Source organism: Macrotis lagotis, chromosome 4 (genome assembly GCF_037893015.1).
Source record: "Macrotis lagotis isolate mMagLag1 chromosome 4, bilby.v1.9.chrom.fasta, whole genome shotgun sequence".
NCBI classification, from domain to species: domain Eukaryota; kingdom Metazoa; phylum Chordata; class Mammalia; order Peramelemorphia; family Peramelidae; genus Macrotis; species Macrotis lagotis.
Window position 1 is genome coordinate 20,829,478 of NC_133661.1, and position 144,179 is coordinate 20,973,656.

At 45.8% G+C, this 144,179-nt stretch overlaps 1 protein-coding gene across 1 annotated transcript; it reads right to left on the reverse strand.

Moving 5' to 3' along the window:
- Positions 1–18,436: 18,436 nt before the first annotated feature.
- CCDC6 (coiled-coil domain containing 6) lies at positions 18,437–80,519 on the reverse strand. Its single transcript, XM_074232293.1, has 9 exons — positions 80,184–80,519; positions 50,203–50,352; positions 42,638–42,766; positions 37,382–37,485; positions 35,226–35,386; positions 30,722–30,878; positions 28,539–28,639; positions 20,950–21,074; positions 18,437–18,722 (listed from the first exon to the last, which is right to left on the reverse strand). Exons 1-9 carry the CDS (start codon positions 80,517–80,519, stop codon positions 18,531–18,533), a joined length of 1,455 nt encoding a protein of 484 aa, XP_074088394.1. The 3' UTR covers positions 18,437–18,530.
- Positions 80,520–144,179: the final 63,660 nt, after the last annotated feature.

Genomic DNA, 144,179 nt, shown 5'->3' on the forward strand with positions numbered 1-144,179 from the left:
AGCACTGGCCCTGGAGTCAGGAGTACCTGAGTTCAAATATGGCCTTAGATACTTATTACCTAGCTGTGTGGCCTTGTGCAAGCCACTTAACCCCATTTGCCTTGCAAAAACCTAAAAGAAAAAAACCAATGCCTCCATTCCAAATAAATCAAGGTCGAAAATAAATGAAGTCCATGTTTGTCTAAGTCCTGGTGTTGATTAGATGACAAAAAACATCAGCCAGTTATGATGATGGATGATTCAAAGTCATCAGTTTAATTAGCTAATAAGTCCCTATTTCTGAACTATCCTTATAGAAAATCATAAACAGGGTCTCACCATCCTCCTGGAAGTCTAGGAAATCCACCATGTCTTCTAAATTCAAGTTTTTGCTTCTGAAGAACTAATAGTTTGTGAAAATTAGCAAGGATGTGTTTGACTTGCTCTGCAGCTTCCGTCGTGAAAGGTTTTCCTTTATCTGGCTTTCTTCTTCAAGTCTGACTGATTCATTTCATGTTGTTTTTGATGAACTTTTTGTAGGATTCTTCTGTGAAACCAGTTTCTTGCAGATGATGGTTTATTACCATGTCAACAGCAGTGATTACAGAGCCATCTGTTCCTTCACCCTCAGGACCTTCAGGCATTTCCACTGAAGAGTGAATCATCAGTGGTTTCCTCTGTCCTACTGTTTTTCCCCTCCACCTCCAGGCACAGTCAATTTGAAATTTCCTGGACTTGGTAAATGTAGAACATCTCATCATCTGCTCAAGAACAAATTGGGGCCCCACTCCATCCATCCATGCCCCCTCAAATGCCCCCTTCCCCCTTTTCCCCCCAAACATGGGTCTCATTTGCTCCCTCCCAGGAGCCTCAAAGAGTCTTAATGACTTTCCTAGATTCATTAAGTCCCTCCAAGCCAGGTGCTCTATTATACACCACATCATTGACCACAAAGATGTTGGTTTCCCAAAGTTCCTTCAAATATTTTATCTTAGCCATCAAAATTCAGAAAACAGCGTATATATTCTTCACCCAAAGAAGCTATATTTCTTTTATTATGGGAAATGTGCGGAGAGGCATTGAAGTCACAGCAAGGATCCATCCATCCTATCCTGACTCAGTTACTCACTGCTGGCAGGATGCCAGGCTAGTAATCAATCTTGTCGGCCTTCAGTTTCTTCATCAGTAAAAGGAGAAAGTTGGGTTCAATTACATATACCCTTAAACCTCAGTCCTCATTCTTGAACCTGCACACCTAGCCTTTTCAGCAAGTTCCTGGTAGGGATTGGGCTATGCTGGCCCAGATTTGGAGGGTTCATGGTCACCAGAAAGACATACAACAGAAATATAACACTGAAATGTTATCAGCTGGCATGGTGATAGAAATAGACTGGAGGACAGAAATGAGTTCTTGTATAAATGAATGACCTTTTTTCCATTTTAATATTTAATCATTGAAATAACTAAAATCTTGTGAATTCTTTCCCATTTATCTTTTCTCATTGAAGAAGAAAAAAACTGGGAGAATGATGTCACCTTCAACAATCATAGGGTAATTAGGAAGGAGGGAGGATTTAGGGGTAAAGATAATGAGTTCCACTTTGGCCAACAGATGGTCTAATAGAAAATGGGGAGTGTGAGACTGAAACTCAGTAGAGAAGTTAGGATAGTATGGGTACCTCTGAGAGTCATCTTCATAGAAATAATAATTGAACCCATGGAATCCCCAAGAGAAATGAAATAATTTCAAGGGAAAAGAGAACAGGGTCCAGGAGTCTTGGTGGAACTCAAGGGCCAGTGAGTGGGACATAGATCCAGGAAAGGAGACAAGGGACAATCAGACAGTTATGAAAAACATTTTCAAATACTATAATTTGTTAAGACAGTCATTGTAGAAGACTTAAGAAATCTCCCCTAGTCTCTCATGACTCCAAGACTGATGATGAGACACCTCTTACTGGACTGGGGAAGGATTGCAGTTAAGGACAAGAAATATCCTTTCATGCAAAATGGATTCACTGTAAATTTATTTTTCTTTACTACATATATTGGTTACAAAGGAGGGTTTTTATTGGAAAAGTGGGGAATCTTGTTGGGGGAATTAAAGTGGGGATATTGATAATGATGAAAAAAAGAAGAAAAGAGTGTCAATGAAACACATTAAAAATAGAGTGATGAGAGCAGAACTTTGGAAGGAGTTGTAGATGAGAAGATAATCATTGGTGCTTATAGAGCCACAATGGGTGTGTGTTTAAAACACATGTATGGGTAAATGTTCAACAGGTGGATTTCCTTATGTTAACCCTAATTTTACATGTTCCACCTGTATTGGATTGTTGGCTGCCAAGGGGAGGAAGAAGGAAAAGGAAGGTGGTGAAAAGCTGTGGAACTCAAAAGTTTGCAAAAAAGATTAATGTTGAAAACTATCTTTGTATTGGGAAATAAATGAGGAAAAATTGGCTTTCCTAAAGACACACTTTCTTTTTTGGTTTTTGCAAGGAAATGGGGTTAAGAGGCTTGCCCAAAGTCACACAGCTAAGTAGTTATTAAGTGTCTGAGGCTGAATTAGAACTCAGGTCCTCCTGACTCCAGGGTCGGTGCTCTATGCACTGAGCCACTTAGCTGCCCCAAGACACTCTTTAAGATTCCATCTGCAGTATTATTCACATTTTCTTTATCACTTTCTTAAATCTAGAAACCAAAAAAACCCAATAATCAAGCTCTGATTTTTGCAGTTCTTGTTCAGGGAGACTCGAGTTCAAATTCAACCTTAGTCATTCAGTGGGCAAATTATTTAATCTTTGCTTCAGTTTGTAAAATGGGAGCAATAAAAGCATCTACCCATCCTAAGGTTGTCATGGAATTAAATGAGACCATATTTGTGAAGTGCTTAGCACAGTGTCTGATATATAGTTAATGCTACATAAATGCTCATTCCCATTTTCCCCCCTTTGCCCTCCTATAAGGAAGTACAGCCCCAAGGAGGCTAAGTGACTTGCCCAGACCACCCAGGAGTAGGCACCAGAATCCTCCCCTCACACTCACCCTTTGGCCGGGATGGCTTCCCAGTTGGTAGCGCGCCATATTTAGTTGCAGTTGAACCAACTTCCCCAAGTTTTTCACTGGCAGAGATTTCAATCCAGAGCTCTTTCCACTTCACCACAGCTGGTGATTGGGATCCCAGCTAACATGGGGCTGATGGGAATTGCAAAGAATGTGTTAGCGGCAGAATTTAATTTGAGGAGAGATTGGCTTCTTGCTGAGGCTCATCCAAGCAGAAGGTAACCATGGCAACATCATGGAGCCAATTAAGACCTTCCATTAGGAATGGTGCTTCTCAGGAAACTTGACTTCCTGTCCCCAGTGACTTGGGATACTTCTTGGATCATTAAGAGATTGGTGGCTGAGTGGGGTGTGTGTGTGTGTGTGTGTGTGTGTGTGTGTGTGTGTGTGTGCATGTGTGTGTGTGACAGGACATAGTCATCAAAAAAAGCTTTTGTTGAATACTCTGAACCCTACCACGAAGAGCTTGTGAAATTGGACCAAGGGATAATTTTTTGTTATCTGTGTATGACTTTGTCTCAATTAATGACAAGTTGTGACTCCCCAGAATCATAAAGAAAGTGATCCACCTGAGACAGAGCTGATAGTGTCAGGACACAGACTGAAACATATTTTTTTCTCTTTCTTTTACTTTATTTCTCATGAGGGACTATATTCTTTGGGGGGAGGGGATATTATGTTTACTCTTAAAAAAGAACATTTTAGTAATGTACTTAAAAAAGCATCACTTGTACAAAAATTTTAAAAAATTTAAAAAATAATAATCTAAAAAAAGAGACAAAAGACATCACAGTTTCATAAAAATTTGATCTTTAAGGAACCTTCAAAGTTGCCTGTTCCTACTCTGTTATTATACCACTGAGAATAATGAGATCAAAAATATGAAAAGATTTGCTCAGGGTCACACAGCTCATAAGCACTGGAGTCCAGATCCAAAACCCAGATATGATGACTTTTTTTCAGTGCAGTCAGTCTGTTAATCAGTGTGCCAAACACTGGGAATACATAGAAAAGCAAAAAACAGGTTCTGCCCTCAAGGAACTTGTCTAGCCATTGGAAGAGATAATGACAAATAGTTATGTTCAAACAAGAAAAATGCAAGATAAATTTGAGACAGTTGTTGGAAGGCACTGGCATTAAAGGGAATCCAAATGGCTTCTTGCACCATATTAACTTTTTAATGTCAACATCGTCCTTCTAAGATCAAATTGGGGGGGGGGGGCAGCTAGGTAGCACAGTTGATAGAGCACTGGCCCTGGAGTCAGGAGGACCTGAGTTCAAATCTGGCCTCAGACACTTAATAATTACCTGGCTGTGTGGCCTTGGGCAAGCCACTTAACCCCATTGCCTTGCAAAAAAAACTTTAAAAAAAGATCAAATAGAGAAATATTTATTAGACCCTTTCTATGTTCAAAGCATTGCGCTAAGCAAAAACAGATAGTAGCTACCTTCAAGGAGTATATCCTACTGGGGGAAACAATATACATGGGAGACTGCAAGTCAGGAAGGGGTATTTAGGTTTGGGAAATACAAAGACAGGGAGTGGAGTCATGAAATGCAGAGTTGATTTGATTATGGTTCCAGGAGTGGAAGGTTGGCAGCATGAGGAGAGGGGAAGAAGAGTTGGCAAGGACTGAGAGACTCTGTGGCTGGTGAGGAGACATACCAAGAATAAAGTGTAGCATAGACTAAGTTGGCATCCATCTATTGAGGCAAAGGGACTCCACTGGAAGAGTCAAAGGCATGAAGGGGTTAATTCATCCTAGGTTTGTGTTTCTGGACTGCAGGCAAGATGACTAGTGAGAAGTCTGCAGAGTAAGGAGACATTAAAAGTCTCAGAACCCAACAGATTAATTGTACATCACTTTCCAAACTAATAGCACATCATTTCTCCTCATTCTAAATTCTGGCCAAACTGGCTAAACCCCCACAGCCTTTGTATAGATTGTGTCCCACGTTCCATACTCTTTCTCCTCACCTCTACCTAGCTCTTAGAGGTTCAGCTCAAGCACCATCTCTCACATGATATTCTAAGTCATTATTGTTCTCTCCTGCAAAAATTACCTAGGATCTACTTTGCATTTCCTTAATCGCCATACATGTTGCACATCTTTTGGACTACATGTTCTCGGGGAGTTTCCTTTTTGAATTTCTATTGGCATATAGAGCAGATTCTTGTTGAAGCAATCTTCAAATTAGAACTGGAAGCAATCTGAGATACCATAGAGTCTGACCTCATCATTTTACAAATAAGGAAACTGAGACCCAGGTGGGGAAATGGCTACAATTAATAAACAACAGAATAAATATCCAAACCTTGTCAGACTCAGGCTCTTCCCTTTTCGTGGGGTTTTTCTACAATCTTTTCATTTTGGGGGGACTGATATTAGGAATGTCAAAACGGGGCTAATAATAATACTTACTTCCCAGAGTTGTTGTGAGGTTAAAGTCAGATAATATTTTCATGATGCCTGGTATACAGTAGGTGTTATATAAATGCTATTATTATTTATCATTATTATTATTATTATTATTATTATAAGATCCTAGCAAGCCTAGGATTATGACTAAAACCCAAAGTATCCACAGTGCTGATATAAGACTCATAGAAAGAAAGGAAGGAAGAAAAGGAAGGAAGGAAGGAAGGAAGGAAGGAAGGAAGGAAGGAAGGGAAAAGGAAAGAAAGACAGACATGAGAAAAAGAAAGAAAGAAAGAAAGAAAGAAAGAAAGAAAGAAAGAAAGAAAGAAAGAAAGAAAGAAAGGAAGGAAGGAAGGAAGGAAGGAAGGAAGGAAGGAAGGAAGGGAAAAGGAAAGAAAGACAGACGTGAGAAAAAGAAAGAAAGAAAGAAAGAAAGAAAGAAAGAAAGAAAGAAAGAAAGAAAGAAAGAAAGAAAGAAAGAAAGGAAGGAAGGAAGGAAGGAAGGAAGGAAGGAAGGAAGGAAGGAAGGAAGAAGGAAGGAAGAAGGAAGGAAAGGAGGGAGGAAGGAAGGAGGGAGAGAGGAAAGGAAGAAGGATGAATGGAAAAGAAAAAGGAAGGCAGAAACTTCTAACAAGTCCTTAGCTTTCCTCATGCTGGCAGTTGTTCCACTCATGGAGCTTTAGGAATTTCATTTGAGAAATGTTTTACAGCTTTGTGGACCAGGATTGCCAAGCCGACACTAACAAGCCTGCCCCAGCCTCCCGCACCTGGCTAGCCTCTCTCCCTTCTCTCAACAGGACCTGATATCAGATTCAGACCAACCTTGAGGCAGCGTTCCACCGACAGTGGATGTGGGTCTCCCCAAACAAAACTCCCAGCTAGTAATGGGCCACACCTAGTTTCAGTTGGACCAGCTCCCCCCGTCCTCTACTGAGAGAACTTAGTAAGTTGGCTGAACTGGAGAGAGTAGGGATGCAGAGGACTCTGGTTAACCAAAGAGGGATTAGGGGTGCAATAACACCATGATGGTACTTGGATTCTCACTCTTCTTTTAAGGGAAATGAAGGAAACAACCAGGCTTCTCTTGAGCTTCCAGATGACTTTGTTGTGGGTTGGCAGTCAAAGATCAAACAAAATTATGATTCATAAACCAGATTTAGCAAAGCTTCCTGGGTCAGCAATTTTACGAGTTTCATCACTGAGGCAAATCCTATCACTTCTAGAACCAAGTAGATAATAAGAGCTGATGTGTTTATTTATACTTGTTATGTCTAATAAATTTGGTCTTTATATATTTATGGAGGCAGATGATAGTGCAGTGGATAGGACACTGGGTCAGAGTCAAGACCTGAGTTTAAATGCAGGCTCCAACACTTCCCAGCTGTATGACCTAGTTGGGCAAGTCACTTAACCTCTGTTTGCCTCAGTCTCTTCATTTGTAAAATGGGGATAATAAATAGTATCTACTTTCCAGGGTTGTTATGAGGATCAATAAGATAATATGAACAATATAACCAGCATAAGGTAAGGATTATATGAATGCTAGCTTTTTCTATTATTATTTATATAATTATATTATTTACATGAGCAGCTAAGTGGTACCAAGGAGTGAGTGTTAGACCTGGAGCCAGGAAGACCTGAATTCAAACAGCCTCAATCACTTTGGAACTGGATGTCCCTGGGCAAGTCATTTAACCCCAGTTACTCCTCTGTAAAATAAGTTGGAGAAGGAAATGGCAAACCACCCTTGGTAGGAAGGAAGGAAGGAAGGAAGGAAGGAAGGAAGGAAGGAAGGAAGGAAGGAAGGAAGGAAGGAAAGTGGGTGGGTGGAGAGAAATGATGGATGGGTAGATATAGATAGATGTCAAGGATTGGGATACAAAAACAATATGATGACCCTTCCACTCTGGTGAAAAGAAGACAAAACATAAAGGGACCCACATGGGGATAAAATTGCTAGTGAGATCATTTGTGATCCATGGCCTTGGGCAACACTTTCTCTCTCTAGACCTCAGTTTCCTTATCTGTAAAATAGGGAGTTAGCGGAGTTGTTTTGGTTAGCTTAGATGAAGATAAAAAAAAAAGAGAGGAAAGAATATCATACACTTTTCCTGTGTAAAGAGAAGAGCAGAGAAAATATAAAAATATAAAAATATAAAAAATTATATGTTTATCACAACTGTGAACATAGGTGGAGTGGATAGAGCACCAGCCCTGGAGTCAGGAGGATCTGAGTTCAAATCTGGCCTCAGACACTTAATCATTACCTGTGTGGCCTTGGGCAAGACACTTAACCCCACTGCCTTGCCAAAAAAAAAAAAAAAAAAAAATGAAGAGGCTGGCAGAGCCTTGCCTTTTAGGCCTTCACCTTGGGGTGACCTTACATGACTGAAGAAATATGCATCTACTGAATGACTGATGAAGGTTTTTTAGGCAAGTTTTCTATTTTGACAAAGTTCCATTTGACATATGAAATACAAGTGACATGGGTCACAAATATCTTAAGATACCATGTGGTCTAATCCCCTAACTCTACAGATGGGAAAGCTGACAAAACAGAAAAGCTCTTTTAAGGCCTGGAAATACTATAATTTACATCATGGTTCCTCTACAACTATCTATGAACCTAAAGATCAATGGATTCCTGAAATTCTAGAACAAGAGTGTCCTCCCACCGGCCGCATATGGCCCGTATTGAGTAATCAGAAAATGAGGGAAGGGATGAGCCTATGTGCCAACGTTACCACCTCACTGAGCAGTGTAACCCTTAACTACGGGGCTTGATTTTATATATAACTTAACATTATGCGTCCTCACAGATGCTGAAGTCTTTGGTTTGTTTTGTTTTTACAAAAGATAGGCAAATTAGGACCTTTACTTTAAAATGTTAGATGCCTCATCAAAATCCCAATGGACTTTTCTGTATGTGTTATTAGTGACTATCTCGTCGCAGGACTTTGAGGATAGACTTCCAGGTTTTAGAGAACTGCATTGTCAATTCTCAGTTGACATCAGATGTCGCCTGTAAGCTTGCAAACAGAACTTGCAATCAGAAATGCAAAGAAAACTTTATTCAAGTGTGTTTGTTGGAACTGGATAAGCTACACCTGCCCAAAGAAAAACATCTGGATGTTTCATGACCATGCCTTGCTCATCATCTCCCTTTTGGTGAGAACATATATTTGTGAACAACTTGGTTTTGTTCCCCACACACATTGCTATAACCTCTATCAAACCAGGCATAGATGCCCTGGTTATTAAAAAAAAAACCACAGACTCAATGTTCACATTAAAAATGCCATGTTTTCATTTTTTGTTTAAAAAGCAAATGTTATATTATACTAATTTTTATGATTATATTTTATTACATTTTGTTATTATCCTCATTGGTAATGTGGGTTACACTGTAGTCACAAATATTAAATTCAAAGGGGCAGCTAGATGGAAGGGGGCACCTAGGTGGCACAGTGGATAGAGCACTGGCCCTGGAGTTAGGAGGACACTGAAAAATTGCTTGAGTGACCCCAGGCATTGCCTTAAATAAATAAAATTTAAAAATATTAAATTCCATATGCAGCCCTTTTGTTGGGTGATGTGACCTAGAAAAACTAAAAGGTGGAATACCCACAGTCTAGAACATATTTCATGAGGGAAAGGGCTATTTTGTTTTGGCCTGTCACCCCAGCACTTGGCTTTTAAAAGAAAAAACTAGACTGAGATTTCATTGAATATGGGAAATTCTTAGTAAGGAAACTCCTCTATCCATGCAAATTTGCTTCTGCTCTGCTAATTCCACACTTGGTAGAATTATGAACAGATTCAACCCTTTTGGAGAGGAATCTGGAATTTTGCCCAAATAATTATAGAACTGCCCAGACCCTTTGACAGCAATATTATGACTAAGTCTTTAATTGTTCGGGTTTTTTAGGTTTTTTCAAGGCAATGGGGTTAAGTGGCTTGCCTAAGACCACACAGCTAGGTAATTATTAAGTGTCTGAGGCTGGATTTGAATTCAGATACTCCTGACTCCAGGGCTGGTGCTCTATCCACTGTGCCATCTAGGCACCCCAAAGTCTTAAAGGTTTCTTGGAGCCCTGAGAGGTTAAAGGGCTTTTCATTTGTTCTTAATAAAGTCCTTCTCATTTACCAAAATCCTTTTAAAATTCTATCCTACACAAGGAAACTTTCCTCCAGCCCTTCCCATCATCTACAGCTTTAGAACAAGGTCCTTGAAATTTCCAAGGACCTTTCCTTGTTAGGACAGTGTCTTCCATGGCAGGAATTCTTGAATTCAACTGGCATTTTGTGAAGGTGCCTCTCCCTTTAGCAAAAAAACAAAAAAAAAATAGAACTAATAGGGATTTCATTTTCAAGCTTTCCATGGGAATTGACTTAAATTCTTTTTGGTCCAGACCTGTTATTTCATGGAAAGGTAGAACTACTGGTGTTCAAAGTCCCTCCACAGTTGCAAATCTAGTCTTCATTGGGATGAGAAATTAAATGACCTTCCTGGGGTGACATGGCTAGTATGACCAAGTCTACTGCAAATTAGGTTGTGTTTGAAGGCCTGAGCCCGGATCTTCCTGGTTCAGACTCGCTACCTACCCACTAGGGCCCACTCTTTCTAACCCGGACCATAGCAGAGCTTTAACAAACGTTTGTTGGAAGCATGAATGAGCATGCTACTCACACAGTCATACGTCGAAATCCCCCTCCCACCAAGATCCGTTTAAAAAGCAGCTCTGCCCATTCTCTGGCACATAGGGCTGGTGCAACAGAGAATGAGTCTGGGAGAGTCAGGTTGCTGTCCTGGCATAGAGATCAAGTCATTACCAAGCTCTCCCCTCCCCCCAAGATGCTTATTCCCTCCTGGTTGCATTAGAGACCTTGAACTTCTCTCCAGATGCCATCAAGTTCTTTGTAGAGAAGACAAAACCTCTTTATGTCCTTGTATAGTAAAGCTGCCAATGGGAAAGTGGCCGCGGCCAAGGGGCAGTCTTTGCCACTCCTAAGCCGACTCTGGTCTAAGTCCCATCACTGGCTCTCCCTGATTCTGGACTCTCTTTTGCCATTTATCTGGCAACCGCAGATGGAGAACAGCAGTTCCCTGGGCTCAACAGCAGCTGATCTGGCCTAAATTGTTCTCAGATATGGGGCAAAAGCACAGCCTTGTTGAAAAGGATTATCTAGTCCTCATAGAGTGTTTATAAAGTTTGGGGAGTGCATGGCTGGAGATCTGCCCATATTTAGGCATTTTCCATTCACCCTATGAAAGAACTGGAGGAAGGCTGAATTTCCACAGTTCTTAATGTAAGCCATTTTACAGACTCTTATCTCATTGTAGTATGAGGCAGGTACTGCTGGTGCCTGGGAATCTTTGGGCAGTCTGGGAGTGTATAATGAATACCTGGAATATATTGAAGAGGAGGTGGGGGGGGGGAGATGGTTGTTTGCGTCAGTGAGTAGCCTATGATCATCTTTTTTGCTGATGACTCGTAGGGCAGAAGGTGAATCCAGATTTTCAAAGGCTTTGGCTGTGGAATGAATGCAAGCTTTCAAACACGCTAAGGAAAGGAAGTTTGGAACATTCTCCCAGAGTTAGAGTTCACTTGCTCTCCAAGGACCGGTCAGATTAAGTAGGGCGGAGCCCATCACCAGCAGTTTGGCAACCTGGTGAGGACCTTTGTTCTGTGGGCTTGGAGAAGAAAAAGATAAAGGACTCTGGCAATCTGGCACCGACCCTGGAAGGTCAACCTTGGGCCAAGTGGTTCCATCACTCACGGCTGAAGGTCCTCTCGCTAATCCACTCCTCATCCCAGTTCCATAGGAACTAATATGAACGTCACATGGGTCAAAGGCTCAGGTCTGCTTTCTCCACCTCGGCCAAAATCAAAGCGAATCCATGAATTAGATTTTTTTGAGAAGTTTGACTTTTACCTAAGACAAGGCAGAATAATGAACTGCTTTAGGGTTTCCAGATTTAGGAACCAGAGCTCCTACCCACATCAGCTCCAACTCTGATCATTCAATATGAATGTGTGAGTTACTGTGCTGGGTGCTAGTTACACACAAAACCACACACACACACACACACACACATATACAACCAACATTCACACCTACAAACCTGCAGTCACAACATGCACACATAAAGACACATATGCCCAGTTGCTCATACCCACGTACTCATGCATTCATTCATACAACCACACACACTCAGACACAGACTTACAGGCAGACATACATACCCGCACTCATACACACACACACACACACACAGAGCACATGTATTCAACTGAACAACCCTTTACAGGTCATATGCTATGCTAGTGCTGTATTGGCTATACAAAGGCAAAAAAATTGTGCAATTTCTACCCTCAAGGAGCTGACATCGTACTACACATAACTATATAAATATAACTATCCAATATACTCATATAGAAGCTAAAGGTATGGAGGCATGGAGTTCCAAACTGGAAGTCAGGAAGACCTGAGTTCAAATCTTGTCAGAGATATTCTATAGCTGTGTAATCCTGGGAAGTCGCCTGACCTTTCTCAATTTCCTAAAAGCCCCTCCCTCAGAGTTGCTGTGAAGATCAAATAATATTTATAAAGTGTTTTACAAAACTTTAAAAGCTCAGTAAATGTTAGCTAATAATTATTAGTATACATATATATAGTCCAATTATTTCTTTAAATTCCAATAATTTTTATTCTGAAACAGGGAAAAAACAATCAAATGGGTATTTTCATATAGAGAAAATAAAATAAGGAGTGTATAAAAATTTGTTCTTCACAATGTATTACTACTTGGCAAGAAAGTTTTCCCATTCTCCTTAATCCTGGAGTATTCTTTCTAAGATTACCTCCAGTTTTTCTTCCACATCTACTTTGCACACAATTGCTTGCATGTTTTTCATCCCCCCTCCCCACTGAAATGTGAGCTCCTCAAGAATGGCGACAATTTTTGTCTTTTTAAAATACATACATATTAAATTCAACCTATAGCTTTCAAGGCTGTTCAGCTTCCCTGTTATTCTTTTGGACCTTTCAATACATTAAAAAAATGCTTCAATAATCTTCATTCCTTTCCTATGCCTATCCCCCTCCTTCCTACCTCTCCATTGAAAAAAAAAGCAAATCCCTTGTAAAAATATACATAATCCAGTAAAACTAATTCCCACATTGGCCAAATGTGCCTTATTCTGCATCTCTTTGTCAAGAGATCGATACTATGCATGCTTCATCATTCTAGAATTGTGATGGGATGTTGTTTTTCTTTATAATGTTGTATCCATTGTTCTGGTTCTCATTTTGCGCTGCCTCAATAGCGAGATGACGAGTCATTGTAGTGAGTGGGAAGGAAAGTCAATCAGAGATATAGAAGGAATGCTTTCATATGATGAGGACCAAGTTGAGATAATTGAATAATGTTTTATTCTTTTCACTGATCCATTTTTGAGGCCCTTTACCACCCTGGTTACCCCCTGGACATTTTCCAGGTTATCAATGACTTTCTTCAAATATGCTATGCACAACTACTGACCCCCATCCTACATGTGTGGCCTGCCCTAGGTATGTTTAGTCTAGAGAAGACTTGGCAGGAACACGAGAGCAGTATTCAAATATTTAGGAGTCAGCATGGAGGAAAGAAACTAGTCTTGTTCTGCCAGACCCCAGAGGTCAGAACCAGGAGTAATGAATGCCAGTTGTAAAGGGAAAAACTTAGGTTTAATGTTAAAAAAAAAAATCTGAACAACTGAAACTCTCCAGAAGTGGAGACATGTGGTTGACTTATAAGGTGGCACTAGCCAGAGTGGGCTGAGTGACCGTAATATGCTAGTTGTGGTAAAAATGACCCTACTCTCTAGTTCAGGGACTCAACCATTTTTATCATGGACCTTTTCCTGCCTAGTTTTTTGGCAATCAAGTACAGTTTTTAAAATTTTCTTCTTCCAAACTTCTTCTGAATGTTATGCATAAAAGGTGCAGTATTACCAAAGAAACCAATTATATTCAAAACTATCAAAAAAATTTTTAAGTTAATGGACAGGGGCAGTTAGGTGGTACAGTGGATAGAGCACCAGCCTTGGAGTCAGGAGGACCTGAGTTCAAATCTGGTCTCAGACACTTATTACCTTGTGACCTTGGACAAGTCACTTAACCCATTGCCTTGCCAAAGCAAAATAAAATAAAATAAAGTTAATAGATCCCAGGTTAAAAACCCCTGCTCTAAATCCTTCAAGAGACACAGACAATGAACCACTTCCTCATAGAAACTTACTTGCATATTTCATTAAAAAAAATCAATATAAAGAATGGAAATAATTGCAAAATATTCTTCAGATAAATAAAAGGAACCCTCCTGATGACAGAGTTGGGGGGGGGGGAACTTCACTGGGGTATTTTAATATTTTGAAGGGCTTAGCTCAAGGTGTGAATTTGACTTACCTTTCAGTTTTCACCTCTTCTTACTCCTGAGAATCTTTAGTCCCTCTGCTCATTAGACTGTTATAGTGCCACTGCCTCCAAAAAGACTCTCCTGACCTTCCACAGGTATGGCTCTTTCCTCTCTCATATCTCTCCTCTATTTCTGTGTCTGTGTATACATAATTCCTCAAAACATGGTAAAATCCTTAACAATAGGGACTGTGCAAAGGATAGTAAACTATTAATACTTGGTGAAATGGATGGAAATTCTTCTTTCTTAGAAAGAAAAGCAAACTGACTAATTGAACAGAATGAAAGGAGTGAAAAAAATTTAAATTATTTCAATACTTTGAAGAGCCTATTATGAGGTGTGGATATAGTTTACCTTTGATTATTCACTTTCTTTTCTGAGAACTTTTAATTTAAAAACGCAACAAGATGAACTTTTAGACCTCAAGATCAACAAGAAAACAGTTTGGTTGAGAGCTTCAGTGATCCATTTTAGAAAAATTATCTTTATTCAGGTTTCTGATTCAGCACATGTATCAAAGACTAATCAACACAAAGAAGCAAAAAAGACATTAATTGGAAGTCTTACATCTCTCTAAACTCTGACCAAGCAAGAATATCAAGATTGCCACTGCATATCCAAATCTACTCAAGCTGTAGGGCCAAACTTTGGGGAGTCACTAACATTGGGCACTGAGATGTCGAGGTGAGAAGACATGTTCTCTTCCTTGGTGAAATTCCCTCCACTTCTGCAGTTCACTTTTATATGACTTCTTAAGTACCAAAGGAGATTTGAGGTTGACCTGATTAAATAATATTTTGAGGATTCAGTTGTTTAGTTTCTGTTTATGAAACTTTTTGTTCAGGCAAGGGGGAGGTTTGGCCAGGATGAAGTTCAGATTGAGAAGTGTGATACAAACTAGTTGACAAGGCAGACTAAGTTGAAAACTAAATTTGAGCAGTAACCAGAGTTAAGGCATGAAAGAACACGCAGACACAGACGCCACACACGCACACGCACACACAGCTCCCACACCTTAGGAACAGCGGCTACTCTCCATCCCCAAACAGGAGGCGGTCTGAAGTTGGCAGGTCACTGCCAAGCCCCTGGGAAAATGGCCCTCATGACTTCAGGCTAACAGCTGTGTGTGGTGTTTCTTGTTGTTGCTGTAAAAAAACAATTCCCTCGGTTTGTTATAATGGCTCTTGAGCTCGGAACTCATGTAGCAGCTTCAATGACTGGCTCACTCATCGTTTGGAAATAAACTCACATTTTGCTATGTACTTCTTTGGTAGTCCTCATGAACATTTTTAATGTTGGTTACTTACAAAGACAATAACTGGCCAGAAGATCAAGTCATGGAGACTTCTATACTGCTAAGCAAAAACAACGAGATCTCAAAACACAAATTACTCCTCTGTTCTGGTGTCTGACGCTTCCTTTCCTAGCAAGGCTTCCGGCGGGAAAAATCTCCTATCTGCGGGGAGGAAACGCAACAAGGAATCGCTAACCTTTTACAGTTGTGTAACATTTAGCCACAATTGACACAACCATTTTTGGTCCTACTGTTGATGACGGGGGATAGCACTTGGTGTCAAAGTCACATCCTGGTCACACATACATTTCATGGTTGTTGCTAATCATCTTCTGAACTCATCACTTTAAAACTCAAACTCAATAGGATGGCAAGGGGCAGGAAAACATAAGAATTTCTACCTTCTGCCAAGTCACTGAAATTCTGCAGAGGGAGAAAAGGCAGGCACGACTAGCTTTTTCTCTGCCATCAGTAAAAAGATGATGACATACATTTTTCTAATTGTGATGGCTACGCACTAAATTGGTGGGTACCAGGGGTCTGCTAACATATGCCACAGGTTGCCTGGAGGAAAACTAGCTCAATGGGAACCACTATTGACCGTCCATACGAATAGGTTCACAGCATCACTTGGGGGTGGGAAGAGCAGAAGGGAATAGTAGCAGGAATAGTAGCAGCTGGGACTATTTGTCAAAAGAAATGCCAGAAAGGGGGGCAATGAGGCCAAGAGCAAGGACAAGATGCTTCCCTCAGGGAGGTTCTTTCCCTCCCTGGCTCAGGGTGCCCAGTGCTGAGTTCCAGGGGGTTCACCTAGGATGCTTGGTCAGGACAGCTGTAGTGCTGATACAGTAATATGACACAAAGGGCGGCCAGAGCACTCGGCAAGACCGTTTCATCCCACACCAATTAGCAGGGTTTGTCGTACAGACACTAGACAGTGTGTGAGAGAGAGAGGGAAAGCCAGCTTCATTACAGTGGACAATTCTAGTTTCCAATTTTGGACCAAGTAGCAACTTGTTTTTGTGGAAATCTGAGTTTTATTAAGAATTCTGCCTATAACTCATATACATCTGTTCTACCCTTCTCTTTCCACCTCCAAGAGAATCACTTTTTGTTCATTCTATCCATTCCCTGGCAAAATTCTGGGGTAAATCAATTCTCTGGGGAATGGAGAACAGGGCAATGAAGACTTCTTAAAAGGAAGTTATACTCCCTTAGCAGCCCTATCATTTAGAATACTCTGGGAGGAGATATTTTGGATGGTAGAGCCTATTGCTTTCCTATGTCCATCTCTGAGAATCCCTGGTGCATGGGCAGAAGTGACTTCCACCTCCCAACTCAATCAGCTGGAGAGAAGTGGGGATGGGGAGACAGGGAAGGGGAGGGAGAAGTCAGGAGGGAAGAGGGTATATGCCAAAAGGAAGTTACAGGGTTTGAGACATCACAATGACAGACTGAGATGTCGGCCCCAGAGCCGCTGTGAACCTTTATGGACACTTGGTCACTTGATTCATGTGATCTTTCTTGGCATTGCTGTTGTAAGAAAACACAATGACAATGTAAAATACACCCACATTATTAAATATAAAATGTATATAGCGCATACACACACACACACACACACACACACACACACACACACACACACACATGTGCACAGACACACACCCACACACTCGATTTTATCTGAAATGCCTAGAAGCCAGAGCCATGTTTCCTAGTTTTGGCATGGAAACAGGTAGGGGAGAAAACTCCTCTGGTGGTTTCACTTTTCTGGAGAGTGCTCTAAAGCAGTAAGTTTCTTTTAGATTTTTAAAATAGTATTCAAAGGCAAAAATGAAAGGTTACGTGACTGCACAATATTTAATATCTACAATGTTCCTTTTTTTAGGCATGTGTTCAATAAAAGGGGGGGCATTCGAGATGGCTCGGTCACAAAACAGGAATTCTTAAAAAAAAGTGACTGATAAATTATTTTTCAGTTCTTTGATTATATCCAACAGAATAGATACACATTCTCATCATAAAATATACATTCTCTAGTAAGGTTTCTGTCCACAGCATATTGAGATATGCAAACACAGGTGGGGAAGATCACTTCACTATCAAAGTACAAAACCAGAAATTGTTGCCAAACCAAAAGGAGCATTTCGCCAGGATGGAAGAGCGCCACCTCGCCTTCTGCTTCACAGCGCCACGGAGCCAGGCCACTTACTTGTGCCGCTAAATGGGATGGTCAGAGAGGACTGTCCTCAGGGTGGATGCTCCTCCCCACGCACACGCACACACGCCGCCCAGCTCCCATCCAGGGAGCACTCCTTAGGGTCTTCCGGGGAGCGCCGATTTGCCCGCTCGCTCTCTGCTTCTCCTTCTGTCAAGCAACATGGCATCTTTTGGCGACTAGGCTCATATTCTTAGAAGGTTTGTTCTCAATCAATCAGTCTCCAGGAGGAATTTGCTTCTTGAAAAGATTTGTTCCAACTGTGTTTTCAGAAATCAGCTGGTGGTGATGGTGGTGGGGCAGGGAAAGGGGCGCCCCTGTGAGGGACAGGAAGGGGCATCTAGTGCTCTCCATGGAGCCCTAGTGGGTAGCATCTTGGACTTGGCCCCCCAAGATAGGGGGCTGGGGATGGAGGATGACTTGCACAGAATTGGGTGTATAGAGATGGGACGTAACCACCGTGAGCTTGGGGGATCTTACTTCTGGGATAATTACTGGACACAACATTGTACCCGCTGGCGGGTCAATATGGAAACCAAACAGTGAACTTGAAAAAAGGCCTATCAATGGGTGGTCCTGGGCACTGAGGAAGCTGACATTCAAACCTGTCCTTTCAGATGCTCGGTAGACACCATGGTTCTTACAAATGTACTAAGATATGGGCTATCAAGCCTGTTGTCTTTCTGCTAATGGACATGGGGCAGGGCAGAGGGAAGACTTGTAGGCCTCCCTTTTATTTTACCAACCTAAAAGCCAAGAGGAAAAAAAAAGCGCTCTAGAGCTGAGCAAATGGCGTACTGCCAAGTTACCAAATATTGAAGAGCAAATATTCCAGCCAGGAAGAAGACCTACATGAAAATTCAAGTAAACACTGATGGAAAAAGGTTGTTCTAGGGTTAGTGTCATAGATCCACAAGGCTGGCTGCATTTGGACAAACATTTACAACACCATCAAGAGTGAAGTCTAGAGACCCTCAGTGCCAATAAGTCAGACCCCCCCCCCAGGTGCCAGGGAAGCCGCTGGCTCTTCGTAAACAGCGTCGTCTCCCGAGTCCCCACCTTCGATACAGCCCCCCTGCTGGAGCGCATGCACTAGGGCTGTGAGGGGGGGTGCCCTGGATGTGGCGAAGAGGCAGGCGGCGAGGTGGCGGAGGGGAGGGATGACTGCATGGGTGGTGGGGGTGGAGGTGGCGGAGGCTGGACGGGAGTCTGTGTGTTCGGAGATGGCGGAGGCGTGGGGCGTTTAAATTTGTCCGGACTGTTGCTTCTCCGGGGTGAAGGCCTCTGCAGAATGGAGAGAAAAAAATCCAGGTTAGCTGGGAGGAGGATGATGTGATGTCGGAACGGGTCTTCAGAAGTCACTGAGTTCAACTCCCTCTGTGATACAGCAGTGTCTAGAACTGCAGCTGGTACACAGCAGGCACTTAATAAGTGTTTGGGCTAGCAAGGAGCCAGACACCTGTAGGTGCAACCCAAGGTGCCCACAAGGAGAGTCTTCTTCCCAAACCAGGGCTCTTTTCTCTCTATCAGCACATTTTTCATACCTTCTAAGGGTGTTCTTTAAGCTGATACAAGGCAGGGACTGACAGCCAATGAGAAATGATTCCAAGAATTGACTGGCTCAGATGAAGCACTAAATAATTCCCACTGATGGACCTTCAGATTGTAAATTATAAACCAAATGCATGGTGAGGACAGTGGTCCCAAAGCATGGTTTAGGGTCCTTCTCCTTTGGGCAAAACTTTTCACAATAATTTTGAGATGTTTTCATTTCTAATGTAGTAAAATTTGATAGATAAAAGCATTAAAAAAAACTCTTAGAGCAATCTGACAGGGTCTTAAGAGTGGTATTGTGGAGCTGGAGGTCAAATCATGGTGGGAAGTCACTTTGTTGGGGAGACTGGATGAGAGCTGGATTGGGTGGTCTCAGAGGTTCTCCCAGCCCTCTCACTGGACATGCTTTCTTCTTGGGCCAGACTACTTCTCTACTAAATGCCAGGCTTGGGGCAGCTAGGTGGCGCAGTGGATAGAGCACCGACCCTGGAGTCAGGAGGACACGAGTTCAAATCCGGCCTCAGACACTTAATAATGACCTAGCTGTGTGGCCTTGGGCAAGCCACTTAACCCCATTGCCTTGCAAAAACTAAAAACTAAAAAAACTAAAGAAATAAAAAATAAAAAATAAAATTCCAGGCTTGACCAGAGGAGCTCTCCTGTCCTCTGTGTCTAAGTTACATGATTGGAGGTGGGGATGTGGGGTGTCACACATACACATACACACACACACACACACACACACACACACACACATACCACACACACACACACTCTGACATGATCATCAAGAATACAACTGACCTTTAACTGTCAATAAAACTTCCTAACTGGGAAATAAGCTCTGAACATTAATATTGTATAACCAGAAATGGGGTCCAGGTAATACTGTCCACATTCTTAAAGCTAGTTCATTTATTTGTGAATGTAAAGCAAGACTAGACCTTATTTTTAATATATGTTCATAAAGTTGTAGAGTGGTAGAACATCTCTGTTCACTGGCAGAAGGACATAAAGTAAACATTTAAAAAGATGATTTACTTTAAAATGAAAGTGTTAATTAGAAAAGAAAATTATTTTTTTTTCTGGAGAATGAGATAAAAATATCAGAAGTTAGTTTGGGGACAAGAAATGATTCTAAACAGTAAATCTATAGATGAGCAGTGGAGAATTTGATTGTGCCTCCTGGCCCTTATCCCCTGCCACAGTTTGGTTCAAGACCCAGTGTGTTCTGAACAGAATAAGGGCACAACCCAAAGAGTCCTGGGTTTGGAATCACAAGCATGGGTTCAAATCTGGGGTCTGGATCTTATTTCCTGGGTGCCCTTCAGCTGGGGCTTCAGTTTTCTCATTTGTAAACAGAGCATCCTAGAGCCCATAGCCTCCCAAGTCCCCTCCCCAGTTCCAGCCATAGGACCCCATCCCATGAGCCAAGAACAAGGACAAAGGAACAAAGAAGAGGAATCCTCACATCTGACAGGGACTGGCCTAGGGAGCCCTTGGAGTTCTGAGATGGGGCTGTACAGTGTCACAACTAATTTCAGAAAGACAAGGGCACTGAAATGTCAGCAATTAGGGAGAGCTGGCACCCCTCTTTAGACTGAGGAAGCCAGAGCTCATAATCCCAGGAGCAGAAAAAAAAAAAAAGAAAGCCCTGGGACCCTACCCTTTTTTTATGCACTGGTGCCTTCACCCCTAAGGTGGCTATATGGGGAAGGAAGCACAATCTCTTTTTTGTTGGTTACTACAATGTTTCCTGGGAATAACTTTTTTGGAAGAAATTTTATTTTTAATCTTTCAGAAGTCTGTGTGAATTTGATGACAAAGAAACCAGGTTCAGTGAGTTCAGATAAATTCACAAATGGTCTATCTGCACTGGGTCATCAAGATGCGGAAGGACCCTCTTGGGGAGGAGAGACTGGGTCGAAGGACAAACAGTCTCCAGCCCGATACTCACTGTAATCCCATGGGAAGCTCCCATGTGCTGCACATGGAGTCCAGGGGAGTTGTAGTAAGACATTCCGGCTCGAGTCAGCGATGTTGGTGGTGTGAAGCCAACTGTGTGACTTGTATAAGACAGACCTGAGATGAAACACAAAGGACACAAATATAATTTCTGATTCCAACAACAGCACTGCCCCTTAGCTAGCCCCTGTCCCAAATACCTGCAAGAGCTGTAAAGGCAAAAGTCACCAAAGCAATCTGAGAACATGAACACCGATAGACATGGCCAAGAGCACAGGAGCCAGAGGAGAAAGGAGGGACATCAGAGACTGGAAAAAAGTCAAGTCCCATGAGTCCTAAAGCTGAGGTCAGCAGAAGTGGTACAAGAAAGGAAAATGAAGAGGAGATGACAGCAGAAGTGAGCAAGAGAACAGAGCCAGGATCTATACCAAGCATGATGGACAAGGAACACAAGAGGGGAACATAATCATTCAAGAAGCAACAATTGGGGTTGGGGGGGCAGCCAGTGTGGCAGCTCAACGCCACCCCCCCAATAGTCTAGAAGGAATCAAAGATGGTATCAATGGCATCATTAACAAAAATCAAAAACTACAAAAAGCACCAGAAAGCTGCCACCATGACCCAAAGTTTCCTCAACTGTGAACTGGAGAAGATAATACTTGAACCTGAATTACAGAGTTGTTGGGATAACAGAGTTTAAACCTTCTGAAGTGATCCGTCAACTACGGAAAGCGGCAAGACTCATGACCTTATTATCATCAAGACTTCCTGGGCCAAGGAAATACCTTTTCCCATGAGGCAAACATTCACTGGCTGACCACAGAAGCCTCGGTGACCAGAGATCTCCACTGACCTCAGGGCAATTTTAACAATCAAGCTAAGTCTATTTCCTGAAGTTTTTTATTTTTGTTTTTATTCTGAATGACCAGGTTAAAGCCCTAAAATTCCAAATTCTCTTTGTGCTCTGAAGACAGTCTGGACATCAGATCCTCCTAGTGGCTGTTACAGAAAGCTTCAGTAGCACAGTGTCCTCTCAGGCCTCAGGGGTATGGTCTCCTCTTCTCAGGTGGGGATACCAAATAGGTAGGAGGTCTGATGCTTCTGGGAGAGCGGTTCACACCAGTGCATAAGTTCTCACTGTTGGTGTCTACATTTGGAATGATTGTTTGGTCCACACCTTCACAGATGATGGTCCTCATTCATACAAAAGTCACAATCCTCTGAATCTGGGCATTTTCCTTCCTGGTGTCTGATTATCAGTTGATATGAATATTAGCAAAACCCCTTTTGCTAATGTTTTAAAGTATGCTAATTCCCAGGACTGGGAACTGATCTGATCCATCACAAGCACAACCTGACAGGTATAGAGCAGAATACCTGGGAGGCCAAGTCATGTCTTTGTAGGGAAGCCATCAAAGCATCTTTAAAGTCTGTAGAGTTTGTTGAACTATTCCACGAGAACATCAAAAATTTGCAGATGAAGCTCATTTCAATTATATATAAAGGTCCTTCTGCAGTCCCTGTTCAGGCGGGAGTGACTTGGCTTCCTCCTTTTATGTCCTCAGCCCCACTTACCATTAGAGGACACTCAACCACAGAACAGTATCATGGAGTTGAAGAGTATTAAACCTGGTATAACAACATGAAATGGTTTCCTCTTCTTGGGATCCATTCTTAAGTTCATTCAGTTCCCATTGTTGGCCTCCAGCAGTTATTAACTTGAATACCAGGGATTCAGAAAGATTATTGCTGGGTTAAACTGAGTGAGGTAAAATTTAATAAGGAAATGGAAAGTCTTATACTTTGATTCAAAACAAAACTTCTCAAGTATAAGAGCAATAGTATGGCTAGATAGAGTTGGTGGCCTAAGTGGACCACAAGCTCAAAGAGTCAATAAAGCAACATGGGAGTAAAATAATTTTAAATGATTTTAGGTGACATTAAGAAAAGGAGTAAAGAGGTAATAATCCTGAAGTTGGCATACTGCATTTTAGAGAAGACAGGAATGATATGTTGAATGTTCAGAGGGCAGCTACCAGAAGGGTGGAGGGTTTCAGAATCATGCCACTTGAGTTCAGAAAAAAAGAACTAGGATCTTTAGCCTGAAGAATACCGAAGGGGGCTGCAGTGGCCGATGTCACAAGAAAAAGGAATCTGGTGGATTCGAGCAGCCTCTGGAAGGTGATAAAGGAGGTCCTATTAGGTGCTATGTCTTGCTCCCTGCTGGCAATGAGGCAACATTGAGCAGATTTACAATTAATGTAAGGAAAAACTTACTTACAGTTATATTTATTTCCAAATGAAAGAGTGATTGGGAAATGGATATCTCCTCATTAGAGTTCTTTAAGAAAAGATAGGCTGATCACTCATGATCCTGAATCTATAGCTATTTTCTACACTTTAAAAATAGTGTAGGGGTGGCTAGGTGGCACACTGGATAGAGCACCAGCCCTGGAGTCAGGAGTACCTGAGTTCAAATCTGGCCTCAGACACTTAATAATTACCTGGCTGTGTGGCCTTGGGCAAGACACTTAACCCCACTGCCTTGCAAGAATCTAAAAAAAAAAATATTGTGGATGCAGCTCCCCCCCTGCCCCAGAGGAGAGCAAAATAGAAACCTTATGCTCCTCGGAGTCAGTAAAGCCCATCCCTGGACGTGGGTGGGCTAGAGGGCCCTAATGCCAGGCACTTTGGAGCCTGGCAGGAGCCCCTGAGCTTGGGATCTGCAGGTGCCATGACAAAGGGTAGCACCACAGCTAGAGATTCAACAAGGACTCACGTTTTGAAAAAATAAAATAAAACTTTACAAGAAACATGATCCACCTCATGTCAGATGTTTATAAAACCAAACCAAACCAGGTCAAATTTCCTACAAACCTGTTTTTCTAACATGACTTCACCAAAGGGCAACTTGGGTTTGGATGTCAAGTTTTTGCCTTTTGTTTTAAAATCTGGCATTTGCTATATGCATTTGGTCAGCACATTATTTTTATTTCAAATGGATTTATTTTTCATAAATTGTTTGTAATATAAACCAAATAGCTATCTTATTCAATCATTCCTTCTACTTGCTGATTGGAAAAAAAAGTCATCTCTTCTCTACCCCTGAAATAACTTTTTCCATTTTTATTCCCATCATTTTTTATGGTTTGAGTCTATCATTCAGCTGGTAGACAAAGTCCATTTCTTATCAAATTGCTAAGTTTTCCAAATATTTTTGTTAAATAATTCAATCTTTCTATGGTTTTTATTTTCCCCAGATTTATTGAACACTGATATTTTGTAGATATTTGTACAGCACTTTGAAGACCTTACAATGCTAGATAAGAACTATTGTGACTCTCATTATTTTTGACTGGATGTTGAGTATTCATACTTTGTTCTACCTAGCTATGCCTCCATCATAACTATTCCTCTTTTCTTTAACTCTATCTCAAGAGTTTTGTGAATGTTTTAAAGTATGGTAGAGTTAGACCAGCTTCATGTCTTTTAACATTCTTGTCTAATCAGTGAAGGCACACTGATTAAGCCTATGTTCTAGAGGCCTTGGAGATCCAAAGACAAAATTGAAGGCATTCCCATCCCCCAAAGCTTCTATATCATCCAAAGACAACTGTCATTCTATGATGGTTAAAAAGCAATGAAAAGGTAATTTTTTAAAGAGGATGCATAAATTAAGAATCATTTGAAAGGATGCTTAAGCCTGAGATTAACCAAAGATAAGCAAATTGGAACATCTTAAAAGTAGCACATCATACATCAAGTTGACAAAAATAATTTAGATGACGTTGCACTTGTGGCAAAAGAGGTTTACTGAGAATATTATCAAAATAAGACGAGCTGTCAGTTCAAAGTCATTTGCAACTAAAAAAAATCCAATGAGAGGGAAATAGTTCAATAAATTGAAGGAATAATATAATAATATATAATTTCAGAATGACAAGTTTACTAAGGAACAGAAAGGAATCTAGAATGGGGGGAATCCTTTAATTGTAGAAGTGTGATTTTTAAGTTAATACTAATTTTTCTAAAGCAATAGTGAACTTTTGAGTCAAATCTCATTATATCCTATGCTAAAGCCAAAAAAAAAAAAAAAGATGGACCTTGGATTGTCAGCAGAAAGGGATCGTAATCTAAGTCAGTCTTACTTCCTAAGTAACAGATGAGGAAACTGAGGCCCAATGAACTGCCCACTGCCTCACAGGTAACAGACCTGAGATGGGAAACCCTCTGATTCAGCTCAGAACAAGAGAGGGGCAACAAATACATAAACTAATCATGTTAAAGCATCTTGTTTTCAATTCCAAAATTTTAATATTCTGAGAAAGATCATCTAGAACATCTCGGTATCTGCCTAATAAAATAATTACTTAGATAAAAATCTCCCCGGAATAGAACAAAGCATCATTTGTGTGTTTGAGATGACTATATCAGCAACCACTGTAGGCTGAGGCCCCAAAGCTCCCTAGGAGAGAACAGGAGGCAGTTGATGCCAGGCAAGTCTGACCAGCCAACAACCTTGACCGCCATCTCCCCTCAGATCCTAGTGGAAGCGTCCGAGATCCTGAATCCAAGCGCCTCCGGACTAGTGGGGTCTCCCAGCCCACTAGACCCACTGCCAGCCCCGGCCTCAGCGGACAGCGGGTGAGGCTCGGGCACTAACTTGGATATGCTTTCCTTATGTGGTCTTCGAGTGTATCAGAATTCTCTTGAAGCCTCTTCCTCTCACTAGATTGGAAGCTCCAAGAGGACAAAAATCCCATCCTTATCCAAAAGCTCTCTACCCCCCCAAGAGGCCAACACAGTTTCTACACTCAGCAGATGCAGGGTCAATGTTTGCTGAATTAATAAATGGACTTTTGCCCCAAGATACAGATGTTCGGACTTGTCTATGGAAGACAGCCTTAGGTAACTTGACAAAAGTCACAGACCCAGAGCTGGACAAGCCAGACCTCGGGCAACACCATCTAACCCTGATTTTATACAGAAGCAAAAAAGTCCACAGCCCATATGGAAGTGGATTCAGAGCAGGATCTGAACCCAGGGCTATCTGTCTCAAAGCCCATGCTTTTTGCAGTGTCTCCCTTCACCTCACAAATTCCTTTCACTATCATAAAAGGTCAAGAGATTCCTGCGGATTAGGTTAGTTGTTTCACTGATTAAAGTAATCTCTTTGCATGTTAACTTTGCCTGGTTAAACTTTCCCAGCTCCAATGCTTTATTCACCCCACACTTTTGGAGGCTACCCCAGAAAAAAGCAGCACTGGCGAGTCCTAGCCAAGCTGGAAGGACTTTGAACGCAGGCCAAGGTAGGGGGAGTATGTAAGCTGGTCACGCAAGGATAAGTTTCTGAAGGGTCCGGCCGCTGACCTGGCCACGGGTCACATCAGCTGGGTCTCCTGACCTCTGCCAATGAAGGGAATTATCAAACTGATCAAACCACCCAAGTTCTTTTATGGTTCCAGGTGGATCAAAGGTCATCAGTGAGAATGCCAATCTTCTAAGAGGGAAAGCACTGGCTGTTGTTATCACTCCCTGAAAAGAATGGGCTGCTTCTAACTTCAGGAATCTCATCCTTCAAACTGTGAAGCAGGATCTTAAAAAGCCTTCTGTCAGTCACTGAAGAGGGTGAAAATGCAAGGCCTCCAGGTGACCAAAGGGAAAGGTCCAAGTGTGGGGGAACATCAAGAACCCCAGGAAGACTGCAAAAGGAGAGATCCCCACTTAGTGGCATTCCAGGCAGCCCAGCAGGTGGGAAGGACTGAACCAAGCCCCCCAAGCCCCAAGTCAACTCAACTCTGTTCCAGGGCAAGTCAAGGACCCTCAAGGAGCTTCTATTCTATGGGGTGGGAGAGAGGAGGGTACCACAGCTAACATGAAAAGAAAATATGCCAGGTAAGTGTCCACCAAATGACAGACAGGAAAGGTTTCCCTAGACCATGATGTTACAGAGCCCTTCTCAGAAGATTTTTAAATGCAGAAAATAAAATAAATACAACTACAAAGAAAACCAATTACTTCAACATACAGGTATCAAAGTGTCAAAAACACCTCCACCAAGTTCACAGCCCAAAGACTGAGAGCCTAAGGCAGAAGCAGATTAGCTGAGCCTTGAGGGGAAGTTGTTGCTGTAAGCAGCACAGGGATGAGATGGGGGGAGGGGGGAGGCCAGTTAGCCAGTCACTGGGGTCTCAAGGGGAATCACATCCAGGAGCCTGGAAACGTCCCTTTATAAAGAGAAGGCCCCAATAAAGGTCACCCACCAAGAGGGGAAAGATGCTGCCTGGGGCTCCCAGGCAGGGAAGGAGGATGAGCCTGTGGTCTTCCCTGAAGCAGCCGCCTAGCGCAGGCAGCCGGTGCGCTGACCACAGCACAGAGCTGCTGCAACAGGAGGCTCCACCGGCGCCTGAGGGGCTGTGGTCAGGACGGCGTGGCTGGGCTGCCTCACAGCCAACAACGGACAGACCAGAACACAAAGCTGGCTGCGGCCTCAGTCGGCTCAAACTCTCCAGAAGGTCTGGTAAACCTGAAGATGGTCTGTATCGAGCGGCACAGTATCAAAGCTGCCTGGCCCCCGGAAGTGACCGCTCAGAGCTCTGCTCTCATTCCCCAGGATCAGGGGGCCAGTGGGAGGAGGAGACTTGGGAACTCTGGCAGTGACCTTCACAGTCTCTGGGGCAGCCTGTGGCTCCTGGAAGTCTGTCTTCCGGGCTGCTGTCTCCTGGCCAGCTTCCCTAGAGCAGGGTCCGGCCACCCAGATCTAGCCAGTGGTCCATCTTTGGGGGTGGGGAGCAGACATGTTCCCAGTTTTCTTGGCAGGGGCTGCCACCTGTCCTACAGGAGTACCTGCCCACTCCCTGACGTGTTAGCTCTAATTTCTCCACTGTCGAGCCTTCAGCATTGCTGGATGGTACCTAAGTCAAAGCTCCATAGGCTGACTCTGAGCCAGCGCCCGCCTCGGTGCAAAGGCCCTGGCCTTGGAGTCAGGGACCTCAACGATGAGTTAGAGTCCTGCTGCTCAACCAGCCATGTGACCCTGGGCAAGTCACCTGAGGTCTTGCACCTCACTTTCCTCATGTGTAAAGTGGGAAGGGCAATACCAGCAGATGGGGAGCCTGGGAGGTTCAAAAGAGAAAATAAAGTAACCCAGTGGGCAAAATTTAGCACATAAGAGAAGTGTGACGCAGGGTACCATCCTCCAAGACTTGCGGGGGGGGGGGGGGGTCTGGTGAAGATGCAGCTGCCACACAGTGGTGTTCTCACCAAGCACCAGGCCACTGACCTGTACGGGAAATGGGAGGGCTGGTGAAGCCCACTGGGGACTCCCACCAAGGCCACTTAACAAGTAATGAGAAGGAGGTTCAAAGAGGCCCCTGACTGGCCCAGGATTCAGACCCGAGGACCTCCTGAGGACCTCCCAAGTCCCAGCTGGGCATTCGCCACACCCCCATCTTCTCCTAAGCTCCTTGCTTAGAGCCAGGAACAGGGATTCCTCTCTTCTCTTAGAAGAGACTCAATACAGTGTCGGCTACCAGGTCTATCAGACACAGGGCAGCGTGGTGGCAGAGAGGAGACATTTACCAGGTGAGATGGGCCTGCTTGAACTGGGAGAAGGCGTGTAAGGGATTGGGCTGGACACAGTGCGAGGTCTTAGTCCTTGGGCAGACATCTCGTTAAAATACCTGAAAGAAAAAAACAGATGGTCAGGAGGCTGTTTCTGACCTTTCACCGAAACCCTGAAAAGAAACAGTCTGGGTTCCCAGGTCTGGAGACAACGGCCCCTTTCAGAGAACCGAGGCACGAGGCAGAGATGCCTGGTCTCCTCTTACCTGAGTAGACAGCCATGGACCTGCCCAACTCTCACAGAGGGAACCTGCTGTGGGAATCCAAAGATGCCTCAGCCAAGAGGCAATATTAAATTCAGATCAGATGATGGGAAAATTTATTTTAAATTTATAATTACAATTTAACTGTTCTTCCCTCCCCTTCCCTAACATGAAGGGAACCTCCTGCTGTCCATCATTTCATCATTAAACAACAAAAACAATCCTGGAAATGCATGGCATGAAATCTGTGTGTGAGATATATTTGGTGAATGAGGAATAGAAGGGTGAGAAACAACATGCAGACTTCTAGAGATGCCCTTGGGCTCGCTGGGATGCCTACACTGTGCAGCTTTTCAGGCTTTGGGGCAATGGGATCTGAGATGGCTGGAACTGGGTGAGAAGCAACTCAAATACATTCTATGCTTTTATTGGGGGGATAACAGCCTCCCACCCCCCAGAACAGGGGAAGCTGGGGGTGCCCTGTTGCCTCAAGGATGCCAGCTCCTGGCATATTTCCGTGCCACTGAATACACCTCCTGATCCATGTAAACTCTCCGAGGCCAGGGACTTCATATAAAATGCTCAGTTTGAAGTTACCACAAAGACAGAAGGAGGATGGCTTATGGCTCCTTTGGATGGCACACCTCAGCGAGGCCCCTACCTGCTGATTCAGGAGGAACCAGCGGGACTGGCAGTGCCAGTTTGCCTAGGCTGCTGGCCATACTCCAATGGCTTTACTGAAGCCAGGCATCCGGTTTAAGAATGCCAGATAGATCATCCTGGGAAGCCACATGCATCCTAAAGATGTGTCCTCAGTGAACTGTTTGCTTTGTCATTGGTCCACAAGATCTGCTAAAAACCAAGGCACCTCCTCCAGAGATCAGACTCTGCCCCAAGCCAGGCCTACAATGCCCAACTGGCCCTGAGTCCGGGGTCTCCACGGCACAGGCCACTGTGGCATAGGACAGAGGAAGGGGACCTTCCAATGACTCCCTCATACCCCTCTCCTACCTACCTCACATTTTATGATTGCATATTTTCTCTATCTCTAGATACAGGCCGACCCTGACTTAGGGTTCAGTTCCCAACACCTTAGCAGGCTGCTATTTAAAGCATGCTTGCTACCTGCCTGGATGACCTTCGCCACCATCCGTAGGATCTAGGCCTGAGCTGGGGTCTACCTGTGATCCTGAGGCCAGAATGGATGGTGACCATAATCACAATCTTGGTTAACATATCCCTAAGGGTCACGTTTACATAAGGGGGGGCAGCTGCCAGATGGCACCCCAGTGCACACTTCTCCTGAGTTCAAATCTGGCCTCAGACACTGACTGGAAGATGAAACTGGAAAGCACAGTTGGATTAGACAAGTATTCCTGGAAGAAATCCATGAATCCATGCTGGAGACCTGACTCTGGGGCGAGTGGTCATGACAGCCACAAGAAGCTATGGACGGGCAGTCTTGAGAGGAGCCCCAGGGTCCAGACCGCTGGAGGTGCCCCAGGCTCTTCCCTTCCCTAGAGCCTCCTCCAACACCCACTCCACTGTTCTTTTCCTCCTGCTTGCCTTATTTATTTCTTCATAAACCCCCTCACAGCCCCCTATGTTCCCCATTAGAGGGAGGTATTTTTACCCAATTCTAGGGAAAAGAAGAGCCTAAAGGAGATGGACCCATAATGACCACATACTCACCAGCCCTCTTCACCGCTTTCTTTTGTTTTGAAGGGGGAGAAGCACTAGGCTTGGGACTTGACTAAGCACAGTCCTCCCCACCGACTCTGGAAAGAGGCCAAGTTGCCTCAGGAAACAGGACCCAAATCTGGGATGTCTCCTATACCATCTGACCTCCCCTTCTTCTTTAGATATTCCACTTGTGGGAACTCCCCAACCCACCCGGGGCCAGAGGAAAGCTCTGGGCTTCTGGCCCACTCTTCCCACCTTTCGTCATCCATCTCCAAGCTGGACTCGCTTTCCGAGAGCTGCCGACAAAGAGCCTCTCTCCGCTCCATTTCCCGCTGGAGTTTTCTCTGAAGTCTCAGGTTTTCTTCCCGCATGTGACGCTCCTCCTCCAAATACTGGGCCATCTTCTCTGAATCTGAAAGGTCAGCATTTCCCATTATGTTGAGTCTCACGCACAGGTTAAAAGAGAAACCAGAGAAGTGGGAAACACTAATATTGTGGAACTTTGTGTGATGATGGGGGGAGGGGGAGAGAAGATGTGGAACTAAGTTGTTTTCTTTACCCTTTGTTTTAAAAGTTAAGGATTTCTTCACCTTTCATCTGTCATGGATATCCCTCTAGCAGTCTGGGGAAGCCCATGGACCCCTTCTCAGAATGATGCTTTTGGATGTATAAAACACATAGGGTTCCAGTGGAAACTAGCTATGTTGAGCTATAGCTACCTGTTTTTGTTTGTAAAAGTTCACAAACCCCTGTTATAAGAGATAGGCCCCTGTAGAAGGATAGAGGGGAGATATATTAAGAAATGAAGGTAAAGAAAAATAAATTTTAAAGGCTTAAGGAAGCAAAATGTTTGAAATGACTAACTTGAATCACAAAGTCATTTTTTTTTGGGCAAGGCAATGGGGTTAAGTGACTTGCCCAAGGCCACACAGCTAGATCATTATTAAGTGTCTGAGGTCAGATTTGAACCCAGGTCCTCCTGACTCCAGGGCCGGGGCTCTATCCACTGCGCCACCTAGCCACCCCTACAACGTCATTTTAAGTGACCCTACTGCCTCTAGGATGGAGAAGTCAGGGACATAGAGGGTAGTATGCTCAGCCCAACGTTCTGATGAATCTGGCTGTCTATCCCACAGTCTTGGGGATCCCTGGGCATGCTGCAGCACCCCTACACGATGCCAAAATCAAACTCAAGTAATGAGAAGAACCTCAGGGGAGACCAGAGCTCAGGTACTCAGCTACAGGCAGAAATGGGATGCCTGCCTCGATGCCTTTTAAGAATCATTCATAACAGAACTAAAAAAAGGAGAAGTATCTGTCAGGGCCTCATCTGGGAACTGTGTTTGCCCCAGAATACTGACCAGTCTGAGGAGTATTTTTCCAGATAATTTCACCTCTGCGCACCCCTTGCCCCTTCCAGCCTGGTTACACCTCTGGTCAGTGTCCCCTCTGGAGCATCTCGAGAGCAGGCCTCTCCTTCTCTCCTTTGTCAGGAGGACAGCAGGCCCTGGTCACCTCTCGACTCGACCGCGACCATATGCTGCTGCTGGGCTGACCTGCCTCTGGTCTCTCCCTCCTCCACTCCACCTCCCTGGCTTCCTTCAGTCTCAACTAAAGCTCAGCCGGGTCCTCCGGGAAGCCCTGCCCCATCCCTCAAGTCCCGCGCCCCCCTTCTAGCTTCACTATTCCTTATTGATCCTGTAGTCAGCTTATCTGTACACATTTATTTGCTTGCTGTTTTCCCATTAGACTGTAAGCTCCTTGAGGGCAGGAGCTATCTTTTGTCCCTTCTTGGAACACCACAGTTGTTTCAGGCACGTCTGACTCTCTGTGGCCCATTTGGGGTTTTCATGGCTGAGGTACTGGAGTCATTGGCTCTTTCCTTCTCCAGCAAGTCTGACATAAGGATTACTTGTGCCCAGCCTGCGGGAGAACCGTCCAAGCTCACAGTGGCCTCATCAGCCATAGACAGACACTGTGCATTTTGACACAGATGTCATTTTGGGCCTCAAGAACAAAGGATATTCACCAACTGTTGAGGACACCGAGGCAGACAGAGTGAAGTGACTTGCCCAGGGTCACGGAGCTAAGAAGTGTTTGCAACTGGATCTGAGTTCATGAAGAGTCTTCCTAACTCCAGACCTGTCTTCTATGCACTGTAGAGCCCCCCGCTACTCCATTATTATCCCCGTTTTACAGACAAGGAAACTGAGGCAGACACAGGTTAAATAAAACCTTCCCAGGGTCACAGCACTATTAAGGATTGAGCCAGGATCTGAACTGGCTCCAAGAGTAGCACTACCCACTTCACCAACTCTGTGCTAGCCGCAGTCTGCCAGTACCACTGACAGCATCAGAGGTCCTGGGTTCTAGTCCTACCTGTCAAGGACCACCCCGGGAACGTCCCTTCACTTCCCTGAGCCTCACTCAGTTTCTTCACCGGAACTCAAAGGGGTGAGACTCAATGTCCCCAATGCCTCCCACAATACCTTCTTCATCCATACGTGACAGACTGGCCCATGAACTCAGAGGCCCCTTCCTGTTCCAGTTTGAGGAGCCTAAGCTGCCCCTTCTCCCTACAGTCACACTGCATAATTTCTAGGATACCTTCCCAGTCGACAGCTCCTCATCATCAGGAATCCTCCTGAGGGCACAACTAGCAACACTTGGCCAGGACCAGTCACGGTGCCTGCTTGGGTCCCTGCCGGCCCACAGGAGATGCCTGGGTTCCCCATCTTCTTGTGCTGGATGCTCATCTGGTGAATGCTGATACAGGCTTTCCAGTGAGCCACATGGCTTCTCACAAGTCACCCGGTAGCTAGCCCTGATGCACAGGGTCCTGGGCCATCTCCTGGGCCGGCCACGGACCACAGCACCTGCCCTGCCCTAGGCCAGGGAGGTTTCAAGGAAAGGCTCACCACCCTCGAGGAAGGGCATCTATCCTGCTTGTCCCACCTAACCTAACAAACTGGAGGGTGCTGAACCTGGGAGCAGGGCAATGAGACCTCCCTATGAATCCTGCTCTCCTAGGCTCCCCATGATCCTCGCCTCTCTCTCAGCCTTGATTTCTGCACGTGTAAAGCAGGCACCCCCACAGAGGTGGCCACCACGGACACCTCGCATTCTAGAACACGGAGCTGAGCTGCCCAGGCTCAGCCTCTGGAGCAGGCGTTCTCCGAGTCTGTCCAATGCCACAGCCATGGCTCTGCAGGCAGGGTGGGGGATGGCTTATCCCTTGTGTTCTTGGCAAAGTCAGGGGTCTGGGTCCTGCCTGGAGGAGGAGCTGGATTTCCACCTTTCTCTGTATCCACAGGCTTAGTATGCAGTGTGATCCATAAACACTAATAAATGTTTGCAGGCGTCTCTGTTGTAAGAAATGCTCTTTTTTTCCTGCATTTTCAGTGGGTGAGGATAAGAAGAGAAAGAAAATAGATTTCTGACCATTTTCCAAAAGTAGACAGGTGGGAGAGGTGTTAACAGATGTGAAATAACACATGAACTTTAGAGAGGGTTTGCATGGAAGGAAGCTAGAATCGTATGTAATACAAAAAAATGAAACAACAAAGTCATCAATAAAACCAAAGCAAAAAGAGTTGGAAAACCAAAAAAACTAATGCAATCTCTCACTCACTCTAATGACAAACTAATATTTCTCAAAACCTCATTACAAAAATCTTATCATTTTCCTGGTGGAAAAGTTTTTACTTTCCTCCACCCCAACTTCTTCAAATTTGGTTTGAAGCTCATTTGTATCTTATCTTTAAAAAAGAAAAGAATGGAGCTTTTGTAGTCCACTTTGTTTAAGGGGAAATTACTCACTAAACTGATAAGACTACCATAAAGAAATCAGCATCTGCAGACTCAATGTGCCAGGAATCTACCTGTGCCCACAGCTACCACATGCCCTCCCAGTGTGACTGGGGGCAGCCCCTGTACCCAGGAGCGTACCTCCCTCCCAAAGCTGCCCGAGAGTCCCTGGCAGGGAATGCCAGATGGTGGAACAGCCCCAGTGTCCGGGGCAGGGAGTTAGGCCCAAGGGCCTAACACAAACATTAACAAGTTCCAGCATAGGCAGAACCTTAGGAGGCACTGGCTGGGGGGTGCCTGCCCTCAGGGGGCTGACGTGAGCACCCGACCATCTGCCCAGTGAGTGTGGCCCCCAAGTCCCTGTGGGGAGGGAGTGACAACAGGGAGACCCAAAGACTGGAGAAAAAGAAGCATGAGACAACCAGCCCTTTACGGGAGGAAGGTTCTCCTGGCAAAAATACACAAGGCTGCCCAGGGGCAGGAGGTGAGTCCCCCAGTCCTGGAGGGGAGGGGCCAGGCATCCTGCCCTTCCTTCTGCCTTTCCCACATCTATCTTGGGGAGGATGAGGCAGGCTCTGTATAGAGGGAACCTCAGAAAGCTGGGAGGAATGAAAGCGGGCCAGACCCAGTGATAATGTGTGTGTGGGGTGGGGGCAGGCCTGGGCAGGCAGGCTGTGAACAAAACTGAACACTGACAAAAGAAAATGTTTTTCAAGGGGGTTGAGGGGAGGCTTGTTCAGAATCAAGACATTCTGACAAAATGAACAGTTTTCTCACAGCTAGGAGTCTTGGCGGGGCAGGGTTGGGGACCCATGTCTCATCTGGTTTTTTGTTGCAGGACAAGGACCAGGGAGGAAGCATTAGGTGGAAGGGGTGTCCAGAGGCACGCCTCAGCAGGGGTCACTCGGGAACTGAGGACAGGTCTGGCACCTTCAGGGGTGGCGGTGCTTACGCTGTAACTGGGCCGCGCGCAGCTGCTTCTTCAGCCTCTCCACTTCATTCTTCAAAAACCGGATGTGCCGCATCATGTTCTCTGGAGAGTCGATCTCCATGGAGATATCCCGAGGGGATGGGGGAGCAGACACAGGCTGGTCCAGCTTCTCCTGCAAGATTCTTCAAGGGAAAAGTCAGTGTGAGTCATTTTCTTAAAAAACCGGACACTTCTTCCTGCCATTCTGCAGATTCACTCATCCCACAAATCAGGAAGGGACTGGCCCAGGTGGCATCACCAGCCTCCCTCTAAGACCCCCTGAGTTTGCCCCTCAGCGTGTCCCCCGTGGCGTCCCCGTCTTGCGCATGTCCAATCTATGGATTTTCATTGCTATGGTGCTGTATGTGTGTGCTGCCTTCTCTGCCCAGCTTTCCCACCAATCTCCCCGTCCCACCCGCCCTCCACTCTACTGCCAATGATTGTGGTCCCTCAGTCAATAGATCACCACCGAGTCACCCCCTGGGGAGCGCTCCTCCCTCCCCCCTCCACCTCACCATGACCACTTGCCTTCCTTTTAGGCTGTGTCTCACTGCCCCACTTGGAATGGAAGCTCCCCGAGGGCAAGGCTTCCCCTGCCTCCTCAGGGCTCAGAATGGAGCTGGCCCATAGTAACTGATAAATGTATTCGGTCTTCACCTTCGATAGCCCCTCCTGTGACTCTGTACCTGTCCTAAACCTGTTCCCTCTCATGGAAGGCATGCACCCTGAGGCCAGCGACTGTTTCACCTGGGTCTCTGTACTTCCACCAACTAACACAGTAGGAGCTGACACCCAGTAGGCCCTTCAGAAGAAGAGAGTTCCAATTCGGACCTCCAGCCCACCACCAAAGGAGAGGGGCTGCAAGGACCTGTCCTGGCAGCTTCCCTCTCCGCCATCTTAGGTTTCATAGGCCCTTTGGGGCTTTTACAATCATTCTCGACCTCCTCAAGCTGACCATGTCCTACCTGTAGGGGAATGGCCCAAGAGCCAGTAGGACATGCCATCAGGAAGAGTCCATCTCCTCATGACCGGCCCCAAACTCCCCCTTCCCCATTCCGGCTTCCACAAGGTGCAGCTATAGTCAGATTCGAGGATCCCCAGCCTGGAACAGTTCCTAAACTGACTATCTGAAACCCCTGGTGGAATCGCAGCCTTCCTGCCTTACTGCTGCCTTCACGTTTTCGCCATCTATGGAATTTGTTCTGGAGACTTTGGGGGCCTGATATATCCACATGTCCATGAGAATGATCTTGGAGTCCAAGTCCAAGTTAGGACATCCCCCCGGGGCCACAGGACTGGGCCAGGGTCAGGCACCAGGCTCCAAGCACTGACCAAGATGAAAGGTGGAAAAGTTATCTAAGGGGCTCAGCTGTCTCACTTAATAGATGGCTTCAATAATGTAGACTGAGACAATGGTGAGGTTTGGCTTCATATCTTGGAAATGGGCAAAAATGACCCCAACCAAGAAGGGGCTGTGGGACAGCAGGCACACTAACCCCCTGGTTTTGATGGGGGGAGGGGGGTCACTAAGGAATCTCCACTGGGGAAATGATTCAGTCAGAACAAGTCCTTTAGAGAGACCATTTTATTAGCTGTGTGGAAGATGGTTTAAAGAGGAGACCCCAGAAGCGGGGTAGTAATGAGGAGGCTACTCTCATGGTCCAGGAGAAGACTATGGACTATAAAGTGCAACCATAGGAAGGGAACGAAGAGAAGAAGCCAGAGAACCTGCCCTGACAGGACCAGCAAGGCTTGGATGTTGGCTGGATACGGGGTGAGAGAAGGGGTCTCTGGGAGAGGGAAGAGTTGAGGTTGTCAAGGCTGGGAACCTGAGTCACCAGAAACAGACCAGCCAAGTATGGAAGAAGGGCTTGAGTTCTCTTTTGGAAAGGGTCAAGATGCCTCCTATGCAGCTGTCCCAGGAGGGTGACTGTGGAAACAAGGATCGGGAAGACTCGGTGGATTTGGGGGAGAGGGTGTGGAAGGACTCACATCCAGGCCTGTGTGACTGGAATAGGAGAGCTGATGGAACCATGAAGAGAGAATGAAAAAAGGAAAAGACAGCCCTGGAGAAGGGAAGCCCCCTCAGTCCCCACTCAGAGTCCCATCGCTCCATCCTCCTTCCTGCCCAAACCCACCGTTTTTCGGCCTCCAGTTTATCCATTCTCTTCCAGAGACGATTGACAAGCGCCTCCTGCTCTTGTTCCAATGTATTTTCAAGGTCAATCTTCTCACGCCGCAGCTGAAGGAAGATGACATTGGGAATGAGAAGGGCAGACCCACTTTGGTAAGCAGGCCTGGGCTTAAACCACCCAGCCACCTCACCAGCTCCAAGTTGCACGGACAGACGAACTCACACCTCTGACAAGTTCCCAGATCCTCTGTGCGATAGGAATCACCCTTTTCTATTCTGTCCCTGCCTCTTCGACCCAGGGACACTGGTTTTCCATTGGTTGGGCTGTGGTCACTGCCATGGTCCAGACCTTCTATCTCACCATCTGTCTGAAGACACCGTGTACACCTCATCCTCCCAACAAGGTCAGAACTTGGCCTACCCTGGTCCAGCAGTCAGTGGACAGAGGGCTGGTCTGGGGACAGAAAGATCTGAGTTCAAGGCCTGCCTCCAACACACAAGCCACAAGACCATGAAACAATCATTCAGCTTCCTATTTCTCAGCCTCAGTTTCCTCACCTGTAAAACGTCGATAGGAGTCAGGAAGACAAGGGTCCAGCCCCAACTCCAACATACACCTGGACACTCAATGACAGACAAGAGGCCCTGAGAGCTGCTCCCAACAAAGGAATTACAAATATAAACTAGAGAAAAAAGATGGTGAAAAGCAAGGGTATTTCTCATTTCAGGACAAAAATCACAATGAAGATGGTGATGAACACTCCTACAATGCTTTAAGGTGAGCAGAAGGCAGCAGGTGTCCTCATCTCCATTTTTACAGATGAGGAAACTGAGACTGAGAAAGGTCTCGGGACTTGGCCAGCATCACACCAGAGGCAGAATTTGAACTCAGGTCTTCCTGACTCTCAATTGCCAGCTGAGCCCTCTTCAGAGAGGGCATCAGCAGGTGCCTAGGAAGACCTCCGTGGTGATCCACAGAGGGAAGAGGGCATTAGACACCTTAGACTTCTTCAATCACCCCAGAACTAGATGGTTGAGGGAGTGAAGGCCAGGTGAGGGATGGTCTCTTCAGACAGTCAAACACAGCCCAACCCTTACCCATTCTCACACACACACACACACACACACACACACACACACACACACACACACACTCTCTCTCTCTCTCACACCCTTACCCATTCACACACACACACATATACACACAGTCATACCCTTACCTATTCACACACACACGCCTGCAAATGCTAATGCATGCACACACTAATGCATGCACACACTCACATCCTTACACACTCACACCCTTACCCATTCACACACACACACACATACACACATACGCTTGCACATGCTAATGCATGCACACACATATACTCACACCCTTATCCACACACACACTCATATGTGCACACACAAACACAAACACATACAGAGTGGTCACTCTTGAGACCAGTCAGGTCCTTCCACTGGGTCTGTGCACAGAGGGCAGGGGGTCTGGGACGGGGATATTTATTTCCCACTTATCTCTGGCAAAAATGCAACGTTTTTTTCACTTATTCCTTCGCCAGCAGTGGGTTGGGGGGCTGCCCTGGGGCAGTCACTGGTGATGGAGGCCAGAGCGGTCACATATCAAATCCACAACCAGATGAAAATCTCCCTGGGAAATGCGAAACAAAGGTACCACGGGTCGCAGGGGGCCGAGGGTGGTTCTCTGAGTCCACAGGATCCCTCATCTCTGGTTTAGTGGCCCCATTTCTGAGGAGTTGGACAGTTTAACAGAGAGAGAGAGTGAGGGGCTTTGGAGCCAACACACTCTGGATTCAAGTCCTGCCTCTGAAGTACATGAGTTCTGGGATCTTGGCACTCCACTCCGCACTGTGCAGGGGCCTCCATCCCTGATCTGACCAAACAGGCAAGAGAAATCTTCTGGCTAACAATGGGAAACTGCTTCAAGGAGCTCAGGACGTTCTGCATGCACGGCTTCTGGCGCAGTACAGATGGCCGCAGAGCAGGGGCTTCCTGGCACTCCTGGCGTCATGTAAGGGTCAGAGTCAGGTGGACCGGGGTCACGTGTGCAACCTGAACCCTTCAACGACCTGTGCCAGCCGTGGGGTCATCTCCGTCCTGGATTCAGAGTCAGCAGTGACCTTCCGAGCCATCGGATCCAAGCTTCTGAGGTCTCAGCTTACCGGAGACAGCCCAGGAGCCCAGTGGCCGAGTCCATCTGTCCCAGGGATCCTGCAGTATGTGTCTATGTGTGTGTCGGGGGGGGGGGGGGGGGAGTGTGTTTCTGTATATGTGTGTGTCTGTGTGAGCCTTGTGCCTCCCCCTGATCCCCCAAATTCTAGTAAACCCCAAGAAACTTTGTCCATTCTCTGGGTCAATCATGGAAATACACATGTCTATGTATGAGATGCTTGTGTGTACATGTGTGTGAATGTTCACACTTGTGTGTGTGTCTCTCTCCACCTCTATGTCTACATTGACCCATAAGAACCCAAGCTCCCATCTTCCCAGCAGACTCCCTGACCATTACCCTCAACAAGTCACTGTTGTTTTTCAGTCATTTCCCTCCTGTTGGACTCTCTGTAAGAGACCACGACTTTGGGGTTCTCTTGACAAAGATACTGGAGCATGCACACACCCCTAGCACCTGCAGTACCATACAGAGACACACATGTGCTCACACACATGCACACACACATGCACACACACTCTCACATACACACACACACACACACACACTCCCCCAGGGTGGGCTCCTCGGTCTGTGTTCATTGGCTCCCTGGTGGATCACAGTTCTGTTAATGATGTACCCAAATACTCAAGCACCCATTGACCTCCCAAATGAAAATGCCAAGGATCTTATTTAAAAGGAACCTGTGCCTATGATAAGCGCCTTCCATAGCTAAACCGCCCCTGCGCTATGATGTCAGAGAGGTCGGCAGAAAATGCTAGAGAGGTGGTGTACCCAGCCAGCCAGTCCCAGAGGCAGGAAGGGGCAGGATACACTGACCAGGTGAGAACCTAGGGAAGTCGCTGAGTTTCTCAGGACCCTCAAGAGCCCAAGACCAGTTGGCTCCAGTCAGTGGAGAGGGAAGGTGCCTGTTTAAGTATAAATGAGATAAATCCAGGACAGTTTGGGGAGCTGCCTCAGCAAAAACACCCTCAGATAAACTACCCTTGGATCCCCTTTGACCCCTTCAGCTTCATTTGTCAAGCTCCTGCCACAGGTCAGACACCCAGCTAAGGGCAGGGGGAGACAAAGAGAGGCAAGAAGCGGCCCCCGCTCTCCAGCAACCCCTAGACTTCCAGCCCCAAGAATAGCTGATGAGAATAAACTTGACTTGGTTATAATCCCTCCCCCTTCTCCTCCTGGGCCATGTCTGGCAACCCCCCCCCCCCCCCGAAGCTCCAGAAGGGACCCACATTGAGTGATCCATTGGGGAGAAAACAGCCCCCTGAAGTCCAACCAACAGAGCCAAAGCTCCCATGGGAGAGACACCTCCCCCAAAGCATGCCTGTGTGTGAGTGTAAATGAATGTGCACAGGTGTGTTGGATGTATGCAGCACAGACATGCTATGTATAACCCAGGCATAGAGAGGTAAGGAATCAGAAATGGCTCATTATCTTTCATCATGGAAACTGAAGGCATTAAACCACTGTTTCAGTATGCAACATTGCTCCAAAAGCACACCATGGTATAACAGAAGGCTGACCTGGGGGTCTAACACCTGGACTTGGTGACCTTGGACAAATCCTTGAGCCCAAGGGAGCCAGGTGCCTGCAGAGACTGCCTCCAACTGATCCCACCTACAGCATCATGCCCCTTTCCTAGCATCCCCAGGGTTATTGCAGGATCTGTTGTGTGGCAGGGGCTTACTAAATGCTAACCAACGAACTCTAAGATTCCTTAAGGAAACACTGATTGGCATCAGAAGTGGGATTGTCCACAATGGAACTGCTGAATCACAGTTTAGATACAAAAATATTTTTTAAATTTAAAATGGAAATCAATTAGATCTTCTGAATTTGCATTTTAGATTGTTATGAAAGAACTCCCAACCTTGGCTCTGGCACTCACAACCTCTGGGTCCCTGGGCCTGGGCCGCATGGAGACACTAAGGCAGATCCCGTGGTCTGAATCCTGGATAGAGCATGCGTGGCAGGCCACCTCTAACATGGAAAGCCGAGGCGCTATCCCCACCTTGTGGCCAAGGGGAGCAGTCCACACCCACCCAGAGCTTCCCTCTGCCGAGGGACGCAGGGCAGGAATGCAGGTCCCGGTGTGCCTCGGCCTCTCTAATCTGCAAGGGGAGGAGGTGAAGCTCGAAGGTCAACAGACAATAACAACACTGAGCATTTCTACAGCCCTTGAAGGACTGCAAAGAGCAGTTTATCCTCAAAATGGCTCTGGGAAGAAGGTGCTATTTTATCCCCATTTTACTGATGGGAAAACTTCGGCAAAGAAAAACTACATGACTTGCTCAGGGCTCCATAGGCAGGCAGACAGAAGGTCGATCTTGAATCTAGGTTTTTCCTAACCCAGCTTTCTGTTCCCTACCATGTTGATTCTTGTTTTTATTGGTATTAGTAATTATTAAGAGTATTTAAACAATTAAAGAGCACATTCCTAAGAAAGTTTTAACAACTCAATAAACATCAGATGCCTACTATGTGCACCAAATGTTACAAATTCACATAAAATAGTGTAACAAGCTGGCCCAGAGGGATTGATATCACTTGGTTTAGGGCAGGTTCTCATTCTAAGATTGCAATATTTTGTTGGGGTCATACAAGCTGCCACTCAAATGAATCCTCCTTATAATGTTTCTAAGGGGACCTGCTAAGGCTGTCCTTGACTTAAGTGAAGGCGCCAGATGCCAGACTCCTTCCAGCACATCTGCTAAGTGAGGTTTCAAAGACCGAGCAGGGGGCTGAAAGCACAGGCTAGGGGCAGCGAGGTGGCGCAGTGGGTAGAGCTCCGGCCCTGGAGTCAGGAGGACCTGAGCTCAAATATGGCCTCTGACACAATAATGACCTAGCTGTGTGGCCTTGGGCAAGTCACTTAACCCCACTGCCTTGCAAAAAAAAATAGCAAGCAAGCAAACACAGGCTACGTAGAAGGATCCTTTGAAAGCCGGTCACTCCCGCTCTGAGCACCAAAACAATTGCAGAGACGGAAAGAAGCCGCAGAGCCCAAGGGAGGCCTGCCATGAGAAAGGACACATGCCAGTGAGCCCAGCCAGGGCAGCCTACCTGCTCCAGCGTCAGCTGCTTTGAGATGGTATCGTTCTCCAGTTTCTTGATCTTCTTCATCAGTTTATTGACCTGAAACTCCTGCTCTTGTTCCAGGTGCTGCTCCAGTTCTGCTTTCTCATGCTGCAGCTGGACAGAGGAGAACCAAACAGATGCAGGCATGAAATCCGAGGGGCACGGGAGTCTGGGAAGCAACCCCTGGCCCCGCTCCACCCCTCCACAGCCAGGAGGAAACATCTGTTCTCAAACTCAACCCCCAAACTATCACTTTGGACGTAAGTCCTAAGGCAAGGGATTCAGTGCTCAATACAAATTACTGTCACACTCAAAATCCCTAAAATGTAGCTATATAGTTCATTCTGGTTAATTCTGATCATAAAAATAAAAATACTATTTCTATGGAATTCAAAGGTTTGTTTAAAGAGCCTGTCTGTGAGGGTAGCAGAGAAATTGACTTCCCACATTTCAGATGAGGATATTGAGGCTCAGAGGAGCACCCAGGTTATCTGATTTCAAATCTCTCCCCTTCCTTTTCCTCTGTACCACCCCAAAAGAGAGAATTGATAAGTTCTAGAGTCACACATTATATTTAGCACATTTATTTCCATAAATAAGGATAAATCACATCTACATGAGTGGTAAGCATAATCTATGCAAAATGCTCTTGTCTTCACATCCATAATCTTCCAATGATTCTGTATCTAGGGCCTCATGTCATGGAAATTCCCAGATTCTAGTTCACCCCAAAGACAACAAAGATACAGCTGGTGGTTGGAAGGTATTGGGGAAATAATCGAGAGAGACACGATGGGCCATGCCATGGGGGGTGGGGGAAAGGTCACTTCCCAATGCAGGTCTACTCCTTCTCTGCCCAGAATCTGGAAGTCACTAGGAGGCAGAGGGGAGGCTAGAAGCCAGGTCCTTCTACCTTCATGTTCCATGCCCTATCTACTCCATCATGAGGCCTTTCTAGGAGCTCTTAACTAGACATCCACAGTTTTTAAAATGTTTTGATCATTGTACCTTAATATAGTTGTATTCTGTTTAATCCTACCTATATCATTATAAATATAATATATATGGTATATACTTTATACATACATATATATGTGTACAAATATACATATATGTATATATGTATATATGAAATATGTATATATGTATATATGAAACACCATTTTGAGAAGGGGTCCCTAGGTTCCACTGCCTAGAACCTCCACCTAGATAAGTCACCCGGATTCTCATTAATCATTTCTTAAAAATAAAATGAGCTTTACTTAGTTCCTCCTGTGTGGGGGGACAACAGGATTCCAATCACAATAATCCAGTCACAAAGGACAAAGACTTTTTCAGTAGGAAGCTTTTTCTCCAATCTGTTTATTTATTTTTATGTGCATTTCCTTGAACTCATCAGTCTCTTGAAGAGGCAGCCAAGGCATGAGGGTCAGTCAGCAAGCCTTGCATGGACCATCCCCCTGGTCACCCCAGTTTTGTGATACAGACCAACCTGGCACAACTCTCTCAGATCACAAATACCAGCTGCCTGTGGATCTGCGCCGGGGTGAGAGTTTCCACATTGTGAGATCCCAGTGAAATTAGTTTTAGTTTATTTCCTGAGTCTTTGTCTTTAAGCAGATGGCTTAAGATCACAGCCAACATCTAATTAGGTTTGGTGATTTGTTTTGTTTTTTTAAACACCGACAATGCATATTTGGTCATTGTATAATGCTTAAGTGGGATGTGAACTTCAAAAAGAAATGTTCCCCCTTGAGGACCGTGGAGGAAAACTGTATCTATCAGGAGTGAAGTGAAGTGATCTCTGAGACATCTGAAAATGAGCTCTAGCCTGGGTCTGGAGAGCCCAAGCCCACTGGCCAGGACATGCAGAATTAGAATTCACCTTGGCCCAGAGACAGAACCGAAACAAAGAGTACTGCTGCCCAGTCTCTTCTGCTGTGACTCGGGAGACAGTATAATCTGGGAGCTGGCTTACAAATGTGGTTTTGGTTTTTAATGAGAAAACAGGAAACAAAAAATTGGGAAGTATTGGAAATTAAAAAAAACAAAACAAAACCCAACACATTTGTGAAAGTTGCAGCAGGCAAAATGTGAAAAACCAATGGAACAAAAATAAAACATAAGATTAAGATGGAAGATGAACCACAGATTAAACACAAGAAAATTCAAGTATGTCTTCCAACATTTCATCTAAAGAAGGTAGGAACCCATGCTAGAGAGAGTAGACTCAAAATAAAACTTTTCTAAATACTCCAACCATCCTAGAAGTCCTTCCAAAGAGCCGAGGCCTCATTTTGTCAATATAGTTTTTACTGAATACAAATAGCAGATAACCTGGGTTTCATTACCAATGCTGCAAAATCTTCCCAGGGGTCAGAGAACATCTAGCATGGATGGATGACAAGCCACATGTCACTGCTGCCACAGGCAGCCACATGACAGGCAATATGACTGGGTCAAATGGCAAGGGTAACTCGATGTTAGGCCTAATGGACACTTCTGAGAGCCTACTCGAGCCTGTATCTGGCTTGTGGTCAGTCAGGAAAGGCTCATGAAGTGTCTGTCTCCTGTGTGCCAGAGTCTGCTGGGGACACCTGGACAAAGAATGACAAAAATCTCTCATGGCAAAAAGCTTATGAGTTAATATGGTAAACTACAAGCACACATAAAATATGGTAAAAATATGGGCAAGGTAGGAAGTGGTCAGGAGAGGATTCAAATCCCCTTTTGTGATACAAAGTCCATTTCTGCCCTTAAAAGGGAAGCTGTCCCCAAAAACAAAACCTCTACCTCTACAATTATAAAAAATACAAACGTGGTACCAATCATAAGAACGTATTCCCTACAGGAAAACAATCTGTAAAACTGAGACTTATTTAAGATTTAATTCAAAGGACCCAGGAGCAGAGTGGGGAGCTTCACCTGCCAGGGCAGAACAGAGAGAAGCCCTGAAATGGAAGCAAGGTGCGTGGACTCTCCCACTAGCTCACTGTGTAACCTTCCCAGCTTCCTCATCAGTCGCCAGAAGGGACAAGACTAGATCCAGGGCCAGGAACCCCAAGGCTCCTGCTACAGACTTTAGGATGCCAGCCGACCAAGCCTACTATGTTCAAGCAAATGGCAGCAGACCTCAAAAGGTTCTGCTCTTTTGGACAGGTGCTGCCCTTCTATGGTCAAGGTTCCCTCGAGACGTGAACAGCCAGGACCTAGTAGAACACCACATGCAAGCAAGGACCCCTTAGGGGTGGGAGCTGGGGTGGGGCAGGAAATAAACTTCATAGGCACTTGTTCCTTTCTGAACTGGAGAATCCTGGGGCTTCCTTCCCATGATCCGTGTGACGGGGATTTTAACTGAATCAGGATTCAGAGAGATTGGCCAGCCCAAGCCCCACAATTTGCAGATAGAGATGATCCAACCATAAAACACAGTTGATGCCAACTCTAGAATTCAGTTCCACAGAATGATTCCTGAGATGGGGATGGTGCTGCCTACAAGAGTCAGACACAGCACATTTGTGGCTTGGGGCAAGCCTCAGTTTCCCCATCTATAAAAAGAGGCAGAGTTGAACTAAATGACCTCTAAATTGGTGACTTATCTAAGTCAAAGCAAACATGATAGAGCAAATCCAAGAATGATCAGTTAAAATGTGAACCTATACCTTATGTCTCACATTATAACAAGTATAATGGCAGGGCCAGCATTCATCAGCAGTAATACTTAAGCTCTCTAAATTCTGAGGGACCTTTTGTGTCATAAAATGAAAATGATAAGGGAACAATGTCTGAGGATGTGAGAGTGGCTGAGGATCTGCCTGCTCTGTGGCTCATCAGAATAAGCCGTTGTCAACAACAGACCAAGAGTTTCTGAGAACGGGAGAACTCTGCCAATGTAGTCTTGCAGATGAGAATAAGCTGGGAGGTTCCTGCTACGACGGGCAGCCTGAGCATTTCCAAGGAATCAGAAACATCCAGCAGCTCTTTCCAGATGTCTAGCGAATGCGGCAGGGAAGGACCCCAGGTCCTCCAGAGAAGAACAAAGGCCCCCACAATGCAAGATCCAAACTGGGGAAGTAAAAAACCCCTCCTGCCCCTCTCTGTCTGGTAGAAGTCAGATGTGAGAGCACGTTTTGTCATGACAGGTTTAGAAGAGGAGTCAGCCAGTCCAGCAAAGCCTCAAGTCAAAAGGTCTCTTCTTCCATGCCAACAAAGGCTTTTATCTGAATCTGAGCCCAGCAGCCTCTATGCTCCCCATCCTGCTGGCTAGCTCAGCCACGTTCTCCTCCTCCTGCTCCAAACCCAAATGCAGAACTGTGTAGAGTTCTGGGTGAGTGCCACTTCCAGTGCTTAATAATGCCAGCACACAGTTGGTGCTTAATAAATATTGACTGAACCTCTTTGCCTCAGTTCCCTCAAGAGATTCACTTCTTGGGTCTCTTCTAGCTCTCGTGGTCCAGTCAGGGTCATGCTGGGAAAGTCAGTGCTGGGATGGCCAGGTGACATCTGGGCACCCCAGCTACAGCTGTGGTCTCAGAGCTGCCGGCCAACCATCAATCACTCGGCAGCAGTGGCCACCCGGGTCAGTAGGTCTGCCCACAACTTCCTTCCTATCTCCCCCACTCACCTTTCTACAAGCAGTCTGACCTCACTTCTACCAACTTTCATTAAGCTGCCACCAAGGATAGAGACAGAGAAAGAACCTTGCCCACGATCGCTGCCCTCAAAGAGTTTATGCTCTAATAACTGGGCATCTCCAGATCTGGAGGCGGGAAATCGGACCTCAGACACTCCCTGTGTGACCCTGGGCAAGTCACTCAGCCTCTCTGCAGGTTTCTTCTCTACAAAACAGGGCTGCTCCCCCTTGCAAGGCTCAATGAGGCAGTCTGTATGAAGTAACTAGCTTAGCAGCTTGCATTTGGCAGGCACTTTATAAATGCTAGCCGTCATTCTCATCGAGGCATGGAGATGATGTACGTTCACAAAACAGAGGGTTTCAGGATGAAAAGAAGCTAGAAAAGCAGGTGGAGGGTATGTGACTGAGAGAAGAGTGATCTGGAAGCGCCTGAGGGTCAGACTCCGCAGCTATAGTCACTAGTCAGATGTGGAGAGGAACGAGATAGTTGTAGGGCTCTGTACTAAGCTGATCAGGAGGACAATTCAAAGAAACTGAGGCAAGGAACAGGGCTGAAGAAGGTGGGGAGGGGTAGGTGAGAGCCCCAAGGCATCTGAGATCCCCACAAAACAGACCACCCCCACACTCAACTCAGATCCCAGGCAGCCTGGGAGAGGGTGTGGCCATGCCCTCCGTGTTCACATGCTCTTCATGGTGTGGTCCTTCATCCTCATCTCCATCCCTTCCCTCCCCAGTAAGGCAGTGAGGAGCATGTTGGTCTTTTCTTTCTGAGGACGACCTTAAAGAAGTTTCACCATTTCCATAATGCAGGAGTTGGCCACGATGCCTTTGAAGGGTCTTTGGGATCCTCAAAACATCTCCAAGGTTTCCAACCTTTCCAGCTCCAACAACAATGAAGTGAAAGATGATTCAGTTTGGTGAAGGCCATAAACACCAGGGGATCCAGACCTCAAACGTTTTGTGTTCCTTATAATGCTAAAATTTTAACTGTTGGTCATGCTCTACCCCTACCCTACCTCCCTCCCCTTCTTTAAAATGACACAATGAAATCTGCCCAGAAAGAAGCGTCATAGTGCAGTTGTCCAGATTCACAGAGTTGAGGGGTCTTCAAGGCTCATCAAGTGACCCAACCCAGGAGCCTAAGATTCCCAAAAGCTTCATTCAGATTGGGTCTTTCTATGGCTCTTGTGAATTCTGAAGAATGGAAAGTAAAATGAGAGCTTGAATCTAAAATCAAATGAGAAAGGAAAGACCAGCGGAGGGGCAAGACCGACTCTTGAGATCCCAGATTTGGAGCTGGAGAGACATGCCCATTATGCAACAACTCTAGGCAGAGATGCAGGTAAGCCTCTCGTTTGCCACAACATTTTAACCTGTGCTTAACTGGCAAATTTCATGAAGCAAAACCTGGGGTCCTTAAACTCTCACAAAATCATGCAGAAAGCATAGTGGCTGGAGTACAAGGGCTGGGGGTCTGGGTCCGCATCTGGACTATCACTTATTACTATGGAATGGGACTGAAGAAGGCCAAGGCCCTTCCTGCAATTCTTCCTTTGTTTATTTAGGGTGTGCCATCCCAGCACCCCCAAGCAATCCAGGGCATTGAAAATCCAGGCCGGGAGGGACTGTGCTTGGTTCTGGAAGCACAAAGATAAAAAAATAAGGGCATCCCTACCTTTTAAGAGACACAAGGTGTAAACAATCCTAGGTAATAAGGTTGGGGAGGAAGGCAGCAAGGACCTCCAAAAGGAGTTAAGGACTTAAATCTAAACCCTCCATTCCTGTCACATGGTGAGAATGTGGTATGAATCAGTTGTCCACAAGACGTAATCCATGTGGTGGCGTGTGATTGACAGGGTTGGGAATTTCCTTTTTAAGGAAAAACCCAACATTTCCTTCTCTTTGCCCGTTTTCACTCTGACACTGGGCTTGCTCAATGGCAAAAGAGGGGCGATGCCTTCAATGGCACAAAGGAAAAAAGTTATTCCCATTTCAAGTCCCCCCAACACTGCTGCTGCTGCAATTCTTGGTCCTTAGGACTTCCAGGGAGAAGTGGGACTGGGAATGGGGACCAAGAGGAAGCAGATTAAGTTTTATTAATCAAGGAAGACTCAGGACAGTCAGAGACAAGAGGTGCCCCCTCCTGCCCTTGAGGTACTGATGATGCTGTCTTTGTGTTCAATCCTTTTCCCTTAGCCTCACCCCAAAATACAGTCAACCTCGTATTGCCAGGCCAACCAGCCCTGCATCTCCTCCTGGAAGGTAAGCTGTACTCCATACCCCCAGCCACCCCCTCCTTGGGACAGGTTCCTGGGAACACAGTCCTTTGGGGGGTCATCTTTGACCATGACTTAAATACAAGTCCCTGGGTCTGGGTTTTTCCCAGTGGTCTGCTCTCTGAACCAGATCCTAGTGTGTGGCTTCTGATGTTTCTCTGACTTCCTTCACACCTTGTCCATCGTCCCTGAGAACTGCCCGTCCCACCATTTTTAAAACCACCTAGCAGGCCCTTGAATCCTCTCGTGTGACAGTGCAACATCTCCTCCCATTCCTACCCCCCCACCCCGTCTCTCAGGTCTCTCAGTCGCTTGGCCAGTGTGTGTTCAGACAGAGAGACGTTCCTGAGGGCTTCAGTGTCTTCTTGGGGGGTACAGCTATGGACTCAAAGGACAGGAACCACTTCCTGACATACTTCCACAATTCTAATGTGGAATTGTGAGAAGCCAGAGATGATCCCATGGCAACCCCAGGGGCACCACACGCTTCTATTGGCTTTCTGAGTTCACCTAAGTCATCCCGGACTTCTCCTGAGCATCATCCTCCTCAGCAAACATCCCCGGCAAATGGCTGGATCAGCTAACACGACTTCCTGGGGGGGTGGGGGAGTGGGGGGGCTTGAAGGAGAAGGCTCATCTACCTGCATCAGCTTTCTGGAGAGCTCATTGGTGAGGAACTCCTCTTCCTTCTCATAATTCACGGCCAGCGTCTCCTTCTCCTTCTGCAAGGCCTGGATCTTCTTAAACAAGGTGTTGCTGATGAACTCCTCCTCTTGCTCGGCCCTGGCTTGCTGAAAAACAGAACATACACCGGCTAAAGAAAACAGAAGTGCACAAAAGGGAAGGGGGTGGGGGAGAGGTCAGTTTCTTTTGCCCGAGTCCCACCGAGGGCCAGTCCGGGGACTCCTCCCTCCCTGTGGTTAATGATGATTTTGGGGGGGGGGGTCACTCCCTAAATAACCTCACTGGGGTATAATTATATAATCAGAGCTGAGAAAACAGCAAGAGCCTGCACTCGTGTCCTCTCTCTCTCTCTCTCCAAACAAGTTTAACACTGATGAACGAGCTCCTGACGACCCCATTCAACTCAATACAAGGAGACGGCCTAGGCTTACAATTTTATTGGGAGGAAGAAACTCCCAGATGAGAAAATGGCTTCCATAACACGGAACTGGAAAAATAAAATAGAATATTAATTGAGGGAAAACTGGCTTCTACCAGTTCAGGGCAGCACAAAAAGTAAATTCATGCTACATGTAAATGTGTTGTTTTTAAAAACTGTACAGAACAGAAATTCACAGGTTTGCATCTGATCATCTTTTCTTTGTTTATGGAAATAGTCATGTGTGTTGATATTTTTAAACTTCCTAATAAAATATTAACAATAATAACAAAAACAAAGAAAATGCTCCATGGACAGACTAAAAGGACCTGGAATTCTAATCTCTATGTGATATCGGGGAAGTCTCTAAGCTCAGTTTACCTTAAAGAGAAAGCTCAGCTCTAGGACTGTATATTACTTTGGCAGACCAAATTTCCTAATTATATTAAAGGAAAATCTTAAACAGGAAAATTAAGCAGTCTGCCACTAATGGTTTATTAGTTTTTTTTAAATTAGCAAGACCTTGATTCCCTCACTATTCATTTGTAGTTGAAAATATTCTGCTTGTAATATGCCCCATTCCACCCCTTCCAAAAGTTTAATTCTGTCATCACTCTCTCTAAAGTTCGGCATTTATAAGCAAACTAAAGAAGCTTCCAGAAGCATCCAATTTGATTCAAACAGCTCTGGTTTGAAGACAACCAGCCCAGCCCTGTAATGGCGTATTTTGATGCATTAAGCCCCGATGAAATGTTCATCCCTTATCCAACACACGCAGGGTGGTGTGAGCCCTCGGGAATCCTGGGAAAGTCTGGCTGGGAGCGGCTCAGGTGCGCGGCCCGCAGGTTCGCGCACGGCTCCCCTGGTGCCCACACATCCGCACCAAGCACAGCCTCCCAACAGCTGCCACCCGCATTTCCATCCCTTCTGTAATGTAATAACAACTGTCACATGGAGAATAGGGCGGTGGGAAGATGATCCGCTCGTTCTGAGTCCACTGTCTAGAAGTGGGGTCATTCACAGAATCAGAAGGGGCCTGAGAGGCCAGCCAGACCCCCAGACCTCAGAGGAACGCCCAGCCCAGTCTCGGCCTGAATGAGGAAGGGAACTTGCCATCTCAGAGGCCCCCGTCACCCCCCGGGCACCTCTCACTGTTGGCAAGCTCTTGCTGACATCTGACCTCAACTTCCCCCACTGCTCCCGGGCCTGCCCTGGGCCACACAGAACAAGAATAAACGTCCAGCATGTTACAGCCCTTCAAACAGGGAATAGTTTTCGAGTCTCATCACCACCATCACCACTACCACCGCCACCGTCACTGTCACCATCACCAGACTTCTCTTCCACAGCTGAACACCTCAGACTCCTTGACCCTTTCCTCATGTCGTCACTCCAGCCTTCCACCATCCCGCCTGCCCTGTGGGAGCCGTGATTCAGGTGGGTCCTGCAATCATCATGCTCTAGAAGCGTGCAGTCCAGCCGGGGTACCTGCTGACCCCCAAGCACGTCTTGCTCAGCTTGGCCTCTGGACATCTCTAGCCTCCTCCCAAGCTTGGCTCACCAGACATCACTGGTCCAAAGCATTTCCTGAGCCCACTAGAGTGAGGAGCTTGCTTCCTCTATCTCAAATTCTCACATATAAACTAATCCAATCACATTTTTATCCTCTCTGCTATAAGCCCCACCATCCCTAAAAACTTCTTGAAGGGAGGAATGGTTTTTTTTTATTTTTATATTCCTACATACTGACCATTATGTAAAGGTAAGATAAAAATAGGCTAAACTGGAGATAATCAATCACATCAGGAAATGAAAAGTTAGATTAGAAGAGGGAAGATATCAGACCTAGAATTCTAGGATGGGCCAGTCAGAGGGTCCTGAATAGCACAAGCCCACTTCCCAGGGAAGCTAAGACCACTGTGTCTCTCAGAGATTTTAACAATAAATTCAGTCTCTGTCATTACTCCAGCCCAGAGTCTGGGCATTTATCACATCCATATCAAATGACCGTGTCTCAGGGCAGCTAGGTGGCACAGTGGACAGAGCACCAGCCCTGGAGTCAGGAGGACCCGAGTTCAAATCCAGCCTCAGACACTAAAAAATGTCCATGTCTCTTTTCCCACTTTCAGATGCTCTGCCTCTACTCACCTACGAGCCTGGCCTGCTCGGAGATGACCCACCGAAGCAAAGGCAGGAGTCATAGCTCCCAAAAGGCCTCTCTCCCTTAGGGGACAACCAGGAAGGCCTGGAATCCTGGTCTTGGCTCTCCTTGAGATCCCCGAAGCAGCGGCTTCCACTTCAGGGCGGCTGCACCCCCATCCACCCCTCCACCTGTCACTGTTGGTTCTGCTCCCCAGGGTCCACCAGACAGAACAAGGCTCATCCCTCTGCCCCAGGCAAGTCTTCCCATGTACTGGGGCACAGGAGGCACTTGATAAAATCTTTGTAGAACAATTGTTAGCTGAAGATACCACCCCAGTGTTCCCTGCTCCAGGGTCCACGCTCTGTGATGACCCCTGTAAAAAGAGGTGTGAGGACCCACAACCACCCTGGAGCCAGGTCTGACCCTAGAACCTCCCAGACAACAAGGGCCGGGGGCTCCCCGTGCCTGCCTCCTGGATCACACCCAGAATCCTGATTGGCCTCCCCAGCCTCTGACCCTGACCTCACCCCCTCCTGTCTGGCCACGCTCCAGCCCCATTTCCGACTCCAAGTTCTTTAGTCTCTGCTAACACCAAGTCCTTCCCCCAGGTGACCTCCAGCCGCTTCCTGCCTCCCCCATCGGACTGGAAGCCCCCGAGGGCGGACCTGATGGTGCCTCTCCAGGTCAGCTCCCTTCACTTCCCAGCCTCAGTGTTTCTGAAGTCAAAGGGGATAACGCATCCCTTCCCCTCACGATGAGGCCATGAGGATCCTGTGAGAGAGAGCTAGATGCGCGCTCCACAGGCCAGTCAGTCAGGCTTCTTTAGTTGAGGCTGTGTCCGTTCTCTGGCCGAGCAGCCCAGCCTCTGCCCCGAGGCTCCCCCGTGAAGGTCCCAGAATGAGGGAAGAGGGAGGGGCCCAGAGAGGCCAAGTGCCTGGTCAGATCCCCTGAAACACCGCTTCCAACCATGACATCGTGGTCTCAGGATGACCAGGCCACATCCCAAATCCTTTGTTTTCAACACACTTCTGTCACTTCCTATAGAAGGGGGTCCAGAGACTCATACGCTAAGAAAGCTTTGATCCTCCAACCACTCTGGGAGGCAGGGGCTATTGTTAGCTGAAGAGGAAACTGAGGCAGAGAGGCCAAGTGCCCCACCCAATGTGACGTCCCCAAGGACCCCCGCCTCCCAACCCTGGTCATGCGACAGGGCCCACAGTGACCTCCCTCCCCAACCCTCTGTCCATGCCAGGCACCAGGAAACAGACTTGGACCCACGACTCCGGCCCAGTCATCAGTCTGGAAGGACCGGCTCTATTCTACCAAGGTAGAACCCCAGGAAGGCCCTCCCTGTCCTCATGTCCCATGGCCCTTGCTCTGCCAGGATCCCTTCAAGAGGGATTCTGGGGGCCCAACCGGGCCCAGCCCCGGCCCACACCACAGACAGCTCTTGTGAATACAAACAACTGAACTTTTAGCCTACATTCGCTGAGACCAGTTAGTTAAACCTGGGAGCCAGCGGGTTAGGAAGAGGGGAGCTAGTCTTGGAGCTGCCAAAGCGCGGTGGTCCTTGTCACCTGCTATCCAGGCGGCCTCTGGAGGGCACGAAGGAGCCTCCTCTGTTCTCCGGCCATGTGCCAATTTGCACTTGAAAGGATGCCTGGGACCTCTTGGGACTCAGTTTCTTCCTCTGCCAAAGGAAGGCGCAGTTTGGGTAAGATCTCTCCCTGCTCTGATAGCGTCCGACTCTAGACTGCCCATTCCATGGGAAGATGGTGCATCTCCTCCCATTAGTCTGTCTCTTCCTCTAAATTTACCAGTTCCAATTTAGAGCCAAATAAGACTATCTGCCTCATACATGAGGAAACCGACCCAAGGAAAGGAAGAAATCTGAGTCAGACGGGCAACACTGGAACCCAGACCATTTGGCTCCGGCATGGCTCCTTCCAACTGATCCCACTGCCCTAGTCCACCACTCATTTCATCCTGGAGAAAACAAAGCAAGAAAAAAAAAATAACTTAAAAGAGAGCTTCTCAGAACTCTGCCAGATCTGCACCCCAGGGGATCAGCTGGGCGTGGGCGCTGGGCACAGTCGGGGCTGCCGCCCTCCTTTTTTACAGGGAAGCAGCCTGGGGTCCAGCAGGAGGGGGAGGGAGGCATTCTCTGGAGCCTGATCTGGGTTGTCCTCTACATGAATTACTGAGATTCTCCCCATTCTCAGCCGAGCAAACTGAGGTGCCGCAGTGAGCCAGCTTGGACCACAGAGGCCAACTGGGCCAAACTCCATCTTTTATACAAGGCCCCCTGACTCTCCAGGAAGGAGGTTCGCACCCAGGCCCGACACCTCCCCATCTGTGCTCTGGTTACAATCCCATGCTGTCTCTAGGTGGTAAGAAGCCTTAACACAGCCTATAATTAGGGTGATTTTTCAATAACATGATAATTAGTATTATTTCTCCCCACACAGAGGAGGGAGCCAGAGAATGCACAAACAGGGCAGCAGATCCAGTTTTATCCAAATCACAGATTTAGCTCTGGATGGGGACCTCAGAGGGCAGGAGGTTCAAACCTCCCTCATCCTACAGGTGAAAAGCCCAAGCAAGACCACTTACTGGGGGGGGGGGGGGCGGAGCGGCCAAATGGAGCCCCAAAAGAAGATGAAGGCTCGCTAAGGCTGGGCGGTTAATGCCAGAGCAGGACCAGCCCTTGTGCTGGGCCGGCTGACCCTGCAGAGCAGCCTGGCAGGCGGGGGTCAGCTGGGGCAGGATGGGGGGGGTGGGTTTCAGAACAGACCTCCTCTCCTGACCCCTCCAGGAAAAAAAATACAATTACCAAAAGAAGAATTTTTTTTAAGTTCATAGATCACATGTACTAGTTCTTAAAAAGTTTTTGTTTTGCCCACTTGAAACGATGGTTCCAAGAGCCACAAGACCCCAAAAGGTTGGAGGGGGGGAAGGGGAGCTTCCTTAGTTCCTATGGGTGTTTCTGTGGTTTGTTCAGGCAGAAGTTTCAAGGCATCTGAATACAAACCAAGGAATGCAAAACCTAACCCCAGTCTCCCCAGAATTTATTTTCCATGGAGCTTCAAGAACAAAGGCCCAAGGGGAGGCAACAGCAGAGCCCCCCAACAAACCCAGGGTCCAGCCTGCAAGGGCGCCTTCCTCCCTTCTTCCCAGCTCAGTCAGGGATCCTGGAGAACCCAATCACTTTTTCCGTGGGGAAATCAATGCCCTCCGTCAGAAGGAACCTCAAAACCACAAACACACCCAAGAAGTTGTGGCGCTATCTCAATTCTCAGATTCCACTCTCTGGGAACTGGGGGGGGGGTGCTCTGGTTCACTGAACTCCAAGACCCTCATGTCTGGTTCTGTAGACCCCCAGAGTCACTCCCACAATGCTCCCCCTTCTCCCCAGGGTATTTTAGTCAAACTGGCGAATTTCCTCAACAGGACCATTCCATTCCAGTCTGTGTCCATCCTCGGCGCCTCGACATCATCACAGAACAGTGACCGGTATTTACTTGGTGCTAGAAGGTTTACAAATCACTTGGTTACTCAAAGCCCGGGTGAGTTAACTGAGGCTTAGGGAGGTTAAGGGATGTGCCCAGGGTCACCTCTGCCCTTTAGAATCCCAAGCTTTTTCCTTCCAGCTCTGATGAGTCTTGTTTGGAGCCTCTGGCGCCTGCACCAGCCCTACACCAGTCCTGTACCAGCCCTATGCCAGCCCTGCCCAGCCCTGCACCAGGCCTATGCCAGCTCAGCGCCAGTCCTATGCCAGCTCTACGGCCATCCTGCAGCTCTCCGGTGGAGATGTGTGCTCGGGTCATCTTTTCTGAGCTCACAGGAGCTACTTAAAAGCAGAACTAGCTTCACCACTGTCTTCCCAGGTTGCCCTTTTCAGGCTCACAGAGGCTAGCAGGGAAGGCCCCCAATTTCTGCTCTTTAGGGGCCTCCATCCACCTTGTCAAAAACATGAAGCCACTGGAGGGGCTGGGACCTTAACCAGAAGGAGCCCAGGCTGATCCCTTCATTTTACAGATGGGGCAAGGCAAGGCCTGAGACCCCAAGTGTAGGAGGATGGAAGGATGTGGAGGGCTGGGTAAGGGCAGGCATTGCCCAGATGGTCCCTGGCTCCTCAGCAGCAGCAGTGCCCCACCCCTGCTCCGGGTCCCCAGACACCGGCGGGAAGCAAAGCCAAATGGGAAACCAAAGCCTTCCAGGGTCTTGGCCCCATCTCTCAAGTCCATCCTTGAAATCCCTCAAAAGGGAAGCCCTGGAACCCACAGCAGAAGCAGCGAGCCCCAAATGATAGATGGGGAGAGATAGACCACTGAAGACCTATTCACAGGCCACTCATAAATGCTTGGAGTGGGGGGGGGGGGTGCTTCCTCATTATTTGTCCTTCCCCAACTGCAGGGGGATGAGGTCATGACAAGGGCCTGAACTGGATTTAGATGGGTGAAGGGAGAGAAGGGGGTTGTGCTAAGTCCCCAGCCTCACTCTCTCCTCTGGAGCCATCTGGGTCCAATGGCCAGAGAAGGATCAGGGCATAGGTGCTGTGGGGGTGGGGGGCTAGGCTCCTTCCCAGGTCTCAGCTTGCCTGAGGTAACACCCATGGAATGGGGGGCTCTGTCCAAGGACCTCATGGGGTCTGGGATTTTACAGGCTAATTTCTTTCTTTAGGATGGCATCTTAAACCCAAATCACTAGTTCTCCAACAATGGGCCCCAGGTCCCAAGCCCCACTTGGTCACTCTTTGCGCCCCCTCCCCATTGGCTCAGAGTAAATGCAAACATCAATTGCTTCAGGTTAGACCTGAAGGACCTACCAAAAACACAAAACTCAATGGGGGAAGACCCTCAGGGTTATTACTAAACTGGGAGGGGGAGGGTCCAAAGACAAAAATGAACAGCCCCTGTCCCCAAGGAGGGCACCTCACCAAGCCAGGGAAATGTCATACAAAGGAAGTAGGGAGGGAGGTGCTGGGGAAGGCCTCCGGGAGGGCCAGGGCACCAGTCCAGGGGGCTGGTGATCCGTCTAGGGGCAGGAGCCTGGATCCCCTCCCACCACACTCAGAGGTGAGTCTGTGTGAAGGGGGGCTCTGAGTTTTGGGAAGGGAGTCTGGCTGAACTGGAGAGGATCCCAGAAAGGGCAACCATGAGTCTGCTGACCTTGGCATGGCCAAAGTCAAGGCCAAGGCTCCAGCAGCCTTCTGGCCTTCAGCTACCAGCAGGATACCCTGGCCTTGCCCTGCCTCAAGGATTTTCTGAGGATTTCCAAATTTAGAGGCACAAGCCCCCCCCCCCCCACATACAGACCCCAGAAGCACCGACTTCACCTTCAGATCTCCAGAATTCCACAAAATAGAGCAAATGGGCAAAATTCTCACTGGCACATAAGGCATGTCTTTTTTTTTTAACTTTTTATTATTTAATTTTAAATACAATATAATAAGAATACACACCACTGTCATCTGCTCAACAAAACAGAAGAGAGGCTTGCTAGCACATAGCAAACATTTTAAGAAATACTACACACACACACACACACACACACACACACACACACACACACACGAACACAGATGCACATACAGAGAGACCCATAAACAGGGCCACATGCATTCACACACATATTCATAGCTCTCGAGGCGTCTGGCTTCCCCCCTCCTGTACCTCACTTCTCCTAGTCACCTTCCTCCCTTCCACTCCCTTCTAGAGCCCCCCCACATCTTATCCTATCAAATGCATTTCATATGTGAACATCCACACATTGTACAGTTTCTGGTCTGGGTTAGAACCTCGAGCTCTTGGAGAACGAAGGATGCCAAGACCAGACAAGTTAAGTGACTGACTCCGGGTCCAACAGCTGTGGGTTCTCAAGCCAAGGAAGTCTGACATAAGCCAGACCAACAAGAAAGGGAGGTCGGTCCAGAGGAAAGAGCACCAGTCATTTCCCCCATTAAGTCTGTGATTGCAAACCTCTAGATTTACCCCTGGGGTGATGAGCAATAAAATCCCCTTTAAAAAACAAAACTACCCAGTGAACCCAGGCCAGCTGCCCACCAGTCCGGATGTGGGACAGCAGACTCATGCTTGAATCTGGGTTAGGTCAGTCTCAGAGGACAGCAGACTTGGGGCTGGAAGGGACCTTGGAGTTTGGAGGTCCTCTAATCCAATCCCCTTTATTTTACAATGAATGAACTGAGAGGGGCCTAGAGTGACCAGAAAATCCCTGATTTGGACTACAAGGAACCCTGAGGTCATCTAGTCTAATCTATCACATTTTACAAATAAGGAAACTGAGGTCCAGAGAGAGAGAGAGAGAGAGAGAGAGAGAGAGAGAGAGAGAGACTGTAATCCCAGAATGAGGAAGTATAACCCAATTCTGATCATTTTGCAAAAAAGGAACTATTAATATTTTAACCCAGCCTATATCCTTTGCTCCAAGAAAACTGATAAAGAGAAAAAACACTTTCTGGCAATGGCCAGGTGGCAGCAAACAAGCAATCCAAGTGAACCAGTCCTTGCCCTCAAGGGATTTCCATTCTAATCATCTTTGACTCCATCACAGGAGGATGGGAATTCTGTGGCAATCAATACCTCTCTTTCCAAGAACTGCCAAAGCCTACTAATCACCCCTGACCCCTGGCCAGAACTCTAAGCTTTTGCAGCCACAGAGCAGGGCTGGCCAGAGCTTCATCGCCTGAGGAACTCTTTGGTCATTGCACGAAACCCCTGGAGGAAGGGTTGGGCCCAGGAAAGACCTCCAGAAGAACAAAATTCACCCAGGCAGAAGGGCATCCCTCCCTTGCTAAACCACTGGTAGATAATTGCTCTGGCAGATATTTAGTATATTCTTCTCATCTCCATGCTGTCTTCCCCATTAGAATGGAAGCTTCCTGAGGGTCCAGGCTGGTCACTTTTGTTCCATCAGACCCAAACATGCTAATTGACAGGAAAACTAGAACACCTTTTCCCTAAATGCTTGTGAACTAAATGTTTGTGAAAATGAAGTTAAAAACCAAAATCCCACACCCAGAGAAGAGAAGCAGGAAGGGCCTCCCCAGAGGTAGGGGCCCCGTCCCTGCTTGCCTGACCACTGTGCAGTACTGATACCAGCTTACGGGCCAGCTGGAAAACCCAAGAAGGGAGGCTGACTCCCTCTACCTTTGCCAACAGGGCACATCCTCCCTCTGCCCCCCAAGCCTCCCCTTCCCTCCTCAACTACAAAAGGAGGAGTTGTGGGCCCTAAGAACCCTCACTGCCAGAGGAAAGCCTGGGATGTGGGGCGAAGCTAAGACCCTTCCTCAGTTTTGGAGTGTGAGAAGCAATGAGGGCAGCTGAGGGCCAGAAAGGGAGTGAGCCTGCCTGTCCTTCCACAGATAGGTTCTTGATGTGTCAGTCAAGGTTCAGGGCTGGCCAGAGCCCTTAGGCGAAGGATTGGAACCATCTGTCTTGGTAAATGTAGATTAAGTGACTAAGGGCTGGGCCTGGGGTTCGCTGCAGGGGTCAAGGAGTGTCCTGGGCAGTGTGAATGCAGGCTGTCTGCTCCCTCTATTGCATCAAGAGGCCTCGAAATTAAATTTTTAAAAAAGTCACCAGTTTTTAATGGGCCAAAGCAGTTGTGTTTCTAACAACCCCCCAAATCCCAACTCTTTCCACTAACGACTTAGGCCCAGCCGTGGCCCAGTTACCAGGATGTGCCTGGGTAAGAAAAGATTCCATCTGACACAACTGGATGAAGTCCCAGGAAGCGGCCGAGTCTGCCGCAGCTGCCCCTCGCAGGTCAGCCCTGTTTGGCCACCACTGGGTGACCTGCACCTCTTCACTGCTTTGAGGTCATTTCTGAAAGAGGCAGGTGAGGAACCAAACCAGACCAAGGTCCTCAAAACCCAGGGTTTGTTGGGGGGGGGGGGGGGAGGGAAGGGTCTGGACTCACCTTTTAACTCCTACCCTCAGGTTTTACTGAAACTCAATAAAACTGAGAGACGACTTATCTAAAGGAGTGTTCAGTTAACAGTCACTAGTTTTCAAGTTTAAGATCAAATTGAGGTTTGGGTTTTTTGAAACCTTCAGTAGATAAATAACTTGCCAGGAGAACAATAGGAAGCAGTGCCGGCTTCGCCCGATAAAGGATCTGCTCCGATATGACTGACACAGGGTCAGGCAGTCACTAAACATTTATTAATAAAGAACCTACTAAGTGCTTCGGGGCCCTGGCTGATCACCACCACAGATCAAAATGCAACATCCTGAAGCCAGAGCCACTGACCACCAAAGGGAAGGATAAGTCCCTCTCTTCCCGCTAGAAGAAGGTGGTCAAAGCCCCTTACCCATGGTCACAGAGAGGCTGTGTAGCCAGAATGGAGAGTCTGGGATCACAGATTTTTCAGATGAGGAAACTGAGGCCCAGGGGGCTTATAGGCTTAGAAGCAGTCTGGGTGTGCCCCTTCTACCTGGGTCACCCCAGGCCTCAGTTTATCTGCAATGATGAGAGGTCTGGACTTTTGTGACTGAAAAGCAAGTCTCTTCATGTGTGTCAGATCCACCCTGGACGCTTGAAATTTGTTCACAGGATCATGTTCCTCTGAGGCCAGTCATCCTAAGCCTGGATCTCAAAGACAACAGGGATGAGTCAGATAATAAACTTGCTCATCCACAACAGCCTTCCCCTCCTTTAAGACGACCTCCTTCCCCCCAAACTCCCTACTCATCCCCTGCCCCCTCATGCCCACTTCACCTCTGGGAACATCAAGCAGGGCCAATAATGTTGTCCTCAGTCCCAGGAAGGATCCTGCAAGGATCAGAGATGGGGAGCACGGGGAGACCAGAGCTGAAGCTGATACAACCTCGAAAGCACTGACCAGTGGCCACTGCCCACTGACCAAGCCCAACCTGAGAGAAGGCTGGGAAGTCATCCACTTGGGCCCTCCCTCCCCAAAAGCCTGTGCAGGTCCAGTCGGACCAGTGCCAGAAGCGGCCCAAGACACGGTGCACCATCCTGGGGCAACTGAAGCAGGCCTAGGACAAGGGAGGCCAGGTTTGCCCGCTGACCCTCTGAACCTTCACATGTGAGGAAAGAAGGCTGTGGGTGACGGATCCCTGCGCAGAAGTCATTTTAAAAAGGACAGAGACAGTCATTCCGACGCTCTAGAACTAACCCTGTTCTAGTGAAAAACTGTCCATGGGGATGTCCAGAGACAATCACAGGCTCTAGGACACCCAGAGAAGTCAGGCCATGTGACCAAGGTTGCACAAGTAAAAATGGCACTGGCCTCCTCCAAGTCCAGTTCTCTGACAACTGAACCATAATTTTAAGGAGGAAATGTTGAAAGGGCAACTTTTTAAATAAAATCATTGATTTCAGAATCCTTATAGCACTTTGATTACCAGCAGGAGGTAGGCCAGACTATCCCTGAAGCCCCCTACCCCAAAAAACAAAATATCTTAGAAAATGGGTCCACCAGGGGACCCAACTTGCCAGGACTGTCAGCTTTATCAATGATTCCGCAGCGATTGGCAAGCTTAGCCGCTGGGGCCTTTCAGTCAATACACACTCTGAGCCAGGCAAAAGACAGCCCCTGCCCCCAAGGAGCTGTCAGCGTAAAGGGAAAAACAGCAAACTATTTTGTGAGGACAAGACATATAGACATGTCAATTCAATATACCACTGAAAAGGAAGGCCCCAGAAGTAAGGGGGACCCATGGAAAAATCTGGAACTTGGGGGGAAAGGAAGAGCAAAGACAGAATAGCCGAGAAGCCAAACCTGAGGTTTGGTGTGATCACAGATCACATACAGGGGAACTAGAAGACTGGAAGGGGGAGGAGAGGGTGAAGGCAGGGCCCACAGGGCCCTGAGAGAATCAATACCTGGGGCTGGAGGTGCTAGGGACCCCTGGGAGTTTACTGAGGAGGGGATGAGGAGAAGGTGGCCGACAGTCACCCAGCTGGAGAAAAGTATCAGAGAGGATCCTTCAATCCCTGGGAGCAGAGGAGCTCCCCAAGGTCAGGAGGACCCCAGGAGAAGAGGAGTGGGGCCCAGGCTGGTGCCCCCGGGGAGCCGAGACAGAGGAGAGAGCCAGGAGTGAGCAAAGGCCGCAGAGAAGCCAAGAAGGATGAGGGGAGAGGGAAGACTCCTCAGTAACTTTGGGTGAAGACTGAGGCTGGAAGCTGGAGACCAGAAGTGGAGACTCACCACAACAGGGTGGGAAGGCTCAGAGGATCCATCTCGGGGGGGCTTCTGGGGAGGACCGGAGTATGTTATAGATGGCATAGAAGGAGCAGGCATGACCGAGGGGGGTAGTCTGCGGAGGAGGCAGCAGGAGGGGAGGGGACGGGGGTCTCCACTGTGGGGAAACCTGGGGAGGACTGGAGGGGCTTCTGTGCAGAGAGGGAAGGTCCTGTGGCCCTGCGCTGAGAGCCCAGCGAGGCTGTCTTATCACTCTGAAGAGGAACCAGGGGCATGGTTTCATAATCTGCTTTAAAACTGCCAATTCCCCCAGTGGATTTTAAAGTGAAGCACCAGCTAAGTCAGGAGGCCCGAGTTCAGCTCCAACCTCAGAGACTTGCCAGCCGTGTGACTCTGGACAAGTCACTTTACCCGCCTCCCCAGGTGCTTTGAACCTTGTAAGACACAGTCTCCTGGATTCAGAAACAACTTTTCAGCACACATAGAATGCTGAGAACAAAACTCGTCAGTCTCTTTGCTTCATCAGCTCCCCAAGAGCAGGAACTGGCCCAGGGCCAAACCAGGCCCTGGATAGACCCTTCGGGGCCTCAGGTCACCCCTCCTCCTTACAGATGAGAGAGGGTGAAGGATTTCAGGGGCTGGCTCCAGGTCAGCACAGGAAGTCACCCGCAGAGGTAAGATCTGAAGCCGGACCTGCAGTCCAGAGGGGGCCACTGCTCCAAGGTTTGTATCCCCAGTCCCTGACAGACACAGATGCTCCACAGATTCCTTGTTTATGAATTGAAAGGTGTTTTTATTATGAATTAATGTGAAATCTTAGTCACCAAAGACCTGAAAATGTATACAAATACCCCCCCAAATCTGAAAGCATAATTCCCAAATACTAAGCAGTTTTATGCTTGTAAAAAGGAGGTGGGGAGCCTTATATGGCTTCTCAGACTCCCGACCCCCCCACCATGATCCTGGAATCCCAGAATGGACCCAGCACTTTGCAGGACCAGATGGCCACCTGGATCATCACACTGGAGCCTGGGCCACACAACTAGATGCACTAAGGCTGGCTCTGGAACAGGGTTCCAGAACCCCACCTGGCCCTGTTGGGAGGCCCAGCTTGGCCCCATCTGTGACTCGACTTAAACAAGGATTGCCCAGGGTGAGACTGTCTACCGGTGACCTTCTGTCCACTGGCTGATCATCCTTCTGCCTTTGTTCTGAGGTTTTGGAGAGTGGCACCCTGAGGTCCAGAGGGGAAGCAGTGGCCCCAGGTCAGAGACAGAAGGTCAGGGCTTCCTGGTCCAAAGGCTGGTCAGGGACCTTCTCAGTGCAGGGCCCTCAGGCAGCCTCCCGGCACTCTGAATTTCTCCTCCATGCCTCCTCCTGGCCTCTGCAGGAGCATCTTCCTCCGATCCCAGCACATGAAGCAGACAGGGCTTGATGCTCTGGATTCAGTTCCAAAGTGGCCACTCTGATTTGGGGTCTGTGTTGAGTTGAGCCTCCTCTTGATTAGGGACCCCCAGGCCCCTGCCAGTTCAAGGGCAAGGACCCCAGGAATTATGTCTCTGAATATTCTCTTGCTAACTAGGGGGTGCCTTGTCCAGCCCATCCCCAGAATCTCCTATATTCACTCCTCCCTGAGGAGAGGGACTCTGTTTTTGTCTCCAGAACCCTAGACCTGGTCCACTGACTCAGCATGGACGAGGGCTGTCTACATCAGTCTGTCTACACCGGCCTGTCTTCAAGACAACCAGCCTCAGCTGGCTCCCAGTCCTTCCTGGGAAGGCCAGGTGTGGAGCAGCAAACAGACTGGCGCCCTCTGCCCTCTGCCTCCACCTCTTTTTCTCCTCCTCCTCCTCCTCCTCCTCCCCTCTTTGGCTCTTGGTCTCTATTACCTGCTAGGCCCAGTATGGGAGACAGATGGGATGTGTCTAGCAAGGAAGGTTTTAAAAAACAAAATGTTATCAATAAAAAAAAATAAATCCATAGTAAGAGGCAGTTTGGGATCTTGATGCCCCTGGCTCTGCCAACCTGCCAAACAGAAGAGGCATCTGTCTGGGTAGAGTGTAAGCTCCCTGAAGACAGGCTCGTTTTCACTGCTGCCACCGTGCCTTCCAGGATTGCTAATTGTGACCCTGAACAAGAACTAGATCTGGATCCCAGGCTCCTCCTAGTGAGGAAAGGGAGTTCTGGGCCTCTTCTGCTGCTGGCTTGCCCTGCTGACAGTCCAGCCCACCCCACCCCCCAAAGGAATGCCTTTAGATGTATAAAATAAAGCATAAGGAGTTGCAAAGGAGACTCATTCAAAGTCACCCAAACCCCTTGAAGAGGTCCCAGATCCAACAGTTTCCTATGGGTCTCCCTGGCCCTCAGTCTCATCCCCAAGCAGCCCCCAACAGGGACTAAATTCAGTCTCGCCTGTGAAACAAGGCCCAAGGTGTTTACAATGGGGTGCAGTTAGGAGAGGCCATAGACTCTGCCCTCCTGTGAGGCAGGCAGATGCCCCAAAGAACCGAGGCAATCTGGCTCTGTCCAAGGGAAATGGCAGGATCCAAGCCCAGTGAAAAGCCAGGCCACTGAGCACCTGCCTCTGGGGCCAATGTGAGCACAGATGAAGCCCCCCCGCCGCCCTAGAGTCTCCCGCTGAGGCAGAAGGAGCCCAGTTTTTTCTCTCCCCAGCCCAAGGTCAGGATGCCAGGACACATGCATCACCCAGACAGGAAGAGGAATGGGCAGCTCCGCCTGGGCTCACTGGATGTTCTGTCTGGTAGGGAGACCGAAGCCAATCAGACAGCACTTGTGAACAGAATGACCACTCCTCAGACACACCTTACCTTCACATCTACACCCAGTATTTGAAGGCATCAGTCCGATATTCCCAGGAAAACTAACCAAGGTGACAAGAAGGGGGGCGGGGGGCTACTGGACTTCCTTGGGAACATGTCCTTGATTTCTAAGCTCCGAGCCTAGAGTCAGAAGTCTTGTCCTCCTGAGTTCAAAAGTCAGGCCTCAGACACTCACTAGCTGGACAAGTCACTTCACCCTGTTTTCCTCAGTGTCCTCATCTGTAAAATGAGCTGGAGAAGGAAATGGCCAACCACTCCTGTACATCTGCCCGGAAAACCCCAAATGGGGTCACGAAACACCAGACACAACTGAAACGACTCAGCAATAACAACAACAAGCTATTCCGGTAAACAGATTTGAAAACCAGTGAATTGAAGTCCTGTCTAGAACTCTTTTCTCCCAAAACCCCAAACGCCTCCAAACCCATTGTCCAAGCTCAGAGGAAGACTCTGAGGTCACCCAGCACAAACGTTGCTTCTGGTCAAGGGATGGAGAAAATGCGAACTGACATTTATAGAGCACCAACTGTTTATCACACTCTGCACATATTACCTCATTTCATCTTGACCACAACCCCCCAAGGTAGGGCTAATGGAATCCCAGTTTACCAGAAAACTGAGGCAATCACTGGAGAAGTGACTTGTTCAATGTTACACAGCAAGTAAATGTCTGAGGCAAGACTAGAATCGAAGTCTTCTAGAGCTCTTACCACCTCCACATCATCAGTGGGTTCTTCATAAAGGAGGCCGTATTTGAACAAAGGACAGGTAGGATTCTCACAAGCTAGGCAAGATGGTTGGGATGCAAGGGCATTCCAAATGATGAGAATGACTGAACCAAGACCAAGAGGTAAGAAATCATGGGATATATTTGGGGAATGGTAAGATACGGAAAGAGTCCAAGAAGCCTCGATTCAAATTTCATGGTCATTACTTCCTAGCAATGGGATATTCAAGATGGTCCTTCCCTCCCTGAGCCTCAATTTCCCTGGATTACATGGGTTCATCTCAAAGATCTTTTTCTAGCTCTGGGATGATGAGCCAATGAAGGAGATAGAATCCCAAGAAAAGAGCTTGGATCTCATTCAGAAGATGATGGATGCAGTAATGGGGCGCCACTAAGGAGAACTGAGCAAAGGTGTCTCTGGTCAAGGAAGATCAACCAAGCTACCGTATAAAAGCACCATGAGCACGAGAAGACTGAGCAGGTGAGGAAAGTGAGAAAGCAGAGGAGGAGGAGGGGAGAGGGTGGCAGGGATGGGAGAGGAAGGGGTGCAAGAGAAGGGCATGGCAGAGTTAGGAAAAGCAAGGGTGAATGACTCCTGAAAGGAGTGGAGGAAGAGGAGAGTCTGCAGGGGAAGAGTTCCATGACCCTTGGTCCTAAGGGCAGGAACCCCCAACCCCACTCGTAGCCTGTGGGCCCTACCTGAGCACACCTCCTCCCTTTCCCAGTCAGTCAAGGCCCCACAAGAAAACTTGGGAGAAGACGGGGAGACAGAAACAAAGGGTCAGTGGTTGGGCCCATTGTTTTGTTGACTGGAGAAACTCCCAGCGAGGCAAACCTGCTCCACCCAGGCAGGCAGACACCTCTCCAGCTTAGTCTTGCAGAATTCCCCCAGAGCCCTGAGAGGCGGAGGGGCAGGTCCAGGGTCTCATAGCCAATGTGGCCAGAGGCAGGACAGGGAACCCCCTCCCTCTGAGAAGCAGTGATGTGGCCTCCTCCCCAGGCATTACATGCCACCTCTGGTGAAAATAAAGATAGTGGGGGTTTTAAGACAGGTAAGGAGAAGGTGTAAATGAATGACAACCCAAGGTTTCAAACACAAGTAAACAGAGGTACCAGAGACAGAAGCAATCAAGTCAGCAAGAAAAACTGTGTGTGCGCGTGCGTGTGTGCGTGTGTGCGTGTGTGTGTGTTCGGGGGAGGGGATGATGGGAAAAGAAGAAGAGGCAAGACTAGCAAAGAACCCAAAACAAATGCAATGGGGGGAAAGAGGTGGGGGGGGGGGAGCAAAGGGAGTTCAAAGGAAGCCTATGAAGTATTAATTAAGACCACAGGAAGATGGTATAACACATAACAGAATAGGAATGTGTAATACAAATAAAATACAAATGTGGGAGGCCAGAGACTCAGCCCACAGGACTCTGGGGATGAAGAATTATTAGAGACACACAAGCAGAGAAACTTCCAGGATGGTAGAGCAGCCTCCTTATTTGACAGATTCAGAAACTGAGGCATGGGGATGTGAGGTGACCTGTGCCCAGAGAGGCGGCATCCCAGGCAGAAGGAGAACTGGTCTTGAACGTCAACCTAGACTCTCTGGGAATTTAAACCTCCAAATTCAGCTCCAGGAGGGAAAGAATATGATGACACAGCAACATGCAAATGGCTTTTTCCTCATTGGAAGAAACAAAAAAGACCTGTAGACAAAATGAGAAGAGTCGATGGAAAGCTCCAGAGGGCAGCAGCTCCTGTCTAGGGCTCAGGCCAGAGACACGGGGGCCAGAGGAGCCCAGATGCCCACTGCTCTCAGGCCTCCCAGTTCCCACTGCCCTGGGCTCAGAGATCTCCCCTTTGCTCACATCCAGCAAGGACACCTGCCAGGATCCAGAAGGGGGCATTTGACTCTTCCCCCTTCTGCCCCCATTGCAAAGTCAGACCAGAAAAGAGGATGTCAGGGTAGGAAAATAAGCAACATTTTAAAAACTTTTCAAGATGTAAGCTATTTTTGTCTTGTTGGTGATTTTTAATACAAAATTCAACAGCAAGAAAAATGTTAAGATGCTATTTTGGCCTTGTTTTCAAATGTCCACCAAGGGCTTCTGGGTCCTGAGACTTTCTGCCTCAGGTCTCCAGATCAGCCCCTGGTCTGAATCCCAAGCAATGACCCTGGGTCAGACACTCTGCCTCACTATGTGTCTCAGTTTCCTCGGGTGTCAGATGCAGCTCTAACATCTGAGGACCGAGGCAGAAGAGCCCCGCCTCCTGGGGATGGCTTATTTGTCGGTCAGTCATCTGAGAAGAGACAGGAGGCCCATGACGCCGAGGGGCCTCTGCTTGGCCCCCTCCCCCAGGGCATGCCCGGCCCAGAGGACTGCTGCTGCCCTTGTCAGGCAGACCTCATGCTCCAGGCCCAAGAGAAAGCTCCTGACATATCAGGACACCAATCCAACTGCTCAAATTCTGAGGCCTCGGGCTGATCTGGCCTCTTTTCCAGAAAGTCTGAGAAGCCTCGTCCCTGCCCAAGCGGCAGAAGGACAATCTTTAAAGGCAGTGACGCCTTTGGGGAGCCGAGGCCGGCCCCAGGGGCCACAGCCTGCAGGGAGGCTCAAGCCCTCCTTCTACACAGAAGGGAAACGAGGCCTCACAGGAAAGGGACTTTCCCAAGTCACCCAAGCAATGACGGGAAAAACTGAAGCCAAGTCCTCACAAAGTCCAAACACCTCAAGCTTCCTTCCATTTGCCTAAGGACCCCGCAGACGGCAGGCCCATCCTGCTCTCCCTACTGGTTTTCTTGGTTTGCCATCATCAGTTCTTTGGAGAACTCTTGACCTCTGTGAGGTACCCTTGTCCCAGTCGCTCAGAGAGCCAAGCAGGCAAGACAGACACACGAGTGAGGCCCTTCGGGCCACAAAGATGGTGCCAAGCAGCTGGACGGCCTCTGGGAAAAGGCACAGTGATCTGAATGATCCTTTGTCACTCCTGGCAACAAGGGTCCACCTTATTCAAATACTGATATCTTTCCCCCAAGCTCTCAAGCTGATGGTCACCTAAAGGACAAGGAGAGAAAGAAAGAAGGTGGTAGACAGGAGGAGACCATGGAGGAAGATCAAAGATGAGACTGGAGAGGATGGTGACTGGTTCATGTGGGGAGGAGGAGGGCCAAGGGATACACATCCCAAGACCAAGAGAGGTCCTGACAAGAGAACCATCTCTAGCATTAAACTCCCCCCTCTTCCTGCAAGTCTGAACTCAGGGCAGGGGGTGGGGGTAGGGGTGCAGAAAACAGGGCGCAGAGAGTAGGGCCAGGAGGCAGGGGGCCTTCCTGAGGCTGCCCCAGAGGGTCAGTACTTTCCATCTGCTCCACATGGATGAAGCCTGTACACACCCCGTGGTTTCCACGGAGTCACCCACTGACTGTGCTCCTCATGGGCAGGGCCATTCGTGCCTCTCTGGGTGTCCCCAGTGGCTGGTCCAGGGTTCATACAGAGTGAGAAGGCGCCTCAGACAGGCTGAGCACAGTGACTGGGGCCCGATTAGGTAGCAGAGTGGACAATGAAGCCCAAGCTGAGAGGGTATGAAGCAATGAAGTAAGGCCTGCACCGCAAGCCTACTGGCAGCATGGAAGGGGGCATTTCTCTAGAGTTCTGAGGTTGGTAAGGCAGTTTTTAACTGTTCTCTTATTTATCAAGGAGGCACTTGATTCACTAACAGGCCCCTTGCACTCTATCTTTGGCTCTCCCTCTGGGAGGTGATCTTGAGTTAGGGCCAGGAGTCGGGCAGTCGGCTGCCCCTGGAGGACTGAACAAGCAGTAGGAGTAATAGTGAATTTGGCTCCCCACCATAATCCTGAGAGGTAAATACCATCGCTACTCCCACTTTACAGCTAAGGAAACTGAGGCCAAGGGCAGGGAGCTAGCGTCCGAGGCAGCCTCTGTCCTCAGAGATCTTCCTGCCTCCAAACCCAACATCTAACCCCTGGTCAATGAGGGCTAAGATTCCGGACCAGTTCCTGGCTGTCACATAGGAAAGCAGCAAAGTGTCCAGGTTTGATGGCCAGCTCTGCTCCCCGGGTGACCTCTTGGGCCCAATGAGGAGGCCGGGCTGGCTAACCTCCGCCTCGAGGCAAATGGTGAGATCCTCCCCTTCTCTTCAGAGACCCCACCTACCAGCAACTACTGGCCAGAGGGCCGTCATCAGAAGTGAACTTTAAGAGGACCCAGTCCAGGCCAAGAAAGTCCACATCAGGGAAGGAGGGAGGAGCTTGTTTTCTCTTTCCTCAAGGCCCCACTGCTAACTCAGTCCTACTGCCCCTGGGACGCCAACATCCAGTGTCCTATAGACCAGAAGTGCAGGGACATACCTGGGGCAAGTATGCTCCAGCATCTTGTCGCTGGTGTCCAGTCAGCAGGTCACCACCACTGCTTCAGGAAAGTTTTTTTTTTTTTTCTCAAAAGCCAGCTGCTTCCCCTGCTTCCCTTTTCCACCAGCTAAGGCCCTCACTTGTCAGAGAAAACCTTATGTATTCATTTAGGGGCACCAAGGAGATCTGAGAGAGCCAATCTCCAGAGCTATTTGGCCGGTAATGACTGAACCAGAGGAGACACTGGCGCCAAGAGATATAAATGACAAAGAGACAAGACCCCAGGACAGAGTCTGGTGAATTCACACAGAGAGAACCCAGGACGGAGGCAGGTGATCCACAAGGGGAGGCCCCAGGACAGAGCCAGGTGATCCATATGGGCAGACCCCAGGACAAGTCATCCAGGGCTCCAAAAGAGAGATGGAGGAGACAACCCAGAGGGAAGATGATCAGACCCTGGGAGAATTTAATTGATCCAGAAATCATGATTAAATGATTATGAACCACAACAAGTGATAAGCAGTAGCAGCAGGGTGCCAGGCTATGAGATGAGAAGCAGTAGAAATGGCCAGGGGTCTAGATGCCCTCACTGACAATGCCCAGCAACTGACCCAGCCAGCACCCCAAGTCTTCCGGCCCCTCCACTGGGCTGCCTTCTCTTTCAAACTGAGGTTTGGGCCTGGCAAATCTCCCAAGTTCCACAGAGACAGCACCCCACAAAAGCCTGCCTCAGGCCAGATCTCTCAGGAGTCCAATGAGGTCTCCAAGTTCATATGTGTCTCTAAGACTCTACATTATGGGCGAGTTGCTGATCTGTCTTCAAAAAAGCAAATTTCCACTCTGGGAGTTCCCCCACTGGTAACACAAGTCTGGACCAAAAAGAAAAGGAAAAAGCTACTAAGTGAAGCAAACACACAATTTGTTGTGACTCTCAGCAAAGGGTTTTGTTGCTATAAATTAAGGCCTGTCTTCTGAATGACAAAAAAAAAAAGAGCCTCAATAGAATAAAAGTTATAATTTGGTTGGAGATATTGTGGCAATATTTTTTTTAAAAAAATCATAGCTTAACAAGTCATATACTATTCTATTAGTTAGGAAGTTGGCAGCTATATCCTCCTAATTCTAACTATAATCAGTCTTCTCCAGAGGGATAAATTAAAAGGCCCCAAAACCTGATCTCTAACCTTAAGAGAGAGCCATGGGGGCCCCCACTTGTCAGGGACAGATCCCACGCTCGCCCCCAAGCGAATCCTGGCATCCTCTCATCTTCCTGACCTTTGCTTCTATAGAAAGTCAGCACTTCTAGCCTCCGCTTGGCTGAGGTGGCCGGCGCCCATCCTGGGTGTCCTCACATGCCCTCATGGTCATTCACCAGGCTCCTCTTGCCCTTGCAGATGGGGTCTCCTGTGCAGGCTGTGTCTGGGACTCCAGAGAGGAACATGGAAACATGCTGCCCATCATCACCTCTTCTTTTAAAGAGGAAGGAGACGAGGGAAGGGAAGACTCTCTCGATGAGGGCGTTTCTAATTCACTTTGAATTGTCTGAGAGCTAATTAATATTAATATTAATATCTGGCCCATCCACCCAAAGCTCTGAAGATACAGAAGTTGCTGGAGCCAGAAGGGCCCAAGCAGCCAAACCCACACAGGCAACACTGACCTTGGCAGGCTTTTTAGTTGAGAAATTAAAAACATCAAATCAGTGCTCTTCCCCCACCCCGTGATCTCCCAAGCAAAATAAACTCAGAGCTCTCCACATCACCTGTGCCAACACAACATCACCAAGCTCCACCAACAGCTGGGGGAGGGGGGAGAAATGACAGCCCAGTCCACATGGCTCCCAAGGGCAGGACCCATGGCCCCCCTCAGGTCACTCAGCCTCTTTGGAGGATATGGGCCAGCCTCCTGGATGACCTTGTACCTTGTAGAGCTGGATAATCATTGTGTACAACTGCAGGAGTCCCAGCCCAGCTGAGGACTGGTTGGGTCTGAGAGCTTCCAGAGCAAAGGACATTATGCCCCTGTGAGAAGCCCACGCCTGGGGAGGCAGCAGAGACTCGACAGAGTTGCCAGGGCCGTCCTGGGGGACAAAGGCCCCGGGGACAAAGGCAGAACAAGGCCAGGAGCTGAGGCTAGATGCAGACCAAGGATTCCAAGAGATCTGGGAGCTGGAGAACCAGAACCTGAGATCTGGCCTGGTGGAGCAGAGGTCACAAAAGGAGGGGAAGCCCAGGACAGAGCACATCTACACCAGCCAACAAGGCCTCTGCGCTGCAAGGGAGGCTGAGTCTGGGGGTGCAGGGTGTGAATCTGGGAGGACAAAGGTATTTCCTGAGAAGGCCTACATGCATCCTGCCCAGAAGTGGCTCCAGATATGGACACGCTTCAGCAGGGCCTGGCTTCAAGGAGTCTGCCATCTATGAAGAGAAAACGCACACAAAGTATATCCCAAGTATACAGATTTAAATATGAGCTAATAGGATGGGCAGGGAAAGACCCTGGTGGTTGTGGGGAAGCCAAGGAAGGAGGAGGTGCTTGAGCTGAGCCCTGGGGAGAGGCAAATGTCTGGAGATGGAGAAGCCCAGGTCATGAGAAGGACAGCAGAAGGAGCAGAGGGGAAGAAGGCAAGGCAAGCTGGAGTTGGTTGAGAGGACCTGGAAAGACTAGTGCTTTTTCTAAGTGAGGGGCTGGAAGGGGAGTCTGAGGGGGTCTGTGAGCTCCCTTCCTGTTATAAATCTGTGCTCTTATTAAACCACAATGATTAAGGCTCATGGGAAACGAACTTTGCCTTAACAACCTTGGTGAGTCCAACCCTAAGGCCGGCTCTCTGACTTTTTCCTTTAGCATGGCACCAAAGGACAATGTTACTTTTGGGACTTCTACCTCAGATAAAAGCTGCCACTGCAGGTTTGGCCAGGGTGGTAAGATGGAAAGGGAAGTCTCATCTGCAGCCGAGCTGGAGGAGGAATATTTTGTAAGGAAATGTTCAAGTGAGGTCTCTCTAATTAAGAACAGTTTCCCAAAACTGTAGTACAAATGCATTGTTGGTTGAGTTGTGAACTGATCCAACCATTCAGGAGCAATTTGGAATTATGCCCAAAGGGCAAAAAAAACTGTGCAACCATGTCACACTGCTGGGTCTGTAGCCCAAAAAGATCACAAAGGGAAAAGGCCCACATGCACCAGAATATGCAGGGCAGCTCTTTGTGCTGGCAAAGAACTGGAAATTGAGGGGATGTCCAACCACCGAGGAATGGCCAAACAAGTTGTTTTTATGAATAGGATAGAAAGTTATGGTTCTAAAAGAAAGGATGAGCAGGCAGATTTCAGAAAACCCTGAAAACTTACAAGAACCGATGCTGAGTGAAGGGAGCAGAACCAGAACACTGTACAAGTGACCAGCAACACTGTGTGAAGAGCAACTGATGCAGCTCCTTTCAGCAGTGCAGCGATCAAAGACGATTTCTAAGACTTGGGATGGAAAATGCCAGCCCCAGTCAGAGAAGAAGGAACGATGGATCTAAATGCAAACCAAAGCCTATGAACTTCATTTTTAAATTTCTTTTCCTTCTCATGGCTTTTCCCTTTTTGATCTGATTCTTCTTTCACAGCATGACTAATATGAAATATGTGTGGCACGACTTACATGTATAACCTACATGAGATTACTTGCTATCCTAGGGTGGACGGGGGGAGGAGTGTGAGAGAAAACATTTTACAAAAAATGAATGTTGAAAATACATTTCCAATAAAAATAATAATAAAATTTAAAAGTAAATAAAGATTGACAATTTCCCAGAACATTCCCTTTTCTGATGAAGAAGTATCAGTGATCAAAGACTGGCCCTGGCAAACACGTAATTGTTGCACTTCATCTGAATTCACTCTCTGAAAAAGATGACTATATTGGGATTGAAAACAAAAGCACCACCCTCAGCACACCCCCTCCCAACACACACACACACACACACACACACACACACACACACACACACACACACACAAACACACGCGCAAACAATTGGAGCTCCAGTGTCTCCCCTGAATCCTCAGAGACACTCCTGCAGAGCTCAGACCACAAGTTCAGTGGGTTCCTGACAACAACAGGCAGCATGGGCCCCAACCCAAATTCCTAACTGGGAGTTGTCTACACAGGGCACTCTTTCAGACATCAGAAAAGCCACCAGTACAACGTCAAGATCCAGGACCACAGATTCAAGGCTGGAAAGGACTCCAAGGGTCTTGAGCTCCGGGACTCTTATTTCAGTTTCAGTGACTTGCCTAGGGTCAAGAAGTCCTGAGACAGGATTTGAACCCAGGCCCCAATAGGATGTGCAGTTCCAAAAACAAGATCTTGGGGTTGGGGATTCCCTCCAGGCCTGAGGCGCTGGGGCCAGGGGCTCCTCAATGTAGTAGCAGGACTCCAGAGCCGCTACAAGGTAACCAGTCGTGTTCTGGGGGGGGGGGCAGGGATCCCCAAAAGGATACAGTGTATCCTGAGTATTCAGGACCCATCCAAGATGGAAGTCACAAATCTGGCCTCAGATGCTTCCTAGCTGTGAGACCCTGGGCAAGTCACTTCAGTCAGATCGGCTCAACTTCCTCATTTGCAAAATGAACCTGAGAAGAAAAATGACTGAACAATAACAGGCAAGGTCAGAAAGGCGTATGCTCTCTACAAAGGCCAGGGAGAAAGAGTCAGACCGGTGAAGACCCTCAGATGAAAACCTCCACGATCAGGGACCCTCCCTCAACACAGCCATCTCCTGAGTCGTACGTCTCCAAACACCCTGGCCTGGATGCTCCCGGCAGTCGGCATTCTGGTCTAGAACTCGGAAGGTCTGACTCTGGGAAGGCAGTGGCGTCCCTGCAGGCCAGGAGCCGGGCAGCCGCTGGCTTCTCTGGATGGCGCCGAAGGCCCGATGGAGGCTCCTTTTGAGTTCTTCGTAGGCTGATAGCACAATACCAGGCAGACAGTGAGCACTTAATAAATGCTCACGGCCCCAAGTTTTTCTCACATCATCTCCCTTTCTTGGTGCCCTTCCGGAGCTGGGCTCTGAAGGAGGCTCCAGAGCAGAAGCCACACCAGGTCCCTCACACCCACCACATGCTTAGGAGCTCGAGTGAAGGGATGGCACCCCGCACTACAGAAGTCGTCTTTGGGAGCCTCACAAGCTGCACCAGCCAAAAGGGAGCCTCTCCTAGGTTCGGCCACACCAGATAGGCTGCAAGTGGGAGAGCCTCCACCCCAGGCTGTGTCTGCTCAGCTTTACCAGACTGCCAGAGGGATCCAGGCAGGAGGCTGGAAAGAACTTTCCTGATCCTCCGATCCAGTCCCCTTCATTTTACAGAAGAAGAGAGCAAGGCACAGTGCCAGCACCCAAATCTGAACCCAGACTCTTTCTCTATTCCCAGCTCTTTTTAATCAAAAGGGAACACCGTGACAGCAGAGAATTCCCCAGCACATATGTGGATCCCTGCTGGCACCTGCAGCCAGCCTCTTAACTAAAGGGACAAAGACCATCAGGAAGGCCCTAGGAGTTCTTTGGAAAGAACAAACAGAAATTCCCTCCTTAGAGGCTGGCTCCTCCTACCCGAGGCAAGAGGAGGACCCTGGATTCCTGCAGGTCAGGTCAGGGCGCTCCACACCTCAGAGGCTCTGAGGACCAATGGAGCTCTCCTGGGAGGACCCGTCGGGTTAACTTCAAAAGGGCTGAGCTTTCAAACTCCCAGACTCCCCGCGTCAGACCCCATCGACTCTGTGACCCAAGCAGCCACACAGCATCATCTGTCCTAAAGCATCTGATTTCTGAGATGAGCAAGCTGACTTGGAGGAAGGTTTGAACAAGAAGCTCCTCTGGAGGACCGATGGAGTTGAAGCCAGGTTGAGGTCATGACCAAAGGAAAGGTCTCCCATCCCCTGCTCCCTTCAGGAATGACAGGAACCTAAAGAGTCAATAGGAACTCACAAAGAAAGCCCAATTTTAATCTAAACAAAGCTGAGGAAAACCAAAAGAATCTCCAGTTTGTGCCACTGTTCTTGGATGAGAAGCAGCAAACGAAGGGATTTATGCCAATTAATTAACTCTAGGGAACTAAGATCCTTGATCAGAGAATATGCCAGATGATGACCATCTAAATATCAAGAACAAACCTCCAGCCTACCTGTCCCAGCTTCTTTCACTTGACTTCCCTTTATGACCTGTGTTCCATCCAAAATAGACCACTGGCTGCCCTCCAAACACAGCAGACCTGGCCAGGCCTTAAATGCCCTTCTACCTCCTCAACTCTGCCTGCTGAAAAGGAGCTCTGCTCCAGGGACGCCCACCTCATTTCCACAGGTTTCCTGAATTCCCCTCCTCCCCTGGCTGACAGCATGCCTTCCCTCCTCCTCTTCTTCCTCCTCCTCCAATCTCCCTGGAGCAGGCCAGCTAGGACTCCAGCAGGAGCTGCCTCCCCCTCCCTCATCATCTCTGAAGGAAGGGACTACATCTCTCCCTCGCCCAGGGACTTTTCATTAAAAAAACAACAGCAGCAACAAATAAAGCTTTTATGAAGTCAGGGCTAGGCGCTGGCAAGGGAAAGCTCAAGAATGAAAGAATTGTGAGTCCACAGGACTAGATTCTCAACTTGTGTGTAGCATGGGCTGCTCAGCCTGGGGACCCTTTCTCACGATAATAGTTATCTGGTTGGTTTGTTAATTCATAATCAAAGAAATGCTCAATTCCCAGTCAGAGCTTAGTGAAAATCAGAGGTCATTATTTTGTCCTTAACATCCACAGACTCCCTGAAAATGCATCCAGGGACCCTGTATCAGGCTGGGAAGGCTGGCCCTGGGAGCCTCCAGAGTCCTGAGTTGGGCCCTGGGAGCCCTCAGCCCCTACCCCCTTCCCCTCCCCCCCCATTCTAAGATTCCCTCAGGGGAAATGAACAGGAACTTCACACATGTATGTTAAATGAAGGGATGGATGCTCCAGGCCAAGTTTTCACCAAGACATAGGCCCTTATCAGAAGGAAACTCTGGCCTCCCTTCCACCAGGTGCCTATGCTAGGATTTCCCTTTTTTCCCCTCAAGAATGAGGACCCAGGGCGGCTAGGTGGCACAATGGATAGAGCGCTGGCCCTGGAGTCAGGAGTAACTGAGTTCAAATCCAGCCTCAGACACTTAATACCTAGCTGTGTGGTCTTAGGCAAGCCACTTAACCCTATTGCCTTGCAAAAAATAAAAATTAAAATTAAAAAAAAAAAAAGAATGAGGACCCAAGGGGGCTGAAAAGGCAGAGGATGCTTTTCCAAGAAAATGAAGGTATGCCTTCCTGAATGACTAGCTTAGCAAGTGGCCACCCCCCCAAGTCCCCCCCATCTCTGAGGCCATGCTCCTGAAGGACCCTCTTGGGTCATGCAGTACAGCCCCAGTGGCAGACTGCCCACTTTAGGACAGCTTTTATCATCCAGAAGTTTCCAGATGTACCAGAGCCCAGCAAGTGACAATGGTCAAGACAAAGTTTTATTCCACTCCCCAGGACCATGCTCAGCTCCCTCCCATGGGTACTCTGAAGATGTGCACTTGTTTCACATGACCTAGGAACCATGGGAATGAGAGCTGTCACCTCGACTGGCTTCACTGAGGCAGTTAGAAGGAAGCCCCTGACCCTGGAGACAGAGGCCCTGCATTTGTGTCCTGGAGCTTAATCCCCAAGTGACCATGGCCAAAATAGAGGACACAGAACCTTGATGGGTCCGTTTATTCATCAGTTAAATGATGGGGCGGGACAAGGTGACCGGTGATGTCCCTGTCATTGAAAATATGATGATCCTTTGATGCTCTCTTCAAAAATACTCATTACCCAAGTACACAATGTCTCCCGTTCCTCCTGCACTAATCTGGGTGAGCCCAGGGGAAGTGAACAACAAGATCATCCTTCCTCCCAACAAACCTTCCCGGATCATCCTTCCTCCCAACAAACCTTCCCGGATCATCCTTCCTCCCAACAAACCTTCCCGGTCATCCCAGCACACCCAGAGTACCAGGGAATTAGGAGTCGGCCCAGCTGACTGCTCTCCAGAAATGTGCCCTTGGGCAGGACGTGGCCTCCCCTGGGAGCCTAATCTGGACCAGGAGGGAGCTGAACTGTCCCTGGCCTCAGAGGCCCCTCTGATCCTATGGCTTTTATTGCTTATCCTCTTTTTTGGGTGGGGAGGGGGCAAGAAACGAGGGAAGAAGAGAAACTAGAGAGAGACAGCATGTCCCTGGCTGGCTATGGGGCACCCGTCGCCTGTCTCCGGCTCAGTTTTTTCATCTGTAAAATAGAAGAACCACCCTTGGAGACCTCGCAGGGCCATCCACATCTGAACCTGCCTCAGAGATGGCCAGAAGGGGCACCTGCCCAGGTTTTCCAATAAAAGCTTCTAACCCTTCCCCTTTGTCCTTCGCTCCTGGGGACAAGGAGGGTCCGAGCAGCAAAGTTTCAACGATGCCTGGGCGGCTTCGGCCCGGGGTGGCCTTGGATAAGTCTGGTTGTTTCTTTAAGGATGCGAGCTCTGGTCGCCGGCGGAGGACGAGGACTAGGGAACCTCGGATGCCGAAGGCAGCCCCATGGGGCAGAATCACAGATACCCCGAGATCTAAGGCCCGTCCGGAGCCCTCACTGATCTGGAGGGGGGCTGCGTGGCGTGCCCACAGGGTCGTCCCTTCACCCTTCCTCTCCCTGGCGGCCCCCAGCATCCCTGGAAGGCTCCCCAGGGCTCGGAGCCCGAGGGCCCGGGTCTGGGGCAGCCTGCTCCGGCCCCGGGGCCCCCAGGGGAAGCCGTGCGAAGGCCGCGAGATGCCCAGTAAGCTGGGCGTCCCCGGGCGCCCCCTGGCACGGCGTGGGTGCCCAGGCTTCCTTCCGGCAGCCGCCACCTCCCGGGGGCTCCTCCGTGGGGGCAGCCCAGGCTGTGCGGGCCCACCCGGGCCAGCCCGCTCCCTGCTTGTGTCCCGGCGGCATGTGGCCCTTTCCGAAGCCGGCAAAGTTCCCGAAAAATCGGCTTTTCGGCCCCAACCCACCCCCCGGCTCCGTCCGCTGCCTCCAGCCCCCGGCGGCCTTCCCATCCCGGCCCGGCCAGGCCGCGCCCCCCGGCTCCGGGGCGCCCCGGTGCCCCCCGCCCGGCCGGGCCATGTGGCTGCGGCGGCCACGCGCGGCGGCCCGGCCCCGGCCCCGGCCCAGCCCGGCCCCGGCCCAGCCCGGCCCAGCCCAGCCCGGCCCGGCCCGGCCCACTCACGATGGTGACGCTGGCCTTGCGCAGGTCGCGGTTCTCCTCCTGCAGCGCCTTGCACTTGAGCTTGTAGGTCTCCAGCTCGATCTTGAGCACCTTGTTCTCCTGCTGCAGCGACGCCAGCCGGTTGGTGAGCTCCTCCAGGCGGAACGGCGAGATGACAATGCCGCCGGGCTTCCCGCCGCCGGGCCCCGGGCCGCCGCCGCCCGCGCCCGGGCCGCCCGCGCCGCCGCCGCCGCCCGCCGGCTGCCCCGCGCCGCCGCCGCCCCCCGGGCCTCCGGGCCCGCCGCCGCCCGGGCCGCCCGCGCCGTCCGTGTCGCTCTCGCTGGCGCTGTCGGCCATGGCCCGCGGCGGGTCGCGGCCCGGCCCGGAGGGGGAGGGGAGGGCCGCGGGGCCCGGGGCGCGGGGGGCGGGAGCCGAGGGCCGGGGCCGGGGCCGGGGCCGGGGCCGGGGCCGGGGCGCACGCTCGGCGGCGGGAGACAGCGAGCGAGCGGGGGCGCGAGCCGGGGCGCGAGCCGGGGGGCGCGCCGAGCCGAGGCGAGCCGAGCCGAGCGGGGCAGCCGAGGTGAGGGAGCCCAGCCCAGCCCCCCGCCCCGAGCCCGGCCGAGCCGAGCCGAGCCGAGCCGAGCCGAGCCGAGCCGAGCGGAGCGCGGGCCCGGAGCCGGGGCCGCACAGAGACCTCGCCCGGGCTCGCGGGGAACTACAGCCGGCGCGGCCCCGCCCCGGGGCGGAGCCCGCCGCCCCGCCCCGCCCCCGGCCCGCCGCCCCGCCCCCGGCCCGCCCCCTGACGCCGACGCCGGGCCCGAGGGGCGGGCCGGCCGGGGGCGGGGCCTAGCGGGCGCGGGGGCGGGCCGGGGGCGGGCCGGGGGCGGGCCGGTTCTCCACTTCCGGTACCGCCGGGGACCAGCCCTGCGGAGCGCGCCCCCGCCCCGCCCTCGGGACGCCGCGGCTCCCGTCGGAGTGGCCGTGCGCGTGCGCGTGCTCGCAGGGCGGGGGGGGGCAGGGGCGCGTGCCCGCGGGGCTTCCAGGGAAAGGGCCCCCCCCCCCCGCCCAACCCCCTGTGGTTCCGAACGCGATGGCCCGGGGGGGGGGGGGGGGGCGTTCCAGAACATTCCAGCCCCTGACCCGCGGCTGCGCAGAAGCGCTGGTGCCGCCTGCCGTGTCCCCGCGTGGAGCGTGGGCTGGGCGGCCGCCCCACTTTCCCCGGCACCCAGGCGCGACCCCCCACGCACGTGCGGAGCGTGCGCGCCGTGGCGGCGAGTCGTGGCCCCCACGCGGCCGCCCCCCGCGTGGGCAGCCTCAGCTCCGCCACCTTCTGTGATGCCCAGAGGCTCGGCACCCACGGCAGCCGCCCGCGTGGGGCCGACACGAGCCGCTCACGACGGAGGCGGAGTCCAGGGTGACGCTCGTCGTGGGGCGGAGCGGTAGTGGCGCGGACACGGCGGACACATGTGCTACATGTGACACGCACGTGTGTTCGGTGCGCGCCCCACGCAGGACTGTGGGCTCCCGCCCCTCCCCCGGGTCCGCCCGACAGCCAGCACGTGGACACGGCAGTGGCCTGCGCCGCTCGCCACGCAGAACACGGCCCCGCGAGCCCCCGCCCGCTTCCCACGGCCCCCGGAGGCCACGCGGGTGGCGAACCAAAGGGGCGCAGCAGGCCGGAGGGAGAGTGGCCGGGCCAGGCTGGGCATCTCCCCGCCCCGCCTCCTGGAAGTTTCGGGGGACACAGGCCGGCCGGCGCTTCTGGCCTCGCCCGGGCAGGACTCGGAGCCTCCGCCCTGGAAAACCGCGGGCCTCGTGGAACCGGATTACACCCGTGCCCGAGAGCCGGCCCAGCCTGCAGGACACCGGGCCGGGGCTGGGAGGGCCGGGCTGGGAAGGCCGGGCTGGGAGGGCCGGGCTGGGAGGGCCGGGGCTGGGAAGGCCGGGCTGCAGGACACCGGGCCGGGGCTGGGAAGGCCAGGCTGCAGGACACCGGGCCGGGGCTGGGAAGGCCAGGCTGCAGGACACCGGGCCGGGGCTGGGAAGGCCAGGCTGCAGGACACCGGGCCGGGGCTGGGAAGGCCAGGCTGCAGGACACCGGGCCGGGGCTGGGAGGGCCGGGCTGGGAGGGCCGGGGCTGGGAGGGCCAGGCTACAGGACACCGGGCCGGGGCTGGGAAGGCCGGGCTGCAGGACACCGGGCCAGGGCAGGGAAGGCCAGGCTGGAGGACACCAGGCCGGGGCTGGGAGGGCTGGGGCTGGGAAGGCCAGGCTGGAGGCGCCAGCAACTTGGCACCCTTGCCCCTGCACCAGGCTTCACCTCATCCATAGACCACTAGGCCCAGCCACCGAACATGTGTGGTCCTGAGTCATGGTGGGGGGGGGGGGTTCATGTCAGGCACCACAGGGAGGTGGAGATGAACAAAAACAGAGAATGTCCCTGCCTCCAGGGCCCAGACCAGGGTATACACGGGCACATTCGGGGCCTGTCTCTGCTGTGTGTCCAGCGGGCCACTTAGCTCCTCCATCCGGTGGTGTGAAGTCAGGCCCTATGCCGTGAGAGGATGAGATTCCTTCACTTCAGGGATTCCAAAAGTCTTCCTGCAGCTTGAAATGTCAAGAGCTTTGGGGACACCCAGTTTCTGATGGCCTTAAACCTCGACTTATTTTCTCCCTCTGATTTTATAAAAGCTAAAAGGATCCACTGGCAGATGAACACAAAGGAAGGAAGGAAATCTTTATGTCCCCAAAGACAATTGATTCCCAGTTGCTGGGCAGCTTAATTCAGCTGAGATCTGGGAAAGGGGATGATTAGAGCCCTGATCTCTGACTGGAGTCACACTTGGGACCCTGGAGCCCCGCTCTGCTCCTCAGGAGCCCTGTGATCTTGGCAAGGAAAGGAGCCTGGGTGAAGGACAGAGTCTTAGATGCCCTGCTACCTGTGGGGACTTGGGCCAGGTCATTTCCCCTCCTTTGGACCTTATTTCCTCATTTCTAAAATGAGGGGATTGGAGTCTAGGACCCCTTCAGATCTAAATCTATGATCTGGAACCTAACACAGTTTATCGCTGTTCCATTGTTTCTGTTGTGTCTGACCTTCTATGTCCCTATTGGGGGTCTTCTGGGCAAAGACACTGGAGTGTTTGCCATTTCTTTCTTCTGCTCTTTTTACCAGTGAGGTAGCTAAGCCAAAGAGTTAAGTGACTTGTCCAAGGTCACACAGCTAATACGTATCCACCACCAATTTGATGTCAAGGTTTCCTAATTCCAGATCAAGGACTCCCTCCAATGTGCTACCTCGCTGCCCTAACACACATAATAGCGTGTCAGTTGATTGATCCCATGTAGAAAATGCAAGCATTTTTCTTATCTTACAGCTGAAGAAACTGAGGCCCAGAGAGGTCAAGTCATAGAGCTATGAAGGAGCATGCTGAGGGAAGGATCTGGAAGGGTCCTGCAGGTCACATGCTCCCAGAGCACCTGGAAGTTGTGTAAAATTCAAGAAGCCAGGACCTCTGGCCAAGGGAACTGTGCCCCCAGGTGATGGGCAGGTCCCTGGCAGACAAAGCCAGGAGTGAAACCCAGCAGACTTGTTTCATTATCCCGGATTAGTCAACTGAAAAACCAAACACATTCTAGCAGAAAGCCCCATGAAACTGGGGGAGCCCAACTTTAGGGCTCTTTCTGTCCTCTCTCTCTCCCCCCCCCCCCCCACCTTAGACATTTAAAGGGTGCACACGATGTTAAGCAGTGGAAAGGCCCGACCTTCAATCTCCCCTCCATTTCCTCTCTCAGGGCATGTGGTCTTTGAAATGGGCCTTAAGAAGCTCAAAGCCAATGTTTGAAAACACATCACCTCTGGCCGAGATGGCTGCTTGCAGCAGAGGCTCCCAAAGGCCGCTGCCAGTCAAGCACCCCTCCTCCCCCCAGGGCCTTTCCTGAGCCCCGGGGGATGGATAAGCTCCCACGTGGCCAGGCCGTGGGCATCGCAGCACCTGTGCTCTGGCAGCATCTGCCAGCCGCCTCCTCCCCACTCCCTCTCCTGCTCCTCCCCCTCTTTTTCTCTCCCCCCAACCCCATTTTTCGACCCTGCTCCTGGTGGCTTGAAAAACCAACATAGATCGATATCCTGGCATTTCTCTCTGAGACCCAGCTTCTCCCTTCATTCACCCAGGGCCGGCCTTCTGGAGCCTCAGCCACTGGCTTGGGCCAGGGAGAGGCCTGCCCTGGCACAGGAGGAGAGGAGATCAGGGCCCCAGGCAGGGTGCCTGGGGGAACCCAGATGGCCCATTCCTTCCCACTGGGGCAGATTCCAGCACAGCCAGGCTGGGGACCTTGCCATCTGAGGCCAGCCTCCTGGCTCCTGGACTGAGCCCTGGCATCCTGGGGCTTCCACCACCTTCTTCCCTTCTCTCTCTCTCTCTCTCTCTCTCTCTCTCTATCTCTCAGTCTCTCTCCCCCTTCTCTGTCTCTTGTCTCCCTCCTTTTTCTATCTCCTTTCTCCCCTGCCAGAGCAGGAGCCCCAAGTAGCCCCCTTCCATCTGGATGGCCTGGGGGACCACCCCCCTTTGCACCCCCCCAGTTAGCATAGCTCTGGTTTGCAGAGAGTCAGTAGAGGGGAGATGGCGTGGGCTGGCTCTCTTCGGGGGCCAGTCCTGCCCTGGGCTCTAAAGAGCCAGTGTTGGGGCCTGGCTTCCCCTATGGAGAGTAATGCCGGTTGGAGAAGTCAGAGGGAGGGAGAAGCAGAGTGGGGAGGGGAGGAGCCAGCCTTCTGGCTGCCTCTGGTTTCCCTGCTCACCCCAAGGGGAATATGCTCCTGGAATCCTTCCCCCCACCCCCCTGGGCTTTGTCGTGATGTTGCATAGCCCAGGGAAGGCTTGTAGAATCTTCTGCTCTTTGCCAAAGCCCTCCCCCCTTAAACACAGACCATTTCTCCTGCCTTTGGGTTTGTAACAGATGCCTAGTGGGAGCACACACAGGTTGGAATAGGAATGATCTCATTAGAAATGGCTTTCCAGGGGAAATGAAGAAGCAGCAGCCCTGGAGCCCTTCTGGGCCCTGGAGGAAGGAGGAGGCCCCTTTGGATGGCTCCATCCCCTTGGAGAAGCCCTAACAACCCAGCTGTGCCCTATTTTCCAACTGTAACAATATTAGGAGCCCTGGGGAAAGACTGGCTGGTGGTCTGGGCAAGGGGCTGAAAAAATGGCTTTCTCTTTCTAATTTCAAGTCTGCTCCTGATTTCCTTCATGACCCTGGGGCCTTGGCTTTCTCGCCAGTAAAATGAGAAGAATGACTGTAAATAATAAGGAAGTTCTGGGGTTCCATTTTTTTAGCGGTTATAAATAAACCACTATCTACAGCTTACCTATTGCTTACATCTGAGTCAGTCAGGGCTGGCTTCATTAAAACAGAATGGAATGGGCCATCCCAGGGCCTACCCTGGCTATTTAGAAGGAAAGTGGAAGAAACCAAGGAGAACTGGCTATTGTTTGAAATTACCCTGGTTACAGTCCCTTAATCACCCCATAAATGCTGAGGTTCTTGTTATTGTCGTATTGTCACAATAGTTGGGGGGGGGGGGGGTTCCGGTTTAGCACACTTTCCATTTCTAAGCTCTGGCTAAAGAACAGGTCTAGGGAACTAATTTCTGAAGCCTTAGGCAGGGTGGTCTCTTTCAAAGGGCTTCTCTATAGGCACTCAGATCTTCAATGGGACCTCTTTGAAAAAGCAAGCTTACTCATGCCAATTAGCATGGCCAGGGGCCAGGGAAACTTTTCTGCAGTTTGGAATCCTAGCTAAACCATGGGAGAGCCATGACCCATCAATCTCACAACCCCAGAATTACCTCCACCTAACCAGTCACCAGAGGATAATCCCATGGCCAAAAGTCTAGCGACTCCATTGGGGAACTCTCAAGGTGTTTTTAAACACCTTTTTAAACACATGCTTTTTAAACCTAATTAATGGGCACATTTCATTACACAACCAACCTGTCCTTTCTCCCCTTTTCCTTTTCCCCTTCCCCTTTTCTTTCCTTCTCCCCATAATCCTTTCCTTCTCTCATCTTTCCTTTTTGTTATTCTCCTTTGCTTTTTTCCTCTCCCTCCCTCCCTCCCTCCCTTCCTTCCTTATCTTCTCCTTCTTTCTTGATTCAGGAGAATATGCTTGAAAACTGGACTCTTCATTTTTGCCTCACATCCTCAGTGCCTGCCATTTTGTCATTTGATAAATATTTCTTGCGTTGTATTGACTTTGCTTTTCAATCAACCAATAAATATAATTCATCACTTACTATCTGTTGGCCACTCTATTTGGTCTTTGGGAACAAGGACCCCCAAAATTGGAAATAGTCCCTCAAGAACATCTTGCTGAATGTAGAATCTAGCACTTAGAACATAGGAATTGGAACATAGTAGGTGCTTTAATAAATGATTGTTGATTGACTGACTGTCTACAATAAAGTTATATTCTTTCAAAGGAAACCCATGTAAAACTATTTCTATAAAGTGAATAAAGACCATTTTGAGGCTCCTGGGGGGATCAGGAAAAGTCTTGTGAATTGTTTTTTTTCTTTCCTTCTCCTTTTCTCTCTCCTCCTCCCTCCTCTTCCCTCCCCTTCTCTCTCCCTCCTCCCCACTGTGCCAAGATATCATGTCTGTAAAATGAATCACATAGTCAAGGCAGGTCATCTTTTCTCCCCTAATTTTGCTAATCTTCCTTTTCCCCTCAGATTTTGAAGGGCCCTGCAGACTCTACCCTTAAGTCTGAGCTAAGCCCACAAACCACAGATTTAAAGAAATCAGGGTAGGCACAAGATCTGTTATAGAAAAAGCTGACTAAAGAATGACTAGGCCTTAAAACATGAGCTAACAACTTAAAAACAAGTTTCAGGCAATGTCACGATGACCCTGGCAGCAGTGAAGAAGATTTATGATCATTTGGAAAAATTTCCTTTGTTTTTTTTTGTTAAGTGAGATTTTTTGGAAGCTCAGTTCACCAAAAGTAAAGTGGATGACTATCAGATCTGGCCAGAAATCTTCCAAAAAGAACTTAGACTGAGGCCCACAAGCAGCCTCTGGGATCTGAGCAGAGGCAGCTGAGCCATTCACTCATCCTACCATGGAAAGGGTACCAGATTTGGAGATAAAAAACAGACGGAGGTGCAGTTTCTCTCTGGGTGGGCTGGCCACTTCTCTTGCCTCAGTTGCCTGTAAATGAAGGAATTAGGCTACATTCCCACCAAGGTCCCCTCTAATTCTAAATTTATGGTCAAGTATTCTTCCTGATTTCTGAGAGCTGATGCCTCCTTTCTAAAATGTGGGTATTTATTGATTTACAAAAGTTGGAGAGGAGAACAAGGAAGAAGGAAGAGAAGAAAGGAGGGGAAACAGAAAAGAGAGGAGGAGGAGGAGGAGGAGGGAGCCCAGAGCTCACATTCTGCTTTCCCAGTGAGAAAAAAAATTAAGTAGCAAAAGGACTGCAAAGATGATGCTCAGAAATCAAGATTAGCAGCTCTTTTCTGTTTCCTGAATAATGGCAGCCCCTGAGACTTGAAATCCCTATTAACAAGTCTATTTATCCCACCCTGTAGGAGCTGGACCCCTGAGTGACTTTCATCCAGATATTAGCCCATTTCCTTATTCCCACAGGACCAGAGTTTGACTCACTGCTCTTGTCTGGAAGGATCAAATCAGGACAATTACTGGCGCTTTTGTCCCCCAGAGAAGACCCCTCTAAGAAACTCCAGTTTCAAATGGAGAATTTAATTTTCAGCAGGCATTTTTCTTCCCCAAAGCCGCCCCGGCTCTGGATCCTTCTTCCCATCTGTGCCATCTATTCAGGCTCAGACTTTATTGACTAATTGGAGTGTAATTTGCAGGCTTGCCTTCATCATTAGGCCCTTTGATAGCATGTTAGTGAAAAGAAGACCTACAGCCATTCCACTTATTCTCCAGTTCCCGCATTGTGTCAGGGCCTACCTTCCCACCTCCTTAAAACTGGTTAATGAAGGAAAGACCTTTTCTGATTGGTGCTGATGGAGTCTGCCCCTCTCTGATAATTCATTTGCACAAGAAGATTGCAAGATATTACTTTGAAGTTTTCCTATGGAGTGCAGGGTTTTTCTCCCCCTTCCCTAGCCCCCAATTTGAAGTGTCACTCAGGAAGTAAATGAAAAAGCCTAGAGACCCTTGGTCTGAAGAATTGGTCAGAAATGCTTGAATCCAATTGATGTCCTCCATGGGCTTCTGAGAGCAGTATTCCATTAGGGACCTAGCCTAATTCTTGCATTACATTACACTTTCACAGGCAAAGGAGAAAATTAAGAATTCTGGCGATCAGTAGTTCTATCCTATGACCCACATGGCTATACGAGAGATCTCAGGGTCGAACCCAATCCCACTCAATCTAATTCAGTAAACTCTAATTAAGGGAAGCAGTGGAAAGGGTCTTGGATTTGAGTTCAGAGGACCTGGATTTGAATTCTTGGCTGGGGGACAACCTCTCAGTCTCTTCATCTTCCCAAGGGCTTTAAAATTTCTTTTGACTCTGAATCTGTGATCTTGAGAAGCAAGTTGGGGGAACTGTCCCAGGAAAGACATTACATGTATTAATTAATCAATTGTTACATTTGTTATAAGGAATTTCAAGAAATTTTTGTAAAATATTCTCATACTTGAAAAGACTGCGAAGCTCTGGTCAGAATGATTCAGTCACTCCTACCCTCTATCAACTAAGAGGTTTGATTTATCTAAAGTGTCCCTTTTTGGCACTCATTTTGATTGTATAGACCTGGACAAGATCACTGTGATTTCAAACATGCTTTTTTTCATTCATCTGACAATAGTAGAAGGACCACTAGAAATTGAAGGCTAAAGACTTGAGTTTGAACACCAGCTCTCCCACTGACCACTACTGACCACTAGCCAAATCCAAGTTTGTTCCGCTGGACTTCAGTACACTCACCTATTTAATGAGAGAACAGGATAGAGTACAGTAGGAAGAACCTTGAATCGGAGTCAGGCCCTGACTGTGAATCACTCATCTGGGTAACCTTGAGAAAATCAGGATGCTTATGTGGAGACACTAAGGTCATGTCCAGAAGATCCTTAAAAAAGAATTGTCAACCATTATGAAGTCCTAGACAAGAAACTGAAGACTACTGAGACATAGGTTGGGTGTTCCTCACTGAAGAAAGAAGAGGAAGAAGAGAAAATTCAGTCTTAAGTGAACAACTATCTAGAATGTGGCATCTAAGGATGGAATTTGAGTTCTTGGGTCCTGTTTTACAACATAGGGATGACAAATTCCTGGCCAGAAATGAAGTTACTCTAACTAAGAATCCAGCTAAGTAAGAGTGTATTTGCTTGACACCTTGCCAATCCAATCTAAGAGACTTTAAAAAGAACAGAGGAAGGAGAAAATAGACTATAGGCTCCAAGTTGTATACTATGGAGTGTTTCCACAAAGAAGAAGCTGATGTGTCTAGAAATTTATGAGAGACAGAATTCAAGAAATGAGATGGAAGTAAAAATCACAGTCATAAATATCCAAAGTTTAGGCAACAAACAAGAAGAATTCCATGACCTAGTAAAGGACAAATTTCACCTCATAGGTATTGCAGAGGCTTGGTAGGATGAAAGCCTTGAGCACTGGACATGTATATTTTATAGAAAAGAAACTGGATGCGTTTTAAAAAGAGGGAGGGCATGGGGGACAGAGATGTGTACTAAGAAAGTATCATGTGAGGAAATCCAGGAATCAGAGGAGGGAACCATGAGAGAGAGTATTTCATTGATCATCAATGGAAAGGGGAAAAGAATGGAGAAGCTATTGGAATATTAGGCCAGGCCACCTGAGTAGAGAAGAGAGATGAAGAGATTGTGAAAGAAATTACAAGCCTAGGCCAGATTGGGATAGGGATGTGTCTTCATTTATCCAGACATCTGCTATAGCTCTACCAAAAAAAACCAGAGCTATTACTAACTTCTAGAATTGTCTTAGATAATTTAATCTTTCAAAGGCAAAATCTGATTCTCATTAAGGAAGAACTAATTCTTGGGGGAGAAATGATGGGAACCTGGGAAGAAGTGACTGTTTCCTTCTAGGACTAATGCCAGTGGAAAAAGAAAAAGAAATGTGACTATAACCTATCAAACACTCAAGATTTGGGGAAATGGGATTTCAGGGTATTCAAAGCAAAGAGAGGCAGGGTCCCAAGGACTAAAAGGCTTCAGGGGGAAGTCAACCCAGAAGAGATGGGAGATACTCATGAAATTCTGAACATCTAAATGGAAACAACTCCATTGGGAAGGAACAATGAGGTTTATCTAAAGAGACTGGTGGAGATGTATAGGAAACTGAAACCAACTTAGATTTTTTAAAAGAAATGCCCCCCCCCCCCCATATGAAAGCAAGGCCAGGGAACAAATATAAGTGTATCATCACACTATAAAAATGATGTCACAAATGCTAAAAAAGCAGAACGAACCTGGACTAATAGGCAAAGCCAAAAATAACTAAGAAGGTTAATTTGTTTGCTTGATTTTTACTATTTTGGGGAAAAAAGCAAGACCAAGGAAGGGAGAGGATCTTTTCTATCCCTATAGGGTGCATGGTATAACGCAATGGAAAAGAAAAAGGAGGCAGAACCACTTAATTTTTATTTAGTTTCTATTTTCTCTGCAAAGAAGAATGACCTTGACACTGGAGATAACAGAAGAGGGAAAGAATAACAGAGCAGCTTCCCAAGTTAAGTAACAAGATGGTACAATTCTCTTCAAGTCAAACTCCCTGACCCAGATGAACTTAGGTCCTGAGAGAAATGGTAGGTGTGATGGTGAGCCACTGTCAAGGACATTCAAAAGCTCATGGGAAATGGGAGAAATGCCACCAAGATAGGGAAGGGCAAATATTGAGCCGATTTTCAAAAAAGAGCAAGAGATCAGCATCTGCCAAGAGAAGGCCAGTGGGCGTGGATTTCGACTCCTGGGAAAATTCTAGAGCAGACCATTTGAAAGATGATTGGTGAACAACTAGTAAGGAAAGAAGCAGTGATTACATAGAGCCAACATGGCTTCAGTTGGAACGGGTCTCATCAACTTAAACCCATTTCATGCTTTGATATGAAGGATTTTTTTTGATAATGAAGGAAATTCTGTGGTTTCAGTTCAACAAGATTTCAGCAAAACATTTGATAAAGAATCCCATGCTAATCATGTGGAAAACATAGAGATGTAGTTTAGACATTAATACAACCAAATGGATTAAAAACTGATTGGTTAGTCAAACTCAGAATAGTTGCTGATAGAGCAATGTCAACATGGCAGAAGGTCTCCAGTGCAGTACCCCAAGGATCCATGTTTGACCTGATGCTGTTTAACATTTTCACCTAGATTGGGTCAAGGCACAAATGGTTTGCTCACCAAATCTGCAAATAATCCAAATCTGAAAGAGTGTTTATACAATGAATTACAGACTCAATATCCAAAATATATTGACAAGCACTGAGATACATCTACTAAAATGGTATTCAGTGGGGAAAATATAAAGTCTCACATTCAGGAAACAAAAACAATACATTTCACAAGAACAAAATGGGAAAGGTATCATCAGACAGCAGATGTGACAAAGATCCAATGACCTGTGAGTTCAATAAGTCAGCTAGGTGATAAGGCAACCAAAGAGGGTACTATGACTTGGGGCAACATTAAGAGGAATCTAGCTTCCAGGAAGAAGGAGATTTTTGCCAGAGCTCATCCTGAGGGTTGTGTTCAATTCTTGGAGCCAAGATGTAAGCAGGACATTGATCACCTGAATAGTATCCAGAGAAGGGGAACCAAGATGGTGACGATCGTGCATCTATGGTACAAGATTATTGAAGGCATTAGACATGTTTAGTCAGAAATTAAAAAGGCTTAATAGGGGCATTAAAGCTATCTTTAAGTATTTGAAGGGTCTTCACATAGAGGAGAGAACTGACATATTCTGTTTGACCTCAAGAATAACAGGTAGAAGTTAAGAAGAGGTCAATTTAAATATGAAATCAGGAAAAATTTCCTTGCACTAAGAGATGTCCAAAATGGGAATGGACTACCTAAAGAAATAATGACAATAGTCAGCATTAATCTAGCATTTTAAGGATCACAAAGCACTTTGCACATATTATCTTTTTATCACTGGAACAGTGTTATTAATATCCTTATTTAACAGATGAGGGAACTAAGGCAAGCAAAGCTTAAATGATTTACTCAGTGATTTAGCTAGTATCAGGGAAGGGTTTGAACTTGGGTCTGACTCCAGGCCCATCATTTTATCTGCTGGGTCATCTGGATGAGTTGGGTTCTCCCTTGTTGTAGTCTTCAAGCAGAGACTGAGCATATTTTCGTAGTTATTCCTTTCATGTATGGGTGAGACTAGCTGCCTGTCTAGGTGCCTTGCAGTTCTCAGATTCTATGATCTATAGCGTTTCACTCTAGATATCTGTAAAGGGAGATCATCGGATCAAGTAGGACCTTTTCATCTTTTTGTGTATCATGAGCCCTTTGGCAGACTTCTCAGTAAATGTATGAAATATACAAGATTACAAAGAAACCAATTATCTTGAAATATAGTTAGTAAAACATTTTTTGTAGGTTTTTGCAAGGCAAACGGGGTTAAGTGGCTTGCCCAAGGCCACACAGCTAGGTCATTATTAAGTGTCTGAGGCCGGATTTGAACTCAGGTCCTCCTGCCTCCAGGGCCAGTGCTTTATCCACTGCACCACCTAACCACCCCTGAAATATAGTGAGTAGAATATTTTTTAAAAAGATCACAGAATATGAACATGGATACTAGGTGATTTCTGAGGTCTCTTTCAATTCTAAATCTATGATCCTATGATTAGATGGTTGTTTCTCTTCCAAATTTAAAAAAAAGTTTACAGTTCTACCCATATGATCTTGGGCAAGTCACTTCTCCCTGGGCTGTAGTGACTTAATCAGTGAAATAAGGGAGTTGACAGCTCTCTCATTACTAATCCTTTACTAATTCTGTATTTCAAAGAACCAAAGAGAGAGGAAGGGAATTCATATGAACAGAAATATTTGTAGCAGCTCTTTTTGCTATAGTGAAGAGTTGGAAAATAAGAGAGAATGGTGGAACAAGCTATTGTATATGAACATAATTACATTATTAGATATGATGAAAAGGACAATTTCAAAGGAACCCAGGAGGATCAGTATGAACTGACATAGAGTATAGCTGGTAGAATCAGGAAAGCAATTTGTACAGTAATAACATTGTAAAGGCAACCAACTTTGAAAGATTTAATAATTCTGATAAATAACAGTCATGATTTTAGAGAACCGATAATGCAGCGTGCTAAGCACCTTTTGACAGAAAGGGACAGAATGAGACATACGCTTTTGGGTGTGGCCAAGGTGGAAATTGTTTTGCTTGACCATACATAGTTTTGTTCATTTGTTTTATCAATTGGGAGAGGGAGCAGCGATTAGAGGGGGAAGGGAGAGTAAGCAATAAGATTGTCTAGTCTTTAAAAGAAGAAAGAATGAAAAGAAGGCCTTGAAACAATTTTTTAAAAATTCACTAAAGAATCAGTAGGAAACAAAAGTAAGCAAGACAGCTTAGAACACTAAATGTTGAATTTGTTATGTGCTCAAATAAAAATTAAGTTGTACATAATAAAGATTTATTTTATGTCCTATTTTGTATATAAAAATACTCAGGTTGGGGGGGTTAAAGTTTGTTAAATTCTGAATTTTAAAAAATTTAAAAATTAAATGAGAGGGTTGGATTAGATGAACTCAATGGGCCTTCCCACCTGTGATGATTTGTATCTTTCTATAATTACTGAAACCCATGGAACCTTAACTGCTACTAGTTTAGGGTAAAAGGAATTTTTGGTTTAGTGTTCTGATATAGCACCCCTGTGAGGTCAATTCTCTAACTCCTACATGTATTAGTGGACTTGGTCCACAGAAGGCTCTGCTGCTATTCTCAGAGTTCTGGGAGTAACCATGAAGATTTGGAGTTTCTGAACTGTCAGTTATGAGCCCCCACTTGGGGCATACTCCTTTAACAGTCAACCTGTTGACATTAATTATATTTTACAAAAAGGATTTATAAGAAGTAGATACCTCTCCTCCCCCACATCAAGAGGTATACTCTTCTTTGCGCAAAAATGTCCCCATGGACAGTAGGGTAGAACTTAGGGATGATGGTATTGAGGAATATGGGTAGAGAACACTTATCACAAAGGCATACTTTTTGAGGTCCAGATCTTCCTTCATGGAGTCATCATGAAAAGTTCATTGCAGGATGTGTTGTTGATGATCCATAAGTTTCTCATTCATATAACTCCTTACAATTTCTCCCAGATCTGAAGTGCCCAGGGTTACTACCTGGACACAACCCTCTCAAGGTTGTCACTTGGCCACCTGCTGACAATTGTGACCACTTGGTTCAGTGGACTGTGCTATTGGAATCTTGTTGCTGGTAGGATACACACACACACACACACACACACACACACACACACACACACACACAGGACTGCATCTCCTGCCCCAATTCATCAGTCTGGTTCATTGCCCTGACAACACTTCTTTCCCACAGAGAGAATATTTTCTCTGGTGCCTCCTTGGTCTTATGGTCCCCTCTAACACCCTCCCTCAGACTGACAATCTTCTTCCAGAAATGAAAGCGGTATTATAGGTGAACCTGAGATTGGGAGACTCCTCCGTGGCTTGACAACTGAGGGAAAAAGTCTAGTTACCCCTCTGCATGGAAACACTTGTGGACTTACTTCTGAAATCTGACCCACTTGTAAGGATATTTTTTAAAGGTTCCAGCAGTAACAGGTAAACATTTGACAAACCTACCTTCCTTTGGTTGTATCAGGAAATCATCTCCTCAGAGATTGACATTGATACAGAATTTTTAGGTTTGCACAGAACTTTAGAAATATTATCTCAGAGGTAGTTAGGTGGCCCAGTGGATAGAGTACTAGTCCTGGAGTCAGGAGGACCTGAGTTCAAATCCAGCCTCAGACACTTAATAATTTCCTAGCTGTGTGACCTTGGGCAAGTCACTTAAAAAAACACACAGCAAAAAAAGAAATATTATCTTACCACAACTTTGAAAAGTAGAACATTGTTTTATAAAAAGGAAACTGAGTCTGGCAAAGGTTAAGTGATTTATCCAGGGTCATGAAGCTAGTAAAGTATTTGACATCAGATTCACACCCAGTTCTCCCAGACTGCATCTGCTGGGCTCCTCCAACCCCACTGAAGTAGCCAACATGAGACTCAATATTTCTGGAGCAGGAAGGAAGGAGAGGGAGGGGCAGGAAATACACTTTAAAAAAAAAACCCAAAAATCAAAAAACCAAAAAAACAGAGCAATAAAATTCCAACAAAACGTTTTACTTTTAATTTCTCTGCTTTTGGTTTCAGGCCCAGAACCCATAAAAACCCTACCCCAAGTGGACATGATGAGTCTCTCCCTCCAAATGAATTGTTCAGTATCTGTGTGACCTGCCTTGGGCCTGGAGTCTGGAAGGAATTTTTATTGTGTCAAGAGCCTCATTATATACCATAGCCACCAATTTCTTGCTGGGGATAGATTAATATGATCTCTCCCCCCACCCCAACCTGTGCAGAGAGTATTTTCCCCACGGCTCTTTATGTGATTTGACTCCAAAAGGGGTGTAGGGGGAGGCAGATGGCAGGGAATTGATTTTATTGGCTTGTAAAAGCCCTGAACACACTACCCTTTTATAGGTTATAAATTTTCATTGTCACAGTCTCCACTTCCACCAACAAACCCAACAGATTTTTCAGTACTTAATAAAGTGTGGGTAAAAAAAACACACACACAATAGCAACAACAAAAAAGAAACCTAATGTTTTCGGCAGCAGTTTGTTATGATGAGTTATTAGCAATTTAATTGCTGCTTTGCGGGAACGGCTTTTGTTGCTGAGTAGGGTGACTTCCTGATTTTATTCTTCTTTAATGACAATAATTACAGAAATAAATTCTTTTTTTTCAGTAATAGGAGGAAGATGCTGTTTTCCCTACTTTTCTTCTGAGGAAGAGAGACAGAAGAGAGGGCAGTTGTTCATATGGATATAACTGTTAATGTCAGTTGATTCTCCTAACTGCTTCAATTTACAGAGGAGGCAGAGGTGAAGTGACTTGGTCAAGGCCACGCAGCTAGAAAGTATCTGTGATAGAGATGAAATGTCTTCCCAGTGACAAATCTGACAAATCTGAAGCCAACAAGATGCTATCTATAAGGGGCAGCTAGGTGGCGCAGTGCATAAAGCACCAGCCCTGGAGTACCTGGGTTCAAATCCGGTCTCAGACACTTAATAATGACCTAGCTGTGTGGCCTTGAGCAAGCCACTTAACCCCATTTGCCTTGCAAAAACCTAAAAAAAAAAAAAGATGCTATCTATGGGGTCTTTAGAAAGAAGATTGTTTTCATCTCCAGGGAATTTTCATTTATTTCACGTAGAGAAAATTCCCACTGCACCTTTTTCAAAATCAATGTTTAAGCCACCATGGGTTCCCTATGCTCCTCACAGAAACTGTACGGCTGCCATATTTGAGACCCGGAGGGAGGTAGGACCACAGCTCCTCAGATCCTAGGGAGGTGACCGGTTTCTCCTCTTGCTCCATGGGCTAAGCTTCCTGGCTCATGAAGTAAGTCAAACCACTCTCCGTGGTACCTCTGCCCCAGTGGAGGTAGCTCCAGGAAGTCTTTGTTGGAGATTAGGCAAATCCTGGGGGAGACAAATGTGATTGACATGGAAACGTGCCCAGGAATCTTTGACCACATCTTTCTTAGCCTTGAGGTTCTTAATATAGAGAATAATATGGAGAAAAAAAGTCCTCCCATTGAACTGCAGACCTGTTACTTATTAACAGTATGACCTTGGGGAGATCCCTTGACCTCAGTTTCCTCATCTGTAAAATAGTGGAATCCAACTAAGTCATCTCTAAGGTCCCTTCTGGTTTCATATTCTCAGCATGACCCAGGAGACTAGGTGTCAATGTAACTGCATTCAAATTCCAGCTCAACCACTTACTCAGTCCACCCATTGCTAGTACCTTCCCTCTCAGAGTCCCTCCTATTTTTACAATATAGATAATACACACTCCCTCACAGAATATGTGTAAATATTTATATATATACATATGTGAAATATGTATATAGACCTATAGATCTATCCATCCATCTATCTATTCATCCATCCATCCATCCATCTATCATCTGTCCATCTTATCTATTTTTCTATCATCTATCTATCTTTTGCATAGTTATACATCATTTATGTATTTGGCTAGTTACATCTTGTTGCCTCCATTCCAATGTGAGCACTTGGAGAGTAGGAACCATGCTTTTGTTTTTTTCTGTCTTCCTGGGCTTGGCACCTAATAAGGGCTTAATTAATGTCACTTGACCTTTGCATTGACTTCAGCTAAGTCATTTATTTAACCTTTTGGAGCCTCAGTCTCCTTAGCAGAAGAAGAACTGAATTTGGAGTCAGAAGACTCTTGCTTAGATCTTGGATCTGCCACTTCCTTGTGTGATGGTGGGCAGGGAAGCTTAATTTTCTGAGCCTCAGTTTCCTCATTTGTAAAATAACAGGATTAAATTTGCTTTCTTAGGCCCCTAGCTGTAAATTAGTTTTGTGATCCTGTGATCCAACTCTGTGTGAGGCAATATGCTAGAACTTGGAAATTTTGATAAAAAAGAAAATGATTTTTGCCCTCCTCTAACTTTACATCTTATAGGTGGGATGTAATATGTAAAAAAAAAAATAGGGACATGATTCCTTGAGGACAGAGGGCTAGCAGGTGGGGGAAATCCCAAAAGGTTTCCCTTAGGAGTTGGTACTTGAGATGAACACTAAAGGAACCTATGAAAAACTCTTTAAGGTCCCTTCCAGTTCCAAATCAATATTACCAACATCCCTACTGGCTTGTTGTATGATCCATTCCATTATGGCTACTGGTATCATTTCACAGCATCTTATTTGTGGTTCCTCTGTCCTTTCCTATGGTTTATTCCTGTTATCTCCTTCATTAGATATCCAGATATATGAATATTATATATTCATAAGGCTATTTTCTTCTTAGAATTCAGTCAACCAGTCAACAAACATCTAAATTCAGTGATACCAAATGTTACAGGTTTTAGGGTTGCTTCTGGTGTTAAATGTATTACCCCTGGATAATTATGCTAAATGCTAGAGAGGCCAGGAAGGATGCTTCCTTCCTTCCTTCAGGTAGTTTGCATTTCTAAAGGAGGAGACAAGAGAAACATAAAGTCTATATCTGATGTAAACAAAATTAATTCAAGATGGTTTGGACTTTTAGCAAATTATCATTTTTCTGGGTAATGTAAATGAATTGATACTATTTGCTGGAAAATACACACACACACACATTCTCCGTAACTATATTGCTTACTGAGATCTTTTCTCCTATGTTGAAATCTCTGTACATTGAAATTTTACATCTGTCCTCTTCACATAGAATCTGAGTTAGGATTAATATATACCCTAGGGATAATACATACCCTAGGAAAATACCAAGGGAGAAGCTAGAAGCCCCTCCATGGAAGATGGAGCCCTTCCCTTGCTTGGAGATTAATCTAGCCTCATGTTCTTGGCAATGACTGGACAATTTAGAGGCAGAGGTCCTTCTCGAGAAAACTCACGTCCATGTTAATTGACTAGTTATTGTTAAAATATTTATTCGGGTTAGTCTGATTCCTCTTGAACCCAGTTAGGGTTTCCTTGGCAGAGTTACTGAAGTGGTTTGCCATTTCTTTTCCCTGATCATTTTACAGATAAGGAAAGTGGAGTGAAGTGACTTGCCCAGGGTCATACAGCTAATAAGAGTCTGAGGCCAGATTTGAACTGAGGGACATGAATCTCAATGACTCCAGACCAGGTATTCTATCCACTGGACCAGGTAGCTGCTTCTGAAATGCTTGAATTGATGTGGAAATTTCCTCAGAAACCCTGGGTAGATTACCTGTTTCCCACCGTTCTTTCCTCGTTCCTATCCCTACTTCTATAAAGCCTCGGCAGAATGGCAGTGCTTTTGATTAAATAATAAATGGCCTTGATATGAAGATGTAGTTGTCTTCTCTCTTTCCTTCCGGCTATTGACACTCTTGTTTGAAGAATCCAGTCATGAGGACATTTTCTACCTCCAGCTAGCAGAAGAAATGCAAGGATGCAAATGGTAGGGTATTTCCTATTGTCTTATCTGTGTAAAACACTTGAGGGAAGGACTTTTTCTAGGGATCCTCAGGACCTAGATGGGTACTCGCTAATTGACTGAAAAGAAGAGAAGCCAGAGAGGAAGAAGAGGAGGAGGAGGAGGTGGAGAGAAAGAGACAGAGATGGGGGTGGGCAGAGATGGGGGGGCAGAGGCACAAAAGGCAGCTGCTGCCTGGATCAGTGTGGAGAGAGGAGGATGAGCAGAGGTGGGAAATGTGCTCAGCAATGAGTTCATTAGTTTCATAGATTGGTTGGATACAGAAGCAGAGCTGAATAAAGTCAATGTTTTCTGGCATTAGGGAAGAAAAGATGACCTTTTTTAGGTGTTTGCAAGGCAAATGGGGTTAAGTGGCTTGCCCAAGGCCACACAGCTAGGTCATTATTAAGTGTCTGGGGTTGGATTTGAACTTAGGTCCTCCTGACTCCAGGGCCAGTGCTCTATCCACTGCACCACCTAGCCACCCCCAAGATGACTTTATCTTGAAAGGAACCTTGGATGAGGTTTGATTTGCTTTGCTTCTGCCAGATTATTTAACGTATATTCTCCACCTGCATTCATGCATTTGTTTCCTATGGCACTTCTCAGCCAGTTGGCATTCCTAAAGAACTTTGTAAGATACCCAGGACATACAAGGAGGAGGAAGTTAATGGAAAAAGCAATGAATTTGAGATCAGAGATCCTGAATTCAAACTTGCTATTTACTAGAGATTCCAACATCTCTCTGGTGCTTCAAGGCATCCAAAGGTCTACGTACATTCATTCAATCCTCATATCACCTCTAGGTGACTTCAACCTCCTTAAATCTCAGCTTCCTCATCTTTAAGACTGAGATAATAATAATTACCACCCTTACCTGCCAGGGTCATTATCTTCAATGAGATCACCTTTGCTCAGCATTATTTAATTATCAGGCTTTATTATGTTGTTTGTCCTTCATTCTTGAAGAAGACTATGACATCAGGGAGGTGATGCCATGACAAGTACATGGATTGAATTTGAGTGAGAGGGGCTGTGCTAAGTCACCAGTCTCATTTTCTCCTCCAGAACCATCTGGGTCCAGTGGCCAGAAATCAATGGATCAGAGATGGTCCCAGGTGCAATGATGGAGGGAGTACTAGAGTTGGAATCACAAGACTTAGGGTCTGGACCCAATCTCTGATCCTTGTCAGGTGAGTGACTTTGGACAAGCTACTTCCCTGTGTCTCAGTTTCCTTATCTGTAAGATGGGATTATCTCCCTTAACTGGGTTATTGTGAGGATAAAAATAAGAAAAGTTAATGTTCATGAAAAAAAACCAATACCATGTAAATGATAATTATTTAAATAAATTAGTTAAATATATAAACATAAAGTTTATATAAATATACATAATAGAAATAAATTCTATAACTATATAAAATATACATATATAAATGAATTAGATAATATATAATATAAAAATTATATAAATAGAATATAAATAAACATGCATGTGTGTGTGTGTATATATATATATATGTATACATCTACCAATAAATAAAGAACTATATAAATGTGAACTAGATGTGCACAAATCCTGGTCTGGATGACTTTAGGCAAGTCACATCCATTCTCTAGGCCACCATAGAAATCCTTATCTCTAAGATGAGGAGGCTGAACCAGGTGATCCTCCTTAAGGCTCCTTGGAACATGAAATCAAGTTTGTGATCATTTGGGACTTCTGTCTGAGTCAATATGACTGATGTTAGCCCACGGCTGCTGGGAACCTCCAGCCCTGCCCCTCTACACAACAATTCCCTCAAGTGCTCTGAGAGCCTCCAACAAGAATTGGGTTTCCCTGCTGAAGGACTTGCCTTCTCCCACTCTCTTGCCTATCCCAGCTTCTATTCTACTGAGCACTGGGAAAGGATGAAGGGACAGTTGCTAGGGCTCTTTTTGCCCTCAACTCCATATGCCTCAAAGCCTGGGACAGAAGACTTGGGTTGAAATCCTGGCTCTGCTGTTTTACCTCCTACACAATCTTGGTCAAAACACTGACTTCTCTGGGTCTCAGTTTCTTCATCTGTACATTGGTAAGGGCAGGTAAAGTAAGTAATTCTAAGGCTCCTTCCAGCTATAAATCTGACCCTTGAATATAATCATGTGATTTGTTGTTGTTTAGTCATTTTCAGTCATGTCTGGCTTTTGGTGACCCCATTTGGTTTTTTTTTTTTTTTGGTTTTGCCATCTCCTCCATCAGTTCATCTGACAGATGAACAAACTGAGGCAAACAGTGTGAAATGACTTGTCTTGTCACACCACTAGTATCTAGGATCAGATTTGGACTCATAAAGATGATTCTTCCTGATTCCAAGCCCAGTGCTCTCAATACTGTGCCACCAACTGCCCATCATATGTGATACTTTCTCCTAAATGCCATAGTTTTAAAAATTCTTTTTATAGAGAAATTTTAAATGATTAATTAAAAAAGCTATAATAGGAAGAAATTTAAAAGGGCTCAGTTATTTCTAGTTGGGAGAAAAGAAGAGACTAGACCTCTTTTAGTCACATTTTCTAGCCCCTTGTCTGGATGGATATGTAATCAGCCCATGCTAAGATCATTGATTTAGAGCTGGAAAATAACAGAGATCATCTAGCTCAGTTCCCTGAGGAAGGAGACATAAGGTGACTTTCCCAAGGTCACATATCTAGTATGTGGCAGAGAAAAAAATTTGAACTCAGGTCCTCTGCAGCAATCTTTCCCCTTCTCCTGTTCCACCCCATCTTCCTTGTATGATATGAACTCAAGGTCCTTCACTATCTATGTGGTTACCCTTGCCTGAGCCCTCTTCAGCTGATCAGTACACAGAAGACTTTTGAGTGTTTCTATGATTACAAGATTTTGTGATCTTGAAACCAATCTGGTGATAGTAATCAATATCTTTGAACTGATAGAGCTGACCTTCATGCTACGGATGCAGAGTTCTTCACTGGGTCATATTGGAAGCTTTTCCATCTGATAGGACCTACCAGGACTCAACTCTGCTGGTACAGCCTTCGAAGACCCAAGGTGGTCCCCATGCAATTGTCACAGTGCTCCATTTTGTAAAGATTTTTTTTCATTTATTTCATTTCTTTTTTTGCAAGGCAATGGAGTTGAAATCCTGGCTCTGCTATTTGTGCCCAAGATCACACAGCTTAGGTAATTATTAAGCTTCTGAGGTTGGATTTGATCTCAGGTCCTCCAGACTCCAGGTCAGTGCTCTATCCACTGTGCCACTTAGTTATCCTCCATTTTGGAAAACTGACACAATTTCCATAGCAGCTTTGTTTTGTTGATGCTGTTATTCTTCAGGAATCTAGAAAAAAGAAGCTGTTCTCCAAATGCCTTAGCTTTTGACAAAGACAGGAGGGGCATGAGCAGCTTTTCTGGCATGGAGCCACGTCTCAGTATGGCTCCTGTCGAGGTTTTCTTGGACATCAGCGCAGGGAAAACAGGAGCGCCAGGTGGTTACCATGGTGACCGACTATGAGCCAAGACACATCACTCCCTCAAGGGAAGAACTTCATCTGTTCTGATAATGGGAAAGATCCCTGGATTTCTCCCAGGTCAATGTGTCCTATTCCTCTGTGCCCCAGATTTCTTCCCTGGAACCTTTGGAAAGTGACTGAGCCAGGCCACTCCTGGGCACATATTTTCTGTTAGGGGCAGCTAGATGGCACAGTGGATAGAGTACCAGCCCTGGAGTCAGGAGGACCTGACTGTAGATCCATCATGGATGTATGTGGGATCTGACTGTATGGTCACCAGGGATGTACAGAGGGCCACATGGTGGAACACGCACATATAGAGCATGTGAGCCCAGAGCGCATCCTAGGAGGGACCACTCACCCCATGATACTAAAGAGATGCTGATGTTTGGCATCTGTGCTGCCCTCTGCTACCCCTCCCTGAATAGCTGTTGTGCTTCCTCTGCCCCTTACTCACTGGACTTCATCGTGAGTTTTTAACCAGTCTTCCCTCTTTTCCATAAAAGGGGGAACAGACTCTGCCATCTCTCTTAGGTTAGAGCCAAGAGCCCAAGTTAGGCTCTTCTGGGATGACAGGGCTCTCCAATAACCACTCATTTGACTAGAGGACAGAAAGGGTCGAGTCTTTTTAGAACAACTAACTGGCTAATAGAGCCCACAAATTTCAGTTTCCTCTTCCAGCAACCTCTTCATCCTTTCCCCAAGCCTCTATCTGGCAAGATTAGAAAGTCACTTTGAGGAGAGCTCAGTGGCACAGTAGATAGAGCACCAGCCTTGGAGTCAGGAGGATCTGAGTTCAAATTCAGACTCAGACACTTAATAATTACCTAGCTGTGTGACCTTGGGAAAGTCACCTAATCCACTGACTTAAATAAACAAAATAAAATTTAAAAAAAAAGAAAGTCACTTTGAGGTCTTAAACAAATTGTTTTCTAAGCTCCGGCCAGTTCTTGAGAGTTAACCTACATTTCCCACCCCTCCCTAAATAATTTCCAGGTTAACTTTCCAGAGAGCCTCTGATCCTGCCATGTGGTGCGGAAAGCAGGAACAAATAATAATTACTGTTCTTTCAATCACTTTGTAAATATTATCTCATTTAACCCTTACAGGTACTATCTCCATCCTAAAGGTCAGGAAACTATAGCATCCAGGGTCAGGTGGGATGAGGTGACAAGCCCATCTCTGTGTAACTCAACTATTTTGTTCCAAATTCATACATGTCACATGCGTTTTCAGCCAGCCAAAAACCTCCAAAGCATGGAGCTGCCTTTGTATTATATTTCTTTGTATATGTGATAGTCCCCGCTCCTTTAAAGGGACTGTTTCTCTTGGGTATATTTCCAACGTCTACCATGGTGCCGTGCATATAGTGGAAACTCAATAGATGGCTGGCTGGCTCTGAATAGCTACTGCTACTCATCTGAGCACAGGGACCAAGGGCTGCTGAAGGTGGGCTGGGAAGCCGTTCCTGACAGGTGGCTAGAATTCCAAAGATGGGAAATTATAGAATTTCCATGCTGCCACATTCCCTCATTCAAAGGAACTGCTACATTCCTAATGTTACCCTTGGGCATTGTGCCCAAGGAATCTCTGGGAGGGAAAGCCAATTATTTTTGTAAACTTGCTTAGGAGCTGATGGAAAGAACTAGAATGATGACAAGCATGAGAAACAATATTTTCTTATCCTTTTCACTAACTTCTGCTGAGTAGAATTTCTCTCTCCATTATGCCCCTCTTCACTAATTTCCCCCAGACCTCAGAATAGACCTTGATAATCAACTACAAATGGGTAGTTAGGTGGCACAGAAGATAGAATGGCAGAATTTGGAATCGGGTTGTCCTGAGTTCAAATTCAGTTTCATACATTTGTGACTCTTTCTATGTCTCAGTATCCTCATCTGTTGTGAGGATCAAATAAGTTTATATAAATTAAGCACTTTGTAAACTGTAAAATTATCTATAAGTGCTAGCTATTATTATTATTATCATCATTATTATCATTAAACAAATCGGAACCTGAGAATTAACTGGGATCACCAATTGGAATGTCTGTCATTGACTTGATTAAGTTTGATAAGTCATTCCATCCTGAGGTAGTACAATGGATAAAGCGCTGAGTCTGGATTTAGAAGGACGAGTTCGAATCCAGTCTCAAATACTTATTAGCTGTCTGACCCTCTCTGGGTGAGTCCCCTAAGCAATCCATTCCTCAGTTTCCTCATCTGTAAAATGGGGATAATGATAACATTTCCTTTCTGGAGTTGGTGCAAGGATCAAATGTGCAAATATTTGTAAAGTGCTTAGTATAGAGCACAGTGTGCATGATGATCAGCTCCAAGGACCAGTGGCTACAGCTCCGGGTTCTTATTGGCCATCCCGGAAGGAATGAGAGAGTGCGGGGTTGGGGCAGGATCTCAAGATCATTCATTTAGAACTGGAAGGATCCTTTTCAGTCTTCACATTCTTCCACAGAGGCAGGGACTAGTTCGTTGATGTCCTTGCATTTCCAGAAAATGGCACTTAATCTCTGTGTTTTGGTTGCATCAGAAGACCTGAGTTCAAATTCTGATTTTGTCACTTATCCTCTCTGTGATCTAAAAAAGTCACTCACTGGGTCTCAGTTTCCTCATTCGTGAATGAGAGGTTTGGACTAATTGAATTCTAATATCTTTTCCAATGCCCAAATCTCAGATTTAACAGAAAAGGGGATGTGAGGAGGAGGTAGGGGTTTAAATACAAGCCAATTCTAGGCTGCAGAAGCCAAATGGCCCTTAGAATACAGAACAAGGGCTGAGGTTTTCCATCAATTCTTCAATGCAAAGCATTTCCAATAAGGTTGGATATTTTTCATCCATTTGAATGCTTGCTATCAAGAGCCATCCCATGGAGACCATTATCTTGGTGAAGGAAACATTTGTTCACCAGTTCCCATCTAAGTCCTAACACATTAGGAAGCTTAGAAAATGGATGCATGGTGAGATAAGTTGCTTGGAGAGATAAAGTGGAAAAAATTAAGGGAATTATTAAATTTTTCTTTAGAGGCAATGTGGTGATGGATTTGGGAAGATCTGGATTCAAATTCTGCCTTGACCCCAGCTAGGGTAAATCATTTGGGCAGTGTGTCTTCAGGCCTTAGTCTTATCAAGTAAGAGGAGATGTATTTTAAGAGAAAAAGAACTGGATTTGGAGCCAGAATACCTGCTTTGAATCCTAACTCTGAAACCTTAGACAAGTCATTTTTGTCTCTCTTGGCTTTCTCACCTGTAAAAAAGAGGAAAGTCAACTAGATTGTCTTTTAACTTCAAATCTATGATATTATCTAAAAGACAGATTGCAATTTTGTATTGGTGGCACATCAGGAGTTTTCTACTCTGCTGAAATTATACCATCTTTGTTTATTCATGCATCAATTAAAAATAATTGACAGGCCTTGAATGTCACACCATGGAATCTTAAAAACCAAAAAACTACTTGAATGTGGGTGAATTAGTTATAGTCAAAAGATTTGGGATCTGACAATTAGACATTTCCCATGTCATCACATAGAGGGCAAGATGACTTTCCCTGTCTGAAGACTGTATCTGATCTTTCCTGTGATAAATTAGGAGGGGACTAAAAAGCTACTCCATCATCTAGACATCCCTTCTATTCTCAGACTGTTGTGCAAAGTACAGTCTCCCCACTGGGCTGACCACAATTATCCAACTATGTCTGTCATTTCAGTCACGACATTCCCAAGCTCTGTCTCTCAGGGGGCTTTGGCCTCCTCTTGGCAGGATGCAAAGATGACTGTGTGCCAGTCAGGGCCATCTGGCTCCCAAGAATGCGCCATCTTGGATAGACACTTCTGTGCTTTGACACCGGCATAGCAAACAGCCTTGAGCAAGGAAGGCCGGGCACACTGGGGTGCAGAAAACAGGCCAAGATATTTTCAGATTCATAGTTCATACATTTTAATCTCTATTCTGAACTTGTGTTGAAAAACCTGTTGGACTGGAATGATCTGGAAGATTGAAAGGAAGGGCTGGCGAGGCAACCTGTGTGCTTGGCTTCCTTTACTCCTTCATCATCACACTGTTTTCCAATGTCCCCTTGTTACAAGGGGCATGTGTTTGAATGGTCACATTTCCAGACCCTTCCCACTGACCAGCACTCTTCTCATACCACTGGAGAGCAGACTTCAGTCTCCCCTAGAAGTGAGAATGAGTAAGAGGGGAGGAGAAATAGGAAATGAGCAGCTGACATAAATCAATCAAGTTTTCTTGGGGTTGGAGAAGGAATAGTAAATTTGTAAATCTACCTATGTAGATTTCAGCTTTTTAAAAAAAAATACTTATTTGTTTGTTTTTGCAATTATATATAGAGATAATTTTCAACTCTCATTTTTGTAAAGTTTGTTTCCTCCTGCCCATCCCTCCTCCCTACCCTGATATAGGTTATATACAGTCCTGTTACTCATATTTCCACATTGGCCACACTGTGGAAGAAGAATCAGAACAAAAAAGGAAAAATCATGAGAAGGAAAAAGAAAAAATCAAACTTAAAAAGGTGGATCTAGTCTGCTTTTATTTGCATTCACATTCCATAGTTTTCTCAGGATGTGGGTGGCATTTTCTATCACAAGTCTTTTAGAATTATCTTGGATCACTGTACTGCTGAGAAGAGCTAAGTCCATCACAGTTCCTCATAACACAAAGTTGCTGTTCAAGGGTCCAATGTTCTCCTCATTCTGCTCCCTTCTCCCAGCATCAGTTCATGTAAGTCTTTCCAAGGTTTTTCTGAAATCCACCCGTTCATTGTTTCTCATTGAACAATAATGTTCCATGGCATTCATATACCACCACTTTTCGGTTATTCCCCAATGGATGGGTATTCCCCCAATTTCTACCACAAAAAGAGCTGCCATGAATATTCTAGTACATATGGGCTTTACCCACCTTTTTGTGATATCTTTGGAAAACAAACCTAGATGTGGTTTTGTTGGGTGTCAAAGGGTATTTTTGCCTTTTGAGCATAGCTCCAAATTGTTCTCTAGAATAGTTGGATCAGTTCACAGCTCTACCAACAATGCATTAGTGTTCTAGTTTCCCCTTCAACATTTATCACTTCCCTTTTCTGTCATATTAGTCAATCCATTAGGAATAAGATGGTTCTTCAGAGTTGTTTTGATTTGCTTTTGCTGATTAATAAGAATTCGGCTTAAAAATTAAATCTGCTTTTCTGTAAGGCATTTGTTTGTGGTTTGTCTTGACTCTCTCAATCACTCATTCACTTTACCAACAGCTATGGGGTGGTTGGAAGGTTAATTGGGGCAGGGAGGGCAGCTAGGTGGCTCCTTGAAATCAAGGAGGCCCAACTTTCTGAGTTCATATTTGGCCTCAGATATTTACTGACTACGTGACTCTTGGCAAATCACTAAACCCCCATTTGCCTCAGTTTCTTCATCTATAAAATGAACTGGAGGAGAAACTAGCAAACCACTCCAGTGTCTTTGCCAAGAAAATCCCATGTAAGGTCACAAAGAGCTGGAGCCAAATAACAACAGCATTCTACCTACATATACATAGCTATTTCTATTACTACATACTTTTTTCACTTGGGAAGTTAACTGTTGGAAGATGAAGGTGCTGCAGAAAACATTTTAATGAGGAGTTGGGGTAGACTGTATTGTGAGGGAGGCACAGTAGCATCATGAGCCACAATCTGACCACAAGAATATTAATTTTGGGGGATGGGGCAATTTGCTCTTTAGAAGAGATTGTGATAGAGAATGGAGAGGCAAGGTGTTGGGGCCATGGTGGCCACCCTGAGAAAGTCAGCCAACCCTGCTTGATGGTGGAGCTCTGGAAGAAAATTCCCTTTTTTCCTTGGGCTGGGCTTCACTCTGAAATAATGTTAAGTTCTGGGTACTTTGAGTCCTTGCTTCCTCAGCACAGAGATTCCAAAATCCTAGAAGGTTTCCAGTACAATGAGATTTTTCAAAATTTTCAGTGTCATCACTTAGATGAAGAATATAGAACAAAGTCAAACAACAGGGGAAGGGGAAGAAAATAGACATTTATGTATCACTTAAAGAGCCAAGCACTTTAGAGGTATGATCTTATTTGATCCTCACAACATTCTTGGGAGGTAGTTATAATCCTCATTTTGCAGTTGAGGAAATTGAGGCAAATAGTGGGTAAGTGACTTACCTAGGGTTGCACAGTTAGTGTTTGAGCAGGATTTGAACTCAGATTTTCCTGACTCCAGGCCAAGCATTCTGGTCCAATTATGAACTTCCTTGATCTAGGACCTTGTGTCCTGAGTTCTGGCACATATCACTGTCAGAGCACCCAGGTCCAAATCCCACTTTCATAATTTACTATTATGGGTAGGTCATTAATCTTCTTTAGAGTCTAATGGCTTCATCTGTAAAAATGAGGAGGTATGAGTAGACGGCTTATCAAGTCCCTTCAAGAATTAAATCAGGGGGCGGCTAGGTGGTGCAGTAGATAAGAGCACCAGCCCTGGAGTCAGGAGGACCTGGGTTCAAATCCGGTCTCAGACACACTAGCTGTGTGGCCTTGGGCAAGCTACTTAACCCTGTTTGCCTTGCAAAAGCCTAAAAAAAAAGAGAATTAAATCAGAAATGTTGCTACAGTCAATTGTGTACATTTGAGGGGGCAAAAGAGATAAATTTGGTCAAAATGATAAAGGGATGAGTAGGTTTTCTAAGATATTTTTTAAAAAAGGTATCAATCATATTAAACTTGGGAAAATCAGTTCATTTAAAGGCATGTCCTGATTGGAAATAATTGGAATGATTTTCTTTTTATTGTGGCCTTTCTGACTCAATGTACTCTTTTTTTTTTTATAAATTCAATGTACTCTTGATGTGACCTTAACTCTATGAGTGATGTAGGTGGGCAAGTTTAAGACCAAGAAGACATTTCCCATGCTGAAAAGTGTTCTGCTCCTACATTTCTGCATCTAGGATGGAGATGCAGTAGAACGAAGAAAAGGAGATGAAAAGGAGGAGGGAGAGAAGGAAGAAAAAGAAAAGGAAAAGAGGAAGAGATGGAGGAGTAGAGAAGGAAGAAGAGGAGGAGGAAGAAGAAAGGGAGAGAAGGAAGAGGAGGAAACATGAATGGAGGAAGGGGAAGAGAAGAAGGAGGTGGAGGAAGAGGAGGAAAGTCTGGGTCCCAGTTGAGAACCAGCAAAGGGCTTTCAGTGGTTTTAAGTGTTCTATCCACTATACTACTAACTGATAAGATACTAATAGGAGATGAAACTGGACAGGATCATTCAGGATTTGGAGACCACCATGTTCGGACTCTCCAATTCCTTGGCCAAGACCTAATTCCCACCTTGCTGATTTCCTCTCTCTCTCTCTGACTTCTCCCTCCTGTTCCTTTGTCCACCCTTGAGGTTCCCTTTCATTCTCAATGATTCTTGTGGAATCACATCCTATCATCTGTCTAACTTGTGACGAAAAGGGAATAGACAGTTGGAGGCCTGCCAGACTGTGCAGAGAGTCAACACTTCCCCATGAAAAGATAGAAGGTTGGCCTACTTAAAAGGTGAGATGCAAATGACTAAATTTAGGGACTTGCAAAGAGACAGATAACCATCTCTGTTCCAGTTGCACAATTCCCTTCCCTCCCCACCCCTCTTTAAGGTACCATGGCCACCAGGGCCAAAGTCAATAAAATTGCTACCATTGGGAGACACGAAGGAAAAAAAACCTGAGAGTTTTAGAACATCTGCAGGGTCACAGTGATACAGTGGATAGAATATCAGTCCAGGAATCTGAAAAACTCATCTTCCTGAGTTCAAATCCAGCCTCAGACACCTACTAGTTGTATGAGCCTGGGCAAGTTACTTTGCCTTGTTTGACTCAGTTTCTTCAATGGTAAAATAAGCTGGAGAAGGATATGGCAAACCATTCCAGAATCTTTGCTAAGAAAACCCTGAAGAGTCAGACATAACTGAAAACTATCCAACAACAAAAAGTCACAAGGGGAGGGATGAAAAGCACTGGAAAATGAAGACACAATCCTAGTGGAAGGGAGTTGGTTCTGGATGTAGCCTGTTGGGCAATTAGCTGGAGTCATTGTCCCAAAATCTTTACCCAATTTTTGCTTCCCTTTGTTACTCTGTCTACATATTTCCTAATTAAAGGAGCTTTGGGGTCACAAAAGTGTCTCTTTTTAAGAAAGAAAGAAAAAAGAAGGAAAAGTAAAGAGAAGAAGAAAAAGGAAGAAAGGAAGGAAAGAAGGGAAGAAGGGAGGAAGGGAGGAAGGGAGGGAGGGAGGGAAGGAAGGAAGGAAGGAAGGAAGGAAGGAAGGAAGGAAGGAAGGAAGGAAGGAAGGAAGGAAGGAAGGAAGGAAGGAGGGAGGGAGGGAGGGAGGGAGGGAGGGAAGGAAGGGAGGAAGGGAGGGAGGAAGGAAGGGGAGGGAGGAAGGAAGGAGGGAAAGAAGGAAGGAAGGAAGGGAGGAAGGAAGGGAGGGAAGAAGTAAGGCAGCTAGAGAAGTAGGTTGGTTATTAGTAGGAAACTAAGAAACTAAGGCTGAAATTTGAAACTGTGCCCAAAGGTCTATAATTTTGTCCATATCCTTTGTTCTAATACAACTGCTAGATTTGTAGCCCAAATAGGTTTTTTAAAAGGCAGGGGGAGAAGAGAACCCATTTGTACAAAAATATTCGTAGCCGCTCTTCTTTGTGGTGGCTAAGAATTGGAAATTGAGAGCATGACCATCAATTAGGGAATGGCTAAACATGTTGTAGCATATAATTGTCATGGAATATCATTGTGCTCTAAGACATGACAAGCAGAATGATTTCAGAAAAGCCCGAAAAGATTTACATGAAGTCATAAGAGAAGTGAGCAGAACCTAGGAGAATACTGTACATGGTAACAGCAATAGGGTGCACCTATTGACTGTGAATGACTTAACTATTCTTAGCAATATATGGATCCAAGACAATCCTGAAGGACTCACAATGAAAAATGTGATCTGCCTCCAGAGAAAGAACTGATGGCATCTGTATACATACTGCAACATATTCTTTTTTTTCTTCCTTCCTCCCTCCCTCCCTCCCTCTCTCCCTTCCTTCTTTCCCCACTCTTTCTTGTTCAGGTTTCTTGTACAAAATGACTCATATGGAAATGTTTTACACGGTTACATATACAACTGAATTGGGACTCAGGAAGACCAGTCTTTCAAATTCCTGGACCGGTACTCTATCCACTGCATCACAGTATGCTGTGACCCTGCAGATGCTCTATATCAGATTGCTTATTGTCTCAGGAAGAGGAAAAGGGGAAGGAGGGAAGGATAGAATTTAGAATTCAAAACTTTAAATAAAAACAAAGGTTAGAAATTGTTTTTATAGGGCGGCTAGGTGGTGTAGTGGATAAAGCACTGGCCTTGGAGTCAGGAGTACCTGGCTTCAAATCCGGTCTCAGACACTTAATAATGACTTAGCTGTGTGGCCTTAGGCAAGCCACTTAACCCCATTTGCCTTGCAAAAAAAAACCCTAAAAATGTTTTTATGTGTAATTGTGGAAAATGAAATATTGTTTTAAAAAGAAAGAAATTGAGGTCAAGAAAGGTTAAGGGAGGGCCAGCTAGGTGGCTCAGTGGATAGAGCACCTACCCTGTAGTCAGAAGGATCTGAGTTTAAATATGACCTCAGACACTTAATAATAACCTAGCTGTGTGACCTTGGGCAAGTCACTTAATCCCACAGCCTTGCAAAAAACCAAAATAAAAGTTAAGGAAATTGCATAGGGTCACAAAGCTACTAGAATTTGAAGTTAACTCTTTCAGGTTATAAGTCCAACACTCTCTCCATTGCCCCTCTAGCATCCTGGGATCATCCACTCCACTTTTTCTCCTTCAGTATGGATAGTGGACAGAACTGAGAGTCCAAATAATTGCCTCAAACCCTGCTACCTCAGAGCCGTGTAACCGGAGGCGAGGCAGATCTCTGTTTGTCTCAGCCTCCTCCTCTGTCCAATAAGGATAATAACACATCTCGTTCCCAGAGTCGTCGTGAGAACCAAAATGAATGGAAGACACATAACTAGAACAGAATATTATAGTTGTTACCATCATTATTGTTGCTGTGGATGTTGCTATTATTTTATTCCTCATTTTCATGTCACGGAACCTCTCTCTCAAGCTGCCACTCAAGATCTTTTCTGATAGTCCCAGATTATTAGTCTTTATCCCACGGTGAATTCTCCCACCTAGACTCCTATATATTTACTTCATATATACTTTTTATTTTGTTTACCTATGTAGAGGTTATGGCTGTTGAACCCCTCCCCAATGAACCTACCACAGCACTTGGCAAACAGCTGATACTTAATAAATCCTTGCTCACTGCATGAACTGAATCCAATGATGAAAAGGAGGTGGAAGACCTGTCCTTGGCAGATACTGAGGGAGGTCAGCCCTCGCCTTGGGGGAGCAGTGGCTAGAACACCAGCCTTGGGGTCAAATCCAATCTTAGACACTTAACATTTATGAGCTGTGTGGTTTGGAGCAAGTCACTTCACCCTGACTGCCTGCATCCAGGGTCATCTCCATCATTCTGATCCATCTCTGGCCACTGGACCCAGATGGCTCTGGAGGAGAAAGTGGGCCTGGTGACTTTGTGTAGCCCCCCTCACCTCCCTGATGTCACTGTCATTATGGTCTTCCTCCAGAATGAAGGAAAAATGACTGGGGTCAATTGTTCTTCCATCATCAAAGAAGACCATGCCATCAACTGACTGATGGCTGGACTTGAGAGGGGAATGTTGAGCAAAGAGCCCTCTGACTGCCTGTTCCAGAACCTTCCTCACCCGTGGCCTGATCTGGTAGGAAGCAGGACTTCTGGGAATGAGTCTTTGCCCTTTAGGATGTGGGTCCCTCCCATACCAGGGAGGTACTCTGGCATCCCAGCAATGCCAGGCTCCCCCATTAGTGGGTGAACAATTCAGCGCTTGCATCAACCGTGCCATTCCCTTTTTCCAACTTGCAAGCTGCTCTGCCAGAGATTCCTGCTGCTCTCAGAGCCCATAAACACGCGCCCTCGAATCTGAAGTCGGTGCCAATGTCTGCCTCCAGAAGGCCGAGGGCATTTTTTACCAATGACACAGAGTGTCTGAAAGTGAAGTCTTCTCCCTCAGCGCCTGCCCATTTATGAGAAATAGAGAAGCCCGCCTCTGAAGGCGTCTACATGAAGTCGCTCCAAGTCCTTTCCTCCTGCCAAGAGCCTCCTCTCTGCATTTGGCAGCCTTTCTTCAAACAAAGAAAACAGCTTGAAGGGAAGTGGGGGCCTGCAGCTGTGGCGAACACTCATCCTCTCTATGAACACCGAAGAAAGATGAACTTCGACGTCCCCTGCTCCAAGAGTTGCTTCCCTATAGATTTGATTTTAAAGTCAGTCATGTCTGATTTGGGTGGGAGACTAGAATTTCCACCCTCAGTTTCCCAAATGGGGAAAAAAACCAAACAACTCAAACCCTACAGAGTTCGGCTTAGCAAGATGAAGTCTCTTCATGTATTCAGTCACTCCTTATTTATTAAGTGTCTAATAATACTAATGATAGCTAGCATTTATAGAGAGATTTCAGGTTTGCAAGGTTCTTTAGCGTTTGCTAAGTATTTTATAAGTATCCACTCATTTGAGTCTCACAACAACCAGGAAATAGGTCCTATTATTATCCCCGTTTTAACAGAAGATAATAATTTATGATATTATTATTATTATAAGAGATAATAAGAGATTGAGAGATTAAGGGACTTGTCCAAGGTCACACAGCCATCCAGGCTGGATTTGAACTCGGACTTTCCTGCTTATTTTTAATACTCTTAGTTACTGTTACAATAATAAAAACGGTATCTATTTATCCTGGGGAAAATGTATGCTATGCATCAGTGAATAGAGAAAAGGGTTTGAAGCAAATAATTATCTTTATCAGCCTTCAGTCCCCTTTCCCTTGCCTTTTCATATGCAAATATTACTGAAGGGGAACAAGAAGGGCCTCATGGGGGAGCAGGCACAGGGGACAGAAGTGGACTGTAGTGGGCGGGGTGGGGGGGTGGGAGAGGGATGAATAACATATAATAAACCTGGTAAGTGAAGAAGGGAGAATTTAGACTCAGAGTTTTATCTTAGAAACAAGTGGAGTCTCCAGAACTGGATGGATCAACTCTATTTTGTTGTTTCTGGAGGGCTAAGGCCTCTTAGTGTTTTTGTATTTGTTGATAATTGCTAATAAAAAATAAAATTGAATTAAAAAGAAATCTAATTTAGAAAAAAAGATCCAGTCAGAGTGTTGGATTTCTTTCATCTTCTGGCATTGATCAGATGAGTGGGGGCTCCAATCCTAATGTCAATTTTATACAGCTATAAAAGAGGAAGGGGGGGAGATCAGCTAACGGTTCCCAACACTCTGGAATGGGCATGCTCAAAGGGGGGATGCACATCTGCTGCTATCCCAGCCACTTTCCCAAAGATCCCGAGGATACAGCAGTTCCCCTCTTTAAGGGAACTACTAGAAATATGTTTCTCAAGACAGGTCACTCCTAGGATCTCACCCTTCTGCTTTAAAGGGACCCATAAAAATCACCCTAAACACAGCATTAAAATATCTCCTGGGGGAAAATAAACCCCAGACATGTGAATGAACCACATCCCAGAAATAGAATCCTGTGAAGTCTAGCCAGTGATGAGCTTGATTTCCTAGGTTTCCTTCCTTAGGATGGCTTTGCCTATAGTCTGGTCCCCACAACCCCTGAGGTCCTTTCTTCCCAGGAGCACATGGGTTAAAACAGAAGGTTTTAGACAGTAGAAGGCCATTGAATTCTCCGTCTCCTCATTAACAATATTTTTGTCTGCCTTTTAAAAAATTAGAATGATTTTCACAAAAACATCTTTTCTCTTTTAAGAGTAAGTAGGGGGGAGGAGCCAAGGCAGCAAGGTGGCTCAAGGGATAGAGCATCAGCTCTGGAGTCAGGATGACCTGAGTCCAAATTAGACCTCAGACACTTAATAATTACCTAGTTGTGTGACCTTGGGCAAGTCACTTAACCCCATTGCCTTGCAAAAACCAATTTAAAAAAAAGAGTAAAAAAGGGTTGTTAAGAAAATGGCTCACACTGAAGATTCCGATCCAAGATCTTTCCAAAATGTCAGTTTCTCAACCGTACAAATTATGAACAAATCCTTCTACCAGGGACCCAACTCAGAATATTATTTTTCCACCAGAGATATGGCCCTAGTGAGAGAAAAATAACATGGGGGCAGGGGGAGAATTAGGATTTTGTCCTGGAGAAGCAACACCTTCTAAAAGTGCCCATCACCCCATGCGTTATATCCTTGGGATTCTATGCGAATAATCTCCTCCAGGATGATCATGGTAAGCTATACACCAAAAAAGGTGGAAGGCATTCCCCAACAGAAATCTACCCACAGTTGGACGATCCGGGGAGTGACCACCACACATCCTGCAACTATTTTCCCCCAAGCAGGATTATTCTTAGCTCTGGATTTTGCCTCCCATTGTTCAAAAAAATGCCAATGTCTGCTAAGATGCTCAGCTTTATGGGGTGAAGAAACCAGCTCAATTCCAAGAGAAAATTGAAATAAGGACTGAGTATAACACCAGAACGGTTATTTTGAATAGAAATAGCCTAGTTATTATGTTTTAATTTGCTTTTATTTAGTTTTTCCTTGATGCTAGAAGGGTTTAAAATAGTTCATGTCTTCTTTTCTGCATCACACAGATGATGAATTATTAAGAAGCCATTTGGTCAATGAAAATGAAAGACACAACAATCCCACCTTCAGGAAAGGGGCTTGGATAGTGTCCAGCTAGTGTACGCTTCAGTGACACGGCTTCCAGGAAATCAAGGCAAACCCATCCCGTAAGAGGAATGCGATCCTTCTGAGGGACTCGATGGGGAAACTGCTGCTGAGGAGTCATCTGGAGAGCCAGGAGTCATTCTATTCTCCATGGGCTGGACAGCTTTTGACCATCTAGTCTACCTTCTGCGATGGATGCACCGTTGTCCAGTGCTTGGTTTCAGGGATCCTATGTTTCTCCAGGTCTCTTTGCCATAGGACCGGACTTGTGGGTAGTCCCCAAGCTTCTTCATTTAGAACCAAAGATGTTTCTCAGATGTCACCAGCCTTTGGTCTCTGTTCAGAGTCAGATCCAGCCCTCAGCCACATTGTCTGTCATTGCTATCCATCCCCCTTTCTCATGATTCCACTCTGACTTTGTCTTTCCCCAGGCAGTTTAGACTTGAAGGCTCAAGAGCATCGAGTTAGAGGGACCTTCTGCATTATCAACGTAGGCATCTAGAGTCAGAAATGCAGAGTCCAGCTGGCACAACCCCCCTTCTTTGACAGTTGAGGAAACCAGATCCATTGAAATGAAGTGACTTGTCCATGGCCACGTGGCAGTGACCTAGCTGCCCATCAGACTCTCAAAGTCAGGTTCTTTTACTTTTTAGTCCAGTCCTCTTTTCATAGAACCATAATGCCTCCTCAATGACCTCAAGTGGGTGGTTTTCTTCCTCCAATAGTTTTTTTTAGTTGAATTTTTAGCAATTAATTTATTCAATATTTGTTAAATGTCTAATCAGGTCAACAAGTCAACAAACGTTTATTAAGCACCTACTATGTGACTGGGGAAACAAAGAAAGACAAAAATGGATGCTATCCTCAAGGAGCTCTGAAAAGAGAGCAGACTAAGAAAGGAGGAAGGTGAGGAAGACAGCCAGGGCAAAGACATGGTAGGGAGTCAGCAGCCTGGTGGAGGACTACCAAGAGAGGCCTCACAAGAGAGCCTGGTGGAGTACTGGGAAGGGAGTAAAGTGAGAGGAGAATGGAAAGGTGGGAAGGGGGAGGCTGGGGAGGGGCTTTCCTGGTTGATCCTAGAAATAGCCGGGGCCCAGTGGGGTTCATTGAGTGGGGGAGAAAAGCCATCAGACTTGTGGTTTAGAAAGATGGATCAGGCTCCTGAGTAATTGGCCCAAATGGGGTCTGGAAGAGTTGAACACACTTGAAATGATTCAGCAACAACATAGCGAGGCACATGTATGTTAACACACAAGGATATGTGTGTAAGTGTGCATATATGAATATGTATGAGTGTGTGCATGTGTAGTCCCAAAATACAAAAACTTATTTTTCTTGAATTTTGAATTTCAGACAATTCGATCAGCATTGACCAATGCTACTAAATTCATTGTGCTTGGAACTGAAGAGATGGAAAGGACACAAAGTTTATCCTGATGACTTTAGAACTCAAGAAGGGAATCAGAGAAAGACATCATCTAAGACTGTGCCTCAGGGGAAATCACGCTGTATTGGAATCAGGGAAGACCTCCTGTATGAAATGGGCTCTGCGTTATCATTAAAGCATCTTTGGAAGTAAGTGGGTCAAGAGAAGAAATTAGGACATTGCAGGTCCAGAGAATCATATGAAAAAAGACCCTTCATGCCGGGAGAACTCAGGACACATTTAGGAAGTGGAGAGTGATTCAGTTCGGATGGGGCATTTATTAAGCAGGCATTGTATCTTGGGCTCATTGCCAGGGACAATTACTCTGTGGTCATAGTGGATTTTAAGTTTGAGTCAGAAAGACAGAAGTTCAAAACTAGTTTCATACACTTAGCATGTGATTCTGGGGCAAAGTAAACTGCCTGCTTCAGTTTCCTTATCTGAAAAATGGGGTTAATGATAGTATCCACTTTCTAGGTTGTTATGAGGATCAAATAAGAGAATAATTATAAAGCATTGTGTGCAAATAAATATTAACTGTTATTATTATTAACCACATACAAACAAGACAGTTCCTATCTTCAAGGAGCTTATGAGAAAGGGAGTTGGCATATTATTCAACTTAAGTCCACCCTCTAAAGCTACTTTTTCTGTATTTTTGCATTTATTTATCCGAGTTCCGAGTACACGTTGCATCCGCCTCTGCCTCTTCCCCCTTGCTCCCCTTCCCTGAATTATGTAAGCTTTTGAGGACGAGGATAGCTTCATTTTTGTCTTTATATTCCTAGCACCAGACTGGCACAAATACACACACACACACACACACACACACACACACACACACCTGCTTAATAAACACCTGTTCAACTGACTTGAGTGCAGAGATTTAAGGATCATGGAGATCTTTGGATGCTGGCAAAGGAATAGACAATAGGGAGCCCTGGGAGATTTTAGAGAGGAGTGACATGTCTAAATGAATGAATGGGGAAAGTGATGGACTGGAGTGTGGAGTAAGTGGAAGGAAAGGAGCCTTGTTAGGGTACTGTGGACAAGAGAGATTGTGGTGAGGGTCTGGATTAGGATATAGTCAGTGGGCCCTATTGGAAAGAGTCCAGAAGACTTGGATTCAAATCCTTTGTCAGACACTTACTAGTTATATGACCCAGGGCAAATTACTTGGCATTTCTGAGCCTCTCATCTGTGAAAAGGGGATAATGACACCCACGCTCTCAGCAAGTTTTACAGAACTTTTTAATGTGAGTTGGTATTGCTGTGGGGGTGGTCATGGGAAGTAAGAGGAGGGGATGGATGTTTGTAGAGAGATAACATTAAAGCATTACTAGCTGGATCTTTCAAATATGGTCTTAAAGAATTGGTGCAAAGTCTGTGATCAATGTTCACAGTGAGCCATGTGGTATCCGATTCATGCTTCCTTCCAACTGCTCTTCTCTCCCCACTGGGGGCAGGGAGGGAAGCACGGCTTCAATTTATAAGATGTATTTGGAAGAGGAAACAGGCACCACACCACCCCTAATTTCTCCACCTTCCCAGCAGGGCAGGCACTAGGAGTATTTATAAAACCCTGATAGGATGGGAGACTTCCCAGCCTATCTACAGATCTGTAGCCTCCTTCTCTGAGCCAAAGGGTTGGCTCATCACCTCTTATTGGCCCATAGTCAAAGGTGGTCAATCTTCCATCCATCACCGATAACAACCATCATCTGTTGTCCTTAAATACCATAGCTAAACTCCACCTTCGAAGGCTGGAATGGTGACCCAGTTACTAACATTACATTCCAGTCACTCCCTTGTTTCCACAGTTCTAGGTGGTGCAGTGGATAGGGCAGGAGGACCAGAGTTCAAATCTAGTTTCAGATGATTCCAAAGGAAAAAGTGAGACTGGGGGCTTAGCACAGTACTCCCCCCCCCCCCCCCCCGCTCCAATCCACTTTATGTACATGTCTTGAGAGTGAATGACATCACCAAAGTTATGAAGGTAGAGAAGGAAGAGAAGAGGGCCAAGGAGAGACCCCTGGGGAATGAGAAGGGTGTGAGATCAAATCTGGGAGATCGCCTTAGGAAGGAGCACAGTGGCTGTGGGATCTCTGCTTTATCAGAACTCTAGTTTAGGTCTTTTTGTTCAACGTGTCACACTTGCATATGAGGTGTCTAATGCATTTGTGAGGTAATAACATTCTTCATGCTGTTTAATGGCCTTTGAATAGGACCCTGAAAATTTTATGAAACCCATAAGCCCAGTGGAAGGGCTCTGTTCAAATTCAATCTGCTTATATGGGATGAATTGATGGAATTACATATTTCTCCCTTCCCATTAGCTTCCAAATATTTATGATGAATTTGATTGAACTCCCTAAAGAGTTTATGTAAAGAATAGCAGGGCTGACGGGAAGCTACCAAATTGACTATTTCTTGGTAAATGATGTATGTCAAGAAACATTCTCATTTTGTGGTTTATGTCTTCTTTATTATATAATTTTTTTAAAGAGCAGGGAGATTTCAACCTGGAGGGGCATTCGGAATCTAATGGAGAGGGCACCAGACTTGGGGTCATGAGACCTAAGTTCAAATACCACCTTGACCCTTAGTAGCCATGTGATGGCTGGTAATAATGACAACGATGATGCCATTGTTTATAGAACATTTGTGATTTACAAAGCACTTTACATCTTGTCTGATTTGATTCTCCCAGTCCTGTGGGAGTAGATACTATTGGAGGGACTAGAACATAGAGCATCTCTGGGGTTCTTGTTCTGGAAAAGGTGTGATGATGACATGTAATAGAAATACCTTAGAAAGTCTGGAGAGTGTGTAGACATACTGGTTCAGGTTTGCTAAGCATGTGCTTAGGAAAAGACTTTTTAATTGGCTGAATAGCTAAAACTGGGGTGAGGGGGTGGGAGAGGGAGCTTCCACAGACATGTTTGCCAAACTTGATATAAGGAGAGAAGTCTCAGGTCTTCTCTTTCCAAGGCTAACCTGTATCTCATGAAAAGGGGATTTAGTTTTTTGACTCAATTTATTATGTTAGGTAAAGAACCTTAATCTTGGGGCTCTGACCCTGTCAGTTTAGGAGGACAGCTCTCTGTACATCTGAACATCCAGGGGTCTTAAGAGTCAAGGCCAAACTAAGATTTTGCCAGAGTTAACAGGTTAAGAAAGCTGCATTTGGATGTAAGCTTGGTGTGACTAATTCTATCTAGAAACAGTGCTAAATCTGGGCCCACTCAAAGATCAAAGTGTTTTAGAGTGCAGTTTCTCCTAATGCTGTTGGGGGGAATGTTCATATTTTTGTCCTTTCTATATCTTTGAGGTAGAGATGTATGTGTAAAAAAAATGAACCTTTTGGGTGCTCATCATTTACTGTAGGTAATAATGTTGGGAACATCACTGATGGGGGTTTGAGCCCATCGAATTAGAGAAGTACCCCAAACCCTACAGGGGTACCCCTAGAGCCCTAAGAGTGGGATCAGAGTATATTCACTGTATCCCATTTTACACATGAGGAGTCTGGTGCTGAAAGACATGACTTACTCAGGGTCACCCAGTTAGTGTCTGAGGCAAGATTTGAACTCAGGTTTTCTCTATCCTCTATGCCACTTCACTGCCTTAAAGAATCCTCATATGTCATAACATTTGTTCCAGAGGCCACAGGAAACAAGAAAGTCTTTTTGAAAAAGAAAGAGAGACAGTGAGACCACCTTAGGGAGAAAATTCAGATTGGAGAGGGGAAGCCATTGGAAGTAGGAAGACGGATGAGCAGGTTATTATAATGGACCAAGTGATAGTGATGGGAAGAGGGCAGGGACTGTGTGAGTAGAGGGAAAGGGATGAGTATAAGGGATGTCATGAAGGAAGAATGACGAGATTTGGCAACTGATTACAGACTCATCAGATCACAGACGGAGAGCAGGAACCAATCTCACAGTTGGCAAGTCTATCCCCTTATTTTACAGATGGGAAAATAGAGAGGGTGGGGAAGAGATTGACCTATGATCACACAAGTAATAAAGGGTCAGAGTCAGGATTTAAACCCAGAACCATTGACTCAAAAATTGCAGAGTTTAATGGAGAAGTTTTGAACTTGGGTGGCTGGGAGGATTTCAACAGAAACAGCCAAGTTTGGAGGGTGGTTGGATTTAGGAGAAGCTCAGTTTTGTGTATGGTGGCTCCAACCACTACCCCAGCTGAGAACCTAGAAACCCAATGCCCAGTTCAATACTCTACAGATCACAGAGAAGCTTATAAAGCTGAACTAGATGTTTGACTCTCTATCTTTTTGGTTGTTTTTTTCTGTTCTTCAAAAAACAAGCCAACTCCAGAGAATCACTAGAGTCAAGAGAAAGAAGTCTTTCTTCTCAGTTCCAGAAACTTTTCTTTGGGTTCTGCCTAAGAAATGAAAACAATAAAGGTAATGAAACTAAGTCGCCTTAGGAAGGGAAGGTCCCCCATCAGTGTTGGGTGATGAGTGAGAGCCTCAGGAAATTGTTCTTAGCAATGAAAATAGCAACACTGCACATTCTTGTGGCACTCTATATTTTACAAAAGTCCCCCTCCCTTTCCCCATCCATGATCTCATTTAATTCTTATAAACAATGCTTTGAAGTAGATAGGGCAGGTGTTCTTATTAGCTTTTAACAGATGAAGAGATTGTGTCCCAAGGAACTTAGGTGGTCTGCCAAAAACCTGTTGGCTGAGATGGGATCAGCACCACAGCTCTGATCTCCTTTTGCTGACATATCTATGTATGAGGTGGTTTTAAGATCCAAGTTTTCTGTTTGTTAAGAGATGTAATCCCTCTTTCCTTCTTATTTCCTCTGTGCACTTTAAAGCCCTGGATTCTTACTGGAAAGTCTACTAATTACTCCCTCACTGACATTCATTATGGTTTGTCCAGGTTTCTATTTATTGAGCCAGAGAAAGATAAATAGCTTAGGTATCATTACTCCTTTGTCCCCCATCTCTCAACTCAAAACATCATTTGAAATGCAATTCAATTTAATAAATACTTCCCATGTGCAACCACAAAAAAAAGTGGGGAAAGCTAACATTTAAAGATGGGGGGTTTTGCATATATTATCTATGTGAATTCCAATACCAAGTGAGGTACGTTCTATTGTTATTCCATTTTGTAGGTGAGGGACCCTAGTTTGAACAAGGTCACGTGATTTTACCTACAGCAAGATTCAAATTCGGGTCTTTCTAGGTCCAAGTCTGGCACTCTCTTCTCTACACCATCTAACTGCCTCTACAAAACCCAAACCAGCATCTATTAAACACCTCTTGATAGCCAGATGTTCCTAGGAGCTTGCATTCTATTGGGGGGTTCAAAAACAGCAAATATTTGCTTATTGGTTGATAAGATTCCATTTTTGTGGGTTATTCACCGCCTTTTCCCTGATTCATTATTTTCCCCAAATGTCTGTTTGAACTAGAAACCAGGTCAATGGTTTAAGTTTCAGTGATTCTCAAACTAAGTAAAAACGAATAGGGTTTTTCAAAAAAAACCAGAGACAGCAGAGAAGCTGAAGAATGATTTTCTTTTGCTTTCATAAAATGAAACTAAAAAGGATCCATGCACTGGTGAAAGACGGGAGAGGGGAGAGAAGGAAAGAGAAGGATGTCTGAGTGGATAAATGATCCCTAATTAGGTTGTTTGAACATACGTAAAAGTCATAGCTTTGAGAACTTGCCAAACAGTTAAATCACATACTGTTTAAAAACAAGTTTTGGATACTTTTTGTTCTAGGTTTACAGTCATTTCTGGAAATAGCCCCTCCCACATAGACTCCTTCCTCATAAAAACAATAACAAAAACAAAAAAGGAAGGAAAAATATATCCCCGCATATATGTCGCTGGGCCTCAGGAGTCCTGCACCTCTCTGCTGTGAGAAGGAAGGTATATAAAGCTACATAGTCTAAGAAGAGACCAATTTTCTTCAGCCCTGCATCTTGGTTATAGTAAAGGTCATTTATATCTGAATCCATTGGGTAAGCCACTTAAGCCATTCTCACCCAGGGTCAGGAACACCAATCCCAAATGTCAGAGGCCGAAATGAGCAGAAATCACACTCAGGTGTGAAGTCAGAGGTCCCTGGTTCAGGTGACAACCCTGGTTTAAATTCTTTGCTATCTTTGTGATCTTAAGGTCTATGGGCCTCAGTTTCCTCATCTGTAAAATGAAGGAGCAGAACAGATGACTTCTGGGGTTCCTTAAGCTCTATGTCTTGTGAATAAAGAGTCTGGGTGGAGTCTCCAAGTTGGGACCAGAAACACAGAGATCAGGAATAGGGATTCTGGTCAGTAATGCAGAAAAGGAGAAATCAGTCCTTAAGTCAGTGTTTATATCCAGGCAAGTGGGGGCAGGGTAGGAAGCAGCCTCATGTTTCACTCTCACAGGCTGGAACAGGATTGGGCTCTCTCTTGGAGGAGAGAGCACCTGAGGGCTTGATGAGCCTGCATCATCACCTGATAGTGTCTCCTCCTCCTCCTCCTTCTCCATCCCAACTATCTGCTTAACTCCTGCATAGCTGGACCACATTTCTCTTCTCTAAAGCTTATCGGAGGTTCCTGAAGACATTGCTTTCCCTAAGAGGAATTTAAAAAATTGGTTTTTTCCTTTCATGCCACCCTGATTCTGCTCCTTCCCACTGGACCTCAGAGTCTATAACCTAAAAAAAAAAAAAAAATCTAAAATGCAATTTTGAAACGCCTGCTCGAATATGCTGTTTTCATCACTATGTATCTGTGAGTCAACTCACAGTTTCCCATATCTAACCAGCCCCAGATAGTCATCACGCTTCAACCAAGCCACCTTCATGACACAGTCTGCCATCCACCTCTGACTCTGGGACCATAATTAAATCAATACCACTATTATTGTAGACAAGGGCATGGCAACTGATTGTCTTTTGGCTACACTCATCATCCCAGTCTGATACTCCCAGACACTTACTGTCTTCCACCGTTAGACTGTAAGCTCCCTGAAGGCTGATACTGTAATTATTTTGTGTTGCATTCCTACCATTTGACATAGATTCTGGCCATTGGAAAGTGCTTAATAAAAGTTTGTTCATTCATTCAAATGAGAAATTCTGTTGTTCTTCTGGAAAGAGGAGTCATTGAGTTGAGTGATCGATTATGTCACCCCACTTACAGCAGGTGGCTAGAATCTAGGTTCTGGTTCCTTAACCAGGTGAGAACACATCTCAATTAATTAATCAAAGACCTTAGCCTAGGTATGAAAAGTCCATGGAAAGCCATAGAATGGACTGGAATGACAACAACAAGAAGTGTTTTGGTTGGTTGATGCTCTTGGTCATCCCCTCGGCTTGAATCAAACCAGAAGTTAGTTCAAAACCTAGGAGATTTGGAGCAAGTGGTGAGCCAGGGGAAAATATTGCAGCCAACCCCTTCACAAAGAATCAGTTGGGGTGGGGGAGAATGAAGGAAGATAATTATTTGGCCCCAACCTAAGCCTTCTCCTCACCCTGTGTCATTGGTTGGAGGAATTAAAATTTTACATTGATGTTTAGGCGGTGTCCCTGGAATAGTAGTAATGATACTGTGATGTCTGATGGGGAACCTAGAATTTGCTGGACACTGAGGCAATTCTAGGCTCTTTATGGAGCTCTAAGAAAAGCTCTACCATCCTTATAGGCAATTTCATAAAAGTCCCACTAAGCAGAGGAAAAGACTGACTTCCAGTGACCAGGAGCTTCTTATCCTTTGCCAAATGCATTCTTTTAATTTGACCACATTTTCTCCTGGGTTCTATGATGGGAGGAATTATGATCACAGATCTGGGGGAGCATATTTTGTGTCAACTATACCACGAGAGTACATATTCATTTCTGAAAACTCATTAAGTTTGTCTGACTAATTTATATCAACTAGTAATTGAAAAGAGGAGCACACAGATGGGGGCTCATGAGCTATATTATAAGAAAGATATCCATATCTCTACCCCTATAGAAGCCCGGGGAGGGATGAAGCAAACTGGACTTTGGGTATCTGACTTGTCATTTCAGGAGGGTGTATGATAGGGACCCCCATAATCTATCTTGCCAACTTTAAGTTCCTGGCAATTGTTAGGAGATGTGGTGGTTAGAGTTATAACCAGAGAGCACCTCCTCTATTGACACACCAGCTTACCTTTAAAGTATTACCCCTAACAATTGGCAAGTTAATAACAATAATTAATAGAGCTAGAGAGGGGCAGCTAGGTGGTACAATAGAAGAGTATTGGACCCAGAGTCAAATCCAGCCTCAGGCACTTAATAATTGCTTAGTTGTGTGAACTTGGACAAGTCACTTAACCCCATTGCTTTAAAATAAATAAAAAAAATTTTTAAAAACAGGTCTAGAAAGGGAGATACTTTGATACTGACCAGTCCAAAGGTCTTCCTTTGATAACAAACTACCATTTGCCCCGGACGCTATAGGGGCTTTCCTCCTGGGAAAGATAAAAAAGTATGGTCCAATGGGACAAATAGCTGTGGTCAAGCCAAAAGACTAGATGGCCTCTGAGGTCACTTGCAGTCCCAGATCTCTGATCTTATGCATGATCTTTGCCATTTTTGTTATTTTCCCTGGAGTCTCAATTCTCTCTTTTGTAAAATGAATACATTGGACTTGATGGCTTCTGAAGACCCTTCTAGCTGTGAAGTTTATTATTTATCTTCAGATAATGAAGTATTTCATGAATCATAGTCATGGGGCACCCCAAGAGAGGTGGGCTTTGTTACTCATGAATTTGGGGGATCAATGACTGGACTGGACAGTTTCCAAAATATACTCAAGCCCATTCACTTCTTTCTGTGCAGTCATACATTGTTGGACAGTTTCATTAGAGTCTCAGAATATATGTTCTGGCAGACTAAGTCACTGGTTTGGAACTGTGCCATCTTGGAGATTGTGGCTAACTAGGGAGGGGTGGAAACTGGTGGTATGTCAGAAGTCCTACCTTTGGAAAAAAAGAGTCTTAACATTTTAAAGCAGTGATAGGTATTGTTTCATGGTTTCAGACTCTAAAAGGGAAGAAGGATAAAGAGGAATTGGTGATTGTCTAAATATTCTGTGAGTGCTATTCCAAATGATCCCAAATGAAGAAGAAAAAGATGAAATGTCTAAAGGGATTGATATGGCCTCACAGGGAGCTCTCTAATTTAGTCAAAACTAGAAAGCACTCCTAGGAAAAGTGGAAACATAAAAAGAATAGTATGAAGGAGGTTAAATAGACTGATAATAAGCTATATCAGTAGATCTGGAAGCAAGCAGATTTCATTCAAGCCCCACCTCCAATTACTTACTAGTTACAGGACCATAGACAAGTACTCTGAACATCTGAAAAAGGAATCTTCTATGATTTGTACTACCTATCTCACTGGGTTAGGCTGAATGCTTTGCAAATATGAAAATACTAGAAATAGCAGGTATGATTATTATTAATAAAAATATGCATAATCATATATTCCAGAATAATCTGACTTTTAAACAATAGGAAAGACACCAAACAAAAGGATACTTTGGGCAAGTTTAGAATGAGATAGAACTGGTTTTATATAGCTTTATTTGCTTGTTGTCCTCCCCACTGATTGTAAGCTCCTTGAAGGCAGGAAATGATCATCTTGTGTCCTCCAGCTGTTATCACTTAATAAATATTGATTGAATTGAAGACAAAGTCTAACAAATGACTTAGATTGTTGCTGAGGCTGGGTTGTTAACGGGTATCAAAAGTGGAGTTGCCTTCCCTCCCCCATCCTCATTTTCCTCCCATTTTCTCTTTGAAGGAGAGTGATTTTGCACCTGGAAAAGTAGAACAAGTGTGCTTAGAGAGGAATTTAAAGCCTGAGTTATGTGAGTGTGAAATGAGCACTGTTACTTAGCAAGAGCTGTCATTGGGAAACCTGGTGATGTGAGATGTGAGAAGGAAGATGGGTCAGGACAATGCCAGACCTAGAATGATGATTCTCAGAGACTTTGCTTTCCCTCAGTCCCTCTGACATGGCCACACAGTCAGAGGAGCTTGGATCTGTAAGGCACAGGTTTTCTAGAAAAGAGCCCTGGTTTTTTACTCAAAAGTCCTAGGTGCAAGTTTTACTAGGTTTGAATTTCTGATGCTTCACATTTGTGTGACCCTGACCAAGATATCTCCACCTCCCTAGACCTCAGAGCTTGGACAAGATGATCTCTGAGGTCTGGCTCTAACTCTGTGATTCATCCTAGTGAGGAGGAAAGGGGCTTCAGAGGGCAGGGGTCATCCAGAGGGGCCCATGATACGTCTCAGGCTTTCATGAATTCTCTCAGTGCTGGTACTACTCTTCTGTAGGGAGTCCAGGAAGATGAGTCCTTCTTCTGGACTCCTTTGATAGTTACACTGCAAGCACTGTCCTACATTGCACATTCCTCAGTCACAGTTCCTAATTCCTCTCACCTGTCCTTCCCATAGGGCCGCTAGAAAGTGAAATGAATAGAGCAGGAAGGCTTAGAGTCAGGAAGACTCCTCTTGCTCAGGTCAAATCTGGTCTCAAACTCTTCTTAGCTACGTGACCCTAGGTGAGTCACTTAATTCTGCCTTAGTTTCCTCATCTGCAAAAAATGAACTGGAGAACATGAAATCTGAAGCCACTACTTGGTTTGAGTTTCACCTTTGACACTTATTCACTCTGTCACCATGGGTAAGTCAATTTTTTTGAGTCTCAGTTTCCCTATCTTCAAAGGGAGAATAATGATGCCTATTGGTCCCTCCTCATGGAGTCATTGTGAGGATCAAATGAGAAGACACAAACATGGAGAACTTTGCTTCAAAGACTTGAGTTATGATGATCAGCACTAGTCAGCTGCTTCACCAGATGTAGTGCCTACTTTCTCGATTGGTGTAGATTGCATCCTGACCATTTCCTTTCATCTTTGTCTATGGTTTCCCATAAATTTTCCAGGGAGGAATCTTCCATCACAGGGAGTGCCTTCTTTCAGATCATTTCCATTTCATGGGAACCAGTGACCCATCTGGTCATTCTATTGTCTTTTCTAGTCAAGTTCTTTCCTGATAAGCTGTAAAACCCTCCTTGCATATGTCTTCATTGGAAAAATATGGCAGTCTATTTGGACCTGCCATGAATCTCTCTCTGGTCCTTGATGGCCCCTTGAAATGAACATTTGAAGGCATGGTGCCAAGGAGAAGCTTGGGGTCATTGGAAACACTGTACAATTTCCCAGTTTGTTTCATCTCTCCCATTCCCTTCCATTAGAGGCTCTTATGACTTCAGATCTAGACTGCTGCAAAAAAAGTTATCAGTATCTTCCCACCTCAAGTCTCTCTTGACTTCACCTTGCCAGCTGGCAAGGTGATTTTCCAAAAGAAGAGCATGATCATACCACATTGCATTCCCATTCAGTCAAGTCTAGGGGCTCCCTGTTACCTCTAGGATCAAATACAAGATCCTCTGCTTGGCTTTTATAGCCCTTCATGTCCTTCTCCATCCCCAACCCCACCTTCAAGTATATAGTTTATACTAATCCTCCATATTTTGTGATAAAGTAACATCGGCCTCCTGGCTGCACCTCACACACAACATTCCAGCTCCCATTTCCATTCATTTTCCTGTTCCCCCATGCTTGGAATTCTCTCCCTCCTCATCTCTACCTCTTGGCTAAGATAAAACCCTATCTTTTATAAGATACCTTTTTAAGTCACCTTAATGCGAGTGTCTTCCTCTTTGTTTATTTATCCTCTGTATGTAGCTTGTCTGTACACAGTTGCTATACACATTGTCTCCTCCATTAATTTATTAACCTGTTGTCTTTTCCATTGGATTCTTTTTTTTTTTTAGTTTTTGCAAGGTAATGGGGTTAAGTGACTTGCCCAAGGCCACACAGCTAGGTCATTATTAAGTGTCTGAGGCAGATTTGAACCCAGGTCCTCCTGACTCCAGGGCTGGTGCTCTATCCACTGTGCCACCTAGCTGCCCCTTTTCATTGGATTCTAAGTTCCTAGAGGGCAAGGACTCTTTTGTCTTTCTCTGTATCCTCACACTGTTTAGCGCGCGCACACACGAGCGCGCACACACAAACACACACACACACACACAGACACATACACATACACAGTAGAACCTTAACAAATGCATACTAGTTGATGTGACTTAGCAGTGACTTCTTTTTATCTTCCAGTTTTATTACAATGATATCAGTAGGATACCCTTTGACGCAGCAATAACACTACTGGGTCTAGACCCTGAAGAGATGAGGAAAAAGGGTAAAAACATCACTTGTACAAAAATATTCCTAGCAGCCTTGTTTGTGGTGGCAAAGAATTGGAAATTAAGTGAATGTCCTGCAGTTGGGGAATGGCTTAACACACTGTGGTCTATGTACGTCATGGAACACTGTTGTTCTATCAGAAACCAGGGGGGATGGGAATTCAGGGAAGCCTGGAGGGATTTGCATGAACTGATGCTGAGTGAGATGAGCAGAACCAGAAAAACACTGTCCACCCTAACAGCAACATGGGGGTGAGGATCCACCTTGATGGACTTTGCTCATCCCTTCAGTGCAACAATCAGGGACAATCTGGGGGTATCTGCAATGGGGAATACCATCTGTATCCAGAGAAAGAATTATGAACTTTGAACAAAGACCAAAGACTATTACTGTCAAATTAGAAAAAAATATATATTATTATGTAATTTTACTATCTCATACTTTATTTTTCTTCCTTAAGGATATGATTTCTCTGTCATCACATTCAACTGAGATCAATGTAAACATGGAGCCAATGTAAAGACTAACAGACTGACTTCTGTGGGGGCAGGGAGCAAGAAGGGGGGAATTGTAAAACTCAAAATAAATAAAATATTTCTTAAAAAATTAAATTAAATTAAATTAAAAAAACAAGAATATCAGTATTCTGTGCCTCTGTTTTCTCATTTGAATGCCACTTTGTAGGTCACTGGACAAAGATCTCACATTTGGAGAACCTGCTTATTAATGTTTATAGATATCTAAAAACTGGGCTAAGCTTAGTACTCTCCGACCCAGTTTTCTCCTTTTCCTATTGTACTATATCTGTGGAAGTAGAAAAAGGCCACACAGGACTGAGGGCTATTTATTAGTTTCTTTTGCCTTATGGGTAAATAAATAACCATTTTGTGGTAAGACTAATGATGAGTAGCCTCTCAATATTTAGTTATGTTGGTCCTTGTATAGTAGAGTCTATCTGATATCAGGACCACATTCGACGTGTCTTTTGTCTTTCCTTGTGTCCCCAAAACCATGCCAGCACATGGCTGCTGTTTAACAAATGCTCATTGACTAACTAAAGCAGTATCAGTCTGGTAGAAAATACCAGTTTTATATTCCCCTCACATAGACTTCAAGTCTCCTCCATACTTTACAGGGGTAGGATTTAAGGAGGCTAATATATTTCTATTTTGGAATATCAATTGTTGAATGATTCACCACCTGTATAGCATTTCTCGTCCATGGTATCCCATATGAAGAGGGAAGAGTCTATTCCAAGAGCCATGTTTGTCTTGTCCTTTCCAGGCCAAAGGTCCTTATTCTTTTTTTAATTATATAAATATTTTAATTTGTTTTCCAATTATATGCACCAGTAATTTCTACAATCAATTTTTGCAAGGTTTTGAATTTTACATTTCCCCCCTCCCTTCCTTCTCTCCCCCTTCCCCCAACAGAAGACAATCTGATATAATCTTTACATTTGGTCCCATGATATGCATAGATCAAAATTGAATGTTTTGAGAGTGGAAACATATCCAAAAGGAAGAAAGAAAATATTAGAGATAGCAAAATTATGTAATACATAAGACAACTTTTTAAAAATTGAAGATAATAATCTTTGGTCTTCATTTAAATGCCACAGTTCCTTCTCTGGATCCAAATGTTATTCTCTATCTTGGAGCCCCTAAAATTGTCTCTGATCATTGGATGGAGTAAGCATGTCTATCACGGTTGATCATCACCCCATGTTGTTCAGATGCTTAATGTCTTTCTAGTTCTGCTCATCTCACTCAGCATCAGTTCAAACAAATATTTCTAGACTTTTCTGAAATCCTGCTCCTCATGATTTCTTATAGAACAATAGTGTTCCATCATGTACATATACCACGATTGATTCAGTCATTCCCCAACAGATGGGCATCCCCTCAGTTTCCAGTTCTTTGCCACTACAGAGCTGCTATGAATATTTTTGTATATGTGGAATTTTTATCCTTTATCCTGATCTCTTCACAATATAGACCCTGTAGAGGCATTGCTGGATCAAAGGGGATGCATATTTTATTACCCAAAGGTCCTTATTCTCGACAGAGAAAAATCAAGCAAACAAATATTTATAAAATGCTCATGGGGGTACAGTAGAAAGAATACTGGACATGGAGTCAGATGACCTGGGTTCAAATCTCAGTTCTGCCACTTCTGTGTAATCTTAATCATCACTTCCCTCCCTGGACCCCAGTTTCCTTATTTGAAAAGTGGGGGGAGTTGTATAGGATTTCTAAAAACCCTTCTACCTTTAAGTCTTTGATCCAGTAATTCTATAAACTGTCCCATATAGTGCTAGGTATTGGAGATACAAAGATGAAAATGAAATGATCCCTGCCATCACAGAGCCAATGTATACTGGAAAAATGGACTAAATAAATACATAATAAAACAAAGAAGAAAAGTAAGAACTGAGCCATTTCCCCTTCTCTGCCCTCAGGATCATCTGGAACCAGGAACACATGGAGGGAGAAGCTCCCCCTTAATAGAGTTGCCACCCACATTTATTGTTTCAAGTTTTCTGTTTCTATATCTACTGTGAATCTTCTGTTGGTATCATTTCCTCAATATTAAATTGGACATGGCCATTTGATTCTTAATTTAGATTTCACCAAATAGTCATATATCAAGAATTTTCCAAGTAAAAGGGAATGAACATCATTAATTTTATTATTTCTACTCCTCTAAGTTCAAACTTCCATAGCACCTAAGTGAGATTGACAGAAAAGGGTTTAGAGAGTGATAAGCAAGGAGGGAGGCAATCCTGGCACCCAGAGGTCACCTGCCCAGAGAATCCAGTTGAATGTTGGCCTATATTTCATTTTGTGTTCTCTTTTCCCCTCTCATTCTCTCTTTCCCTCCCTCCTTTCCTCCCTTCTTTCTTTCTTTATCAAATAGGCTTAATTTTTTCCAACTTAATAGCATTTTATTTTTTCCAATTACATGTAAAGATAGTTTTCAACATTAACTTTTATGACTTTTTAGTTTCACATTTTTCCTCCTCCCTCCCCAAGACAGCAATCTGATATAGATCATACATGAACAATAATGTCAAGCATTTCTATATTAGTCAAAGAAGAATCAGAACAAAAAGGGGGAAAACATGAGAAAAAAACAAAAAAAAAAGTGAAAATAGTCTGCTTTGATCTGCATTCAAATTGCACAGTTCTTTCTCTGGCTGTGGATAGCATTTTCCATCACAGATCTTTTAGAATTGTCTTTGATGCCCATATTTCTGTGATGCACTAAGTCCATCATAGTTATCACACAATGTTATCATTACTGGGTTCTGGGTTCTTCTGGTTCTACTCAGTTCACTGAGAATCAGTTCATGCAAGTCTTTCTATATTTTTCTGAAATCTACTACTCATCCCTATTCTATCACATTCATATATACCACAATTTGCCCATCCATTCCCCAGTTGATGGGCATCCCCCCAATTTCCAATTCTTGCCATCACAAAAAGCTGTTGTAAATATTCTTGTACTTGTGGGGTTTTTCCCTTTTCTATTTTATTTTATTTTTAGGGATTTTGCAAGGCAATGGGGTTAAATGGCTTACCCAAGGCCACATAGCTAGGTAATTATTAAGTGTCTGAGGCTGGATTTGAACTCAGGTACTCCTGACTCTATCCACTGTGCCACCTAGCTGCCCCAGTTTTTTCCCTTTTTTTAGGATCTCTTTGGCATATAGACTTAGTAGTGGTATTGCTGGATCAAAGGGTGTATATAGTTTTATTTCCCTTTGGGTAGAGTTCCAAGTTACTATCCAGAATGGTTGGATTAGTTCGTGTGTCCTCTTACCGTTCCAGGCTTTTTACACCTTACAGTCTAGCATCTGGTGACACAGCTCCTTCATGATACCCCATCTCCTGTCTCTGGGCATGATTCTGGAGTCTGGACTTCTCTCCTTCTTCATCTCTACTTCCTGAATTGCCTTATTTCTGCCAAGTCTCAGTTAAGATTCTACCATCTGCAAGAAGCTTTTCCTTCCTTTCCCCACTTTGCTGTAATTATCTCCAAATTATACATCTTGTTTGTACATAATTGTTTCCATGTTGTCCCTCACGATTCCATGAACCCGTGAGCTCCTGGAGAGGAGGGACTGGGTTTTTTCCTCACTTTGTCAAGTGATTAACATAGTGTTTGGCACACAGTGGGACCTCAATAAATGTTTGTCAAATTGCCTTATTTCCTCTTTACTGCATTGTTGTGAATTATATTTTAGTTAGAAAATAGGACTTGATCTTAAAGAATCCTGTTTGGAGAGACCCAGGATGGACATAGGATAGTCAGGAAACTGGTTATAAAATTAAAAAGTGAAGGATAAAATAATTTACTGATTTGGAAGTTTTCTTGTGGGTGATTCATGTTAACCTTTGGCCATGGGAAAGGAAAGCTGGGCCAATGCTCCTGAGAAAAACCAGTGAGTCAAGGGGATACTTGAGAAAAATCTGCAATAAAAATATGGAGGTTGAGAAAATGGGGGGCAGAGGCAGTACCAAGGGTTCTAGAAAGGCTATTGTCACCTCCAGGAAAATGGATCCATCTTGGTGCTACAAGGGGACTCTGGCCTTAGCAAGACTGGTCAATGGAAGACAGATTCAGTCTTACCTTGTGACTGTACTTCCCATCTTCTCCATCCTGGGGACCCAAATCCTAAGCATGGAAGAGTCACTTTCTCCTCCCCAAAACAATAGGAAAAACAATATGGGGGCAGGAGAAAGAGCTAGCATGAAAGACAGGAGATAATGTAGTCCTTCTATCTCTGAGGTCAGAAGACAAAAGTTCAAATCCTGCCCTAGTGTCCATGATGAGCATTACCTTGGACCAATCCATTTCTATTCTTTTGTCCTCTTCTTTCCAGGCCAAAGGTCATGATCTTGGGTAGAGAAACTCATTTGAAAAGCATTTATTAAATGTCTAAACATTAGTGTGGTGGAGTCAGAGGACCCTGACTGAAATCCCAGTGTTGTTTAAACCTTTGGACCTCAGTTTCTTCATCTGAAATGAAGGAATTGGATGAGGTGGTCTTTAAGGTTTCTTCCAACTGGAAATTTATGATTCTGTGATCATTATTTCATGGTTCTGAGTTGGAATCTCACCCCTACTGTTGACTTAGACATCTTAATGACTCAGTTTACTTATCTTTAAAATGGGATCATTGATTTAGATGATGTCTAAGGCAATATGATCAGGCATTTCTAAGTCAGACAGGCTTAGTAACTATGGGAAAAGCTTTTCAAGAAGAATTTTAAGACCTTCAGTTCTGATGCACCCTGGAAGTCCCTACAAGATTCCAGGTGCAGGTTCTTAGTCAATGATGGAAAATCACCCAAGATGAGACTGCGGAAGGAGTTAGAACTCCCTCTTCAAAGGCTGCTTAGGAGTTGGTTTGTAAATCTCTGTAGGGCAAGTCCTAACTGGGGCCAGGAGTGGAGCCAGCTCCCCTCGCCAGAGGAAGCTTTGTCTGATGTTCCAAGATGAGTCATTGTCCGTGGCACTGAAGTTGGGGAGTTGGGAGTATTCAAGACAACAGTCAAAACCAGAGGCAGAAGTACCCATCTTGGAGAGGCAGTGAGGTTTTTCTGAGAAGACCCCTAGCTCTGGAGTCAAAAGTTGGGTTTGAACCCTATTTCTGATAGGTACTGCCTGTGTGACCTTGGCTGAGTCACAACCTCAGTGTTGTAGAGAAGACCGAGTTAGTAGATGTAAAAACTGTTTTCAGACCTTAAAGCTCTCTATAAATGCTAGCTAATATTGTTTTTAAATCTCCCTGGGCCTCAACTTCCTTGATTATAAAATGGTAATAATGACAGGGCTAGGCTAAGGACTAAAGCTGTGATTTCATAGGTGTTGGAAACTCCCGCTACTGATGTAGGTTGGAACTTGGCAGGAGAGCAGGGTGTATCTCCTGTACAAGAGGCTTTTGTGAGTTGGGTTGCATGAATGTGTTTTAAAAACATTTTGATAATTATGTCAATAATTTACTATTATGCTTTCATAGCTTAAAATTGCACTGATCTGTGAGATGCCCTATTCAATTGGTTTTCCTTGGTAATCCAATGCATTATATTTTATACATTCAAAAATATTATCTGAGAAGAGATGTTCACCAGACTAGCAGCAGGATTCTTGATTCAGAAAAAGACTAAAAACCTTTTTGCTCTACAAACCACCGCTTTAACTGAGCCTAGAATGAAAATACAGAGATGGAAGGTCATTTCTGCCAGAGGGGATCATCTATACAAAGACACAGTGATAGGAAATGAGATTTTGAAGGCAGGGAGCACATGAAGGAGAATAGATTAAGTCTAGAAAACTGTGTGAGAGTCAGATTGGGAAAGAGAGAGGAGGCCAAGAGCCATAAGAATGGCCAACCAGGGGGTGATTCTTCTTGTCTCAACAATTATGAGGTCAGTCTACTAGGATTTATGGGGAACCCAATCTTTCTTGTTGAGAAGAGCTCCCCCACACAAAAGACCAGAGATTCTTGGAGTATGAGCAATGGAGATGGTTCTACTTTGGCCCTCTGTCTTCTATGCATCCTCTCTTTAGACTCTTGCACTGTGGGAGTACCTTCCTACTACTGGTCACTGTGGTAACCACCCAGACCACGGGGCTGTGGCTTCCTGTCGAATGCTCATAATATCTGAATGCCAGCCTCCTGTGGAATGGGGCCGGGTGCCCAGACAGAGAGTTAGGCGTCCATAGACTGATGAAACATGTCTTGGCTTAACTCTAGTTGAGTTTAACCAAAATAAAAAATGCGCTAAGTATTAGCCTATAGGAAGTTATCAACAAATATTTATTAAGATGTCTTTGGATAGGTCACTTCCTCCTCCGAGGATCTCAGTTTCCTTATCAGTAAAGTGGACTGGTTGGCCCAACATGGGATCACAGATTTGGAGCTGGAAGGGGCCCGTAAAAGACATGAAGCCCAAACCCTTGTTATACCAATGAAGAAACAGTCTGAACCACTAGTCCAAAGTCAAATGTCTAATAAATATCTGAGGCAGGATCAGAAATCAGGTCCTCCTGACTTCTGATTTATGGAGCTACACGATGCTAGGGGCCTTGGGAGACAGACATGGTAAACTGAGGCTTGGTTTCTGAGGAATTTATAATACTGTTGTGCTGCTAAACTGTGACAACAATAGCCACCTAACAACTCACATTTCTTGAGCATATAGCCCAGCACTGCCATTTAAGTATTGGCCTAGAGTCCACCAGCATAGATATCATGGACCCAGGCTATTGTGGGTGATTTGCTTAGAGAAATCTGGGAGAAGATGTTAAAAAAGGAGAGTGAAATAGTGTCTTCCATTTCAATACATAGACAACAAAGCCTCTATCTTGGGCTTCCTATGTATTAGGCACTATGCTAACTGCTGGATAGCTAAATACAAGCAAGAAGAAAGATAGTCCTATCCTCAAGGGGCTTACCTTCTAATGCAGGAAGGCATCTAAGGGAGCTGAGGAGATGGAAGATAAGAGGAAATGGAGGATGAGAGGAAGTGCAAAAGTCCCAAGTCAGAAGCAGAGTTGGGAGAGAAATGAGCATGGCTGGTGCTTCCTCAAATGGAGGTCCCATCAGGAATTCATCATTTAGGGCAAGGGGTCACATGAATGGTGGCATCTCCATGCTGGTGGCAGCCCAGTGGATAGAGTGCTGGTCCTGAGTTAGGAAGACTGAAATCCAGCCTCAACACTCAATTGGGAGACACTGGGTGAGTCACTTTGCCCTGTTTACTCTGGTTTTCTTATCTGTAAAATGGGGATCAGAACAGCACCTACTTCCCACATGCTTGGCATCGTGTCTCCACATAATAGGGCGGGTACCAAATGAATTAGCCATTACCTCCAGGGTGTGAAACCTGCTGGGGTGGAGGCTTGAAAGGTCAGAGTCTGCAGACACGGAGGCAAACAAAGTGAAGTGACTGGCCCAGGGTCACCCAACTGAGTTTGGATTTGAGCCATCCCAACTCAGGGCCAGTGCTCCATTCACTGTGCTGTCACTTTTGTTCTCCCTTTCAAGAGCCTTGGTGTTGGTGAGGCTGATGAGCACATTGGCCATGCAGATAAGGACATTGGCTAGTTACCCTGAGAATCCTCAGAGGCATTCTAGTTCCGAAATGTGAACAGATGCTCCCACACTGCCTAAGGAACTCCAAGATCTCTCTCTTCCCCTTCCCAGAAGGAGGAAGGAATCTGAGCCAAAGAGCCAGATTTTACTCTTGTAGTCAGCAGTGGCTGCTACTGGCTTCTGGATAGTCAGTAAACTGGCTCCCCTAACCTTTTGCTCTTCTGCCTACTCCCAGATGATCTATTCTACTGTTTATTTTTTAAAAGAATTGTAACTAAGCTTTTTTGCACAATCAGCGTGAGCATATGAGCTTGAGACTGGGGAAAGGAGTTCATCTGAGAAGAGCAGGAGATGCATTCAGTCTCTAGGGGGATGCATGTGGCAAGATGGCAGAACAGACCTTTTGGTTCCTCTAATTCTGTTTACTAGTCAAAAGTTGATTTATAGGAGAGGATGTAAATGGAGAGATAGTAATAAGGCAAAGAGAATAGCAAATCTCAACTAGAGAAGGTAAGATCCTGGGAACAATCAGGAACTAGTGCAGAAGTGGAGGGCAGAGGGGTTGCTCCTGTGGGGGACATGTGGATCCTATTTTGGATTCCTTTCTCAGGAATGCTTTTCTCTTTTAAAAAAACCTTTTCCCCCTTCCTTCTTTTTCTTCTTTCATTTTAAGTTCCAAATTGTCTCCCTTTATTCCCTTCTTAATTTGTACTAGGGGTCAAATATAACCTCAGACCCTTCACCCTGGGCAAGTCACTTAACCCTGTTTGCTTCAGTTTCCTCATCTGTTAAATGAGCTGCAGAAGGAATTAGCAAACCACTCCATTATCTTTGCCAAGAAAACCCTTTCTCTGCCCTTTTTCCTTCTTCTTTTCTCTCCCTATCCCTCCCCTCCCTTTCTTATACTTCCCTTCCTCTCTTCTCCTTTCTCTTTTCTCCTTTCCCCATTCTCCCCCATCTCCTCTTTCTTTTCTCTTCTCTTTCATCCTGCCTTCACCTCCTCTGCTCCCCTCCCTTCATATTAACTCATTTTTCCCCTTTAACTCAAATTCAAAGGCTATTTAGATGTTCAGGATCAAAGGCAGAGGAAGCTGGAGATATGCGAAGGGTGTTTTTAGATTTGATCTGGGAAACAAAAATTGAGGAAGGGGGAAAAATCCTTTTCCAGATGATTTGATGCTGGGATAGATCCAGGGTCTCACACAAGTGCTGAAATCCCACACTATTCTTTCTCTTCTTGTCTTGTCTCCTTCCCTCCCTTCCTTCCTTTCCTCTCTATCCTTCATCCCAAACTCTGAGTATTTTTTCTTTCCATTGATTGAAATTGAATGTGTTGAGAGAGAAATCATATCCTTGAGGAGAAAATAAACTATTAGAGATAGCAAAATTATGTAGGACAAAGACACTTTAAAAAATGAAGGTAATAGACTTCGGTCTTTTGTTTAAACTCCACAGTTCTTAGGTACTCTAAAATTGTCTACTCTTATTGCATTGATGGAACGAGCAAGTCCATTAAGATTGCTCATCACCTGATCCACCTTGAAGGACTCGCTCATTCCATCAGTGCAACAATAGGGAACAATTTTGGGCTGTCTGCAAAGGAGAGTGCCAGCTGTATCCAGATAAGGAGCTGTGGAGTTTGAACAAAGTGCAAGGACCATTCCCTTTCATTTAGAAAAAAACAGATATCTTATTGTCTGATCTTGCTACCTCTTAGACTTCTCTTCTTTAAGGATATGATTTCTCTCTCATCACACCCAATTTGGATCAAGGTACAACATGGAAACAAAGTAAAGATGGACAGAGTGCTTTCCGTGGGGTGGGGGAAGGGAAGTAAGATTGGGGGGAAAATTGTAAAACTCATATAATATCTTTAATAAAAATAAATTTAAAAAAGAGATCGCTCATCACCCCCACGTTGCTGTTAGGGTGTACAATGTTCTTCTGGCTCTGCTCCTCTCACTCAGCATCAGTTCATACAAATCCCTCCAGGTTTCTCTGGAACAATAGTGTTCCATAACATTCATATACCACAGTTTGTTCAGCCATTCCCCAACTGATGGACATACACTCAATTTCCAATTCTTTGCTACCACCCATAGGGCTGCTATGAATACAAACGATGTTTTTACCCTTTTTCATGATCTCTTCAGGGTGTAGACCCAGTAGTGGTATTGTTGGATCAAAAGGTATGCACATTTTTATTGCCCTTTGGGCATAATTTCAAAAAAGTTATATGAGTTCATAGCTCCACCAACAATGCATTAGTGTCCCAGATTTCCCACATCCCTTTCAACATTGAACGTTTTCCTTTTTGGTCATATTGGGCAAACTGATAGGCATGAGATGATACCTTAGAGCTGCTTTAATTTGCATTTTTTTCTAATCAGTAGTGATTTAGAGCAATTTTTCATATGGCTATGGATAGCTTTGATTTTCTCTTCTGTAAATTGCCTTTGCATATCCTTTGACCATTTGTCAACTGGGGAATGGCTTGCCAAACTGTGAGTATTGAAATCCTCCAACATCCCATCTGGAGGCAACTCCAGGATGTAGCAGATAAAGTATTGGATGGGAAGTAGTGAATATGGAATTAGTATCACCTGAATTCAAGTCTTCCCTCAGCTACTTCCTGGCTGTTTGACCCTTAACTGCTCTCAGGTGGTGTTTTCTCATATGTAAAATGGGATTCATCTTAACAGCACCTACCTCCTGAGATGGTGGTAGGGATCAAATGATATAATGAGTGTAAAATGGTCTGTAAACCTTAAGGAGCTACTCTATGGGTCTTAGTTTCCTCATCTGTAAAATGAAGGTGTTAGATTAGATGATGGTGTCTCAGGTTCCTTCCAGCTCTAGAAAATAATTAGCATTTGGATACAAGATCCCTGTGTGCAGTTGCCCTCTTAGTCACCAATGACGAACCTTTTCTTTGGTGGGCGTCACAATGTCAAAAGGACAGGTGAACTGTCTACCTCTTGTCTTATTCCCCAATGGCTCATGATCCATAGAAGGATCCAGGGTATCCAAGCCCAGGACTGTCCATGAGATTACCTTTTGGGCTTCTTCAGGGGATCTTTTACTGCTCGACTACAATAAATATATCCTCCAGAGTCTTAATGGTTTTGCTAATAAGGTAGCTCACTACTGGGATGGGCCACTGGAAGATGGTAGACATAGGCCAATGGCATCTTTACAGAGAGAAGATTCTTTTCTATGAAACTCAGAAAAGAAAAGAGCTCAGCAGGGTGAGCTTATAGAAAAGCAAACAGTGGCCATGTTCCTGCATCCCTGATGGTCCTACCTGCTATGTGCATGAGGTCAGGTCCCTTCACCCTCTCAGAGAGCCTTTGTACTGGCTGCTCTCACCCGGAATGCTCTCTCTCCTCACTCCTTATCTTTGACTCCCAGGCTTCCTCCTAATCTCAGATCAAATTCACCTTTCCCCATGATTCCAGCGCTGCCTTTTGGGATACTGTCCATCTGCTCTGTATGTATCTTGTATGGACATAAAAGTTATGATGCCCTTCCCATTAGAACATGGATTTTTGAGGAGGGCAGGGACAATGTTTTTGCCTTTCTTTGTATCTTTAGCTTAGTGCCCGATATAGAGTAAAGGCTTAGTATGATGTATTATATTAATAATATATTATATCCTCTTATTATATGAATATGATATAATAATATATAAGAAATGCTTAAAACCTAATAAATGCTTTTTAATATATTTAATAGAAAGGAAGCAGCGACCACTGGGGACATTTCTCAGCAGGTTGTTCACAATGTCAGCTTTCTCTCACATTAGGATCAGCCCGTTTTGGTTTGTAGGCCCACTTATTTCTAATAACACCTTCTAATAATACCACTTCCTTCCAGGATTATAGATGATAGACTGTCCACCATTTTGATTTTCCCTGAGATTGTGATAGGCATTCAATGAAAGGCAGCATAAACTAGTGAAGGAAGAGCTGGCCTTGGAGTTGGGCTGCCCTTGGCTCATCCTGACTATATGACCTTGGCCAGTACACTCAACCCCTTGGTGCTAAGATTCTAAGTTGAAAAGAAGGCCCCAATCTGCCTTGGTGGAAGGAGTCTCCTTATAGGGAACTTGCTTACACTAAACATCCAGGCCCTTTTCTTTATCTCATGATTTACAGTCATCCAGCTTCCCAGAAAGCCTGGTTGTTGTTTACATTTGTGTGTTTTTAAAGAGACTTTAAAGAATCTTGAAGAAACCTTTTCTTTCCTTCCCATACTCTTCACTTCCCAGGTTCTAGGATTGTCCCTTGAAAAACAAAAATTAACCTGGGTTCAAATCCCATCTCAGACACTTAATGACCTAGCTGTGTGGCCTTGGGCAAGCCACTGAACCCCATTGCCTTGCAAAAACCTAACAAAAAAAATTTAAAAGAAAGGTTGCCAAGTTTAACTTGTCTACATTCTGGTAACTGCATGGAAAATGGCCCCATACCCAAGAAATAATGTTTCATGGCGGCTTCTACAAATCGGAGACTCAGAAAGTGGCTGACAAGTCCGCTGATAATCTCACAATGACTCTCCAAAGTGACTCAGTGGATGTGTTAAGACCACATCCATGATTCACATCCGGACTTTTTAATTTTTTAAAAAATTTTTCTATAGAGCCAAAAAGTTACGTTAGTCACCTCATATGACAGAAATAGTCAAGGACAATCAACAACCTTGACCTGTAATTTTTGGGGGCAAAAACAAAAACAGAAACAAAAGATTCAAGTGAACTCCTGTCTGGATCAACCCTAATAGAAGGTGTACATTTTAATTTAGGGTCTTAGACTTGGACAATACCTCTGGCATCTTCTAAAGAAGCCTCATTTTACAAGACTGATAACTGAGACCCAGTTGAGTGAACCAGTAAAAGTGGATCCCCTCTACAAAATCTCCAGCAAGTGGTCATGTGGCTTATGGGGCAATCACTACCTGCCGTGGAGGCCTCTGTTACATGTCAGTGAGGTGGCATAGTAGATAAAGTACACTTGGAGTCAGGCAGAGCTGAGGGCAAATCCTAACATTTGCTGAGCATATCACCCTGGCTAAGTCACTTTGATTTCTACCGGACTCAGTTTCCTAAGGATCGACTGGGACAATTCTTCATAAAGAACCTCACCACCCTTAAAGTATTATAAAATTGGGAGTTATCGTCGTTGTTGCTACTATCGTTATTGTCATTATTGCATTACTACAGGGTCACTCTCATTTCTTAGATCAGACCGAAGGAAGAGATTGAAACTCCAGGCTGATGTTGAACTAAAATTGGAACGCCGACATTTATGCAAACATAGGACGTGCATCTATGTTCAACACATGTTTGACTGAATTTAATTTGGATAAATGTGTAACTCTCCATATGTGTGTGTGTGTATATGTTGTTGGTGTTATTCTTTGGCCATTTTTCAGTCGTGCCAAACTCTTCTTCTAACCCATTTGGGGTTTTCTTGGCAGATATTGGAGTGATTTGCTACTTCTTTCTTCACTTCATTGTACAGAAGAGAAAACTGAGGCAAGCAGGGTTAAGTGACTTGGCCAGGGTCACATGA

What these genes read in the sequence shown, in the direction of transcription:
- CCDC6 (XM_074232293.1), bottom strand. Translation starts at nt 80,519, where the DNA reads ATGGCCGACAGCGCCAGCGAGAGCGACACGGACGGCGCGGGCGGCCCG. An exon ending in TCTCCAGAAAGCTGATGCAG is followed by an intron (nt 42,767 to 50,202) that starts GTAGATGAGCCT and finishes TCCTCTGTCCAG; the next exon opens with CTGCAGCATGAGAAAGCAGA. An exon ending in GAGCTTCCCATGGGATTACA is followed by an intron (nt 18,723 to 20,949) that starts GTGAGTATCGGG and finishes TCCATTCTGCAG; the next exon opens with AGGCCTTCACCCCGGAGAAG.